Source organism: Mobula birostris, chromosome 4 (genome assembly GCF_030028105.1).
Source record: "Mobula birostris isolate sMobBir1 chromosome 4, sMobBir1.hap1, whole genome shotgun sequence".
Lineage (NCBI taxonomy): Eukaryota > Metazoa > Chordata > Chondrichthyes > Myliobatiformes > Myliobatidae > Mobula > Mobula birostris.
This window is the reverse complement of record NC_092373.1, coordinates 184911517-185027531: the sequence shown is the minus strand read 5'-3', so window position 1 is coordinate 185027531 and position 116015 is coordinate 184911517. Positions and strand designations below refer to the sequence as shown.

Below are 116015 nucleotides of genomic sequence, written 5' to 3'. Positions count from 1 at the left end.
GAACTGGAGCTGCAGCTCGATGACCTTCGGCTTGTTAGGGAAAGTGAAGAGGTGATAGACAGGAGCTACAGGGAGGTTGTCACCCCAAGGTTACAGGAGACAGATAGATGGGTGACTGTCAGGAGAGGAAAGGAGAAGTCAGATGGTGGAGACCACCCGCAAGGTCGACCCTTCAATAATAAGTACTCCATTTTGAGTACTGTTTGTGGTGGGGGCGGGGGAGGCGATGTACCTGAGGGAAGCAACAGTGGCCGTGGCTCTGGCATTGTGGCTCAGAAGGGTAGGGAACCGAAGAGGATGGCAGAAGTAATTAGGGACTCTGTAATTAGAGCGACAGAAAGCAATTCTGTGGATGCGAAAAAGGAACATAGATGGTAGCTTGCCTCCCAACTGCCAGGGTCTGCGATGTTTCTGAATGCGTCCACAATATCCTGAAAATGGAGGGTGAACAGCCAGAAGTCATGGTACATATTGGTACCAACGACATAGGTAGAAGAAGGGTGGAGGTCCTGAAAACAGAACACCGGGAGTTGGGCAGGAAGCTGAGAAGCAGGACCTCAGTGGTAGTAATCTCGGGATTGCTGCCTGTGCCACATGACAGTGAGGATTAGAAATAGAATGAGATGGCAAACGAATGCGTGGCTGAAGAATTGGAGCAGGAGGTAGGGATTCAGATATCTGGATAATTGGGACCTCTTCTGGGGCAGGTGTGATCTGTACAAAGGAGACAGGTTGCACTTGAATCTGAGGAGAACCAATATTCTTGTGGGCAGCTTTACTAGAGCTGTTAGGAGTGACTTAAACTAATATGTCGGGGGGATGGGAACCAAGATGATAGAGCTGAGGATGAGCCAGCAGGTTTACAAGTAGGTGATTGGTGTAACATGAGTGTAAGGAAGGACAAGCCAATGATTGGGTACAAATGCAGATAGAGCAAAGAGTTAAATTGTAACGCAGAGGCAAAATTCAAAACGGTGAAGAATGCATGACTTAAATGCACGTAGCCTTCGGAAAAAGGTGGTTGAACTCGTGGCACAATCAGAGATTGGTTGGTATGACGTTGTGGGAATCACTGAGTCGCGGCTGAAAGAAGGCCATAGTTGGGAGCTTAACATCAAAGGATATACTTTGTATCAAAAGGACAGGAAGGAAGGAATAGGTGGTGGTGTGGCTCTGTTGCTAAGAGAAGGAATTACCTCTTTGCAAAGAGATAACAGGGTCAGAGAATGTTGAATCTTTGTGGGTGGAGTTAAGAAAACGCAAGGGTAGAAAAAATCATTATGGGAATAATATATAGGCCTCCAAATAGTAGTCAAGATGGGGCTTGAGATTGCAAAGGGAGCTGGAAAAGGCATGTAATAGGGGTAATGTCACAATTATATGGGAACTTCAATATGCAAGGGGAGTGGGAAAATCAGGTTGGTGTTGGACGGCAAGAAAGGGACTTTGTTGACTACCTACAAGATGGCTTTTTAGAGCAGCTTGTGCTTGAGCCTACACGGGGAAAGGCTATCTTAGATTGGGAGTAATATGATTGAATTCATACTGCAATTTGAGAGGAATAAGCATAAGTCACATGTATCAGTACTGCAATGGAATAAAGGGAATTACAGAGGCATGAGAGGGGAGCTTGCCCAGGTGGATTGGTGGAGGATACTGGCAGGGATGATGGCAGAGCAGAGTTGGCTTACGTGTCTGAGAATAGTGCACAAGACACAGGATAGATATATCCCAAAGAAGAAGTAGTTCTTAAATGGCAGGGGTAGGCAACCGTGGCTGACAAGGGAAGTTAAGGACTGCATAAAAGCCAAGGAAAGGACATATAAAGTAGCAAACCTAAGTGGGAAGCCTTTAAAATCCAACAAAAGGCAACTAAAAAAAGCTACAAGAAGGGAAAAGATGAGGGCAAACTAGCCAATAATATAAAGCAGGATACTGAAATTCTTTTCAGTTATATAAAGAGTAAAAGGGAGGTGAGAGCTGATATTGGACCACTGGAAAATGATGCTGGTGAGGTAGCAATTAGGGGACAAAGAAATGGCAGATGGATACTTTGCATTTGTCTTCACTGTGGAAGACACTAGCAGTGTGCCAGAGTGTGAGTGTCAGGGAGCAGGAGTGAGTGCCATTCCTATTACAAAGGAAAAAGTGCTAGGCAAACTCAAAGGTCTTATGATGGATAAGTTACCTGGACTAGATGAACTACATCCTAGAGCTCTGAGAGAGGTTGCTAAAGAGATAACAGATGCATTGGTCATGATCTTCCAAGAATCACTTGATTCCGGCATGGCCCTAGAGGACTGGAAGATTGCAAATGTCACTCCACTTTTTAAGAAGGGGGGAAAGTAAAAGAAGGGGAATTGTAGGCCGTTTAGCCTAACCTCAGTGGTTGGGAAAGTGTTGGAGTCTATTATTAAGGATGAGGTTTCGGGGTACTTGGAGACAAATGATAAAATAAGTCAAAGTCAGCCTGATTTCCGTAAAGGGAAACCTTGCCTGACAAATCTGTTAGAGTTCTTTAGGAAGTAACAAGCAGGGTGGACAAAGGAAAGGCAGTGGATGTTATTTACTTGGATTTGCAGAAGGCATTTGATAAGGTGCCACACATGAGGCTGCTGGCATGGATAGAAGAATGGCTGACGGGCAGGAGGCAGCAAGTGGGAATAAAGGGGGCCTTTTCCGGTTGGCTTAGAAGAATGCAGGGGGTTCTCATTAAATCCAACCAAATATTGAAAGGACTAGATAAGGTGGATGTGGAGAGGATGTTTCCTGTTGTAGGGGTATCCAGAACTAGAGGGCACAGTCTCAAAACTGAGGGGGTGGGGGCGACCTTTTAGAACAGAAGTAAGGAGGATTTTTTTTATCTGGAGACTAGTGAATCTATGGAATGCTCTGCCACTGACTGTGGTGGATGCTAAGTCTGTGGGTATATTTAAGGCAGAAGTAGATAGTTTCCTGATCAGTCAGGGCATCAAAGGATATGGCAAGAAGGCAGGTGTATGGAGTTGAGTGGGATCCGGGATTAGCCATAATTGAATGGCAGAGAAGACTCAATGGGCTGAATGGCCTAATATTGCTCCTATAACTTAGGGTCTTATGGTCTTATCATCCCTTTCGAATACTCTTATTTGGGATGAATCTAACCTGAACCTTCTGAAATGCTCCAAGAAACTCCAGCCATTGCTGTTTTGCCATCATCACTGCTAGTGTCCCTTTCCAATCATCTTTGGCCAGCTCTTCTTTCATTTCTCTGTAGTTCCCTTCACTGCACTGTAATACTGATGCATCTGATTTTAGCTTTCCCCTCTCAAACTTCAGGGTGAGTTCTATCATATTATGATCCCTGCCTCCTCAGGGTTCCTCTACTTTCAGCCCCCTAATTAAATCTGACTCATAACGTAACACCCAATTCAGAATCATTGTTTGTCTTGTGGGCTCAATCACTAGCTGCTCTAAAATCCATCTTGTAAGCACTCTACAAATTCCATCTCTTGGGATCCAAAATCAGCACCAACCTGATTTTCCCTGTCCCCTGGAATACCGAAATCCCCCAAGACTATCATAACATTACCTTTTGACATGCATTTTCTAACTCCCATTGTAAATTTTGTAGCCATATCCCGGCTACTCTTTGGAGGCTTATATAAAATTCCCACCAGGATCTTTTTACCCTTGCAGTTTTTTAATTCTATCCACAAGGACTCTACATCTTCCAATCCTATGTCACCTCTTTCCAAAGATTTGACTTCATTTTTTACCAACAGAGCCACTCTAGCCCCTTTGCCTTCCCACCTGTCTTTTTCAATACAATGTGCATCTTTGGATATTAAGCTTCCAACTATGATCTTCTTTCAGCCATGACTCAAAGATAGCCACAGCATCACACCTGCCAGTCTCTAACTGTGCTACAAGCTCATCTACATTATTGTGTATACAGTATTGCATACATTCAAATAAAAAAATAAACTACGGTGCTGTATTCATCAACCTTTTTGATTTTAGCCCCGTTACACTTTAACTCATCTCACTGACTGCAAATTTCCCCTATCATCTGCTTGTCCTCGCTCACAGTCTCACTGCACACTACATCTGGTTGAATATCAACTGCCCCCTCCTTCGCCCTATCACCCTGGTTCCCATCCAAATTAGTCTAAACCCTCCCCAACAATGGGGCAGTGAGTAGGTTTGTGCAGGTCGATACAAGACCAAATGGTTGAAGAGTTAAGGTGGAATTAGGAAAATTGACAGTTGTGAGTTTTAAAGGAGCAAGCTTTTAGGGAATGCATTGATACGTAAAACTTTCAAGGTGGGCCAAAGTCCTATGCAGTTGCAGAACCTCTGAAGTGTGAATGCATCCAAGGTGCAGAAACTGCTTAAGCCAATTTGCAGATGGCACGTATCCCCAGATGACACTATGGCAGTGGCCTGATGGTCGTTTTTTAGAAAAGTTTATCAAAGATTGAAAAGATTCAAAGTACATTTATTATCAAAGTATGCATGCAGTATACAAGCATGAAATTTGTCTTCCCACAGACAGCCTCGAAACAACGAAACACCATGGAACCCATTCAAAGAAAACATCAAACACAGAATGCACAAAAGAAGAACAAATCGTTTCAAGGGATAAAATTGGCAAAACATTGAGGAAGGGAGGTTGTGACAGCAGAAAAATATTTGATGGAAAAGATATTTCTAGTTTGTAGTAAATCACCACCAGAACCCCAACCACGTGCAACATTTGGTAGGAGCTGGGAATATATTTAGACTACAAATGTAAACAGGTGGAACTCAGGGATAATGTTGAAGCAGAATATCAATGAATGTAGTACACAAGTTACTCATTATTTTCTTTCATAACTACGAGAGATTTTAAAGAAAGCGATTACCTTTATTTTGTACATGTACATCAAACTATCAAAACATACACTGAAGTGTGTCGATTATGTCATATCTAATCAGCAAAGGTTGTGCTAAGCAGCCCACAAGTGTCGCCACGCTTCTAGCGCCAACATAGCATGCCTACAAGTCGCTAACTCTTAACTGTACAACTCTGGAATGTGGGACGAAACCGGAGCACCTGGAGGAAACCTGTGCAGTCGCAAGGAGAACGTATAAACTCCCTCAAAGGAAATTGAACACCGATCAGTGATCGTTGGTGCTGTAACAATGTTACGCCAACTGCTACACTACCATGCTATATGCGGTATCTGCTAATTGGCTGCTGGAGTTCCCAGCATCGTTATAGTGACTATAATCAAAAAGAAAGTTATTGGCTTTGAAACACTTTGGGACGGCTAAGACTGCAATATTAATTGAAGTTCTTTCTTATAACTTTCACATGAAACACTTTGCAGCAATGTAATGTCCAATTCACCCTAAGTCACCTCACAGAGGTTGGTTAATGGAGTGCATTTTGGAAGCATTTCATAAATTTGTTTTTGTGCTTATTGGAATTTGTGTTGCATTTGTAGATTTTTTTTGCTGCATCTTGAATGATAACATTGAAAAACCAGCATACTAAGCTTTGTTGGTCAGGGAAATCGCTCAGTGTGCTTAAGGCCTGTCAGTACTGAACTGAAGTATCCTTTGTCAGTTCCTCCCGCCCTCCTACAATTCAGTACTGACATGCTGTTTGAAACTCATTGTACAATTCCCCTACCAACAAAGCTTTATATGCTACTTTTCCAGGGTTAACATTCAGAAAAAACTGTTTATGCCAAGTGTTTCCTCAAATCCCTTCTGAACCAGCGACCCGTGAAAGCATGTGCAATAACAAAGGGACTTTTGAAGACAGGCACTCACCTCAATCACAATTATTTACTGGATGGACCCATTCCAGTTCTCAGCTTTAACTTCACGAATGTGCTGTTTGGTATCTGAAAGTTGAACTGCAGCAGTAGCTGTAGCCAAATGAACCACTTTCCCCGCCATAGATCATCTATCTAAAAAAAAAGAAATTCAAACCATTCGCGTACTGGAACTCACTCTTCAATTTATTCAGCCAATACAAAGCAACCTACATGAAGGACTATCTGTAGATATGCAGCAAGTATTGCCCTTGTCAGCAATTCCCACATTCCATGAATGAATTAATTCAGTTGCATTGTGAATTCCCCAGACCTTTCAACTGAGCGACCCTGTCCGGTTAAATCAATGCAATAACTTGACTATCTAAAAAAATGCTTGCATCTATACAAAACCTTTCATATCCCTTATGGTACTTCAGCACTTTAAAGTCAATGATATACTTAATGGGTCAGGCAGCATATGTGAAGGCAAAGTTGTGGTTGATGTCAAAATCCTAAATCAGGATATGTGTGTGTGTGTGTGTGTGTGTGTGTGTGGGGGGGGGGGGTGATTTCAGTAGTTTATCTTATACAGACAGTGGTGAGTGTGTGGAACACACTGCCAGAGTTCGTGGGCAGATACATTAGGGGCATTTAAGAGAGTCTTAGATTGGCACATGGTTGATTGAAAAATAGAGGGAAATGTGAGGAGGGAAGGGTTAGATGGAGCTTAGAATAGGTTAAAAAGTCAGAACAACATCATGGGTCAAAGGCCTGTACTGTGTTCTATGTTTCGACCTGAAACTTTGGCCATCACTTAGCCTTTACAGATACTGTGTTGAGTTCACACAGCAGTTTATCATTCGTTCCAGATTTCAGCATCTGCAGTGTCTGGTCTCTTGATAAAAGCCAAATATATCTCTGTGTATTTCAGAGGTGCAGGAAATGTAGCAACCAGTTGGCAAACAATGAGTGCACACAATCTGCATTGTGATAATGACCAGTTAATTGGCTTTGGTAGAAATATCAAACATTGGCCAGGCTAGGAGGGATAACTCGGTTTCTCTTCCATGAAGTAGTGCCAGGAATCTTTTATCTTCACCCAAAGGAAACAGAGGTGACCACAGTTTAACAACCATATGGAAACAAAACTCAAATCTTTTAAAAGAAAGCAGCACACATCTTTATCCAGGCCATACTCTCTTCTCACCATGACTATTGGGTAGTGTTAGTCCCATACCCACACGACTAGGTCAGGAACTGTTATTACCCTATAACCATCAGGCTTCTGGTGTGGCATGGATATCTTCAATCACTACAACTCCGAACTAGCTCTGCAACCTACAGACTCACTTTCAAAGACTCCTTACAACTCAGGTTCACAGTATTATATTTTATTTGCACGGGTTGTCTTCTTTTGCACATTGGTTGCTTGTCGGTCTTTATTATAAATTCTCTTGTATTTCTTTTCTTCTGTAAATACCTGCAAGAAAATTAACCTCAAGGTAGTATATGGTAACAAATACATGCTTTGATAAAAAAAAATACTTTAAACTTTGAACTTCATGGTTGAATTTCAAACTATAATATTGGAAAAGACATTGATATAGATCAGAACTGAAGTGGGAGTTTTGGCCTGTCGAGTCTGACATTGGAATATAGAACAGGGCTGCCTGTTTGGCCCATCATGTCTGCACTGAGCATGATATCAGTCTAACCCAGTTCCAGAATAACACACACAAAATGCTGGAAGAGCTCAGCGGGTCAGACAGCACCTAGGGAGAAGAGTAAACAGACGAAGTTTCTGGCTGAGACCCTTCATTAGGACTGTATATGTTCTACTCTGTCTCAATTGTAAAACAGTCTGATGATCTCATTTGAATGTTCTGTCATTAAAGTCCCTTTCAAACGATTATTCTGCTTTCCTCTGAGGGCTGTTGGTATCCACCAGGGTTGTGCTGGCGGCAACCCACAACTCTGGCACCAACATAGCATGTTTGTAATTTATTAACCCTAACCAATTGAATTGAATTGACTTTATTCCTCACATCCTGCAAAAACATGAGGAGTAAAAATCTTTACGTTATATCTCCGTCTAAATGTGCAATGTATAATTGTAGTATTTATAATAAATAGTTTGTACAACAGGATAGTCAATATAACATAGAAATATAGTTTTTGGAATTTGAGAGGAAACTGGAGCACCCAGAGGAAACCCACACGGTCACGGTGAGAAATTACAAACTCGTTAAAGACAGTGGCGGGAATCGAACCCTCATTGGTGACGGTTGGCGCTTAAAGCACCATGTTGTCCATTTTTATTTTTGTTTTTCTCGAACTGAACTTGCACTATTATCATGATGCTTATTTTATCAAGTAGGTTATGTAGTTAACCTATGTTCATCATGTTTCTACTGTATTGTACTCCTGTTGCAAAAAAATTTCTTGGCATTTGGATTGCCCAAGGCAATAAACACGAACTTTTGACGTCCACCAGCTTCAACATGTTCTTACCTACTAGCCACATCTTTTGCTCTGCCCAAACCCCTCCTCTTCCCTTTCATAACTTCCTGAGGGACCACTCTCTTCATGACTCCCGGGTCTATTTTTCCTCCTCACCTACCCCACCCTGTCCCCTGGCAAAGTTGAAAAAACCTGTCCCACCACCTTCTTCCTCACCATCCAGGGACTGGCCTTTCAGGTGAAGCAGAGTTCACTTGCAAGAAATTCGACAAAAACATAATAAATATTACTTTCTGGAGCACGTTATGGTAAACTATCACCACAAACAATGAAGACAAAAAGGCAGGTGAAGACAAAGCTGACTCGAAGGATGAGCCATACTAGCGCATTGCAAAATCGGAGTGTAACATGTTCAAGATGATGTCGGTATCAAAGATGGAGTTGGAATGCATGATTCGGAGCAAGTCTAGGAGGAGGAGTTTTGGTGCACATCCTCCTAAAATGAGAGTGAGGTTGGATCAGTGCCGAGCTGATTAGGAAAGGTCAGGAACGCTCTGGGCTGGTGGGGGTGTGGTCTAGGTCCGGAGCGTATTGCTGTGGCAGGGTGTGTCCTAGTCTGATGATCTGGTGTTTCGACGATTTATGTGCTGGCCCTGATAGACAGGAAAGGCAGGATGTCAGACTGGAGGTGAGGGTTGAGCCTCTTCCATTCGCACTTCCGCGATGTTCACTCCTCTTTCCACAGTGCTGGGTCTCTGGGTCCGCTCCGGCTGCTGTACATTTCGTGCCAGTGATTTGCCACGCTGTACAGAGCCTCTGAAAAGTATTCAACCCCCCACCTCCCACCCCCCGGACATTTTCATGTTTTGTTTTACAAAGTTGAATCACAACGGATTTCATTTGGGGTTTTTTTGACAGTAATCAACAGAAAAAGACCCTTCCATGTCAAAGTGAAAACAGATTTCTACAAAGTGATCTAAATTAATTGCAAATATTAAACACAAAATAATTGATTATGTAAGTATTCAGCCCCTTTAATATGACACACCAAATCATCACTGGTGCAGCCAATTGGTTTTAGAAACCACATAATTAGTTACATGGAGATCACCTGTGTGCCGTCAAGGTGTTTCAACTGATTGTAGTAAAAATACACCTGTAACTAGAAGGTCTCACTTCACCATGAGGGCAAAAGGACACTCCAAGCAACAAGCAAAATGTTTATTGAAAAGCACAAGTCAGAAGATGGATACAAGACAATTTCCAAGTCACTAAATATCCCTTGGAGTACAGTTTAGTCAATCATCAAGAAATGGAAAGAATATAAGCCCTCAAAATCTGAGTGACTGTGCAAGAAGGGGACTGGTGAGAGAGGTCACCAAGGCACCAATGACAACTCTGGAGAAGTTACAAGCTTCAGTGGCTGAGATTGGAGAGACTGTGTATACAACAACTGTTGCCTGGGTGCTTCACCAGTTGCAGCTTTGTAGGAGAGTGGCAAAGAGAAAGCAACGGTTGAAAAAAAACCCACATGAAATCTCAGATAGTTTGCTAGAAGGCGTGTGGGAGACTCTGAAGTCAGCTGAAAGAAGGTTCTATGGTCTGATGAAACCAAAATTGAGCTTTGTGGCCATCAGACTAAACTCTATGTTTGACATAAGCCAAACACCACCCATCATCAAAAACATACCATCCCTGCAGTGAAACATGCTGTTGTCTGAAACCTAGAGGAAAACCTAATGCAGTCTGCAAGAGAACTCGACTTGAGAGAAGATTTGTTTTCTAGCAAGACAATGACCCAAAGCAGAAGGCCAAAACTACACAGGAGTGGCCTAAAAACAACAAAGTTTATGTGTAGAAATTTGTTTTCACTTTGATATGGAAGTGTCTTTTCTGTTGATCAGTGTTAAAAAAAAGCCAAATTAAATCCACGGTGATTCAATATTGTAAATGTCAAACAATAAAACATGAAGACTTTCGGGGGGGGGGGTGAATATTTTCGATGGACGCTGTATGATGAACTGAAACCGAGGCTATGGGCCTACTTTGCATGCTCTGAGATTTGGGGCTACAGATTCAATTGCTTGCTTTTATTGTCTGCGTGATTTGTGTTTCTGTTTCTTTTTCTTTCTCTGCACATTGGGTTCTTTTGGTTTTCTTGGTTTGTGGCTGCCTGTCAGCAGCCAAATCCCAAGGTTGTATAATTTAAACATACTTTGATAATAAATGTACTTCCAATCTTTTGAATATATCAGTGATAATAAAACTGATTCTGATTCACAGTTCAGGCCCTACAGCCCACAATATTGAGCCAAAGTTTAATTTACTCCAAGATCTATCTAACCCTTTGCTCCCACATAGTTCTTCATTTTATTTTCATCCACGTGCGTATATATAAATTTCTCCTAAATGTCCTGAATATATCTGCTCTAAGAAAGAAGTGCTGGCTGTCCACTCTATGCCTCTTGTCATTTTATACATCTCTATCAAGTCACATCTCATCCTCCAAAGACAGAAGTCCGAGCTTGCTCAACATTTCCTCAATGGCCATCTCTTCTTTGAAGAGAAACACTTCGGTAACAATATGATTAATCTATTGCTTGAGCAACCTTTCACCGGGCTCATATAGAAACTTGCTCATTTACTAACTCTGCTAACAGCCTCGTGACTCAGTGGTGAAAAGGACACCTTTCATAAACAATGTACGTCTAGGGCCGGTACGAGTTGGGTGCCACCAAATAGGAAAGTTGGGATTTTCTATTAAGGAACATTGATGGTAGCGAACGCTGTGTAAATACTGCTCACACACAATTATCAGTCGCCAAGAAATGACAGATCGTACACTAGCATAAAATTATAAAATGAGTACTGTATATTTACCAATTTTCAACTTTATCAAACAATTATTAAGAGAAGAAAGGAATTTAAAAAAAGGGCCCATTACAGTTAACCAGTCTAAATGTGCACATAGACATTGGAGCTCATTTCTGGAGAAGTCAGGTATATCATTTTACTTACGTTCTGAACCCACATTCTGTGTGAAGGCACCTGCTGCAGTTTGAATTTCTCACAAAGACCATCTTGAACAAACTGGCGCTCTCAGGAATGTTGCCACTTCCTCCTAGGAACCATTCACCTGCGCAAGGCACATCTTACAATGAAGAATCTCCTTCGAATGGTATGCTGCAACATCTTCCCCTGTGCTCTGCTCTGTAGCTCCCTCCAAAAAAAAACAAACTAGAATCTGTTCCTGCCCAGTACTCTCGGATGTTCCACTGGGCGGAAAGTTACAACACGTACCCAGACAACCCTGCTGGCTGACACCATATTCCTAAGTTGGACAATATTGCTCCTTATCTTTAGCTGCAGTCAAAATCCTCATACTAGCAGAACGTGCCATTTTTGCTGAAATCTGCTAAAATAAGTATACCTCACAGCATAGCAGTAGAAATCTTACCCAGGGCATTACAGTTGCTCTCTAATTCCTGCTGCATCCTGGTAAATCTCCTCTGCATGCTCTGGGTAGAGAACCTCTAGAATTCATTATCCCAGAGGGTTGTGGAGGTGAAATCCTACAAGGTATTTAATGAGGAGATAGATACATTTTGCAAGATTAGGGAACTGAGGGGAATGGGGAATTTTCACATACCTTTGAAAGAACACAAATGCAAAATGGTTGAGTGGTATCACAGTAACAACCTTGCACTCAACATCAGTCAGACCAAAGACATCAGAAAGATTGTGGACATCAGAAAGGGTAAGATGAGGGAACACACGCAAGTCCTCAGCAAGGGATCAGAAGTGGAAAAAGTGAGCAACTTCAAGTTCCTGGTTAACAACATCTCTGAGAATCTATCCTGGGCCCAACGTATTGAAGCAGTTACAAAGAGTGAATGACAGTAGCTAAATTTCATCAGGATTTTGAGGAGATTTGGTGTGCACCAAAGACACTTGTAAATTTCTACAGATGTACTGTGGAGAGCACTCCAACTGGCTTCATCACCATCTGGTATGGGGGGTGGCTACTGCACAGGATCAAAATAAGCCGCAGAAAGTTGTGAGCTCAGTCAGCTCCGTCAAGAGCACCAGCCTTCGTAATGTTTTGGACATCTTCAAGAAATGATGCCTCAAGATGGTGGCATCCATCAATAAGGAACTCTATCACCCTGGACGTGCCCTCTTCTCATTACTACCATCAGGAATGAGGTACAGGAGCCTGAAGGCACACACTCAACGATTCAGGAACAGCTTCTTCCTCTTTGCCATTCGATTTCTGAATCCCTGCCATCTGAACCCATGAACACTACCTCACTACTTTATTTTTCTCTTTTTTGCACTAATTTAATTTAACTTCTTTAAAATAAATATATATATTTTTTTTTTAACTTAAGGCATCCGTTAGTCTTGCGAGACCATGGATCTGCGCCTGGAAAGTCTTCACTCTCCAGGGCGCAGGCCTGGGCAAGGTTGTATGGAAGACCAGCAGTTGCCCATGCTGCAAGTCTCCCCTCTCCACGACACTGGTGGAGAGGGGAGAAGCAAGGGCCGATACAGCTTGGCACCAGTGTCGTCGCAGAGCACTGTGTGATTAAATGCCTTGCTCAAGGACACAACAAGCTGCCTCGGCTGGGGCTCGAACTCACGACCTTCAGGTCGCTAGTCGAATGCCTTAACTACTTGGCCACGTGCCCACACATTTACAGTTTTATTATTATATATTGTAATGTTTTGCTGCAAAACGACAAACTTCATAACATACAGTAGGCCAGTGATACTAAAACTGATTCGGAAATGAACTGTATTGAATTAATCCACACTGTCACTTTAGCAAAAATCTAAATTAATTCAATCAATTTTACTCTGCTGTCCTTGGCGCTGAGGCTGTGTCGTTCTCCAGCTGCTCTGAGCTTGGAGTCTGCGAACTTTGCAGCGATTTGCTGCTCTGTGTGATGAACTGAGACTATGGGCCCACTTTGGCTGCTCCAGGCTTCGGGTTTATGGACTCAGTTTTGTTCTGAATGCTGACGCTTGCTTTATTGTTTGCATTTTTTTCTTTCTCTCTCTGCGCATTGGGTGTTGGTGTTTTTTTAAAATTGGGTTCTTTCAGGTTTCTCGTTTTGTTGCTGCCTGTAATCCTGTCAGGTTGTATAATTTATACATACTTTGATAATAAATGTACTTTGAAGTACTGCATGTAGAATTTTGAACATGGCTGTCCTTTTATCCACTTGGTTAGCCTGTTTGCTCTTGAATTATTGTCTCTAAAAGACTTATCAAATTATTACCAACTTGCTGCTCCTTCAAATAAGAAATGGGCATTTGATAGTTGGAAGACCTCAAAGCTCTACGCTTCTTTCTTGACATCAGACCCAATCAGTTCCCCTCCACCACCACTCTCCTCCACCTAGCAGAACTTGTCCTCACTCTCAATAATTCTTCCTTTGACTACTCCTACTTCCTTCAAACAAAAGGTGTAGCCATGGATACTTGCATGGGTCCCAGCTATGCCTGCCTTTTATTTGACTTTGTGGAACAGTCTAAGTTCCAAGCCTAACTGGTATCACTCCCCAACTTTTCCTGCACTGCATCCTGCACCCATGTGGAGCTCATCAAATTCATCAACTTACACTCTGCCCTCAAATTTATCTGGTCTATTTCCAACACTTCCCTCTCCTTTCTCAATCTCACTGATTCTATCTCTGGAGACAGCTTATCTTCTGATATCTTTTATAAACCCATTGATTCACACAACTACCTGAACTATACCTCTTCCCACCCTGTTGCTTGTAAAAATGCCATCCACTTCCCTCAATTCCTCAGTCTCCGCTGCATCTGCTCTCAAGATCAGGCTTTTGATTCCAGAACAAAGGAGATGTCCTCCTTCTTCAACGAATGGGGCTTCCCTTCCTTCACCATTAACGCTGCCCTCACCCGCATCTCTTCCATTTTGCTCATGTCTGCCCTCACCCCATCCTCCCACCACCTCACCAGGGATAGAGTTACTCTTGACCTCACTTGCCATCCCACCAGCCTCCACGTCCATCTCATAATTCTCTGTTATTTCCTCCATCTCCAATGGAATACCACCATGAAGCACATCTTCCCCTACCCTCTTTTTGCTTTCTGCAGGAATTTCTCCTTGCGTGATTCCCTTGCCCATTCGTCTCTCCCCACTGACCTCCCTCCTGATGTTTATCTTTGCAAGCAGAACAAGTGCCACACCTGCCCCTACACCAGCTCCCTCACTACCATTCAGGACCCCATACAGTCCTTCCAGGTGAGGTGACATTTCACCTGAGTCTGTTGGGGTCATATACTGTGTCCAGTGCGGCCTCCTGTATATTGGTGAGAGGATGTAGATTGGGAGATCGTTTCACCGAGCACCTACGCTCCGTCTGCCAGAAAAAGTGGGATCTCCCAGTGGCCACTCATTTTAATTCTACTTCCCATTCCCATTCCACCATGTCAGTCCATGCCCTCCTCTACTGCCGTGACTAGTCCACACTCAGGTTGGAGGAGCAAAACTTGATATTCCGTTTGGGTAGCCTCCAACCTGATGGCATGAACATCGATTTCTTGAACTTCCATAAATGACCCCCCCCCCCCACTTCACCATTCCCCATTTGGAGTTCCCCCTCTCACCATATCTACTTACCTGCCCATCACCTCCCTCTGGTGCTCTTCCCTCTTCCCTTTCTTCCATGGTCTTCTGGCCTCTCATGTCAGATTCCTCCTTCTCCAGCCCTTTATCTCTTTCACCAATCAACTTCCCAGCTCTTTACTTCACCCCTCCCCCTCTCCTGGTTTCACTTATCACCTACTACTTTGTATTTCTTCCTCCCCTTCCCCCACCTTCTTACTCTGACTTCTCACCCTTTTCCCCCAGTCCTGATGAAGTGTCTCGGCCTGAAACGTCGACTGTTTACCCTTTTCCAGAGATGCTGCCTGGCCTGCGGAATTCCTCCAGCGTTTTGTGTGTGTTGCTTGGATTTCCAGCATCTGCAGATTGTTTCTTGTTTGTGATTTGATAGTTGGCGTAGACTTGATGGACTAGAGAGCCTATTTCAATGATGTGGCTCTCTATGATCTAGCACTGCTCATCCTCTGAATCTTTGGAACTATCTCCATTTATTAGGATGCAGGATCAAAGCACCAATGTCTCTGCAACAACGAGTGGATCCCATCAAGACTGGGTCACAGACTCTTAAAGTGCTGATACCATTTCTATCTGCTTAACCTCATTCAGAAACCCAGCACCTTCCCACTCACCATAACTTTTGTGATCCTTTGTTTTGATACAGATGTATATTTGAACTAATATGCTTTCAAGCAAATAGATTAAAAACCTTTGAGATTAAATGAGTTGATCAGACACAATGAACCACTAATTACCCAGCTTCAGGCAAAAAAACCTGAACACCAGTAACTGAGTGCCTTTTGCTTTAATGAGGAAGGATTTATCTCTTATTGTTTCAATTTGACGAACTCAGAGCTAAGCTATGTGCTTGTTCTGATCCATGCTACAGAATCAGAGTCATAGAACACTACAGCACAGAAACAGCCCTTCAGCCGTTCTAATCCACGTCAAATTATTAATCTGTCTTGTCCCATAGACCTGCACCTGGACCACTGCCTCCATACCCCTCCCATCCATGTACCTATCCAAATTTCTCTTAAAAGTTGAAGTTGAATCTGCATATACAACTTCCACTAGCAGCTGATTCCACACTGTCACCAACCACTGAATGAAGAATTTCATCCTCATCTTCCCCTTAAACATTTCACCTTTCACCTTTAACCCAAGGCCTCTCGTTCTAGTCTCACCCAACCTCAGTGGGAAAAAAGTTTGCTTGAATTTACCCTATCTATACACCTCATTATTTTGTATACCTCTATCAAATCTTCCCTCATTCTCCGACACTCTAAGGAATAAAGTCCTAACTTATTCAATCTTTCCCTGTAACTCAGGTCGTCAAGTTTTGGCAATACTCTTGTAAATTTTCTCTGCATTCTTTCAGGTTTATCGGCATCTTTCCTGTAGACTGGTGACCAGAACTGCACACAATACTCCAAATTTGGTTTCCTTTAATGTCTTATGCAACTACAACATAATGTCCCAACTCCAGAACTCAATACTTTGGCCAATGTACCAAAAGCTCTCTATCAATGTGTATCCAAATCCTGTATCCAGTCCTGCTGAGGAGACTCGGCCTGAAATGTTGACTGTACTCTTTTCCACAGATGTTGACAGGCATGCTGAGTTCCTCTAGCATTTTGTGTGTGTGTTGCTCTCAATGTGTATTGCCACTATCAAGATATTGTGGATCTATATTCCCTGATCCCTCTGTCCTGCCATACTCATCATGCAAGCCCTAACATGGCTTGCCCTCCCAAAGTGAACACCTCACACTTCTCTGCATTAAACTCCATCTACCATTTAGTAGCCCATGTTTCCAGATGGTCCAGATCCTACTGCCAGTTTTAATAGCCTTCCTCACCCCCAATCTTGGTGTCAATGAGGAAATAAGCTCTAAAGAGCCTCCAATTTGGAAACATCAATGCCGAGAAGTGGAAAGCATACAAAAAAATACTGGATACAGCCCAGTCCATCACAGGAAAAGCCCCTTCATCTATAAGGAACGCTGCCACAAGACAGCAACATCTATCATCAAGAACTCCCACCATCTAGGTCATGATTTCTTCTCACTGCTGCAATCAGGAAGGGGGTTCAGGAGCCTTGGGTCCCACACCACCAGGTTTGTGAACAGTTATTACCCTTCAATCTCCTAAACTAGTGTGGATAACTTCATTCAGCTCAGCCCTAAACTATTCCACAACCTATGGACTCACTTTCAAGGACTTCACAACTCATGTTCTAAGTATTATTTATGTACTTACTTACTTTTTCATTGTATTTGCACATTGTTTGTCAGTCTTTGTGTGTAGCTTTTTATTGATTCTTTCGTATGTCTCCGTTCTATCTCGAATCCCTGTAAGAAAATGAACCTCTGGGTAGTATTTGGCGACATATGTACTTTGCTAATAAATTTAATTTGAACATTGAGGATTTGAATCTAGTCCTGACGAAGGGTTCCAGCCTGAAACGTTGACTGATCGTTTCCACGGATGCTGCCTGACCTGCTGAGTTCCTCCAGCGTGTTGCTTTGACCCCAACATCTGCAGAGTATTTTGTGTTTATGAATCTAATCATTTTTTTCTTCAATCTGATAATGCTGTAACATCACTTTATTGTGAGATTACATCTTCAAATAACAAACTATGAGCAGACAATATGAAGAAAACAAATTACTTGGTGCAATCATCTTCATTTTACTGGAGAACTGATTGCAAAATGCAGCTCTATCTTGCTTTTGTTGAGCAATTGCAAAAGTTTGGGCATTTCCAGTCTACCTGTCAAAAAGTTGAACATGTGTAGATCAGTTTGTTCCAGTTAACTCATGCTCCATGCTGCTGTCTGGCACAATTGTAACATGAAAGCTGCTGCAGGCTAAAATGCTCCTTGTAGAAAGGACGCTGGAAGATGAAGCAGGGAGCTAATGGAATTTGATTGATGACCAGATAGTTTAATGCTTCTTCCAAAAGATGATTCATTGGGCTGAAAGTTACTAGAATTTTCCTGTAATAGCACTCATCAAGTCAGGCAGCCACCATGGAAAGGGAAATAATTAATGTTGTAAGGCAGAGACTCTGTTTCCCTTTAACAAAAGATATTCCGCAGTTGCTGGAAATCCCAAGTAACACAATCAAGATGGTGGAGGAATTCAGCAGGTCAGGCAGCATCTATGGCAAGGAATAAATAAAATAAAGCATCTATGGAAAAGAGTCTTGGTGAATGTCTTGGCATGAATCATCGACTCTTTATTCCTTTCCATAGATGCTGCCTGACCTGTTGAGTTCCTGTAGCATTTTGTGTGTGTTGCTGTTTCTCTTTCCACAGGAATCATCTTCTGGCCTGCTGAGAATTTTTTGTTATTGTGTCAGATCTGTAGTTGTTTTATACTGACTGACTATTAAAATAGTGTGATTATAGTCTGACAAGTTTACATATTTTCCATTGGAAATGTCAGAATCTTATAAGCTTATTTAAAATATGGCAAACATAATGCTTGGAGGCTGGAAGAGTGGGATACAGAGTCATACAAAAGTACAGCTCAGAAACAGACCATCTAGTCTATGCTGAATCATTTAAATGGCCTACTCCCTTCAACCTGCACTGGGACCTTAGACCTCCATTCCCCTGCATCCATGTACCTATCCAAACTTCTGTTAAACACTGAAATCGAGCTGACATGCACCACTTGTGCTGACAGCTAGCTCCACACTCTCACGACCCTCTGTGTGCAGAAGTTTCCCCTCATGTTCTCCTTAAACTTTTCACCTTTCACCCTTAACCCATGACCTCTGGTTGCAGTCCCACCTAACCTTAGTGGAGAAAAGCCTGCTTACATTTATTCTATCTATACCCCTGTATTGAGGAGTGGGAGTGAATTTGAGTTTTATATTGTTGTTCAATAATCACAAATTTTTAGTAATGAAAATCATAAAATTGCACATTAAAAATTAGAAGAATGAAAGATGATCTCATTGAAAGGTGCAGATTCTTAGAGAATCGACAGGCTTGATGCAAGGACTTACCAGCTGACTGAAGAGAATGGAACTGGTGGTAATAGATTCAGAAGGAGGTGGAGGTTATTTTGGACTGAAATATGAAGTATTTTCTTCACAAATAAGGAGGTGAATCTTTGGAATTCTCCACCTCAGAGGATTATGAAGATTTAAGGAATGAGTTCATTTCCAACTACTGGTCAATATACATTCAGTGGCCACTTTATTAGGTACACATGTACCTAATAACTTGCTCATTAACAGCCATCCCACCTCTCCCGGAAGTTCTGGGAGTCTCCCGCATATTGATAGTGTCTCCCTGATGCCCACAAATTATATACAATATCCCGGAAATCAATTTTTTTGAGAGCGAGCAAGAGAGTGCAAGAGCGAGAGAGTGAGAGAGCGAGACAGCGAGAGAGCAAGCATGAGAGTGACCACGAGAGAGAGAGAGAGAGAGAAAAAGAGCACCATGGCAGAGTGTTCCAAAAAAAGAGAATATAAAACGTACGTCACCCCAGACTACCCTAAAGTGTACCCCTGCCTAATAGGGGTCAAAATAATGACAGTGTTGCTTGCTGCACTGTTTGCAACAGTGACTTTTCTACTGCCCATGATGGTTTAAGACTGTAAAAGACATGTTGAGGTGAGTTTAACAGGTTTCATTCATTCATTAGCATAGCTAACGTAATTTAAACTAGTTGGCTAGCTGCTAAGGAGCTACTCTATTGCAGACATCCCACCTCTCCCGGAAGTTCCGGGAGTGTCCCGCAAATTGATGGTGCTACCTCCCTGAAATGAGTTTTTGCAGGGTGGGATGTCCGCATTAATGCAAGTATCTAATCAGCCAATCATGTGGCAGCCACTCAGTGCATAAAAGCATGCAGACATGGTCAAGAGGTTCAGATGTTGTTCAGACCAAGTATTACAATGGGGAAGAAATGTCATCTAAATGAATTCGACCATCGAATGGTTGCTGGTGCCAGTCAGTGTGGTTTGATTATCTCAGAAACTGCTGAATTCCTGGGATTTCTACGTACAACGATCTCTAGAGTTTACAGAGACTGATGCAAAAAAACCCCCAAAAAAACATCCAGTGAGTAGCAGTTCTGTGGTAGAAACTGCCTTGTTAATGAGAGAAGTCAAAGGCCAGAGTGGTTCAAGCTGACAGGATGGTGACAGTAACTCAAATAAACATGTTACAACACTGCATGCAAGAGAACATCCCTGAATGCACAACATGTCAAACCTTGAAGTGGATGGGCTACAGCAGCAGAAGAGCACGCCAGATCCCACTCCTGTACCTAATAAAGTGGGAATTGTGTGTATTTCTGCCTGTTAAGAGAAACGAGGTGCATGGTCATGAAGCAGGGAGATTGTGCTTGAGGCAGAAGGTCAGCCATGATCTTGTTGAATAGGGCTACTCAGTCTGTTTCTCATATCTTACAATATCATACATATTAAATGTAAACATGACTTTAAGTTCCTCAGGGTCAATATCACAAATGACCTGACTTGGTCCAACCAAACAGAGTCCACTGCCAAGAAGGCCCACCAGTGCCTTTACTTCCTGAGAAGATTAAGGAAATTTGGCCTGTCTCCTAAAATCCTCACTAATTTTTATAAATGCACCGTAGAAAGCATTCTTCTAGGGTGCATCACAACCTGGTATGGAAGTTGTCCTGTCCAAGACCGAAAGAAGCCGCAGAAGATCGTGAACACGGCGCCGTACATCACACAAACCAATCTTCCGTCCTTGGACTCACTTTACATCGCACGCTGTCGGAGAAGTGCTGCCAGGATAATCAAGGACACGACCCACCCAGCCAAACACACTTTTCATTCCTCTTCCCTCTGGGAGAAGGCTCAGGAGCTTGAAGACTCGTACAGCCAGATTTTGGAACAGCTTCTCTTCAACTGTGATAAGACTGCTGAACGGATCCTGACCTGGATCTGGGCCGTACCCTCCAAATATCCAGACCAGCCTCTCGGTTTTTTTGCACTACCTTACTTTCCATTTTTCTATTTTCTATTTATGATTTATAATTTAAATTTTTAATATTTACTTTCGATTTGTAATCCAGGGAGTGGGAAGCACAGAATCAAATATCGCTGTGATGATTGTACGTTCTAGTATCAATTGTTTGGCGACAATAAAGTATAAAGTATAAGATAGGCAGCTAAGACATTAACATGGTGTGCTGTGAACAGATATCTGGCAAAATCATGGATTAGTGTTGTAATCCTGTTGGCAGCTAACGTAAGGTATGGACAGCTTATGTTATACTAATCATTGATTAAAAATTAAATCTGAATGAAAGTCATATGTAGGTGAATAAAGTGAATGGTTTATTTATAAAATAATGGAAGCGATGCCTATTGAATGCAGCAAGGGTTAAGGCGTATGCTGCGATTCTTGACTTGATCTTTTACACTGGGTATCCTTTCTCCTTTTCAATACTGATGGATTAGAATACTTGGAACAATCCAAAGAGCATCAAAATACATGATAGGTAACAATGCAACATCGTTATAAATTCTTATTCAGGTGAAATCTTCAAAAAAAATTTAAATGGTGAATCAGAAAGCTCATTTAAAACCTTTTTAGCCTGGCTCACCCCTTTTGGTTTTTCTGTTGCCAGCAACACAATGAAGGTAATGGCTCTGAATAATTGTTTTGAAGATTTTCCCCCAGATATTAAACATATTTTCAGTCATTTGATGAGATCATGTTTAACTCTAGTCAAATAATAGAGCAAGATATAGTTAATTAAATAGATCTATTATATGACGTGTTGTGATATTTTAATATTGTAGCTATTAGTAGATGGTGATAAATATAAACAGTTCCCTTCCTTACAAATTACTCCTGAAGAATGCTATTGTCATTTCCGTATTCAAGGTCAACTTCTCCATTTGAGTTTGAGAATAACAGCATTATGATCATTAGAATTAATGGTGAGCATCAATATTACCTGCGAGCATTAATGTGAACCATCTCGCCTGCTTGTGTGCCACAATGGCTTGCTGGTTTATATAATGAAAATTGCTGTTACTTTGCAATTTATTACTGAAAGGTTCATATCAAAGACTAAAGTTATTCAGACATTGGCATTACGTTATCATTGTTAGCAGAGACAATCAAATCGAGAGAGTTACTTACACAAATATGCACAAAGAAGCCATCTCAATCATTACTCTGCTGCGGACTCTCATACTGCCTGAGCAATGTATCCATGACAACCAGATTTGCAGCTCTTTCCACCCGGCACACAGTCTGCCTTCATTCTGATGTGCAGTTTTGGTCTCAGCCCGTGTCCCCGCTCTCATATTAGTCCTCAGCCTTCCAAACCACCTCACTTGAAACAAGCTTCAAAATGTAGTCAGCACCCTGAACTGCACACAGCCCCCCAACCTATGATACTTGAGACCATACCAAACTTTCACTCTTGGTATTGACTACAGCTGGTCATCTGTCATGGGATTTGCACAAGAAGGAGCAGTAACAGTGTGGAAGGAGACAATCCTGCCTATTGTGTCCATGTAAGAAAAATCCCGATTGTCTCGGTACCCGGCTCTGATTCAGGTCCTGATGCTGATTTGGATTTATTTACCACATGTACTGTACATTGTAATATATAATGGAATGTGTCAGTCACAACCAACCGACCCGAGGATGGGCTGGGGGCAGCCTGAATAGTCGCTGCACATTCTGGTGCCAACAGAGCATGTCCACAATGCACAGTAGAACAATACAAAACACAAAAATCATACTGAGCAGCAAAGCAGCAAGAGCAAAACAAGAAACAAGCTCAGTTCCTCTCTACCTCCCTCCCACCCATACACACACAGTCCTCTACTCCAGGACAGGATCTCCCTCCCACCCATACACACACAGTCCTCTACGCCAGGACAGGATCTCCCTCCCACCCATACACACACAGTCCTCTACGCCAGGACAGGATCTCTCTCCCTCCCACCCATACACACACAGTCCTCTACGCCAGGACAGGATCTCCCTCCCTCCCACCCATACACACACAGTCCTCTACGCCAGGACAGGATCTCTCTCCCTCCCACCCATACACACACAGTCCTCTACGCCAGGACAGGATCTCTCTCCCTCCCACCCATACACACACAGTCCTCTACTCCAGGACAGGATCTCCCTCCCACCCATACACACACAGTCCTCTACTCCAGGACAGGATCTCCCTCCCACCCATACACACACAGTCCTCTACTCCAGGACAGGATCTCCCTCCCTCCCATTCACACACAGTCCTCTACTCTAGGACAGGATCTCCCTCCCTCCCATACACACACAGTCCTCTACTCTAGGACAGGATCTCCCTCCCTCCCACTCATACACACACAGTCCTCTACTCCAGGACAGGATCTCCCTCTCTCCCACCCATACACACACAGTCCTCTACGCCAGGACAGGATCTCCCTCCCTCCCACCCATACACACACAGTTCTCTACTCCAGGACAGGACCTCCCTCCCTCCCACCCATACTCACACAGTTCTCTACTCCAGGACAGGACTTCCTGTTCCACCCTTGCACATACACAGTCCTTTACTCTAATCTCAGGACAGGACATTCTGTCCCACCCTTCCAAATAAACAGTCCTCTAACACCAGGACAGGTCATCTTCAGTCTTCAACCTCTTTCCATAGTCTTGCAAAGTCTATTCTTTCAAAAACACATCCAGCTCCTTTTTGAACACTACAAAGGAATCTACTTTAATTACTATACCTGACAGTGCATTTCAGACCATGCTCACTAATAGTATAAAAGCTTTTCCTCCTGTGACTTTGAGTTCTTTTGCCAATCACATTCATTTTACATTCCCTGGTCCTTAATATCTATCTGCTTTGCATATATTGTTCATCAAGAGAACTACCCTAGTTTCTCCAGTCCATTGGCATAACTAATTTTAGGAAGTTTCTTCTGCATCTTCTCCAAAGCATTTACACCTTTCCTAAATTTTAGTACCTAGCTCTGAGCATAATATTCCACTTGCATTTTAACTGTGTTTATTAAATTCGATCACAGTTTCCTAAGCTCCTCACTATAAAGGCCAGGATTGCATTAGCATATAGGATTGTGCCCAAATTTCACTTGCCATCTATCTGACAATTCCACTTGCCTGTCTGTGTCTCCTTGAATTCCTTAACACCTGAAGGTTATTGAGTTCTGCACATTTTGTGTCACAATTTGGAAACTAGAAACTTTCACATCCAAGTTATTAATGTATAATCAAACAGTTTTACAATCAGTGGCCACATTATTTGGTACACCTCTACCTAATAACTTAGTCATTAATGCAAGTATCTAATCAGCCAATCATGTGACAGCAACTCAATTCATAAAAGCATGCTGACATGGTCAAGAGTTCAGTTATTGTTCAGACCAAACATCAGAATGGGGAAGAAATGTAATTTAAGTGATTTGATCGTGGAATGATTGTTGGCAGAGGGGGTGGTTTGAGTATCCCAGAAACTGCTGTTCTCCTAGGAATTTCATGAACAACAGTCTCTAGAGTTTACAGAGAATGGTGCAAAAACTTTGAAGTATATATAATTATCTGGATAGACAGGGTCTGATTATGAACAGTCAACGTGGATTTGTGCGTGGAAGGTCATGTTTGACAAATCTTATTGAATTTTTTGAAGAGGTTACTAGGAAAGTTGACAAGGGTAAAGTGGTGGATGTTGTCTATATGGACTTCAGTAAGGCCTTTGACAAGGTTCCACATGGAAGGTTACTTAGGAAGGTTCAATTGTTAGGTATTAATATTAAAGTAGTAAAATGGATTCAACAGTGGCTGGATGGGAGATGCCAGAGAGTAGTGGTGGATAACTGTTTATCAGATTGGAGGACGGTGTGTAGTGGTGTGCCTCAGGGATCTGTACTGGGTCCAATGTTGTTTGTCATATATATTAATGATCTGGATGATGGGGTGGTAAATTGGATTAGTAAGTATGCAGATGATACTAAGATAGGTGGCGTTGTGGATAATGAAGTAGGTTTTCAAAGCTTGCAGAGAGATTTAGGCCAGTTAGAAGAGTGGGCTGAAAGATGGCAGATGGAGTTTAATGCTGATAAATGTGAAGTGCTACATTTTGGTAGGACTAATCAAAATAGGACATACATGGTAAATGGTAGGGCATTGAAGAATGCAATAGAACAGAGGGATCTAGGAATACTGGTGCATAGTTCCCTGAAGGTGGAATCTCATGTGGATAGGGTGGTAAAGAAAGCTTTCGGTATGCTGGCCTTTATAAATCAGAGCATTGAGTGTAGGAGTTGAATGTAATGTTAAAATTGTACAAGGCATTGGTAAGGCCAAATTTGGAGCATTGTGTACAGTTCTGGTCACTGAATTATAGGAAAGATATCAACAAAATAGAGAGAGTACAGAGAAGATTTACTAGAATGTTACCTGGGTTTCATCACCTAAGTTACCGAGAAAGTTTGAACAAGTTGGGTCTTTATTCTTTGGCGGGTAGAAGGTTGAGGAGAGACTTGATAGCGGTATTTAAAATTATGAGGGGGATAGATAGAGTTGACATGGATAGGCTTTTTCCATTGAGAGAAGGGGAGATTCAAACAAGAGGACATGAGTTGAGAGTTAGGGGGCAAAAGTTTAGGGGTAACATGAGGGGGAACTTCTTTACTCAGAGAGTGGTAGCTGTGTGGAACGAGCTTCCAGTAGAAGAGGTAGAGGCAGGCTCTATATTGTCATTTAAAGTAAAATTGGATAGATATATGGACAGGAAAGGAATGGAGGGTTATGGGCTGAGTGCAGGTCGGTGGGACTAGGTGACAGTAAGCATTAGGCATGGACTAGAAGGGCCGAGTAGAATAGAACTAGAAGACTAGAATAGTCTGTTTCCGTGTTGTAATTGTTATATGGTTATATGGATGAGCTACAGCAGTAGAAGACCAGGAACATACGCTCCGTGGTCACTTTATTAGGTAATTTGGATGATGCTGGTATCTTCTGCTCCTATGCCTTATGGTCTATGTCTTTAGATTCAGATTGAGAATCATTTATTTATCATATGTACGACAAAACATACAGTGAAATGCATCGTTTGTGATAACAACCAGCACAGCCTAAAAATGTTCCGAGGCAGACCGCACGTGCTCCCTCACATTTTGCTGCCAACACAGCATGCCCACAATGCTCAGCAGAATAACACAGAAAACACCAAATTAGAACACAACAAGCAACAAAATAACACCACCAAAAACAAACCCCTTTCATACCTCACACCGACCCACACACACAGACAGTCCTCCAAGACTAGGACAAGCCTTTGTGTCTCCAGTCACCTGCCCATGTTGCTGGCCTTCAAATGCACAGCAGAGGCCTAGACTATGGCCTGACCTCTAACTCCTCCACATCCTGTCCCTAAACCCTGATCTGACCCATAACTCCCCTCTCTGTCCCTGTCTTAAGTTTTAAAAAGTATCATTAAAGGAAAGAGGAGCGGTGGAAAGTTTTAGAGAAGGAACAATGAGAGTTCAGGGTCTTGACATTGAAGTGTAGCAGACAATTAAGCCATGACTGAATGACGGCATCCAGAAAGGCCTGAAATGAAGAATTTCACAACATGGAATTGTATTGCAACACATAACTCTATCTAGGCCTTTCAACATTTGATAGGGTTCAATGGGACTCCCTCCTCATTCTCCTAAACTCCAGCAAGTACAGACCCAGATCCATCTGCCTTCCATTCACACGGACACCCAATTCCAGGACCCAGCAACATGGGACAGGCCAACGTCTACGGATTGTCTTTCATCTCCCATCCACGTCAGTGGCCTTCGAACATGGAGCAGAGGCTTAGACAGCAGGTGCTGTTTGACACCCATCATGTCACTGGAGTCTGGAGTTGCAGCAAACTTCTCCAACAAAGTAAGGGTCAATTTAGCAGTGGCCTTCATGGGAAGTTTTTCTCTTTGGACTACTTCAGTGCTGTAGAGACACATTATATCAAGAGGGATCTACAGATTTAAGGTGTAAGATTTCCCTACCTCCCAGTAGACTAGTCTGTACTCAGAACTGGTCCTTCTGTCTGCATTTGGTGGAGAACTCTGGAGTGAGCCTTGAGGCAAAACCTTTGGGGTTAGAAGTACCAGTACTACCATTGAACAGTGGTTACTTCCCACACTTCTTGCACATCCTGCGGATGTCAACTCTGTGCATAAAGGCCATAATTATGTCAAAATCTCTGAAGCAGGATTTGAAATCTTTACTTTCTGATTTAGAATGGGTGAGCTGATACATGATGAAAATTGATTGGCAGACTACTATATTCCTTGTAACTTACAAAACAGAGCAGAAGATTTTTCACCTCAGTACCACTCTCCTACACTAACCCCATATCCCTTGACTCCCTCTATATGTGTTTGTGATCACAGTCAGAGAGTCATAGAGAACTACAGCACAGAAACAGGCCATTTGACCTGTCAAATCCAGGCCAATCTATTTTCCGCCTACTCCCATCGACCCGCCCTCCACACCCCTCCCATTCATGTACTTATCCAAACTTTTCTTAAATGTTGAAATCAAACCCACACCCATCACTTCCACATTCTCCTCTCTCTCTGAGTGAAAAAGGTCCCCCTCATGTTCCCCTTCAACATTTCACCTTTCAAAGAACAAAGTTCAAAGTAAATTTATTATCAACGTCACCATATACAACCCTGAGATTCATCTTCTTGTGGGCAAACAGTAAATCCAATAACCATAATAGAATCAATGAAAGACCACACCCAACCAGTGAGTGCATGACAACAAACTCCAAACATAAAAGAAAAAAAGTAAATAATAATAAATAAACTGACTAAAATATTGAGAACATGAGATGAAGAGTCCTTGAAAGTGAGTCCATAGTTTGTGGGAACAGTTCAGTGATGGGGCAAGTGAAGTTGAGTGAACGGTTCAGGAGTCTGATAGTTGAGGGGTAGTAACTGTTGCTGAATCTAATGGTGTGAATCCGGAGGCTCCTGCACCAGCTGCAAGAAGAGAGCATGATGGGTGCTGCTTTCCTGTGATAATGCTCCAAGTAGACGTGCTCAGTGGTGGTTGGGGGGACTGGTGCTTTACCGATGTTAGTCTAGGCTATATCCACCACTATTGTAGGATTTTCTCTTCAAGGTTATTGGTGTTTCCATACCAGGCTGTGATTCAGCTAGTCAATATACTCTCCACCACACATCTATAGAGGTTTGTCATAGTTTTAAATGTCATGCCAAATCTTAGTACTCATGGTTAATAATCGGCTCCTTGGTCTTCCTGCCATTGACTGAAAAGTTGTTGTTGTGGCACCGCTCAGTCAGATTTTTAATTTCCCTCCTACATGCTGATTCAACAGTATCTTCGATTTGGCCAATGATACTGGTGTCATCAGCAAACTTAAATATACCATTGGAGCTGTGCTTAGCAGCACAGTCATAAGTGTAAAGTGAATAGAGCAGGGGACTAAAGGCTGATTTATACTTCGGCGTCAACTTGACGCTGTAAGTACAGCGTAGCCGCAAACCCTACGCAGTACCTATGCGGATCCCTACGCCGTAGCCTGACACGCACCTCTTCCAAAATGTAACTACACGTCGTGGCAACACAGACCGCAACAGCTGTGATTGGTCCGCTTGGTAGCAACGCATTTCTTCCTACACTGCAATAGCTTCCCATTGGGTGACTGAAGGGCAGGGAAGGAGCTTGGGCTGCAATGCTTTCCATAAAGCTTTACAGACCTCCGAAATTATGGAGAACACATTCTGCTGTTACGATAAAAGATGCTCGCTTCTTGTTTACCCCGAGAAAAACTACCATGACCATGAAGCCTTGCACGGGCAGGTGTGTGCGCATGCGTGACATGCGCAAATTGCAGAGCGACACAGACACACCAATGCACAAGTATAAATGCTCACAACACGCGTAGGTCACTTGCGTAGGTTACGGCGTCAAGTTGACGCAGAAGTATAAATCAGCCTTAAGCACACAGTCTTGATGTGCACCCATGCTGATGGAAATTGTGGAGGATGTTGCTGCCAATCCAAACTGATGGGGGTCTGCAAGTGAGGAATCTGAGGATCTAATTGCATAATGATGGCACCCGTTAGTCTCGCGAGACCATGGATCTGCGTCTGGAAAGTTTTGCTTCAGTCTCTCCAGGATGCAGGCCTGGGCAAGGTTGTATGGAAGACCGGCAGTTGCCCAAGCAACAAGTCTCCCCTCTCCATGCCACTAATGTTGTCCGAGGGAAGGGCAAGGGCCGATACAGCTTGGCACCAGTGTCGTCGCAGGAGTTGCCAGAACGAGGTTGAAGGCAACGTCGGACTGCCTTAGGGACTCCAGCTCCGGATTTGTCCTCAGAGTTTACTCCCGAAGCCTTTCCCATCAGTGGGTATAGCCACAAGGCAGCAGAGGTTTGAAATCAGAGTTTTCCCTCTCTTAGATGGACTGGCTTCCCATGCTGACGAGCTCCATCTACCCTAAGCACTGGTTTTAAGGCGCCAGGACCTGCCTTCACCCCTTCTCCTGTCAGTAGTAACAGTTCTAACGGGCTTATGGTACAGGAATACATGTGGTCTGCAAATCACTTTTCATTACGCGGCATCTCACCAGTTCTAAATGCAGGTCTTGAAACTTATTGATTAGTTTAGAGGGAATGATAGTATTGAATACCAAGCTGTAATCGTTAAAGAGCATCCTGATGTATGCACCTTTGCTATCCAGATGTTCCAGGGTTGAACGAAGAGACAAGGAAATGGTATCTGCTGTGGACCTGTTGCTCCGGTAGGCAAATTGGAGCAGATCCAAGTTGATCCTTGGGTTGATATGTTTCGTCATCAACCTCTCAAAACACCTCATCACCATGAATGTAAGTGCAATAGTCATTGAGGCATGTCACCACATTCTTCTTAGGTACCGGGATAATTGTAGCCTGCTAGAAGCAGGTGGGTACCACAGACTTCTGAAGCAAGCGGTTAGAGATCTCGGTGAACTCTCCAGCCAGTTGATCAGTGCAGATCTTTAGTACTTGGCCAGACACCCCATCCAGGCTGAATGCTTTCTGTGGGTTCATCATCTTGAAGGATATTCTCAAGTCGGCCTCAAAGACTTAAATCACAAGGTCATCAGGGGCTGTGGGAGTTTGTGATGGTTCCTCTATGTTTTGCCAGTCAAATCGAGCATAAAATGCATTGATCTCATCTGTAAGCAAAAGCCTGTTGTAACCTATGTCTCTTGATCTCACTTCGTAAGAGATGTTAGCATTGAAGCCCTGCCACTGCTGTTAAGCATCCTTCATTGTTCAAGTTTGGTCTGGAATTGCCACTTCACCCATGACATGTATTTCTGGAGATCGTACCTGGACTTCATGTAACTTTCTTGATTGCCAGATTTGAATACCGCTAAACTAGCCCATAGCAGATTGTGGATCCATGGTTCATCCAGAGCTTCTGCTCGGGGAAGACTCTGAATGACTCGGATGACCCTTTAGGTGTGACCTCTAGTTTTAATCTCACCCAACCTCAGTGGAAAAAGCCTGCTTGCATTTACCCTCTCTATACCAATCATCTTTTTATATACCTCTATCAAATCGCCCCTCAATCTTCAACATTCCAGGGAATTAAGTCCTAACCTGTTCAACCTTTCCCTATAGATCAGGTCCTCAAGACCGGCAACATCCTTGTAAACTTGTAAAAAAAAATACTTGTCCTAAAGAAGGGTGTTGGCCCGAAATGTCAATTGTTTGATCATTCCACAGATACTGCCTGACCTGCTGAGTTCCTCCAGCATTTTGTGTGTGTGTTTCCTTGTACTTTTCTCTGTACTCTTTCAATCTTATTTACATATTTCCTGCAGATACAGTGGGTGACCAAAACTGCACACAATACTCCAAATTGGACATCAGCAATGTCTTATACAAATTCAACATAACATCCCAACTCTTGTCCTCAGTACATTGATTTATGAAAGCCAAACACCTCACAGAGAGCAGCTGGAGTTGAACCATGATCGAAGGTGCTGTGTTACGCTAACCACAGTGAAGACATGCCAGCCATTTCAACATCTCAGCATTATGTGCTCTCAGTTTTTTTTCATTTGTTGAAAGATGTTACTTGTCTTCCCTCCTTTAACTTCATATCACATATGTACACACACAAACACAGAGGGAATCTGTCAGCCACTGACCTTCTCAACTCAAATTTTCCTTCCACGAACATTATACTCAGCCGAGAAAATCCCTCCTCTGAGACAATTCCTGAGAAACCTTTTACAAAGCCCTAATTTTTTTTTCTGTGAATGAAATTCTAGAACAAAAGCCCTCTCAGATATTGTGAAAAGAAAAAAAAATGCAGATGATGGAAGTCCGAAATAAAAACAGAAAGTGATGTGGTTTCTTGGCAGATCAGGCCCGATGGATGGGAAGAGAAAGATGATTAATGCTTCATGTCAAAGACCTGAGGGATACGGAGGACTATTGTCCAGATCCAGGACTAAGCAAAATAACACTTTGGCACAACAGAATAGATGGGACAAAGATCCTGTATCTGTTCTGTAGTGCTCTATGATTCTATCACCGTTTCCTTGAGGTGTGATCTCCAGTACCCAGCGGGCACACATATTAAAAAGTTATGCTTCGGATATCTTGTCACATCCAATGAATATGTTTGTTTTTGAGAACTCAAAATGAAACCCAAAAAACAAGCCATCTCCTCATGCAGATCCAGAGAATCTGTAACATCTACTTTCTGTGCGTGGAGTAGTGGGTTCATCAGTTCACAAACAAGAGAAAATCTGCAGATGTTGTAAATCCAAGCAACACACACAAAATGCTGGCCAGGCAGCATTTATGGAAAACAGTATAGTCCAGGTTTCAGGTTCAAGACCTGGAGAAAAAAGATGAGGAGTCAGGGTTAAAAGATGGGGGATAGGTGAAACTGGGAGGGGGAGGGGTGAAGTAAAGTGCTGGGAGGTTGGTTGGTGAAAGAGATAGGGGGCAGGAGAAGGGGGAATCTGATAGGAGAGGACAGAAGACCATAGAAGAAAGAAAAGGAGGAGGAGCACCAAGGGAGGTGATGGACAGGTAAGGACATAAGGTGAGAGAAGAAATAGGGAATGGGGAATTGTGAAGGGGGAGGGGGAGGGTTGCATTACTGGAAGTTCATGCCATTAGGTTGGAGGCTACCCAGACAAGAAGGTCTTGCTCCTCCAACCTGAGCCTGGCCTCATCATGACAGCACAGGAGGCCATGGACAGACATGTCGGAATGGGAATGAGAATTGGAATTAAAATAGGTGGCCACTGGGAGATCCCACTTTTTCTGGTGGACAGAGTGTAGGTTCTTGGTAAAGTGGTCTCCCCATCTACGTTGGGTCTTATCGATATACAGGAGGCCACACCAGGAGCACCGGATACAGTATATGACCGCAACAGACTTACAGGTGAAGTGTCGCCTCAACTGGAGGGACTGTTTGTGGCCCGGAATGGAAGTGAGGGAGGAGGTGTAGGGGCAGGTGTAGTACTTGTTCCCTTTGCAAGGATAAGTGCCAGGAGGGAGATTAGTATGGAGGGACAAATGAATAAGGGAACCGTGTAGGAGGCAATACGTGTGGAAAGCAGAAAGTTGGGAGGGAGGGAGAGATTAGGAAGCTTAATTTAAAGGAACCCTTCAGAGGCACTGATCATAATATGATTGAATTCATACTGCAACTTGAGAGGGAGAAGCATAAGTCACATGTATCGGTATCGCAATGCAATAAAGAGGCATGAGAGGGGAGCTTGCCCAAGTGGATTGGAGGAGGACACTGGTGGGGATGACAGCAGAGCAGAGATGGCTGAAGTTTCTGGGAATAGTTTACAAGGCACATGATAGGTATGACCCACAGAGGAAATAGTGCTCAGATTGGAAGGGTAGGCAATCGTGGCTGATAAAGAAAGTTAGGGACTGCATAAGAGCCGAGGAAAGGGCATATAAGGTAGTAAAAGTGAGTTGGAAGTTGGATTATGGGAAACTTAAAATCCAACAAAAGGCAACTAAAAAAGCTATATGGGAAAAGATGGAATATGAGGGCAGACTAGCCATTAATATAAAGCAGGATACCAAAAGCTTTTTCAGTTACATAAAGAGTAAAAGGGAGGTGAGAGTTGATATTGGACCACTGAAAAATGATGCTGGTGAGGTAGTAATGGGGGACAAAGAAATGGCAGATGAACTTAATGGGTACTTTGCATCTTTCTTCACTGTGAAAGACACTAGCAGTGTGCCAGAGGTCCATGAGTGTCAGGGAGTAGGAGTGAGTGCCATTGCTATTACAAAGGAAAAAGTGCTTGGCAAACTCAAAGGTCTTAAGGTGGATAAGTCACCTGGACCAGTTGGACTATATCCCAGAGTCCTGAGAGAGGTTGCTGAAGAGATAACGGATGCATTGGTCAGGATCTTTTAAGAATCTCTTTGATTCTGGCAATGGTCCCAGAGGACTAGAAGACTGCACATGTTACTCCTCTCTTTAAGGAATGAAAGCAAAAGAAGGGAAATTAATGGCCAGTTAGCCTATCCTCAGTGGTTGGGAAAGTGTGTTGTAGTTTATCACTAAGGTTGAGGTTTTGAGTTACTTGGAGACTAGTGATAAAGTAAGTCAAAGTCAGCATGGTTTCTGTGAAGGGAAATCTTGCCTGACAAATCTGTTAGAGGTCCCCGAGGAAGTAACAAGCAGGGTGGACAAAGGAGAGGAAGTGATGTCATTTACTTGGATTTTCAGAAGATGTTTGTTAAGGTGCCACATATGAGACTGCTTAAGAAGATTTAAATCCTATGGCATTACAGGAAAGATACTGGTATGGTCAGTGGAATGGCTGACAGGCAGGAGGCAGGGAGTGGGAATAAAAGGGGCCTTTTCTGGTTGGCTGCCAGTTACTAGTGGTGTTCCTCAGGGGTCAGTATTGGGACTGCTACTTTTCTATCAGGGCGCTGAAGCAGGAATCCAATCACAGACCCAGTACTGTGCACACAGTGATATTAATTGAGTAACAAATCCCAATGTACAAACAAAGTCTGCATCAAAGTTCTGGCAGAGATCAAAACATCCAGAGAAATCCAAAAACCAGAATAGGGAAACAGGCAGAGTCAATATTCAGACAGAGTACAGATATGAATGCTAGAAAGGCTCCAGAAAATTCACTGGCACAATTTGGCAACAAACAGGTGAAAACACAGGACTAAAATACACTGAGCAATAAACGGAGAGGCAGATGATAGGTGGAGCACAATGAGACAGAAGTGGCAGCAATACAGGTAATAATGAGAAACAAGTGAGAGGCGGAGTAGAGCAGGAGCAGGGACAGGAGCACATGGGGCATGAAAACAAACAAGAGCACATGGCAATATAAAACCACAGACTGATGGTTGGGGGAAAACACACGAAAAGACAAAGTTCAACTGGAGGTACTGACACTTCTCACAGTTTATCAGTGAGCTAGATAATGGAATTGATGGCTTTGCAACAAGTTTGTGGATGATACAAAGATAGGTGGAGGGGTAGGTAGTGCTGAGGAAGCAATGCAATTGCAGTAGGGATTACACAAATTGGAAGAATGGCCAAGAATGTGGCAGGTGGAATGCAGTGTAGGGAAATGTATGATAATGCATTTTGGTAAAAGGAACAATAATGCGGATATTATCTAAATTGGGAGAAGCTTCAAATATCAGATGCGCAGAGGGACTTAGCAGTCCTCGTGCAAGACTCCCAGAAGGTTAATTTACAGGTTGAGTCTGTGGTAAAGAATGCAAATGTAATGTTGGCATTTATTTTAAGAGGAATAGAATCTAAAAGCAAGGAGGTAATGCTGAGCCTTTATAAGACACTAGTCAGGCCGCACTTGGAGTATTGTCAATAGTTTTGGGCCCCATATCTCAGAAAGGATGTGTTGTCATTGAACAGAGTCCAGCGGAAGTTCATGAAGATGTTTCCGGAATGAAGGTGTTAACATATGAGGAGTGTTTGGCAGTTTTGGGCTTGTAGTCAATAAAATTTAGGAGAAAGCGGGGCAATCTCATTGAAACCTCCTGAATGTTGAAAGGACTCGATAGGGTGGATGTAGAGAGGATGCTTTCTATGGTGGGAGGTACAGCCTCAAAATTGAGGGATGACCATTTAGAACAGAGGTAAGGAGGAATTTATTTAGCCAGAGAGTAGTAAACCTGTGGAATGCTCTGCAGTGGAGGCAAAGTCTTTGTGTATATTTAAGGCAGAAAATGATTGTTTCCTGATTGGTCAGGGCATCAATGGATATGGTGAGAAGGCAGGTGTATGGAGTTGAATGGGATCTGGGATCAGCCATGATGGAATGGCAAACCAGACTCGATGGGCTGAATGGACTAATTCTGCTCCTATGTTTCATTGTCTTACATGTTTGGTGGTGGGATCCTGTTGGAAATGGCAGAAGTTATGGAGAATTATGTGCTGCACACAGAGACTGGTGCGATGGTAGATGAGGACAGAGGAACCCTATCCCAGTGGGGTGGTGGGAGGATGGAGTGAGGGCAGATGTGCATGAAATGGAAGGGCTGCGGTTGAGGGCAGCATTGATGGTGGAGGAAGGGAAGCCCCTGTCTTTGAAGAAGGAAGGCATCCTCACTCTGGAATGAAAAGCCTCATCCTGAGAGCAGATGCGGTGGAGACAGAGGAATTGAGAGAAGGGGATGGCGTTTTTACAAGTAGCAGGGTGGAAGTAGGTATAGTCCAGGTAGCTGTGAGAACCCGTGGGTTTATAACAGACATCAGTAGATAAGCTATCTCTGGAGACTGAGGCAGAGAGATCAAGAAAGGGGAAACAGGTGCCAGAAATGGATCAATTAAATCTGAGGGCAGGGTGGAAGTTGAAGGCAAAGTTGATCAAGTTGATGATCTCCACATGGGTGCAAGAAGCAGCACCAATGCAGTCGTCGATGTAGTGTAGGAAACGTGCAGGATGGTCACCAGTGTAGGCTTGGAACATAGACTGTTCCAGGTAGCCGACAAACAGGCAGTCATAGCTGGGACCCATCCGAGTGCCCGTGGCTATACTTTTTGTTTGAAGGAAGTGGGAGAAGCCAAAGGTGAAATTATCGAGAGTAAGGACAAGTTCTGCTAGACAGAGGAGAGAGGTGGTGGAGGGGAACTGGTTGGGTCTTTTGTCCAGAAAGAAATGGAGAGCTTTAAGGCCTTCCTGATGTGGGATGGAGGTGTATAGAGACAGGACATCCCTGATGAAAATAAAATGCTCAGGGCCAAGAAATTTGAAATCACTGAAAAGATCAAGAGCATGTGTCACGGATGTAGGCAGGAAGGGACTGAACTGGGGGGATAAAACCCGAGTCTAAGTATGCAGCTATGAGATCAGTGGGGCAGGAACAAGCTGAAACAATGGGACAGGCAGGTTTGTGGATCTTGGGTAGGAGGTAGAAATGGGAGATGTGGTGCGTGGGAACTATGAGGTTGGTGGCAGTGGATCTCCAGAGTTAATAAGGTCGGTGGCCTGGTGCTCCTTTGTGGGGTCCTGTTCGAGGGGTAAGTAAGAGGAGGTGTCTGGCAGTTATCGCTGGGCCTCAGCAAGGTAGAGGTCAGTATGCCAGACTACTGCAGCACCCCCCTTATCCATGGGTTTGATGGTGAGGTTAGGATTAGTGCAGAGGGAGAGAAGAGCAGAGCATTTGGAAGCAGTGAGGTTGGAATTAGAGGGATCAGTGGTGAAGTCGAGACAGTTGATGTCCCGTCGGTAGTTGGCAACGAAAAGATCCAGAGCAGATGTTCAGGGTCCAGATTCACCTCCACTTTGGTTTATACTGTGTTTGTTCTTCACACGACTTTGGACTGTCACCATGTGAGCAGTTGAACGGCATTGATTGAATTACCTTCATTACTGGACCTTGCGTATAAATACACATACTATTCCAGCAGCTGCATTGGAGTGACTGTGAACCACCAAAGCACAGAAGATGAGAGAAATCTTTTCCTAGACACAAGAGGGTGAATCTGTGGAATTCATTGCCACAGATGTCTGTGGAGGCCAAGTCATTGGGTATATTTAAGTGGATTCTTTTCAGATTCTTGATTAGTAAGGGCATCAAAGGTTATGGGGAGAAGGCAGGAGAATGGGGTTGAGAGGGAAAATAAATAAGCTATAATGACATGGCGGAGCAGACCTGATGGGCCAAATGACCATATTCTGGTCCTGTGTCTTCTAGTCTAAGGGGTTTTGCAGATGTTACAACTCCAGAGAAACACACACAAAATGTTGGAGGAACTCAGCAGGTCAGGCAGCATTTATGGTAGAGAGGGAAATAAAGAGTCAACATTTTTGGCCAGTCCCCTTCATCAGGACTTACTTACTTTCTACATAGATTTTAAATTAATATTCCGATGAATCAGATGGATTATGGCTCTGATTTTACTGAAGTGTGCCAGAGAATGTGAATCTCAGGGCAATAAATTTACTTTGAACTTTGAACAAAGGGAACCACATCCCACATGGCAAGCTGAGAAACTGAATTCAATATGCATGGGATTCATGAGGTAACTTTAGAAAAACAAAATCATTTCATTTAAAAAAACAGGACAGAGAATCTGTTACATGTCTCAGCTCACACCCTGAAGAGATTACCATGTCCCATCAGCAAACGAATGGGCAGTAAATGAGGTTGTGACATTCAGATCCGCTGTTAGAATAAAGAACTCCCATCAATCATACGGCTGAAACAGGAGCATCTTGCTTTTGTTGGCTGTTTTGTCAGCTCACTGAAATTGAAGTTATTTCAATTACTGAATCATGTCAGTGCAAGACAGTGAACAAGAAAAAAAGTGAGCGGCAAATGGTAGTGCTTTTACTAGATCACGAGTTTATTCAGTTCTATGTTTATTACAGGCAATAACTAAGAGGTCACAGCCTGTGGAGTTTCTTCAGCAGAGGTGACATTGTATTCACTTCTCCCTGGTTTCCATGTGGTGTTTGTGTCCTTGCAGATCCTTCTTCTGCATGTTTAGCTCTGTCCCTCAAATCCTCAGGTAAAATTGATATCCATATATGGTCTCAAATAGAGTCCAGAAGATTTCACTCACTTTACTAATCAAAATAGATCTCCACTCTTCAGATCCACACAGTCTGGTGTCTCATAATAGACTTACTGTTGATTACCATTATCAGAAATACTTTGTCTTCTCAAAGAGCAGGGACTGTTTAATGATCTTACATTTACCACAGAGAACTACCACCACTGTCCCTATTCAATGGTTTCTGCTCTTCCTAAGATGCAGTCATGCCGGTTCCAATCCCATTCTTCCTGCAGGCCTCCAGTCTCAGGTACAATTGCTCATATTTTTTGCCAATTCAAGACCATGAGGCATAGGAACCGAACTTGGCCATGCAGGCAATTGAGTCTGCTCCACCATTCCATCATGGCTGATTCATTATCCCTCGCAACCCCATTCTCCCTGTAACCTTAGACACCTTTACTAATCATGAATCTATCAACATCACAGCTTTATACAGTGCCTATAAAAAGTATTCACCACCTCCCCCCGCCCGGAAGTTTTCATGTTTTATAACATTGAATCACAGTGATTTAATTTTGCTTTTTTGACACCGATAACAGAAAAAGACTCTTTTGTGTAAAAGTGAAAACAGATTTCCACAAAGTGATCTAAATTAATTACAAATATAAAACACAAAATAATTGATTGCATAAGTATTCACCCCCTTTAACATGACACACCAAATTATCACTGGTGCAGCCAATTGGTTTAGAAGTCACATAATTAGTTAAATGGAGATCACCATGTGCAGTCAAAGTTTTACAATTGAATTTAATAAAAATACACACGTATCTGGAAGGTCAAACTATTGGTGAGTGGGTATCCTGGCAAAAACTACTCCATGAAGACAAAAGGACACTACAAGCAGCTCTGTGAAAAGGGTATTGAAAAACACAATTCAGAAGATGGATCCAAGAAAATTTCAAGTCACTGAATATCCCTTGGAGTACAGTTCAATCATCAAGAAGTGGAAAGAATATGGCTCAGCTGTAAATCTGCCCAAAGCAGGCTATCCTCTAAAACTGAGTGACAGTGGAAAGAGGGGATTAGTCAGGGAGGCCACCAGCTGACCTATGACAACTCTAGAGGATTTACAGGGACTGCTGCCCGGGTGCTCCACCAGTCGCAGCTTTATGGGAGAGTGGCAAAGAGAAAGCCACTGTTGAAAAGAAACTCACATGGAATCTCGGCTAGAATTTGCCAAAAGGCATATGAAGTCAACCGGAAGAAGGTTCTACGGTCTGATGAAACCAAAATTGAGCTTTCTGGCCATCAGACTAAACACTATGTTTGACATAAGCCAAATACCTCACATCATCAAAAACACACCATCCTTACTGTCAATAATGGTGGTGGCTGCATCTTGCCATGGGGATGCTTCACTGTAGCAGGCCCTGGAAGACTTGTGAAGGTAGAGGGTAAAATGAAGGCAGCAAAATTAAGAGAAATCCTGGAGGAAAACCTGATGCAGTCTACAAGAGAACTGCAACTTGGGAAAAGATTTGTTTTCCAGCAAGACAATGAACCAAAGCATAAAGCCAAAGTACACAGGAATGACTTAAAAACAACAAAGTTAATGTCCTAAAGTGACTAAGTCAGAGTCCAGAACTCAATCCAATTGAGAATTCATGGCTGGACTTGAAAAAGGCTGTTCCCTCACGACCCCCATGTAATCTGACAGAGCGTAAGTGGTTTTGAAATAGAAGAAAGGGGAAAAATTACAGTGTACAGATGTGCAAAGCTGATACAGACCTATCCACACAGACTCAGGGCTATAAGTGCTGCCAAAGGTGCATCTACTAACACAATGACTTGAAGGGGGCATCATTAATTTAAGTCATTTGCAGAGATCTATTTTCACTTTGACACAAAGAGTCTTTTTCTGCTGATCGTGTCAAAAAAAGCCAAAATTAAATCCACTGTGATTCAAAATTGCAGAACAATAAAACATGAAAAGGTCTGTGTGTGTGTGTGTGTGGGGGGGGGGTGTATACCTTTCATTGGCACTGTATATACCCAACGACATGGCCTCCAAAAGGCAATGAATGCCACAGATTCACAACCCTCTGGCTAAAGAAATTCCTCCTCTTCTGTTCTAAAGGGGCATCTCTGCATTCTGATGCTGTGCCATCTGGTCCTAGACTCCCCTCTTGACAGGGAACATCCTCTCCACATCCACTCTGTCTAGGCCTTTTAATATTCAATGTGTTTCAATGAGATCCACCATCATTCTTTTAGTTTGCCTTTATGTTTCTGTATTTTAAAAAATGCATCTGATTGAATATTAATTGTTACTTCATAGAAAGGCTACTGTAAAATATTTTAAATTATCCCAGACCTATAGGCTTTTCCCGGGTAATTATAAAACCCATGATCCTTATGACATGACCAGCATTCGTGGACCTTCTACCCAGAAAGAACTCATTGCTTTTCAAAGGCGATAGAAGAAAACTGAAGTGCAAAATAAATATCTGAATTGCTCAGCAAACTATTTTAAAATTGATTGCAAAAGAGAATATTGAAGATATTTGATTGCTTCCATAAAAATCTTTAGCTTTGCAAAAGTAACTGCTGACTTAAAGTAATGGGCTGAAGGGGAGCATCATTCCCTGGTGAGGTAGGGCGTCAATCCACCGCAGATTGCAGCACTTCACTGAAGAAGCCACTATTTAAACAGTTCTACATTTCACATTAGATTAAATATAGAACATAGAACAGTATAGACCCTTCAGGAAGTGGCAGATGGAATTCAACTCAGAAAAGTGTGAAGTGACTCCCTTTGGAAGGTTGAATGTGAAGGCAGAATACAGGGTAAGTGGCAGGATTCTTAACAGCGTGGAGGAACAGAGGGATTTTGGGGTCCACATCCATTGGTCATGCAAGTTGAGAAGACATCTGGTGTGTTGACCTTCATTAGTTAAGGGATTGAGTTCAAGGGATTACAACTGTATAAAAATCTGGATCGACCACATGGAGTATTGTGTTCAGTTCGGGTCACCTCGTTATAGGAAGGATGTCGAAACTTCAGTGAGAGATTTAGCAGGATGCTGCCTTAATTGGAGAGCATGTATTATGAGGATAGGTTGAGTGAGCTAGGGATTTTCTCTTTGGAGTGAAAGAGGTTGAGAGGTGACTTAATAGAGGCTTGCAAGATGATAGAGATATAGAATGTGTGGACAGCCAGAGACCTTTTCCCAGGGCAGAACTGGCTAAAACGAGGGGGCATAATTTTAAATTGATTGGAGAAAAGTATAGGCAGGGTGTCAGAGATGTTTTTTTTTTAAAACACAGAGTCATAGCTGCGTGGAACATGCTACCAGTATGATGGTGGAGGAAAATAGGTTAAGAACATTTAAGAGACTCTTGCAAAAGGACATGAATGATGGAAAAATGGAGGGCTATGTGGGAAGGAAAGGTTGGATTGAATTTAGAGTAGGTTAAAAGGTCATCACAGCATCATGGGCCAAAGGGCCTGTGCTGTGCTGTAATGCTCTATGTACTATGATATCGTACTAACTTTTTAAACCTACTCCAAGATCAATATAACCCTTCCCTCTTACTTAGCCCTCCATTTTGCTTTCATCCACGTGCCTATCTAAGAATCACATAAGTGCCCCTAATGTATCTGCCCCTACCACTACCCCTGGCAGGGCGTTCCATGCACACACCACACTCTGTGTAAAAAAAAAATCTACCCCTAACATCTCCCCTGTATGTTCCTCAAATCACCTTGAAAGTATAATCACATTAAAAGTATGCCCCTTGTATTAGTTACTGGTGCCCTTGGAAAAAAATGTGCTAGCTGTCCACTCTATCTATGCTTCTTACCATCGTATACATCTCTATCAAGTCACCTTTATCCTTTAGTGGCAGGTTAAAGCGCATGTTATGGAAATACTTTACAGATTCTGAAATTCTCTCTCACTCCGCCATCCCCAATCCAACATTAAAAAGAATGGTTTCACTGCCTTTATAAATTACCAGAAAATGCTGACAAACAGATTCCTGTTCTCTGAAGTAATGCTTAAATTAGGGTAAATATTATCCTAATATTTCATCTTGCTAGCTCACCCCAGAGTACTAAATTATAATTTGTCTAGTGTCAAGTGGGTGGTTTGGTTAGCTGCCTGTTGTGGGGTGTGCAGTTCCACTGCAGCAAAAGGAAATGATTTTCAGGCACTCTGCACAAGATATAACACAAGAGACTCTGCAGTTGCTGGAAATCCAGAGCAGCACAGTCAAAATGCTACAGGAACTCAACTACCGAGAGGAATGAACGGTCGACATTTGGGGCTGAGAACTTTCATCAGGACTGGACAGGAAGGGGGCAGAAGCCAGAATAACAAGGTGGAGGAAGGTAAGGATTACAACCTGGCACAGATGATAAATGAAACAAGATGAGGGGAAAAGCAGATGGGTGGGGGAGGGGGAATGAAGTGAGAAGCTGGAAGATGATATGTGGAAGAGGTAGGAAGCAGATAGGACAGGCTTGACTGTGTTCAACAGGCAGTCCATCCAATCCACAAACTTTGTGTCAATGCCAGATATTAGGACCTGCCTGTTTCCATCACTGAAGATCAAGAGGAGAGAGACGAAGTTTCTGCTGCCCTTCAAGTAGCACTTCCAGTGGAAGGAAGTTTATAATATTTTGGTTCTTCTCCCTATGGCTAGGCATGATGGGGAGGTCCACAATTTTTTCTAATTGCAGTAACTAAACACACGTCAAGGGATAGCTATAGATGCCCATGATATAAACCACCTTTGCGCACATCTATAAGCAGCACTGCCACAAGAAAGCAGTATCAAGTATCAAGGACCCCCACCACCCAGGCCATGATCTGCTCTTGCTGCTGTCATTGGGAAGGAGGTTCAGGAACCTCAGGCCCCACACCACTGGGTTATTACCACTGAACCATAAGGCTCCTAAAGAACCAGCCATACATACTTTGATAATAAATTTATTTTGAACCTTGATCTTTCAATTTCTCTAGAAGGTAATTCAGCAGGTATCTACAATATCTTCTGCCTAATATTTCTTTGCTTGAAGATACTGGTGCTTAGGAATGCAGTATTAAAGGCAAGCTGTAAAGAAGGGCCGTCTGCTGTAGTGAAAACTGGACTCAGACACTGGATCACTTATGGCTGTACTAAAGAGTTATTTCCAAGCAATTAGGTATCAAATGGGAAGGAGTGAGGCAAGGTGAGTTCCTTGTTATTCAGCGGATGAAGGGCTTGAGACTATGTGCAGGCAGATGGAGCAAGTTTAAAATGGCATCATGGTCGGCACAAACACTGCGGGTCAAAGAGCATTGTACATTCTATTGTACTGTTCTACATTCTTCTTCGGGGTTACTTGTCCTGCAATGCAACAACAGCCAGATTTTGGGAAGTGATTCATTGTCTGTGAAGTGCTAACGAATATCCTGGAAGTCAGGAAAGTCTTTCTTTCTGTTTCTTATTAAAATAATTCAACAAGGGGATAACTCTCCACAACATTTGCAGCAATGTAGAAGGAAAAAAATGTGGCTAACCTCCGGAAAGGCAGTTATTATTCAAAACAACCCCTCTATCAACATTCATTCTATTGCACGCATACGCTGATGTATTTTTTAATCACGTGCACACGGAAACATGCAGTAAAATGCATTGTTTGTATTAACAACCAACACAACCTAAGTATGTGCTGGGGGCAGCCCGTAAGTGTCACCACACATTCCAGGGCCAACATTGTATGCCCATAATGCTTCGCAGAACAACACAGACCACAACAGGCATCAGAACAATATCAAACCAAGCCCAGTTTCTTCCTCCCTGGGCAAACTTCTGAGCCTCCAGTGGGCTCGCAGACAAAGGTCTCCAACTTCCCCAATGGTCTTCAGGCTCGTAGACCCAGGATTTCAGCCTTAGGACTTTGACCTCTGGACTTACGATAAACATTTGGGCTTTGAACTGCAGTGCCACCAATGACAAAACCCTGACGACAGGCCTTAAACTGTGGACTTGCAAACTTGTGTACCCAGAGGTCACCAATACTCGTGCCCCCTTTCGTATGGACATCTGACCCAAGGACCCACTGACCAAGGAGGACTCGCTGACTACCAGCCCTTGTTCTCACTGGTCCTCATCCACAGCGCTTGCCAGCCTGCCATACATGGATATTCTTTGTCACCACTGCTGTCACTAGCCTTCTGGTGCAGAGCAGAAGCCAACACTCCAGATTCTTTTGCCCCACCGTCCACTTCATTGGCCTTCGAGCACAGAATAGAGACCCAGACTCCAGATGTCCAACTTCATGTCCACATTGCTGAACATGGAGGGCCGATCAGAGGCCTAGACCCTGGCCTGATCTCCACGTTCCTGTCACTAAATTCCAGTCTGACCCCTAATTCCCCTCTCTGTCCCCAAAACCATCCCTCCGAACGAAAAAAACACCTAAATCTGAGCAACAACCTCAATGGAAAAGGCAGCTCAATGCCATCTCTACTGGAAGTTGGATTGGTCATTCAAATCAAGTAATTCTAAAAATAACAGTCAGTGGGCTCAAGCCTCCTGGAGTGACTGTGCTGAAAGAACAAGCTGGATTCAGAAGGACGAAGCACCACAGAGGAAAACTTCAACTTCGAGGTTTTGGTGAAACAAACTGTGATTATCACCAAGCCCTTCGCCATACGGTGGCATGGTAGCATAGCGGTAATGCTGTTACCATGCCAACAACCAGGGTTCAATTCCGCTGCTGTTTGTAACGAGATCTCTCTGTGACCAGGTGGGCCTCCTCCAGGTTCTGCGGTTTCCTCGCACTTTCCGAAGACATATGGGTTAGGGTTAGTAAGCTGTGGGCATGCTATATTGGTGACTCTTGCCAGCTGCCCTCAGCACATCCTGGAACTGTGTCGGCCGCTGATACGAACGATGCATTTCACTGTACGTTTCAAAGTTCATGCAACAAATAAAGCTAATCTTTAACTTCATGGATTCAAGCAATTTAAATGAGATTTGGAGAAAGGATGCATCCCAGTTTGAAAGTTAATATCTAACAAGGTAAGATTTTTGTTTTGTTGCAGTACATAGAGTAGCCTTTGCTTTTATGAAGGGCTGGTTGTGAAACACAACACAGGCACTTGCTTTACCATTTTGGAGTCAATCAAACTAAGTTATCTTGAAAGAGTTCCAACAGCAGTTTAACAGTGAATATGCAACAAGTTACAAAATATGCCCAAGCTACTTCAGCAGAGAAGAAAGCAACTTATTTTCATTACCTAAACTGAAATCCTATTTTAAACAGAAGATAATTTTTATAAGGAATCTTTCAAGCGTCACTTTCGATAGTATTTCCATACAAACCCAGCAACAATCGTAAAAACCAGAACTAATGAGGAAACAAGAATATAATCTGGCTGTCTTAAATCCCCAGTTGGCTTTTCTGGCAACTTGGTCTGCGACCTCTGTTGAGAGGGTAAAGGAACATATTTGTCAGACAAAGCATTAATCATGCCTTTTTCCAAACAACGCCCAATACGTCCTCCCGAGTTCCCTGCTTCAGACTCACGATTATTGCCTGCCTCATTTTCATGTTCAGGTTCCTGATAAATGTGCCCACTATATTCCCTGACATCTTCATTATAAGGAAGAGTATAGTTTTCATTAGTATTAGAGTAATGCGTATCATGGCTCACTTCACAATGTGTCTGGAATGAATCTCCTCCCTTTGCAATCTCAACTTTTTGTCTTGACCCTTTACTGAATACTACATCCGTAAATATGTCTTCAACATGTTCTGCTTTGTGTTCCTGCTGAAGTGCTTGATTCTGCGCATCATCTGCATCATCACTCCACGCTGGGACATGCACACTTGCCTCACTGTTGGTTACAGCAAGACTGTTCTCAAAAGAGCCATCACTGGATGCAGAACTTATCATTAGCTCACTCTCGGATATCGAAACACAACTATCGGGCACGTTTCCCTTGAACTCAAGTTTAGAGTCATCCCCACCATCAACAGGGTGTGAGCCTGTAAGTACAGGGCTTTGTATAACTTCAGTGCTACTTACTGGATTAGGCTTACTCTGAAGAGGGAATTTATCGTTGAAGGTATGGTTCAAAATGCCTTCTTCATCAAGGCTTGCACCCTCATTCAAGGCAGCTATTTTTTTCTGAGCATCAAAGTTCATCTGTACATTTAAGGGACTGTTAACATCATAAAAATTCTCCAACAGTTGGTCATTCTGGTAACCTCGCAGTGCCTGAATCTTTTGTTCCTTGATGGAGTTTTCATCACCAAAGTCATTGGAAACGCCGCCGTGTTCGGGCGTGGATACTGGATAACTGTTAGGTGACGTAGAGCTGTCCAAACCATTGTTCTCTGTGTCGCTTGTTGCGCTTTCACTGTACTGCAAATGACCACTTGTTATTGTGCAGCTGGTTTCAGGGATATCACAGCTCGATTCAGCTGTCGATTGCATGTTCCAGACATCACTCCTCAACACGCCAGGTTTATCGACGACTGCCTCCTCTGATGGCCTGGACGGGTGCACTTGTATGGATGGTGGAGGGACAATGACGTTGGCTTCATTGGATATAGTTCCTCCTTTGGCTTGGTTAGTAGCATACCCGTGGCATTTTTCACCCATGTTACTTTGAGGGTACTGTTTGGTCTGATTCTGTTGACTCTGGGGAACATCACTTTGCTTTGATCCATCAAGAACTGTCTTCTCCTTTAAAGGTATATAAAAAAACAGAAGAATATAATGAGTTTTTTTGCAGGAGATTAGTCATAGTCATACTTTATTGATCCCAGGGGAAACTGGTTTACGTTACAGTTGCACCATAAATAATAAATAGTAATAGAACCATTAATAGTTAAGTAGTAATATATAAATAATGAAATAAGTCCAGGACCGGCCTATTGGCTCAAGGTGTCTGACCCTCCAAGGGAGGAGTTGTAAAGTTTGATGGCCACAGGCAGGAATGACCTCCTATGACGCTCTGTGCTGCATCTCGGTGGAATGAGTCTCTGGCTGAATGTACTCCTGTGCCCACCCAGCACATGATGTAGTGGATGGGAGACATTGACCAAGATGGCATGCAACTTAGACAGCATCTTCTTTTCAGACATCACCGTGAGAGAGTCCAGTTCCATCCCCACAACATCATTGGCCTTACGAATGAGTTTGTTGATTCTGTTGGTGTCTGCTACCCTCAGCCTGCTGTCCCAGCACACAACAGCAAACACGATAGCACTGGCCACCACAGTCTCGTAAAACATCCTCAGCACCGTCCGGCAGATGTTGGAGGACCTCAGTCTCCTCAGGAAATAGAGGGGGCTCTGACCCTTCTTGTAGACAGCCTCAGCGTTCTTTGACCAGTCCAGTTTATTGTCAATTCGAATCCCCAGGTATTTGTAATCCTCCACCATGTCCACACTGACCCCCTGGATGGAAACAGGGGTCACCAGTACCTTAGCTCTTCTCAGGTCTACCACCAGCTCCTGGTTAAGAAGGAATTATCTAAGACTGGCAAGGAAGTGGTTGTGGAAGAGTCCAAGGCAAGCAAACAATCATCAGAGAGACTAAACTGAATGATCAGTCAAATTTGGCACCACAGAAGCACGGCAGTTAGCGCGATGCGATTACAGCTCGGCGCATTCTGGAGTTCAGAGTTCAATTCCACAGGAGTTTGTATGTTCTCCTGCTCCATCATTTCATTTTGTCTGATCTATTTCCTCCCCAGTCCCAATCTCCTGCCTTCTCCCCATAACCCTTCATGCCCTTAACCAGATTGTGGTGTTGTACTGTGCTTGATTGTTCTCTGATTGCTGGTGATGAGAGATTGTAAAAATTAATATACAAAATAAAACAAGTCATGTTGAAATGCCTAAGCATGAAATATCAAAGAACTATGCTCAAAAGCATAGCGGTAATTTCTAGAAGGTATTTCTAACCTATAGAACGCAATGCATTCTATTTACTTAGAAATTGATGGGCATTTTCAAAATACTTTACGAGAATTATTATTGTAATATTTCTTGGCACAATGTAGGATGATCAGGCAGGTGTCAAGCAGTGTTTAAAAATAACAAGCTGGGTTTATATGCAAACATACAAAATCCATTGCCTTGCTTTCATCAACTTTCCTGGTAACTTTCTCGAAAAACTCTGTAAGATTGGTTAGACACAACTTACCACACACACACACCATATTGATTATCCCTAATCAGCCCCTGTCTATTTAAATACATATATATCCAGTCCTTACAATACCTCCCAGTAACTTACCCACTACTGATGTCAGGCTCACCAACCTATCATTTCCAGCTTATTTTCTTAAACAACTGAACATTGACTATCCTCCAATCCTCCGGCACCTCCCCTGTTGCTGAAGACATTTAAAACATAGAAACATAGAAAATAGGTGCAGGAGTACGCCATTTGGCCCTTCGAGCCTGCACCGCCATTCAGTATGATCATGGCTGATCATCCAACTCAGAACCCTGTACCTGCCTTCTCTCCATACCCCCTGATCCCTTTAGCCACAAGGGCCATATCTAACTCCCTCTTAAATATAGCCAATGAACTGGCATCAACTGTTTCCTGTGGCAGAGAATTCCACAGATTCACCACTCTCTGTGTGAAGAAGTTTTTCCTAATCTCAGTCCTAAAAGGCTTCCCCTTTATTCTCAAACTGTGACCGTTCATTCTGGACTTCCCCAACATTGGGAACAATCTTCCTGCATCTAGCCTGTCCAATCCCTTTAGGATTTTATACATTTCAATAAGATCCCCCCTCAATCTTATAAATTCCAACGAGTATAAGCCTAGTCGATCCAGTCTTTCATCATATGAAAGTCCTGCCATCCCAGGAATCAATCTGGTGAACTTTCTTTGTACTCCCTCTATGGCAAGAATGTCTTTCCTCAGATAAGGGGACCGAAACTGCACACAATACTCCAGGTGTGGTCTCACCAAGGCCTTGTACAACTGCAGTAGTACCTCCCTGCTCCTGTACTCGAATCCTCTTGCTATGAATGCCAGCATACCATTCGCCTTTTTCACCGTCTGCTGTACCTGCATGCCTACTTTCAATGACTGGTATATAATGACACCCAGGTCTCGTTGCACCTCCCCTTTTCCTAATCGGCCACCATTCAGATAATAACCTGTTTTCCTGTTTTTGCCACCAAAGTGGATAACCTCACATTTATCCATATTAAATTGCATCTGCCATGAATTTGCCCACTCACCTACCCCATCCAAGTCACCCTGCATCCTCTTAGCATCCTCCTCACAGCTAACACTGCCGCCCAGCTTCGTGTCATCCGCAAACTTGGAGATGCTGCATTTATTTCCTTCATCTAAGTCATTAATATATATTGTAGACAACTGGGGTCCCAGCACTGAGCCTTGCGGTACCCCACTAGTCACTGCCTGCCATTCTGAAAAGGTCCCGTTTATTCCCACTCTTTGCTTCCTGTCTGTCAACCAATTCTCTATCCACATCAATACCATACCCCCAATACCGTGTGCTTTAAGTTTGCACACTAATCTCCTGTGTGGGACCTTGTCAAAAGCCTTTTGAAAATCCAAATATACCACATACACTGGTAAATATCCACTTTTAAATATCTCTGCTAGGGACCCTGTAATTTCTGCACTTGCCTCCCACAGGGTCCAAGGAACCACCTTATTAGGCCCTGGGGATTTGCCTCAGGACAGCAAACACCTCCTTCTCTGTATACGGTCCATGACCTCACTGCTGTTTTGCCCCACTTTTATAGACTCTGTGTCTGTCTCCCAAGTAAATATAGATGCAAAAAATCTATTTAGTATCTCCACTATCTCTTTTGGCTCCATGCATAGGTGACCATTCTGATTTTCAAGAGGACCAATTTTGTATCTTGCTATCCTTTAATAAAACTGTAGATGCCCTTGGCATTTCCCTTCATCTTGTCTGCTAGATCCACTTCCTCTTTCCTTTTAGCTTTTTGATATCCTTTGTAAGTGCTCTCTCTCTTGCATTTGTTATACTCCTCAAGTACCTCATTTGTTCCTTCCTGCCCATACCTGCTATGCACCTCCTTCTGCTTCTTAATCAGGACCTCAATATCCCTTGAAAACCAAAGTTCCCTAAACTTGTTATCTTTGCCTTTTATTCTGACTGGAACATATAAACTCCTACTCTCGAGATTTCACATTTGAAGGCCTCTCACTTACCAAATACACCTCTGCGTGAACGTGTCCCACAGCACACTTGCCAGATCCTTTCTGATATCAACAAAACTGGCCCTTCTCCAATTTAAAATCCCAACCCATTTTAGCATTTGCCCCATTTGATGAGCCGAATGGCCTAATTCTGGTCCTTTGTCTAATGGTCTTATGATGTGCACTTGAGTTGCCAAGGCACAGAACTGCTGGAAGAAGGGTCTGGTACAATGTTTAGCATGAACAGTGTGGGCCAAATGGACTCTAAATGGAGTGGTACTGCAGGTGCCATTTTAGAACTTTAACGTTCACAGAATGGACTGTGATGATCCTAACTGCTGCCTGCCAAAATCTGTACAACACTGGGACACCAGTATCACAGGAGAAGAGTAGGTCACATGGTGGCTCTTTTGGGTCCCTGCTCTCCAATGGGACCTACTGTTCCACCCCAGCCAAACATGAGCAGGGGCCACCCTTGAGGTCTGTAATAAAAAGAATTCCCTCCGCCACCCAGTGTTCTAGCCACATTCTGCATGATAGAGCACTGCAAGACTACCAGGCAAACCCGGAGGGTAGTGGGGGCTCGCCTGGCAACTGCTGCCCTTGAACTTCCTGGTGGTAGGTACCGGAACTGCTGCCAAAGAACCTTGAAGAGTTACTGCAGGTCATTTTGAGATGGTGCCCTCCACAACTACAGTGTGCCAATGCTGGAGAATAAGATGTTACATCTACAGACAGGTCCATTCATTACCTGTACGGGCAGCCTGTGATCTTTGCTTTCTTCTCTGTCCAATGGGTTTCCGATTTCTTGGACTGGTACTTTACACTCCATGGAATTATCTTGAAGGGATGTATCAGAAGGGACTGAGGGGGCAGAGGAAGATTCACCAGAACTGCTTGAAACAGCGGCTGGTAAATCAGTGAGACGTGGCACATGAGGGCCTGGTGCTGTGGTGCTGGGCATGGATTGTTCCACGGGTGGGATGGGGCTGGATGTGCCAGGCACGGTGTGTGGCACGGATGTACCCTGTGCTGGAGTGTGAGATGCCTCTGTGTCAAGTGCAGACTGTGGCACAGTTGGGGGTTGCCTGGAATCCTTAACTATGGGTGTGCCAAGCCCAGACTGTGGCATAGGGGTGGAATGAGCTGCAGCTGTATTACTGATGAGTGTGCCAGGCACAGATTGTGGCACAGGGGTGGAATAAACTGAAGGTGGATTACTGTTGGGTGTGCCAGGCACAGGGGTGGAATAAACTGAAGGTACATTACTAAGGGGTGTGCAAGGCACAGGCTGTGTCACAGGGGTGGAATAAGCTGCAGGTTTATTACTGATGGGTGTGCCAGGCACAGACTGTGGCACCAGTGCACTTGGTACGGGTATGCCAGAGGCTAAGTGCCGATCATGCACAGTGGGCTGCAGCCCAGTGACGTTGGGCTGTAGCTGGACGGCCGTTTGAGCAATGCTGGAAGAGGACTGCTGATTGTCAGCAACAACCGCTGTGTGCGGCTGGTTATCTGGGAGTGAGGCAGGGAACTGAGATCTGGGAGGAGAGAAGAAATCTGTCGATGAAGAGTTGTAAGATGTAGCCTGTACAGGAAAGGGTACAGATGTGCCTCCAGATGCTGACCTCCCTGCAAAACCAAACACAGATGGTTAACTATAGCTTGTTTTTAAAGAAATGGACAATTTTGATTGCACATTGAAGACATATTACCTGAGATAATTGCCTCCTTAGATTACCTGAGATAATTGCCTCCATAGCTACCTTGCCAACACCATACTTGACATATGCATGAATTTGTGTTTACTCAGCATGTAGTGGGTAAATGCCTGGCCTTAAATGTCACCACTGGTTTGTTGGGACCAACTGCCTGGAGCAGAGCAGCAATGTGACCATAAGGCCCAAACACCATAAGACACAGGAGCAAAATTAGGCCATCTGGCCCATCAGGTCTGCTCCACCATTCCATCATGGCTGAGTTATTATCCTTCTCAATCCCATTCTGCTGTGTCTCCCTCTCCCCGGAACCTTTGATGCCCTAGCTAATCAAGAATCTGTCAACTTCGGCTTTAAATACACCCAATGACTTGGCCTCTCCGGCTGTCTGTAGCAATGAATTCCAGAGATTCGCCAGCCTCTGGCTAAAGAAATTCCTCCTCGGCTCTGTTCTGAAGGGACGTAGCTCTATCCTGAGGCTCATCCACTATTGGAAACTTCCCTCCACATCCACTTTAGCTAGGTCTTTTAATATGGTGGATTCCTTGAAAAACAAGACCAATCACACTCTTAGGGGAACTGGCCAATAGCCTGTTAGATGGTCAGTCAGATTTGTTAGCCTTGAAATGGTGATGGCCTTTTCTCCGCTGCCTGAATCATGTGTACTGTCACCGCTGTCCTTAATCCTTTGCCCTATCCTTTGAACTTTTTGCCATGCTCACGGCCTGTTCTTCATCAAGTTATGGTATTGCTTGCACTGTTGTAACTAAATGTTGTAATTATGTGCTTTTTGTCAGTTTTTCAGTCTTGGTCTGTCCTGTGTTTCTGTGATATCACACTGGAGGAATATTGTATCATTTCTTAATGCATGCATTACTAAATGACAATAAAAGAGGATTGCGTGTCCTCATAATCTAATCTAATCCCAGATGACGGCCGGTGGAAGATGACATCCTTCTCCTAGCCCACCCTGAGATGTGAACCACTAACATCAATGGCCAATGTCACCAAAAGGTAACACAAAAGCAGCCAGCAACTTGGTTTCAATTCCCACCACTGTCTGTGAGGAGTTTGTACATTCTCCCCATGACCACATGAGTATCCTCCGAGTTCTCTGGTTTCCTCCAATATCCGGCTAGTAGGTTAATTGGTGGCGTAATTGGATGGTGCATGCTTGTTGGGTTGGGCCAGAAGTGCCTGTAACCGTACTGCATCTCCAAATAAAATAAATAAAAGAGGTAATGGGGCAGAAGGGCTTGTTACTCTCTCTAAACAAACATAAAACAAATAAAAGTACTTCAATGTTGACATTTTAATCTTCACGAATCTCTGAATTTGATCTGGGCCGTACCCTCCAGATATCCGGACTTGCCTCTCGGTTTTTTTGCACTACCTTACTTCCCATTTTTCTATTTATGATTTATAATTTAAATTTGTAATATTTACTAATTTTAACTATTTTTAATATCTTTAATATTTAATATTTGTAATCCAGGGAGTGTGAAGCGCAGAATCAAATATTGCTGTGATGATTGTACGTTCTAGTACCAATTGTTTGGCGACAATAAAGTATAAAATAAAAAATAAAAATAAAATTTTCTGAGATACCCTGCTGCATTTACCTGATAGCATAACTGAAATAAAACAATTGTAGAACAACTCTTGGAATGTGCCTCACTGACCTCCTGACAAAGAATAAATGAAACCTCAAGGTCGAGTATGGGAAACGACAGAGATGTTGAAGATAAAGACCAGGAAAGATGTAGTAGGTAGACAACTCTTAGAATGTGCAACACTGACCTTCCGGTGAAGGATAATGGAAACAAGGTAGAGTTGGGAAAACATCGGAGATATGGTAGGTGAAGACCAGCAGAGATGTGCAAGGTGAACAACTCTTAGAATGTGCCTCACTGACTTCCTGGCAGAGGATAAAGGAAACCCCAAGGTAGAGGAGGGGAAACAGTGTTGATGTGGTAGATGAAGACCGAATAGTCGGGGAAAAAAATGAGGAAACAGAAAATAGAAGCAGAAGTAGGCCATTTGGCCCTTCAATCCTGTTCTACCATTCGGCATGATCATGCAAATGCAGTATGCTGTTCGATGCCCCTCCCATCCACACTGCTGGATCTTTTCAGATTAAGTCCTTCCTAATCAATGATTTGGTTTCCACTTCTTTCTGTGGCAGAGAATTCCATAGGGTCACCACACTGTGAGGAGAAGTTTTGCCTCCTCTCAGTCTTAAAAGAGAAATTTCTCCTCAACTTGATCTCAAGAATTCAGTTTTAGGGAAAGCAAAGTAAGGGTGATCAACAGCAGTCATATAAGAACATACTCAGAAGACAATGCATGGATCAGTAGGAAGTACAAGACTGGAGACAAAGAACAAAAGACACCCGTACAAGTGAGGGAGAGTGCTCAAGAAAACAGAGAGCAGATCATCATCACCAGCAAGAGAAAGCATCTTATGTGAGAGAAATGAAGAACAAGCAAGAGAAAATGTGATGCAGTGAGTTTATGTGAGCAGGAAGATATGCATCTAAACAATGTGTCTAAAATCGAAACAATATACACCTAGTCATTTAGAATCTCTGAAGTGCGGACTAAAAATCATATAGTTATGGCATGAATACCTCAGGCTGAGGTCAGAGGTTAATGTGGTGTCATTTACTCGAAGAGCTTGAATTGTCCCAGGTAACAACCAAGCATTATCAACAGAAGTCAGAATGGGTCAGATAAAACCAAACACAAACACACACAAAATGCTGGAGGAACCCAGCAGGTCAGGCAGCATCTATGGAGAGAAATAAATAAAGAGCCAACATTTCGGGCCTGGACCCTTCAACAGTCCTGCGTTGGCTCTTCATTCCTCTCCATAGATGTTGCCTGACTTGCTGAACCCCTCTAGCATTTTGTACGTGTGTTACTCTGGAATTTTAGCATCTGCAGAACCTCTTGCATTTTTTAGCTGAATGAATGATTTTTTGTGTGTAGTTCCTCAATGATGTATGAGGCCTTTTTTTTTCCTCCATTGAGTATTGTTGCTGTGCAGTGGTTTCTCCTTTGCAATTTTCGCACGATATTTATATAGGGTAGTAGTGAGGAAACCAAGAGCCTAGAACACAGGAGATTCTGGAGTAGATTCTATGCCTAGGATGATGTTAAGTATGCTGTAAATCAGAGAGCTTCAGTTGTAACTAAGGCTACGTCCACACTAGACCAGTGAATTTTGAAAATGCCGGTTTCGTGTAAAAACGATAGGCGTCCACACCAGGCGTTTTTGAAAATACCTCTGTCCACATTAAAACGGGTATTTGGGCGAATCTCCTCCTGCTGGGCATGTGCAGGACACAGCTACAGAAAAGAAGTGAAGAGGAAACGGTATATTTGGTGCGCGTTTGTCCAGTTACAGACTAGAAAAACTTAAAAGGAAATTGCCAAATGACAGACAGCTGTTGGCTCTCACGCAGGAGGACTTGAAACTGAAAAAAACAAATACTGGAGCGTATAGAGGCAACCAACAGGGAGTTCACGGACAGTATGACCTGGCTGACGACGAACATTGAAAAACTGACTCACTCTGTTGCAGAGGGATTTGCAATGATGAGGAATATGATGGCTCCCCCCGCCCCCCAGTACTTTTCACCGCCACAATACCAGCCTCACAGCCACTACAATAGCTACACATACAGACACACAGACCCCCGGGTGGCCCCACCAACATCTTCCCCACTCCACAGAGGGGTCACCCTGGAAACATTTCCTACAGCCATAGTTTCTTCACTGATGAAAGGGATGACAGGTTTTTTAAAACCTCCGGTTACCCCATACACACTACAACGCCCAACCAGTGTTTTCAGATTTAAACACTCTGGAGAGCGTTTTAAAAAAGCTCCGTTTTTGGGGGAGGAAAACGCTGTTTCAGTGTGGACAGAAGGTCAAAATGAAGAGAAAAGGCTTTGGTTACGGATTTATCCAGTCTAGTGTGGACATAGCCTAAGATTCATGGCCTGAACCCCTGTCTAACTGAGGAATAGCTGGCTATGAATCACAAACCAGGCCATGTGTACTAACCATGTTCGGACTTGTGTTTTGTTGAACTCCGTTCCTGCAACATCTTAGAACAATGGCAGTGGGAGCCAAATCTTGGTGCTTCGTGTTTTGTTTAAAATTAACACTGTTGTGCTGCCCTTGGGTTTTTAAACAGATTGTTCAACTTGGTGGTGTGTACTTAGGTGAATGAAAATGCTGCTTCTTAATCCTTTCAACTTCAAAATTTTATAACAAGAACGTAGCTGCGACTGAAGTGGAAATTTTGATGTGACATTTGAAGTCACATTACTTACTCCGCGGAGCTAGAGATTCAAGTTTAGTTTCCAAACCATCTGCAAGCTCATGATAGTCATGCATGCGTAGGGCATTTATCAGCTGCCTTCCCCAGTCGCGCCTTCGTCTCACAAAATCCAGAAATATGGGCACAGCAGACTCATTGCCTTCCATTTTGACTTGTGCTCTGATTTTCTCCTGCAGTGATAAGAGAAGAGCATTATTGTGTACTCACTGGCCACTTTATTAGGTACATCGAAAGATATTTGCTCATCAGTGCCAATATCTAATCAGCCAATCATGTGGCAGCAACTCAATGCATAAGAGCATACACACATAGTCAAGAGGTTCAGTTGTTGTTCAGACCAAACACCAGAATGGGGAAGAAATATGATCTAAGTTTCTTTGACCATTCAATGATTGTTGGTGCCAGACGAGACGGCTTCAGTATCTCAAACTGCTGGCCTCCCAAATGCACAACAGTCTCGAGAGTTTACAAAGCATCTAGTGAGCAGCGGTCCTGTGGGTGAAAATATCTTGTTAATGAGGGAGGTCAGAGAGGAATGGCCAGACTATTTCGAGCTAACAGGAGGCGACAGTGACTCAAATAACCACACATTAAAACAGTGGTGTGCTGAAGAGCATCTCTTAATGCACAACATGTCAAACCTTGAAGTGGATGGGCTACAGCAGCAGAAGACCACATATATACACTCAGTGGCCATTTATTAGGTACAGGAGGGTCCCAATAAAGTGGACACTGAGTGTACATTCTTCCGCTAAAGGATCAGAATTGTTTACTTCCCATTTCAGCTGGGAAATGCCACCTCAATTTCAATCTAGCTTCACCAATCTTTCCATTTTTTCGCTGAATCGATATTTTGAACATACTTTCACCTATATCTTAATGACTAACAGCCTTAAGATTCCAAATTTGAATCTATCATGATGCTGGCAAAGTTAAACTCAAGCAATTAAATAAGTATAATCTTTGTTAAAAGTAAGTGTTTTGCAAGCAGTGACTGCAAAATTGCTGGACATTTTTAAAAGCATTCTGGTTAAATGACATCTGATTCCTCTGACCTGACTGGTTTTTAAATGACTCCAACCTACAACAATGTGGTGGAGTCTGAGCTTCCTCTAAAACTATGAGAGGATCGGGGGTCATTAAGGTTGGGCGACCAAAGTCAAATTGACTTCCTGTGTACCAATATATTTTATATAAATAGTTGCAATAAACTCAAGGGTGTTATAAAAACAAAATATTTTCCTGTAACTATCAACTATATATCTGCATGAAATTCTGAAAAGAATTAAAACCTTAATTTGCATTAGACCACAAGACATAGGAGCAGAAATGGGCCACTTGGCCCTTCAATTCTGCTCTATCATACGATCATGGCTGATTTATTTTCTCTCTGAACTCTATTCTCCTGCCTTCTCCCTGTGACCTTTGACACCCTTACCTATCAAGAGCCTATAAAATATACCCAATGACTTTGCTTCCTTAGCTGACTGTTGCATTGGATTCCACAGTTTCACCACGCACTGGCTAATTAAATCCCTCTTCACGTCTATTCTAAAGGGAAGTCCTTGCGTTCTGAGGCTGTGCCCTCTTGTCCTAGACTCTCCCACCTCCACTCTATCTAGGCCTTTCAATGTTAGATAGGTTTCAATAAGATTCCCCTTATTCTTCTGAACTCAAGCACGTGCAGGTCTAGAGCCATCAGAAGCTCCTCAAACGTTAACCTTTTTCATTGCCAGAATCATTCTTGTATAAACCTCCTTTGAGCTCTCCCCAATGCCAGCCCATCATTTCTTAAATGAAGGGCCCATAATTGCTCACAATACTCCAAGTGCAGTCTGACCAGTGTCAGCATTACGTTCTTGTTTTTATATTCTGGTTGTCAGGAAATGAATGCTGACTTTGCATTTGCCTTCCTTACCACCAACTCAACCTGCAAGTTAACCTGTAGGGAATCCTGCATGAGGACTCCCAAGTCCCTTTGCACCTCTGATTTCTGAATTTGCTCCCCATTTACAAAATATTCTGTTTTTATTCCTTCTACCAATGTACACTTCTCTACACTGTATTGTATCTGCCACATCTTTGCCTATTCTCTTAATCTGTCCAATTCCTTCTGCGGACTCCCTATTTCCTCAATGCTACCTGGCTCTCCACTTATCTTTGTATCATAAGACCATAAGACAAAGGAGCAGAAGTCGGCCATTCGGCCCATCGACTCTGCTCCGCCATTTTATCATGAGCTGATCCATTCTCCCATTGAGTCCCACTCCCCCGCCTTCTCACCATAACCTTTGATGCCCTGGCTACTCAGATACCTATCAATCTCTGCCTTAAATACACCCAGTGACTTGGCCTCCATCGCTGCCTGTGGCAACAAATTCCATAGATTCACCACCCTCTGGCTAAAATTCCACAAACATGGCCACAAAGCAATCAATTTTGTCATTTAAATTATTGACAGGTAATGTAAATGCCAAGTCTGCAGGAAAAAGGAACTGCCCACCCCTTCCCCCATTGAGCACATATGCAAACAGCGCTGCCACGAGAAAGCAGCATCCATCATCAAGAATGCCAATAATCCAGGCCTCGCCCCAGTTTGCTGCTGCCAGCAGGCAGGAGGTGGAGGACCCTCAGGTCCCACACCAGAAGGTTCTGGAATAGTTAGTAACCTTCAACAATCCAGCTCCTGAACCAGGTCAGACAATTTCACTCACCTAAACACTGAACTGATTCCACAACCTACGATCTCACTTTTGAGGACTACAACTCATGCTCTCCTAATTAATTATTTATTATTCTTAATTTTTTTTATTTCCTCTGTTTGTCTTCTTTTGCATGCTGGTTGTTTGTTAGTCTTTGTGTATAGTTTTTCACTGATTATTTTGTATTTCTTTATTCTACTGTGAATGCCTGCAAAAAATTAATCTCGGGGTAGTATATGATAACGTTGAACGTGAAAAGCTTTCTAAAATCACCTCGTGCCTTACACCACCAGTCACTGGCAGCCCATCAGAAATATTGTTTTTGAACGTACTGTAGACTATGACAGAAATACAATTACCTGGTCCATCTGAGTTAGGCAGGACAGATGTGGTAGCAATTCGTTTACATTCACCAGGAGGAAACTTGGCATTCTCTCCCTTACATACTTGTATAACTCGTCACTCACGTATGACATTGTGCTTTGTCTTTAAACCTTTGAAAAGAAGTGTTAGACTTTTTTTTTCTGAATGCAGTAGTCAAAAATAATCATGATTTATTACAGAACTCACTGGTAAGACAAAACATCCTTAAAGTAAAGCAAACAAAATGGCATTTGTGATGTGTGTGCCTGTTAGTCAGGTCAGGCTGGACTAACTCACCAGAGAAATTTAAATTCACATAACTAAATAAGGTGGAATTAAAAAGTTAGCATAGTTAATAGTGACCATGTTGTAAACACCAATGGGTTTCTAGATGTTCTTGATACACCTGGAGGAATTCTGTCTGAGCGAGCGGCGCTACATGAGAATGAACTCCACTGTGCTGCAGAGAACAGGCGGAAGCTGCAAAAGGAGAGACATAACAACCAAAAGACCCAATCACTAACCACAGCCACCACTTACTCTTGCCCACACTGCACCAGATTATGCAGATCTCATATTGTCCTCTACAGGCACCTGAGGGCCCACTTATAGACAACTCCTTAGGAGAACATCATACTTGGACTCGAGTGATCGAGACAAAATCACCATTCTCTTCAGACTTAGTCATTCAGAATTGAGGAAGGCTTGCTTTCACTTATAGAGTCATGAAGCACTACAGGAAAGAAGCAAGCTTTTCAGCCCATCTAGTCCGTGCCAAAGTTCCAAGTTGAGTGGATTCAAATATGTCTGATGATGGACCCACAGCTTCTGCCACGGGTACACAAGTCTTCCTCACCATTTACATTCAGCTTCTGTATGCTCACAAAGAACGGGTCCCAAGTAGGTTCATAATGGCACTCAGAACACTCCCCCATTCTGAGACATCAAGGACCAGGGCTTCCCAGGAATTAGTGAGGATGTCACTGTTTCCACAAGGGAACTTTGAGAATATCTTTTCATCTGTCCACCTGGTAATCCCTTGGCATGATGGAGCTCAGAATCATGTCTGCTTTGAGAATCTAGCGTCAGGCACAAGAATGATTGTTCATCCCATGGGAGCCGACTCCAATAAGTGCTTCATTTCCAGATGCTACCATTGCCAGTGGATTTGGAGGATTTTGCAGAAGCAACAGTGTTGTTTTGAGATGTATTCTGTAAGTAGACACAACTTAGAAGCATACACTAGGCCAAAGGCAACTTCTGTTAGGTTTGTGGTCTTGATCTTCAAAATTTGTTTACCTGAAGGCTCTGCAGGCACAGCGAAGGTGAGGGTAAATCTCATCATTGATGTTTGCATTTGTTAAGGATATGGGAAGTAGTCTGTATTATCCAGCCTTTTGTCATGGATGTCCACAGCTAGAGAGTGTAGGTTGGCAGAGGACCTTTGTTTCGTGGTTGTAAACCATAAGGTCCAGTGACTCAACTGTTTCATGGAAGGAGTCAACAGTGACCTGGAGTTTGGTGTATTCACCAGTGTCATAGAGTCATAGAAAACTACAGTATAGAAACAAGACTTCAGCCCATCTAAACCATGCCAAACTATTAATCTGCACCTGAAACATAGCCTTGATACCCCTCCCATCCATGTATCTATCTATCCAAATTTCTCTTAAATGTTGAAATTGAACTCGAATTCACCACTTCTTCTGGCGTTTTGTTCCACACTTTCTACGCCCTTTGAGATCCCACTCACGTTTCCTTTAAACATTACATCTTTCACCATTAACCCATGACCTTTAGTTCTATTCTCACCCAACCCCAGTGGAAAAAGCCTACTTGCACTTAACCTATCTATACCCTTCATAATTCTGTACACCCCTATCATTCTTCTACACTAGGGAATAAAGACCTAGCCTGTTCAACCTTTCCCTATAATTCAAGTGTTCAAGTCCTGGCAACAACCTTGTAAATTTTCTCTGCACTCTTTCAAACTTATTGATCTCTTTCCTGTAAGTATGTCAGCAAATACTCCAAGTTAGGCCTCACCAATTTTTTTTGCAACTTCAACATAATATCTCAACTCCTGTACTCAGCAATTCGATTTATGAAGGCCAACATGCCAAAAGCTCTTTACCACCCTATGTACTTCTGACGCCTCTTTCAAGGAATTATGAATCTGTATTTCCATATCCCTTTGATATACCATGTTCCTTGGTGCCCTACCACTCACCATGTAAGTTCTACCCTGGTTTGTCCTCTCAAAGAATAACACCTCATACTTATCTGCAATAAATCCCATCTGCGAATTTTCAGCTGATTTTTCCTGTTGGTCCAGATCCCGTTGCAAGTTTTGATAGCCTTCTTCGCTGTCTATTGGGCCACTAATCTTGGTGCCATCCACAAATTTGCTGATGCAGCTTACCACACTATCATCCAGATCATTGATATAGATGACAAACAGCAACAGACCCAGCACCGATCCCTGCAACACTCCACTGGTCCCAGGCCACCAGTCACAGAGACAAACCTCTACTACACTCTCTGCCTTCTTCCATGAAGCCAATTTCTTATCCAATTTACTGTTTCATCCTGAATGCCAAGCGACTGACCTTTTTGACCAAAGTCACATACAGGACCTTGTCGAAGGCCTTGCTAAAGTCCATGTAGACAACTGCCAATGCATCAATTTTCCTGGTAACTTCCTCAAAAAACTCTAAAAAGGTTGGTTAGACACGACTTAACACATGCAAAGCCATGTTGACCAACCCTAATCAGTCCCTGTCCATTCAAATACTTAGATATCCAGTCCCCTACAATACCTTCCAGTAACTTACCCAATAATGATGTCAGGCTCACTGGCCAATAATTTCCCGGCTTATTTTCAGAGCCTTTCTTAAACAATTGAATAAAATTAACTATCCTCCAATATTCTGGTACTACACCCATTCCTAAAGACATTTTAAATATCTCTTTTATAGCCCCTGCAATTTCTCCCACAAGGTTTGAGGGAATATCTTGTCAGGCACTAGGAAGTTATAGTATCCACCCTAATTTGCATCAACACAGCAAAAACCTCCTCTTCTGTAACCTGTATACAGTCCATGACCTCACTGCTGTTTTCCCTCACTTCTATAGCCTTTGCATCCGTCTCCCAAGTCAATACAGATGCAAAAAGAATCCATTTAAGATCTCCCCCATTTAAACTGGGTCTATGCATAAATGACCACTCTGATATTCAGGAGGACCAATTTTGTTGCTTGGTATCCTTTCCTTGATATCTATAGAAATCCTTGGGATTCTCCTTCACTTTGTCTGCTAGAGCAAGCTCATGCCTTCTGTTCACACTCCTGATTTCCTTCTTCTGTGTTCTCTTGCACTTGTTTTACTCAAGTACCTCATTTGATCCTTCCTGCCCATACCTGCTATGTAGCTCTTTACCATGGCCTCAATATCTCTCAAAATTGTGTGTCATCAGCACGTGACTGCTCGATGACTGAAGATACAGAGAAAACTCTTCAGTGAAGTTAACAAAGTTGGACAGGCACCTGTTGGTCCAGTAGATGAGCTCCCATCCAGCAGAACTTTATTTGGAGGTGAGGCAGAGTGCTCATATTCCTCAAAACCTTTCTTATCCATGAATCTGTCCAAATATCTTTTAAAAGTTGCAATTGCATCCACCACACACAAAATGCTGGAGGTACACAACAGGTCAGGTAGCATCTATGGTGAGGAACAAACAGTTGGCATTTCGAGCTGAAACCCTTCATCAAGGCTGAAAAGGAAGGGGGAAGAAACTAAGATAAGCAAGTGGGGGGAGGTGCCCTCTGGTGTCCCTTCTCCTTCCTTTTCTCCTATGGTCCACTCTCCTTTCCTATCAGATTCTTTCTTCTTTGGCCCTTTACTTTTTTCACTTATCACCTCCCAGCTTGTCACTTTATCCCCTCTCTCCCATCGATCTATGTTCCCTCTCACCTGGCTTCACCTAACACTTGCCAGCTTGTACTCCTTCCCCTCCCTCCACCTGCTTACATAATCATACTGGAGGTTATATAGATTTAGTTCTAGATAGGTTGCATCACAGCCTGGTACAGAAACTCCAATCCTCAGGAAGGCAAAAGACTACAGAGAGTAGTGGATCCTGGAGTAGTATTTTGGAAACAGCAAACAAAATTCTTTTGGTAGTCATAGATGAGAATTGTCATGAAATTAAGATTCTGAATTGGAGGAAAGCCGATTTCAATGTCATAACATAGGTCCTGGCAGGAGTAACCAGAACGTAGTTACTTCTAGGTTAGTTTACCTCTGTCAAGTGGAAATCGTTCGAAGGTGAAGCAACATGTCCCTGGAAGTGTGGAAAGAGAAGGACATCATGACCAAGGAACCCTGAATGTCAAACGAAATCACAGGATGATCGAGGATGAAAGAAACATAGAGTAGGTTTGGAAAACTGAAAACTGTAGAGAAATATAGAAAGTGCAGGAGGGCCTTTAGGAAACAAATTGGGCGAGCAAAGAGGGAGCCTGAAAAGGCAGATATAATTAAGGAAAATTCGAAGGCATATTAAGCACAAGTTGATAACATGGGCAATGGAGGGCCCATTCTGAACCAAGTTAGCAATCTATACATGAAGGCAGAAGATGCAGCATTGTCCTAAAAGAATATTTTTAACCTTTAATCATGAAGAAGAAGGACTTCAGAGGTGAAGAATCCAAGGGGAAGGGCAGTGAAATTTTAGAAAATGCTATTACTATAAAAGAGGAGGTATTAGATGTCTTGGTAAACTTAAAGGTGGACACAACCTGTTGAGATGTATCCTTGGCTATGAGATGCAAAGATGTAAATATCCAGACACATTTTTAGATCTTCGTTGCACAGAGGTGAGGTGCCTTTTGAGTACAGCAAAGCAAATATTATTCCTTCGTTCAGGAAAGGTAATAGAATAAACCAGGCATTCTAGTCTAAGATCATCGGTCAGGGGCTTACTAGAAAGAAATGACAGACAGGATGAATCTACACTTGGAAAGGCAATGATTAATCAACAATAGTGAGTAAGAGTTTGTTGGTACAGATTCTGTCCGACTGAATTTTTCAGACAGGTCAAGAAATTTCAGTTGGAAAGTATCTTATCTGGATGCATAAAAGCTTGGTATGGCAATTGCTCCGCACGTGACCTGAAGAAACTGCAGAGTGCGGACACAGCTCAGCAGATCATGGAAACCAGCCCCACCTCCACTGACTCTACCTATACTTCTCATTGCATCAATAAAGCAGCCAGCAAAATCAAAGACCCCACCTACCCCAGGCATCCTCTCTTCTCTCTCACATCAGACAAGTGATACAAAAACCTGATAGTATTTAACACCAGGATCAAGGACAGCTTCTATCTCACTGTTATAAGATCATTATCTAGTTCTCTGGTACAATAAATTGGATTTTAACCTCACAATCTATCTCATTATGATCTTGCACTTTATTATTTATCTCCACTGAACTTTCCCAGTAGCTTTATTCTGCATTGTTATTGTTGTACCTTGTTCTATCTCAAAGCACTGTGTCATGGTTTGAACTGTAGTATGCAAGAAAAGTTTTTCACTATATCTTGGTAAACGTGACAATAATAAACCAATTCCAATTCCAACAGCAATTCAAAATGTATTATTGAGGGCAGTGTGGCTACCTTCAGTACCGGATGCAAATTTCGCCCAAAAGGTCAGAGTCCGTGAAATACAGGGCAAGTTTGTTCTTAATATTTAAAGCAAATGTTGATTAGTATGGGTGTTGAAAGTTATGGGGAGAAGGCAGGATAATGAGGTTGAGAGGAAAAATAAAGCAACACGATCAAACGGTGGAGAGCCTTGATGGGCCGAATAGCCTAATCCTGCTCCTATGGTCTACGTTAGCAAACTGGCTTGGTAACAGAGGCAGAAGGTAATGGTGGAATCGTGATGCGAGGCCTATGTCTTATGGTATCTGCGGGAAGTAGTGCTGGGACCCTTACTCTTTAGAACATAGACCATCACAGCACAGGAACAGGGCCTTCGGCCGCAATGTTGTGCCAAACCAATTAAATTAGCAATCAAATGGCCAACTAAACTAATCCCTTCTGCCTGCAGATTAGCAATTTAGATGTTTATGATACATGTTAGCAATTTAAATGAGAATTTAAAAGTAGGAGCAGGAGATAAGCTTACAGATGACTCAAAAATTGTGTTACATAAAACATAGAATAGTACAGCACAGTACAGGCCCTTCGGCCCACAATGTTGAGTGAAAGTCTTTAGTTACAGGATGACACTGATTAGTTAGTAAAATGGACAAAGCAATTTCAGACAGAATTTAATCTTGTTGATAGTGAGGTGGTGTATTTTGGGAGGACTAATAAAGATAGAGTGTACATAATAAATGGAAGATTCCTAGGGAGTACTGAGGAACAGAAGAAACTTAGCGCTCAATGGATCCCTGATGGTGAGGAATGGGATGTGTTTTGATGTTGTTCTATTGCTTGTTGTGTTCTGTGTTCTTCTGCTGAGCATTGTAGATACGCTATGTTGATGCCGGAATGTGTGGCGACATTTACGGGCTGCTCCCCAACACACCCTTAAGTTTTGTTGGTTGTTAACACAAGCAACGCATTTCACAGTACGTCTTGATGATAAATAAAATGAATCTGAATCCCTTCACTGGCTGGTTTGCAGGCTTCCACAGTACTCAGAAGATTAGGGGAAAATACATAACACTGGTTAGGCTACAGCTGGAGTACTGTTTATGAAGGATGTAATGCACTTGGAGAGAGTGCACAGGAGATTCACAGCGATGGAGCATCTTAGGAATGTGAAGAGACTGGATAGGCTTCATTTTTTTACCCTGGAATGGAGGAGGCTGAGGGGGAACTTGATAATTATGAGGGGCACAGACAGCAGTTATCTTTACCCTTTCGTGGAGGTGTTTAAAGCACAAGGGAGCAGGACCCCTCACCAGGACTGGAAAGAGAGGGGATAGAAGCCAGAATAAGGAGGTGGGGGATGGGGAAGGAGTACAAGAGGGCAGGTGATAGGTGGTAGCAAGTCTAGATGAGCCCATGGTTGAGGAGTCAGAGAACAGCAGAGATCTCAGTGGGGGAGCAGTGAAAGAGGGTCTCACCAAACTCATGTTGAAGAGAAGATTTAATACATGTTGACTCCTTCCCTTCACCTGACCATTTATTCTGGCTTCCTTATACCGTATTTCCTTTACAGGACTGAAGAAAGGCCAACATAGAACTGACTCCACAACCTACAGCTAGAATTTCAAGGACTATAATACTCACTATTATGTATTTCTTTTTTATTTCTTGCACAATGGTTTGTCAGTCTTTATAATTTAGAGCTTTTCATAAATTCTATTGAATGTCATTTTTTTCCCGTAAGTGCTTGTAAGAAAACTCATCTCAAGGTAGTATATGGTGACATATCCATACTTGATAATAAATTCACTTTTAACTTTGAACTTTGTTAACACCTCCCCATATATGTTGTCTGATCCGTCGAATTCCTCCAGCATTTTGTATGTATGCTCTGGATTTTCAGCATCTGCAAACCTCTTGTGTTTACCATCTTGTGAAAAAAGGGGATGCAGTGGATGTTGAATATTTGGAATTTCAGAAGGCTTTTGACAAGGTGCCACACATGAGGCTGCTTACCAAGTTAAGGGCCCATGGTATTACAGGAAGGTTACTGGTAATGGTTAGAGCACTGACTGATTGGTAGGAGGCAGCGAGTGGGAAGAAAAGGATCCTCAAAAGGGGTGGGTGTTGGGATCGCTTCTTTTTATGCTGTATATCAATGATTTAGTTATGAAATAAATGGCTTTGTTGCCAAGTTTGCAGATGATACAAAGATTGGTGGAGGGGTAAGTAGTGTTGAGGAAACAGGTAGGCCGCATTAGACCGATTAGGAGAATGGGCAAGAAAATGGCAAATGAAATACAATCACGAGGAAATCTGCAGACGCTGGAAATTCAAGTAACACACACACAAAATGCTGGTGAACGCAGCAGGCCAGGCAGCAGCATCTATGGAAGAGGTACAGTCAATGTTTTGGGCCGAGACCTTTTGTCAGGACTAACTGAAAGAAGAGATAGTAAGAGATTTGAAAGTGGGAGGGGGAGGGGGAGATCTGAAATGATAGAAGACAGGAGGGGGAGAGACGCAGCTAAGAACTGGAAAATTGATTGGCAAAAGGGATACGAGGCTAGAGAAGGGAGAGGATCATGGGACGGGAGGCCTAGGGAGAAAGAAAGGGGGAGGGGAGCCCAGAGGATGGGCAAGGAGTTACAGAGAGAGGGAGAGAGAGAGAGAGGGAGAGAGGGAGAGAGGGAGAGAGGGAGAGAGGGAGAGAGGGAGAGAGGGAGAGAGGGAGAGAGGGAGAGAGGGAGAGAGGGAGAGAGGGAGAGAGGGAGAGAGGGAGAGAGGGAGAGAGGGAGAGAGGGAATAATAAATAAATAAATAAATGAGGGGTGGGGTACGAAGGGGAAGTGGGGCATTAACGGAAGTTAGAGAAGTGAATGCTCATGCCATCAGGTTGGAGGCTACCCAGACGGAATATAAGGTGTTGTTCCTGCAACCTGAGTGTGGCTTCATCTTTACAGTAGAGGAGGCCGTGGATAGACATATCAGAATGAGAGTGGGATGTGGAATTAAAATGTGTGGCCACTGGGAGATCCTGCTTTCTCTGGCGCACAGGGTGTAGACGTTCAGTGAAATGGTCTCCCTGCCTGCGTCAGGTCTCGCCAATATATAGAAGGCCGCATTGGGAGCACCGTACGCAGTATATTATCCCAGCCAACTCACAGGTGAAGTGTCTCCTCACCTGGAAGGACTGTCTGGGGCCCTGAATGGTGGTAAGGGAGGAAGTGTAAGGGCATGTGTAGCAATTGTTTCGCTTACAAGGATAAGTGCCGGGAGGAAGATTGGTGGGAAGGGATGGGGGGGGCGATGAATGGACAAGGGAGTCACGTAGAGAGCGATCCCTGCGGAAAGCAGGGGTGGGGGGGGTGGGGTGGGAAAGATGTGCTTAGTGGTGGGATCCCGTTACAGGTGGCAGAAGTTACGGAGAATTATATGTTGGACCCAGAGGCTGGTGGGGTGGTAGGTGAGGACAAGGGGAACCCTATTCCTAGTGGGGTGGCGGGAGGATGGGGTGAGAGCAGATATGCGTGAAATGGGGGAGATGCGTTTGAGAGCAGAGTTGATGGTGGAGGAAGGGAAGCCCCTTTCTTTAAAAAAGGAGGACATCTTCTTCGTCCTGAAATACAATGTTTGAAAACGCATGGTCATGCACTTTGGTAGAAGAAATAAATGTGCAGACTATTTTCTAAATGGGGAGAAAGTCCAAAAATCTGAGATGCAAAAGGACTTGGGAGTCCTTGTGCAGAACACCCTGAAGGTTAACTTGCAGGCTGAGTCGGTGGCGAGGAAGGCAAATGCAATATTAGCATTCATTTCAAGAGGTCTAGAATACAAGGGAGGGATGTGATACTGAGGCTTTATAAGGCACTGGTGAGGCCTCACCTTGAGTATTGTGAACAGTTTTGGGCCCCTCATCTTAGAAAAGATGTGCTGGCATTGGAGGGGTGTCAGAGGAAGTTCACAAAAATGATTCAGGGTATGAAAGAGTTATTATACGAGGAACATTTGATGGCTCTGGGCCTGTGCTCGCTGGAATTTAGAAGGATAAGAGGGGCTCTCATTGAAATCATTCAAGTGTTAAAAGGCTTCAACAGAGTTGATGTTGAAAGGATGCTTTTTAAAGAAAGGTGGGAATAGGACAAGAGGGCACAGCCTCAGAATAGAGGGGTGTCCATTTAAAACAGAGAGGCGGAGAAATTCCTTTAGCCAGAGGGTGTTGAGATTGTGGAATTTATCACCACAGGCAGCGGCGGAAGCCAAGTCATTCGGTGTATTTAAGGCAGAGCTTGATAGGTTCTTCGTTGGACACTGCATCAAAGGTCACAGGGAAAACTGCAGGGAGTGGGGCTGAGGAGGGAAAAAAAGGGATCAGCAATGATTGAATGGTGTAGAATTGATGAGCCAAATGGCCTAATTCTGTTCATAAGTCTTATCTGTTACCCCATGGTGGAGTCTCCTCAAGGTATGCCTACCCTGAAGAAGTTTAAATATTCATATTGTAAACACACAGTGGTGATGTGAACTCTTTGTAAACATGTACTACCAGCCAAGAGAGATGAGATGCAGTATGCAGCCTTTCCATGACATGCCTACAGGCATGAATGAGCAGCTCAAAAAACAACTGACCAGAAAGTAGAGACACAAGAGATTCTGGGATCTTGAGCAACAGCCACAAAATGCTGGAGGAACTCAGCAAGTCAGGCAGCATCTATGAAGGGAAATAAAATAATCAACTGTTTATTCCCCCCCCCCCCCGCCCATAGATGCTGCCTGACCTGCTGAGTTTCTCCAGCATTGTGTGTGTGTTGGCCAGGATGCAGACTTGGATCCATTGTGACACCATGTATTGGTACTTCACCATGGGAAATGGTCACAAAAATATTTAGATAATGTAACAGTTTTCCCTTTCAGAAACTATCATTTGTTTTCATAATCCAGCTTTGTTGCATTGGATCCTGGTTTTCCACAGCTGATCAGACACATACACTCACACTCACTCCCCTTCAACAGAGGATCAGATAGCTGATCATCAACCAGGAACCGTGTGGTAAAAAAGCGATTCAAATCCAGGAAGTTGTTGTCGAACAGTCAACCCAAAAACTAATCTGGATTTCCTCCCAGACCAAATCGGAAATAACCTTCCTGTGTTTCTTTAAATTGTATTAAATAAATTTAAATATAACACACATCCAAATATTTGGCAGAGTGCAGCAGGAGACACGTCAGGGCTCACTTCTGGTGGAAGGAACAATGTCTGCCGGATATAAACAGGCCGATGTCTGGCACAGGTAATATTTACTGCGCTCACCTGATGCTTTACGACCTTTCTCATCCAAATTGGTGGTGCATGGAAAGATTCCGCTTAACCGCTCGATCCCGGCGTGTTGGATCAAATGAGAACGCTGTTAAAGAAGCAAACCTTCGGCTACTAAGCGAGGCTGGCCTTTGTACCTCTACCAACTGGTCCGCCCACTCACCCCTCAAACCCTGTGTTGCCCTTAAAGCTTGCGCCAACTTTGCCGACGAGGACCCGAATCGGCCCCGCGTTCGCCCTGGTGTAGTTCCAAGTCTCCGGTTCGGTTGCTCTCTTGCCCCAGATCGTCGAATGGCAGCCAGCCCTCTCCCATTCGCTGCTCGTCTCACCATTCACAGACCGGCAGTCCCTTCGCTGCAAATCATGATACAAGTCCGGGCAGCCGGAAAACGTTGAACCATTTATGGTGCATGGGAGCAAGAGAGCTGCGGCAGGGCTAATTCGCGCAGGCGAACTTTCAGGCAGAATGCACTCTATCCTTCCGCCCCATTCAGACCCTCAACTCTCTGATCCTTTACGCCGTGATGACACAACTATTGTTGACAGAATTTCGGATGGTGACGAGGAGGCGTGAGCTAGATCAACAGAAAGAAAATGTTGGAGGAACTCAGCAGGTCAGAAGGTCTGGGAAATGATTGAACGCCGAGGTTTCCGGCCGGGACCCTTCTTCAGAACGGGAAAGGAAGAGGGAAGGCGCCAAAATACTAAAGTGGAGGGAGGGGAAGGAGGACTAGCTAGATGAAGCCAGGTGAGTGGGAAAGGTAAAGGACTGGAGAAGAAGGACAGGGTAGTGGAGCATGGGAGAAAGGGACGATGAGGGCACCATGGGGGGGGGGCAATTGGCAGGTGCAGAGAAGAGTTAAGAGGTCAAAGTGGGGAATAGAAGAAGATGGAAGGGGGAGGGAGCAAAAAAAAAATTACCAGAAGGAGATAATGATGTTCATGCCATCGGGTTGGTGTGTACCCAGACAGAAGATGAGGTGTTGCTCCTCCACCCTGAGGACGGCCTCATCGTGACAAAAGAGGAAGGCTGACGTGTTGGAGTGGGAATGGGCATAGAAATTAAAATAGTTTGCCACTGGGAAATTACACTTTTGCTGGAGGCGGCAGAGGTGCTCTCCAAAGCGGTCCCCTCAGTTTACGTCGGGTCTCACCAGTGTAGAGGAGGCCACATCAGGAGCACCAGATACAATAGACGACCCCAGCAAATTCTCAGGTGAAGTGTTGCCTCAGCTGAAGGACTGTTGGGCCCTGAATGGAGGTGAGGGAGGAGGTAAATGGGGATGTGTAGCATCACTGGCACTTGCAGGGATATATGCCAGTAGGGGAGGGACAAATGGACAAGTGAATCCTGAGGGAGCGAACCCTGGGGAAAGTGGAGAGAGTGTGTGTGTGTGGAGGGTAAAGACCTGTTTGGTGGTAGGATATCGTTGAAGATGCAGAAGTTGTGGCAAATGATGTGTTGGATGCGGAGGCTTATGGGGTGGTAGGTGAGCCCAAGAGGAACTTTATTCCTGTTAAGGCAGCAGGAAGGTGGGTGAGCGCAGATGTCCAGGAATAGATGTGATGTGGGTGAGGGCAGCTTCAATGGTAGAGGAAGGGAAACTCCATTCTCTGAAGAAGGAGGACTCCCTGATATCCAGGAAAGGGAAGCTACATCCTGAGAATGGGCGGCAATGAAGGAACTGAGAAAGGGGAATACCGTTCTTACAGGAGTCAGGGTGGGAAGAGGTATAGACAAAATAACTGTGGGAACCAGCTGGTTTATATAAGATATCAGTAGACAGTTTGTCTCCAGAGATGGAGACAGAGTGATTGAGAAAGGGGAGCAAGGTATCAGAAATAGACCAAGTGAATTTAAGGACAGGATGGAAATAGGAAGCAATGTTGATGAAATTAATGAGCTCAGCATGGGTGCATGAATCAGCACCAATGCAGTTGTTAATGTAGCACAGGAGGCATTGGGGAGCGTTACCAGGGAAGGTTTGGAACATGGACTGTGCTATGGAGCCAAAAAAGAGGCAGGTATAGCTGGGGCCCATGGTTACCCGTTGAGTTTGGAGAAAGTGGGATGAACGGAAGGAGAAATTGTTGAGGGTGAGGACCAGTTCTGCCAGACAGAGGAGGGTGGTGGTGCGGGGAACTAGTTGGGTATTTTGTTGAGAAAGAAACAGACAGCTTTAAGGCCTTCTTGATGGGGATAAAAGTGTATGGGGACTGGACATCCATGGTTAAAGTGAGGCAGTCAAGGCCAGGGAATTGACAGTTTTTGAGGAGATCAAAAGCATTTGAAGTATCATGGATATAGGTGAGAAGGGACTGAACCAAGAGGTATAGAATGGTGTTAAGGTATGCAGACATGAGTTCAGTGGGGTAGGAACAGGCAGAGACTATGGGTTTACCCAGGCAGTCAGGTTTGTAGATCTTGAGTAGGAGGTAGAAAGGAGCAGGGGCGGGTAAGGGAACTAGTCAGTTTTCCAGCGTTCATGAGATTCGAAATCGTGTTGGATCCTGAGTGGGGTCCTTTTCAAGGAGTCAGTGGGAGGTATCTGAGGGTTGCCACATGTTCTCGACAAGGTCGGGGTCAGTCAAATGCACTACATCAGCACCCCTTTGTCTGTGGATTTGATGGTGCGTTCAGAGGGGTGGAGGGTTCAAGGAGGAGTGAGGAGTACTGGAGTCTTGTTGATGTCTTGTTGGCAATTAGAGAAGAAAAGATCCAGAACAGGCAGGGAACTAGTGCAGGGTGTCCAAGAAGAGGAGGAGGGTTGGAGATGGCAGAAGGGGTTATCAGTGCAGGGTGGGGAATCCTTGCCAAAGAAATGGGCTCAGAGACGGATGTGATGGAAGAAGAGCTGTCCATCGTGACGAGCACAGAACTCTCTGGTGTGCTGCTGAAGGGGGACAAAGGTAATGTCCTTGTTGAGGACAGGACATTCTGCCTCAGAGAGGGGAAGCTTGGAGGGAATGATAAAGACATGGCAGGGATTAAAACTGGGATCAGAGGGGAGAGAGGAGTTGATGGCATCGGAGGAGGGTTGATCAGCTGGTTGAGTCATGTTGCAACAACAACCTTGTACTCATCATCAGTGAGACCAAGGCATCTGGTTTAAAATCTGGTTTAGGATGGTGCAACCGAACACGTGCAACGGCTCACTGGTGGTCCAAGAGGCAAGGAATTTGACTAAAAACATTACTAATAACACCTTTTCTGAAGTAATTTGTGGTCAACTATCATCGCAAACAATGAAGGAGCAAGCAGAGGCGAAGCTGATTTGAAGGAGGGGCCATGCGGGTACATCGCAGTATGTTCAAAACGTGGTTTGCAGACGGAGTTGGTGTCACTGTTGGAGTTGGAGTGACCATTTGGAGAGGGGTCGATGTGGAAAGTTTTCAATGTCCGTCCACTTAACCTGGGTGCGAGGTTGGATCACTCCAAGCGCCAGGCCGATTTGCTGATATCGAGAACGGTTTTGGGCTGTGCGGCCCAAGCGTGTCGCTGTGCCAGCATCCGGGTCCTGGACTGAGACTGGTCAGAGCATTGGCTGATTGGTAGGAGGCAGCAAGTGGAAATAAAAGGATCCTTTTCTGGTTGGCTGCCAGTGAGTAGTGGTGTTCCGCAGGGATCAGTGTTGGGAACCACTTCTTTTTATGCTGTATATAAGTGATTTAGATGATGGAATAATGGCTTTGTTGCCAAGTTTGCAGATGATACGAAGATTGGTGGAGGGGTAGGAGTATTGTCAACAGGCAGGATGAAGAAGGACTTAGACAGATTAGGAGAATGGGCAAGGAAGTGGCAAATGAAATACAATGTTGGAAAATGCATGGTCATGTACTTTGGTAGTAGAAATAAGTGGGCGGACTATTTTCTAAACGAGGAGAAAATCCAGGAATCTGAGATGCAGAGGGACTTGGGAGGCCTTGTGCAGAACAGTCGAAAGCAAAGTCTGGCCGGAGCCTTTGTGGCCCACAAGGCCGGTGCTTATGCCGGTGGCGTGAAGTGACTGAGAGTACGAGACTCCCCCCCCCCCCCGGATAGGATGCCAGTCTATCTGCTGGGTGGACTGGAGCAGTGTGTGGTTAAGTGCCTCGCTCAAAGACACAACACGCTGCCTTGGCCAAGACTCTAACCCACGACCTTCAGATCGTGAGCCCAACACCCTAACCACTTGGCCACGCCTGAAGGTTAACTTGCAGGTTGAGTCGGTGGTGAGGAAGGCAAATGCCATGTTAGCATTCATTTCAAGAGGTCTAGAATACAAGAGCAAGGATGTGATGCTGAGGCTTTATAAGGCACTGGTGAGGCCTCACCTTGAATATTGTGAACAGCTTTGGACCCCTCATCTTAGAAAAGATGTGCTGGCTTTGGAGAAGGTCCAGAGGAGGTTCACAATAGGGTAGTGATTTTATGTATTGCACAATACCGCTGCCACAGAAGAAACGGAATTTCATGATGTCTGTAAGTGATAATAAACCTGATTCTTATATGTCTCTGTTGTGGACTGAGATTGGGAAGAAGGCAGGGAGAGGGGAATCATGGTTGGGGAAAAGGGGACGGGAGAGAGGGTGGAGCAGGAAGCACCTGAGGGACATTGTGCAATGATCAATAAACCAATTGTTTGGAATCAAATTACCTTGCCTGGTGTCTCAAGGCTGGGTGTGTCGCACCCTCACCACATGCCCGCCCCCCTCCACTCTGGCACTCTTTCTCTGCCACCTGTCCCACACTCCTCTCATGGTGCTCCACCTTTGCCATTCACAACATCCTTTGCTCCTGCCAGATTTACGAACTCATTTTCCACTCCACATTGACAAATACTTACTGTGCAAAAGTCTTTGCCACCCTAGCTACATTTATATGCCAGAGAGTTTTGCACAGGACTGTATGTCAGTGACATTCCACTGGATTCTTATTCTGATTCTGACTCTGGGTGGCCCAGGGACATTCATATCTCCCACTAATAAAACCTGTAATTTGTACAATTATGGGTAGTTCTTTATATACCTGCCCTTAAGTGCCTGCAATACCACTTTCACAGACATACTATTCATTCTACTGATATTCATATCCAAGTACAGTACGTTATGTTTTTATATATCTATAGCAATCTATAAGGTCAGTGCTAATCCCCATGGTACACCACTTGTTACAGATTTCCAGTCAGAAAAACACCTATCCACCATTACCCTCTGGCTCCTCTCACACAGCCAATTTTGGATCCAGTTTACTAATACTTCATGGATTGCTTGTGCCTTAACCTTCTGGATAAGCCTATCATGTGAGATTGTCCAAAGCCTTACTAAAGTTCATATTTTAAATAACATCTGCTGCCTTTCCTTCAACAATCTCCTCAGTTAACTCCTCAAAAATTAAAGTCAGATTTGTGAGATTTGGTTTACTCTGCACAAAACCATATCAACTTATCCGAACCACTCCCTGCCTGTCTAATTGAGACAAATCTTGTCTCAGGAACTTCTTCAGTATCTTACCTACCACCGGGGCTGTAGTTTCCTATTGCCCTTTTTGAGCAAGGGGATAATGTTAACCATCCTAGAGCCTTCTGTAGAAGCAAAAATCTCTGTCAGAACTCCTGTGATCTTCTTCCTTGCTTCATTTAGCATCCGGAGATAGATCCTGGCTGACCCTGGGGACTTATCCACCCTAACGCGCTCTAATATTTCTAATACTTCCTCCTTTCTGATACAGGATATCAGTGTACTTTTATCTTCCCATGCTAGGGAGGGACTGCTATCCTAAAAAATGAAATCAAATCAAATTCAAATTTAATTATCATTCATCCACACATGATTACAGCTGAACGAATCAGCATTCCTCTCTAGCCAAGTTGCAAAACTTGATGGTGCATTTTCCAGCAGTCTGTAGACCAACACATGCTGGTCGGGCATCAGGGGGAAGTACCAACTAGAGAGGCCAACCCCCAACTGAGCATGAGCCCCACACTACAGACCTCCAGTATCTCCTCTGCTGGTCTGCAGCATCAGGCAAGCCCACGGCTTGGTGCTTTGTCCTCGCTACAACTAAGGCCATGCAGCTCCCCCACCATCTGTCACGCCACAGAAAAGGAAACCATTCCTGCAGCATCTTACATTATCAATGTCCAACAGGGTCTTGCGATCACAGGAGAAGCGCCCAAGAAAATCATCCATGGTTTTGCACACCAACTCCGATGCCTTCCTGTAGCAGGCAGCTCACTGATGGGGTAGATCTGCAGTACCTAAAGTTCTTGGAGCCCTTTGCACTTGTAAAGTTGACATTTAAAAAAGAAAAAAAAACCAGCAACACACATCAAAGTTGCTGGTGAACGCAGCAGGCCAGGCAGCATCTCTAGGAAGAGCTACAATCGACGTTTCGGGCCGAGGCCCTTCGTCAGGACTAACTGAAGGAAGAGCTAGCAAGAGATTTGAGAGTGGGAGGGGGAGGGGGAGATCCAAAATGATAGGAGAAGACAGGAGGGGGGAGGGATGGAGCCAAGAGCTGGACAGGTGATTGGCAAAAGGGATATGAGAGGATCATGGGACAGGAGGCCCAGGGAGAAGGAAAAAGAGGATGGGCAAGGGGTATAGTCAGAGGGTCAGAGGAAGAAAAAGGAGAGAGAGAGAGAAAAAAAGAATGTGTGTATATAAATAAATAACGGATGGGGTACGAGGGGGAGGTGGGGCATTAGCAGAAGTTAGAGAAGTCAATGTTCATGCCATCAGGTTGGAGGCTACCCAGACGGAATATAAGGTGTTTTTCCTCCGACCTGAGTGTGGCTTCACCTTTACAGTAGAGGAGGCCATGTATAGACATATCGGAATGGGAATGGGATGTGGAATTAAGATGTGTGGCCACTGGGAGAAAAAAGACACCTTTGTCTTCCAAGGTGTATCCGCACGTGCTACCATCTTACTGGAAAAAATATCTATCATGATTTTCAATAATGCAAAATCCTATTTCCCATCGAATACTATGTTATGTGGAGAGGCATTTCTAAGGAATGTTTTTCTCTCAACAGTAATGATTGTATCGTAGCTGCTGCTGTGTTGTGGTGGCCTCTGCCTTTCAGTTTCCAAAGCAAATCTCTTAAATGACCAGCAGCTGTGTTTGAAGTGACTACAGATTCTGGTCCCCTTCCAGCCTTCACTTTGAATGGGGATGCACACTTTTTAAACTCATATCAAACATAGATTTAACGAGATAACTCACTACAAGTACACACGGCCATTTAGGTTTACAATTTTCTGACCTTGCTTCAGCGATCTTGAGGGTAAATAGTATGGAAAATACTTAAAGAAGAAACCACGAGACAGTAAACTGAACTTAATGGTGCTAAAATAAAACAGCCAAACTCTGCATGTCTCAATAATTCTGTTAAAATAGGCAAAATTTATTCACATTTATTTAATTATTTTCCACACATCAATTCCACAAAAGTTCATTATATTCCATTTCCTGGATTTTTGGGTGGTGATTTGTGAATTCCGTAAGGGTGTATTTCTGTAACCAGAAAGGCATAATTCAGGAGATGGCTTTAACCCTTCTTTAACTCTCCAGTCTCCATGTGCTTCTGCCTTGTAAAACAAATGAGAACTCTTCACTTTGGAACTCACGCATATTCTATGGCCTGTGCATATACTGTCTCTTGTCCCTGAGAGGACCTGTCCCTTTCTTCACTCCCCCATGCTTCTCATCATAAAGGTTTCAGGATTCTCCTTACTCCTACTTGCCAAGGACACTTCATGGCCCCTTTATGCCCTCCTAATTTCTTTCTTAAAAAATTCAAATTCAAGCTTAATTATCATCCAACCATACAGCCAAATGAAACAGCGTTCCTCTGGGGGCTAAAGTGCGAAACATACACAGCACATTCAAAAAACATAGCCACGCAAAAAGACACATATATAGTCCAAGACCCTGTGTGACATGTCCCGCAATTTGATTGTACAGGTTCCCGGCAGCGTGCAGCTACTGCAATCCAGCCTGTCATCCACCGATTGAACACCAAAGGCAGCACTGATTGGAGAGGCCAGCCTCCAATCGAGCATGGACGCCACGCTACACTGCCTTCGTTGTCACTCTCCTTGACTGCAGCAGCAGGCAAGCCCGCAGCTTGAGGCCCAGTCCTCACAACAACCGAAGCCATGCAGCTGCCATGCTGCCTGTCGCGCCAGCAAACAAGGGAAACAGGCCTGCAGCATCTTACATTATCAAGGTCTTGCAATCGCAAGGGAAACATCCAAGACAATCACCCACGGTTACACTGCACGCCACCTTTATGCACCAATTCTGATGCCTTCGATTAGCAGGCAGCAATACAGTCTGCACGCAGATCTGCTCCTCCAACACACCAGTCAGCTCTGCTGACACCCCAGGCAACTCCTCCGATCAACAAGCTGCTCACCGATGGGGTAAACCTGCAGTACAAAGATCTTGGAGCCGAGCACCATCTTGCAATCATAAGAAACACATTTAACAAAGAAAAAAAAACCTTCGGTTGACCCCCGAGAGGGTGCCATCTTACCTTAGCAGTAAGAAATATTTCCAATATCCCCTATAAATGATTCATTTGATAAATAATTGCAATACTTAAAACATGTTTTCTTCTTTTCCTTAATCAGACGTTCAATATCCTTCATTAACTAGGTTTTCTAAACTTACACCTCTGCCTCCTGCTCATTCAGGGACTTGCTGACTCGAATACTTATCAGGTTTAAGTGCCTACGACCTATCAGGAAGGAAGATCCCTTTTGGAGCAATGACCAGTGTTCCATAAAGACCAGTGTTCCATAAGCTTCAAGGTAGTCATGGGAAAAGATGAAGTTATACTTTGAATTTGGGCTTTAAAAGGGGAGGTGGGGAAGATAAATTCAAGACTGAAGCTTGTTCAACATGTACATTAAAACATAATGAAACGAGTCATTTGCGTGAACAACCAAGGGTGTACTGGGTCAGCCTGCATGAGTCACCTCACATTCTGGCGCCAACATATCATGCCCACAATTCTTGGCAGAACAACACAGAACACAACAAGCAACAAAACAACAACAGCTAAACGAGCCCCAATTCTTCCTCCCACTCAGACCCATACACAGTTCTCTAATCCCAAGACAGGCCGTCTTCGTCGGCCTCCAGCCTCAACTGGACTTGGATTCGGACTTGGACGCACAGTCATTGGGCCTTCAACCACCGCAGCAGACTCGTGAAGGTTTGCATCCTCAGTAGGTATAGCAGAGCTACATTGAGAGCAGCTGCTAAAGGGGAAAGAACATCTGATAAATGAACACACATCAAAGTTGCTGGTGAACGCAGCAGGTCAGGCAGCATCTCTAGGAAGCGGTACAGTCGACGTTTCGGGCCGAGACCCTTCGTCAGGACTAACTGAAAGAAGAGCTAGTAAGAGATTTGAAAGTGGGAGGGGGAGGGGGAGAGGGAGGTCCAAAATGATAGGAGAAGACAGGAGGGGGAAGGATAGATCCAAGAGCTGGACAGTTGATTGGCAAAAGGGGTATGAGAGGATCATGGGACAGGAGGCCTAGGGAGAAAGAAAAGGGGGAGGGGGGAAACCCAGAGGATGGGCAAGGGGTATAGTGAGAGGGACAGAGGGAGAAAAAGGAGAGAGAGAGAGAGAGAGAGAGAAAGAATGTGTGTATATAAATAAATAACGGGTGGGCTATGAGGGGGAGGTGGGGCATTAGCGGAAGTTTGAGAAGTTAATGTTCATGCCATCAGGTTGGAGGCTACCCAGACAGAATATAAGGTGTTGTTCCTCCAACCTGAGCGTGGCTTCGTCTTTACAGTAGAGGAGGCCTTGTATCTGATAAATGAGATGTGTTTATAAACAAGATAAGAGAGTTCAGAGTCAACATGCTCTTGACTATTTTACATAATAGTACTTGGTTAATCTTTAATGATTTCCGGAATTTTGATGGAAGTGCTGCATTGCAGTAATGAAAGATTATGGAGTAGAAGGAAGCATATTGGCACGGATAAGAGATTAACTGGAAACAAGGAGTCGTATAATGGGCCTCTTTCTGGTTGGCAAGATTCAACAAGTAGTGGACCCTTGGGGCCTTTGATGAGTTTCAGCTTTTTATAATTTCCATAAATGACTCAGATTAAGCGTGCTAAATTTTTAGCTGACACACAGGTGGCTGGTTGAACAGCACATAGGAGACTACAAAGGGATATAGATAGGTTAGGCGAATAGGCAAGCATCTGGCAAATGATGTATAATGTGGGATAAATGTGCAATCGTCCACTTTGACAAGAAAAGCAAAAAGTTAAATTGGTTTGTTATTGTAATATGTACTGAGGTACAGTGAAAATCTTTGTCTTGCAGGCCATCCTCTACAAATCATTTCATTACAATGTTTAAAGTAGATTTGTATTCAAAGTATGTATATATTATACGACCTTGAGATTCGTCTCCTAAAAGTTAGACATGAAACAAAGAAACCCAGAAGAACCCATTTAAAAAAGACCATCAAACACCTAATGTGCAAAGAAAAAAAATCATGCAAACAATGAACGCAAGTAAATTGCTTTCTGAACTGAATCCAGAAAGAGAGTCCTGTCCACAGACCCTTAGTTCAGCGCACAGCAGGCCAGCGAGCTGAACCAGCCTGTTCCCAGCCCCTGATCCCTACACCCTGACCCTTCCAATCTGGCTCGTCATCCAAGCATTGGGTTCAGTTGCTCCAACAGGCCCTGAGGCCTGGATCCCATCGCCTCCAATTCGGCACGGTGCTTAAATCGATCAAACTTCAGCTCTTTCCTTGCTGCCTCGCCTTGCCTTGCTTCTGCCACATTGAATTACCTCCAAGTCCAAGGGGAAGTTACAAACTATTGCTTGAGATGATCGTTTGCCAGAAAACAGAGTGATTAACAAAGTATTTATTTGTTTTCCTTATTTCATCAACCTCTAGCCAGAAGTTGCTGAGATTCATCAGCGCCACCTCAAACCTTTAGAACAATATATTGAAGTAAAGGGGAAACAATAATATAATGTAGAATAAAATATAACAGTTACAGAGAAAGTGCAGTGCAGAAACACGATACGTTGCAAGGCTACAACAGACATCCCACCTCTCACAGAAGTTCCGGGAGTCTCCCGCATATGAATAGTGGCTCCCTGATGCCCGCAAATTATATACAATATCATGGAAATCAATTTTTTTGAGAGTGTGCGAGCGAGAGAAAGCAAGCGAGAGAGCGCGCGAGCGAGAGAGCAAGCAAGCGAGAGCGCGAGAGAGAAAGCAAGCGAGAGAGCGCAAGAGAGAAAGCAAGCAAGAGAGCAAGCAAGCGAGAGAGAAAGCAAGCAAGAGAGAGAGCACAAGAGAGAAAGCAAGCGAGAGAGAGAGCAAGCAAGAGAGAGAGCGTGAGAGAGAAAGCAAGTGAGAGAGCAAGAGAGCAAGCAAGCGAGAGTGCAAGAGAGAAAGCAAGCGAGAGAGAGAGCAAGAGAGCAAGCAAGCGAGAGAGAAAGCAAGCAAGAGAGAGAGCGTGAGAGAGAAAGCAAGCGAGAGCGTGCGCGCGTGAGAGAGAGAGCGAGAGCATGCCATGGCGGAGTGTTCCAAAAAGAAGAAAATATAAAACATATGTCATCCTAGACTACACTAAAGTGTACTCCTGCCTAATAGGGGTCAAAAATAATGACAGTGTTGCTCGCTGCACTTTTTGCAACAGTGACTTTTCTATTACCCATGGTGGGTTAAGACTGTAAAAGACATGTTGAGGTGAGTTTAACAGGTGTCATCCGTTCATTAGCATAGCTAACGTTATTTAAACTAGCTGGCTGGCTGCTAAGGAGCTACTGTATTGCAGACATCCCACCTCTCCCGGAAGTCTCCCGCAAATTGATGGTGCTACCTCCCTGAAATCAGGTTTTGCAGGGTGGGATGTCTGCTACAATGAGGTAGATTATGTTGGCTGCTTTACTGAGACAGTGAGAAATGCAGACAGAGTCCATGGAAGGGAGGTTTTTCTCCCTGATTTGCTGAGCTATGGCCACAACTCTCTGCAGTATCAGGCAGAGCAGTTGACATGGGTGATGTTCACTAATAGGAACTTGAAGCTCTCAACTGTCTTGACCTCAACACCATTGACGTAGACTGGAGCATATGCACCACACCCTTCTTGAAGTCAATGACCAGCATGTTTGTTTTTCTGACATTGAGGAAAGGTTGTTGTCATGACACCATATCCTTTCTGTACTCCAGCTCATGGTTATTTGAGATGTGGACCATGACAGTGGTATCATCTGCAAACCTGCAGATGGAGTTGGAGAAGAGTCTGGCCACACACTCGTAAGTGTACAGGAAGTAGAGTGGGGTGCTGAGGACACAGCCCTGTGGGGTACCAGTGCTGAGGATAATGGTGCAGGAGGTATTGCTGTCTGTCCTTATTGATTGTGGTCTCCTGGTCAGGAAGTCAAAGATGCAATTGCAAAGCCAGGCATTGAGATTTTTTTGAAAAGAGAAAGGCATCATTTCAAGGGTGAGCGATTGCATAGCTCCAAGATTTAGAGTAATCTGGTTTGAAGAAGATGGAATCAGTGAACAATGTGACCAAAGGTGACATTCTTCTGACAGTTCAAGAAGCTACTTCTTTTACTACTTCTTTCTGCTACTTTGGAGCCCTTTTTTTACATTTCGATGGTGCGCTTTCAGTCTGATTGAGTGACCTGTCACTTTACTGTCTCCAAGGGAGTTCAGTGAGGTTTCGAGTGGAGTATGTGGCCTGGAGTATGGGCGTGAGCCCATGATCAACTCGATTTCTCAGCAATCTTGCTGACTAAAGCATTGAGCAAGAATGAAAATAGTGAGGATGAGAGTGGAGGGTAGCATCTGCCAGTGTTTAACTAGTCTCTGTCTCCCTCTCACTGGCTGCTGCCTGTGGAAGGTGCCTGCGTTGACCAGTCTCTTTATCCCCCTCGCTCGATTCTGCCAGAGCATGGTACCAGAGTCTTGGGTCAGGCAAGGTTTAATCAATGTGGTTTGTGGATTGTACTCTGTAATGTTGTGTTTCTGGTTACTTGTTTTATTTATTGCTATTTTGTGTTACTGTGATTGGGTCAGATTGTGTTACTGTGATCTGTGGCCTGCAGTCAACGAATGACAGATGGTTAAATTGAACAGAACTGAACTAAACTGAATATTCCTCGACTGTTTCAATGTCTTTGTGATGTTTTATATTCTGTGTTTTTCACTCATTCTTTGCCGCTTGTGCAATTTGTTCCTGCTTGTTGGGTTTTCAATGCTTTCTTTGAACAGGGTCCATGGTGTTTCTTTGTTTTGTGGCTGTCTGTGGGAAGACGAATCCCAGGGTTGTATACTGCATACATACTTTGATAATAAATGAAACGATATGAGTCAGCTGCACCTCTCCTCATTCCCACTGTTGAACTTGAATGCACGCGAGATCATTGCACACGCGTCATCCATGTCAGCGTGGGAAAAAGATCAACTCCTCGAGCTTGACGGTGGGCTGAAAAGTATGTTTGACATAACATCTCTGCCGGCATTCTGGGTCAAAGCCAAGGCTGAATATCCTGAGATAGCCACGGAAGCACTGAAAACATTGCTTCCATTTCCAACATATCTCTGCGAAGCGGGGTTTTCTGCAATGAATGCAATGAAAACTAAATTGTGGAATAGACTGGGCACAAGGAACCACCTTCGAGTATCGCTGTCTCCCATCACCCCTCAATGGCACCATCTTCTTGCAGGAAAACAAGCCCAGGGCTCCCACTGATTCAGTGATATTGGTGTGTAGCAATGATTTTATACGTTCATACGGGGAAAATATGCGCTGTGTGTTTAATATCCAAATGTTACTTAAAATGTTATGATGCTATTGACTTATAATTGACTTATCACCTATATTCCGGTTGTGATTAACACCCCCGCCCCCAGTTGGCCGGTCCGCAAGAATATTGTCAATATTAAACCGGTCTGCAGTGCAAAAAAAGGTTGAGGACACCTGCTAGGTAGACCTATCAGTTTTCTCTGTGGGTGGGCTTTACAGTCGACCTCAAAAATAATGACAGTGTTGCTCGCTGCACTGTTTGCGACAGTAACTTTTCTATTGCCCATGGTGGGTTAAAATGTAAGAGACATGTTGAGGTGAGTTTAGCAGGTGTCATTCGTTCATTAGCATAGCTATCGTTATTTAAACTAGCTAGCTAGCTGCTAAGGAGCTACGCTATTGATGTGCTACGTGATGAGGCCAAACTCCCTGTAAACTTGCTTAAAGTTGCAATAGAATAAACATGATAATATAATATAAGTACATATTTTAATGTCACATTTTCTGCATATACCCAACTTGGTTTACAGATTGGACAAAATCAGTAAACAAAGTATTACGTACACCCTTGGAGGTCGACGGGGGGGGGGGAATATGGAGTTGCGGGGGGCAGGGGTGCTACCTCCCTGAAATGTTTTTGCAGGGTGGGATGGCTGGAATGTGCATGTGGTTTTATAAGGAAAAATAATATATGATTTTCCTAAAATTTAGCTTTTTTCATTATTTTTGTTCCTCACTTCTTTATTTTTTCCATAGCTTTAGAACTCTTGCAGGACTGCTTTGTACCATGTCACGTTCCCTTTTGAGCTGCTTGCACTGAACTTTTATTGATTTAGTGGGTTTACTGTGAACATTCTTTATCCCATACCACTGAAGTGTACCTAACCTGTGTCTAAATTTAATTCTGTCTGCATTTCAGATTTCCAAACACAATGGTATTTTTTGCACTTTGTCTAGTTTGTTCCCTATAATTTACTGGTGAACCTTCTAAAGCCACTATTATGTTCAGTGAGAGCTTTAAGGGTTTAATACACAAATTGCAATGCTGTTTCATTTCAGAGGTTTAAATCTGGTAAATATAATCATTATTGTATCTAAATGTAATCTGTACTGCAGTATAGTTAAAAAAAACCCAAAAATTTAGAATGTTATTTTGTGCTTAAAAAAAGACTAGGGATCTGTTTGACATTTATCTTCTGCATTATGATGAACTTTCACAAGGTTGAATGAATCATTGATTTTTGTCTTATGTATGAAGACTCAGTCTTCTATATTGATGGTCCTGTCCCAAAGAACCTTTTGTGAGAAGAAAATGCACATGATTCACGGGTACTAGGCAGAGCTGGGGATTCAAACATTTTTATCATGGTTTTGGAAGACGAGGCTGACTCAAGTCAGCTGAGAGGTTGAGGCTGCGTCATGGAGCCAAAGACACTGAGAGTGCTGAGGGGGAAGAAAAAGAACAAGCAAAGAGGAACCACCAGGACTTTATACAATATAGGCTTTATATCCTGACCCTGTGTTCAAAATCTCCTCTACTTCTGATAAGTTGAGCAGACTGGCTCAGTAGCAGGCTTACATTCGTGGCCATGTTTTTAGCTACAGGAGTGGAACCCAGGGTGGTTTTAGCCTTCTGTAGTTCACCCACTTCAAGGTTCAACGTGTTGTGCATTCAAAGATGCTTTTCTCCGCACAACTGTTGTAACACATGGTTATTTGAATTACTGTTTCTTTCCTGTCAGTTTGAACCATTCTGCCCGTTCTTCTCTGACCTCTCTCATTAACAAGATGTATTTGCCCATTGAACTGCCACTCACTGGATTTTTTTTTGTTTTTTTTTTCACCTTTCTCTGTAAACACTGGAGACTGTGTGAAAATAGCAGGAGATGAACAGTTTCTGATATACTCAAACCACCCTGTCTGGCTCAAACAATCACCCCACAGTCAAAGTTAGTTAGATAACATTTCTTCCCCATTCTGATGTTTGGTCTGAACAATAACTGAACCTTTTTACCATGTCTGCAAGATTTTATGCATTGAGTTGCTGCCACATGATTGGCTGAATAGATAGTTGCATTAATGAACATGTGTATAGGTGTACCTAATAAAGTGGCCACTGAGTGCACCTCAGTCCCATGTTAGAATCAGGATAATTTCATAATTTGCGTGACAATACTTAGGTTCAATTTAAGCAGCAAATTGAAAATCTTAGTGGGGCAACTTAATTAAGGTTCATTCGACAACTAAAACACTCATCTTAGAAGGATTATTGCAAAAAGACATGATGGAGGCAAAGTCAGTGTGAGAATATCAGAACCAAAAAGCAGGATAACAGACTAAAACTTACGGCTCACTCTCTACCCCAGCACTTTATCATTTTAGTTTCATCCATTTGGTATGCAGTAGCCTCAAAATATGTGTATAATTTATTCTTCCTGACAATTAAATCCCAGCAGAGTAATAACTTAAAATGTACGACTTCAAGGGGAATGGAAACTTCTCTTGTTATTAAATTGGACAAAGAGACAATCATTAATTAAATTCATAAAGGTGCTATGTGATTTTTATTTGACTTCTTCTGATTTGAATTTTATTCACCACATTTTTTGTGAAGTCAATTTTTTCCTAAGCTGATTTTTGACAAATAATTAATGAATTTAATTTAATAGAATTCTCTAATGAATTGCTCTCACTTGGCCAGATCCCATTTTAAAACTGCAGCCACAGAAGTGCCAGCAAGCAAAGACCATTATATGCAGAGAAAAGTTACCTAGCAAATATAAATCTGCATAGTTAGTGAAAAGTATTTTGTCAAAAGATATCCACTATAAATTTATAAGACTTTACATCGCTGTAGAAGGAATCTGGTATCAAAGATACTTGAAAAGGCCACATTAATATAACCCTAACTTGGGACAGAACAGAAAATACAAAAACAACAAAATGATTCATCCATTCCCCTCTGCTTCCTATTACAAAATCAAAGTTCCAAGTAAATTTAGTATCAAAATATGTAAAAATTTTACAAACTTGAGATTTGTCTCCTAACAGGCAGCCACAAAACAAAGAAGTCCAAAAGAACCCAAAAAATAGATCATCGAACACCTAATTTGCAGAGAGAGAGAGAAAAAAAAACAATTATTCAAACAATAAATGCGAGCAAACAGTGTTCTGAACTGAAGTCTGTAGAGAGACCTTTACGGGGTAATGAGCTGAACTGAACTGACTCGTCTCTGACCTCGCTTCAGGCATTCTCAATAAATCCAATGACCATGATAGAATTAATGAAAGACTGCAATAACAGGGCTGACAGTCAGTGTGCAAAAGACAACAAACTGCAAAAATGAAGACAAAAAAATAATAATAGTAGTAATAAATAAATAAGTAATAGATTACGCGAACATGAGATGAAGCGTCCTTGAAAGTGAGCTGTTCAGTAATGGAGCAAGTGAAGTTGAGTGAAGTTATTCCCTCCGAATCTGGAGCCCGATGGTTGAGGGGTAATAACTGTTCCTGAACCTGGTGATATGAACCCTGAGACTCCTGTATCTTCTTTCTGATGACAACAGTGAGAAGCGAGCGTGGCCTGGGTGGTGGGGCTCTCTGGTGATAGATGCTGCTTTCCTGTGAAAATGCTCATGCAGACCTGCTTAATAGTAGGAAGGGCTTAACCCATAATGGACTGGGTTGTATCCACTACTTTTTTGTAGATTTTCCATTCAAGGGCATTGGTGTTTCCATACCAGGCTGTGATGCTGCCAGTTAATATACTCTCCACGGCGCATCTATAAGATTTAGTCAAATTTATAGATGTCATGCCAAATCTTCACCATCTCCAATGGAAGTCAGCAGCCGACATGCTTTCTTCATATTTGCACATGTCCTGGGCACAGGCAGGTCCTCTGAAGTGGTAACACTGAGAAATTTAATGTTGCTTACCCTCTCCACCTCTGATCCCCTGATAAAGGCAACCTCATGGACTTCCAGTTTCCTGCTCCTGAAGTCAATAATCAGCAAATTGAAAATCTCTGTATCTTGGGAACTCTTACCATTTGCACGGTTTGCAGATATGGGATCTGGTCAAATGCCTCATGGGTCCACATCAGCCTTCATCAATACAGTCAGTAACCGCTTGGAAAAAAAAATAACTTGAATTGATCAGACAGGCTCATTCTCTAACAAAGCCATGATGATTATCCTTAATTAAACCCCACCTCAAAATGCAGATTAATCCCATCCCTCCAGATCTTTTACAATAATTTCCCTAGCACTGATGGTAGACCCAACAGCCTTACCATCTTATACTTGATGCCCTTCTTGAATAAAGATAGCAGATTTGTTTTCCTCCAGTCATATGGCACATCCTCTGTGGGCAGAGAAGATATGAAAATTTCTCTCAGAGACCCAGCAATCTCCTCTCTTACCTTCCATCACAACATCAGATACGTCTCTATGGGGCCTGACACTTAATTCACTATTAAGTCTGCTATGACATCAAATATCTCCTTCTTTTCAATGATTACTTGTTGCAGACTTTCACGGTTCCTTCCCTGAATTCTTTGCCCTCAATGTTCTTCTCTGCATTGAGTATTGATGAGAAACATTTCATCTTAATCCTCTGGTTCCAAGTACAGGTTGACACTTTGGTCCTGATGGGCCTTGTTCCTATCCTTGTGTTAATATATTTAGAAAATGCTGAAGGATTTTCCCTAACCTTGCATGTTGGTGGCATTTCATACATCCTACTCACTTTCCTAATTACTATTTTTAGTATCCCACTATATTTTCTAGAATCCCACAGGGCCTCTCCTAATTTTCAGTTCTCTATACCTGCCGTAAACTTCATTTGTTAATGCAACCCCTGAAATCCCTTGGCATCCAAGGTTTTTTGGACTAATTCGCTCTACCTTTCACCTTTATAGGAGCAGTTTGGCCTTGAAGTCTTGAATTATGTTGGTCACATATAAAGTTAAAAAGACCGGCTCCCAGTCCAGTTTTCACAAGCGATTCTGCAGATGCTGGAAATCTGGGGCAACACACACACACACACACACACACACACACACACACACACACACACACAGTGCATACACAGACACAGACACACACACACACAGTGCATACACAGACACACACACACACACACACACACACACACACACACACACGCACACACAGTGCATACACACACATACACACACACACACACACGCACACATAGTGCATACACAGACACACACACACACACACACACACATACACACACGCACACGGTGCATACACAGACAGACACAGACACACACACACACACACACACACACACACACACACACACACACACACACGGGCCACCCCCCCCCCCATTCTGTTGGCCCCCTCACCTCTTCTCTTCTCCTCCCCGTCCTCAAAACCTGCCCATCACCTCCCTATGGTTCCCCACCATCTTCACTTTATTCCATGATCCACTCTCTTCTACCAGATTCCTTTTCCTACTTCAGCCCTTTACCTCTTCCACCTATCACTTCCCAGCCTCACTTCCACTGTTGTCTGTAAGGAGCTTGTACATTTTCTGCATGATCGCATGAGGAATTCAGCAGATCTGACAGTAACTGCAGAGGCAAAGGGATAGTCAATAGTTCAGGCTGAGACCATGCATCAGTCATGCACATGTGACTCTCGCTTTGGCTAGGCTTAATATAGGGGATGATAGCCCCCTGCATGGCCAAAGTTAAGAAATCTCATTTGGGTGGATGCTGCGTGATGTGTCCCCTGTTACAAATCAGTACCACGAAATAACAAACAGTACACAATATGCGATTAAACAATTGAGCTTTATAATTCTCAATTTGACTACATAGTCAGTAAAGAAAACAAAAAAAGAAAAGGGGTCTATTCTCATGAAACAGTCTAAAGTGCAACATTGGAGCTTACTGATTAGGCCGTTTGTCCACCATCGACCTCCTCCGATCATTGCTGACCTTCAGACCCTCGCTCCAAGTCCACTCCATCTGAGGTCCACCAACTCTCTCCATTCATGTCTTCTCTCCTCACCTCTCCCTGGCAAAAAACCGCAAATTCCCAGCTCCCAGACACACAAGAAAGAGCAACATCCTGCTCAGTGGCTAGCATGCTCCGTTATCTCTAGTCATAACCCAAACATTGCTGCTGCAGAGAAACCATTACCTCAGCAGTGGAACATTACAGAGAAGCCATTACACGAGCAGTGAAACCTTACAGCGTGTTCCACACATGCTGCCTGACCCACTGTTTAGGAACAGTTACTATCCCTCAACCAGCAGGCTCTTCAGCCAAAGGGGATAACTTCATTCATCTTCTGTTATTCTATAGATTTGTTGAGTATACCCACAAAAAATGAACCTCAGGGTTATATATGGTGACATATACAGTGGCATGCAAAAGTTTGGGCACCCCGGTCAAAATTTCTGTTACTGTGAATAGCTAAGTGAGTAAAAGATGAACTGATTTCCAAAAGGCATAAGGTTAAAGATGACACATTTCTTTACTATTTTAAGCAAGAAAAAACTTATTTCCATCTTTTACAGTTTCAAAATAACAAAGAAGGACAAGTATCACAGCTTCTAAACACTTTCTGTAGCCAGCTAAGAGTATTTCAATTCTTGTTTGGGGGATTTTTGCCCATTCTTCCTTGCAAAAGGCTTCTAGTTCTGTGAGATTCTTGGGCCGTCTTGCATGCACTGCTCTTTTGAGGTCTATCCACAGATTCTCGATGTTTAGGTCAGGGGACTGCGAGGGCCATGGCAAAACCTTCAGCTTGCGTCTCTTGAGGTAGTCCATGTGGATTTATATGTGTGCTTAAGATCATTATCCTGTTGTAGAAGCCATCCTCTTTTTATCTTCGGCTTTTTTACAGACGGTGTGATGTTTGCTTCCAGAATTTGCTGGTATTTAATTGAATTCATTCTTCCCTCGACCAGTAAAAGTTCCCCTTGCCACTAGCTGCAACACAAGCCCAAAGCATGATCGATCCACCCCCGTGCTTAACAGTTGGAGAGGGGTTCTTTTCATGAAATTCTGCACCCTTTTTTTCTCCAAACATACCTTTGCTCATTGCGGCCAAAAAGTTCTATCTTAACTTCATTAGTCCACAGGACTTGTTTCCAAAATGCATCAGGCTTGCTTAGATGTTCCTTTGAACTTTCTGAATAGAACTTTTTCCCTTACTTTGTTGAGTAATCCGCAATATTGGAAAGAGTTGGAATATCTACCTGATTCCAGTTTTTAATTAAAAACTGCCAAGTCTGTGTTTTTTTTTAACTTCTGCAGGTCTTTTCTCCTTCACTGTAATTGAAACATAAAAGTTGCCTGACTTGCACCAAAGTCATCCTGTTAAACCAAAGTTCAGTGTTGAGAAGCTCCCACAGATCCTATTCACCGTCGCCCTCCCCCACTCACTCAAAGCCCATTGTACTCGAAGGATTGCCATGAAGAAACAAAAGGATCTCAGAGGGTATGTGCAGTGATCCCTAAAAGCAGCATTAAAGGTGACTAGTTGGTTAAAAAAGCCAAAGGAATGTTTTTGTTAATAACCAAGGAAAAATTTTTTTACTGTTTACCTCATCCATTTCCCTTCATAATTTATATCCCTTTATCAGCCCCCACCCCCTCTCCAGCTTTGCTCAACCCCCCACCCCCCCCGGAAAACATAGAAACATAGAAAACCTACAGCACAATACAGGCCCTACAGCCCACAAAGCTGTGCCAGGCATGTTCCTAGCTTAGAAATTACGTAGGGTTACCCATAGCCCTCTATTTTTCTGAGCTCCATATAGTTGTTCAGAAGTCTCTTAAAAGACCCTATCATATCCACCTCCACCACCATTGCTGTCAGCTCATTCCACGCACTCACCACTCTCTCCTAAAAATCTTACCCCTGACATCTCCTCTGTACCTGCTTCCAAGCACCTTAAAACTGTGCCCTCTCCTGCTAGCCACTTCAGCCCTGGGAAAAATGCCTCTGACTATCCACATGAACAATGCCTCTCATCATCTTGTACACTTCTATCAGGTCACTGCTCATCCTCCGTCACTCCACGGAAAAAAGACCGAGTTCACTCAACCTATTCTCATAGGGCATGCTCCCCCATCCAGGCAACATCAAACAAATCCAGATTATCCAGTCATTTATCACTGTAACACTGTTTACACCTTCTCTGGACCAGGGGTACCCAACCTTTTTTATGCCAGGGACCCCTACCATTAACTGAGATTACCATGTTGAGAACCCCTGTTCTAGATATATCCCCTTAACAAGGCTGTCTTACATGGCCTCCATTAGCATCGGTATCATTTGAATTTTCTTGGTCTTCACTATATCACCAACATTCGCCTTGTTCTCTCCACCTTTTTACAAAGGACAAGATTATTCACTGCTCTTCTGTTCCTCATAAGATGTAGCCACAAAATGTCCCTATCAGAATTCAGTTAGTTAAGCCTCAACCAAGCACGTTGCAGTCTTCAGAACTCAATAGTGGATTTAACAATTTCAGTTAACCACATTCTCATCGGCAGTACTGATGTAAACTGATCAACAGAAGCTTCCCGACCTGAGTATTCCAAGAATTCTCTTTTATTCCAGATTTTGCAGTTCACAACTCTAACAACATTCATCATCTCACTATAGTCATGGAGCCAAACAGCACAGAAACAGGCCCTGTGACCCACTGTATCCATGATGATAACTATCTTTATTTGTCACATGTATGTCGAAAGATCAAAACACACAACGAAATGCTTTATTTGCATCAACAATCAATGCCGTACAAATATGTGCTGGGGGCAGCCTGCAAGTGTCGCCATGCTTTCAGCAACGACATAGCACGTCCACAATTTGCTAACCCGAGCCCATACATCTTTGGAATGTGGGAGGAAGCAGGAACAGCTGGAGGAAACATGGAGAAATTGAACTTAGATTGCTGGGTTACATTACGTGAACCGCTTCACTACAGTGCCACACATGAAATTATAATCTGTGCCAACCATGGTACTTGCCAACACTAATGCCATTTCCCCATGTTAGGTCCATAGCACTCCCTTCTCACTTTTTCATATCTCAAATCAAATCAGCTTTAATTATCATTCAAACCATGCATAGATACAGCTGAACAAGACAGCGTTTCTCTGGGGCCAAAGTGCAATATATTCAAAATAGCAAGCAAACATTCAAAAATAGCGAGTAACATAATTCAAAATATTGAGCAAAGAAGCATATTTACTCAAAAAAAAGACATATATGGTTCAAGACCCTGAGTAACAATGTCCAACAATCGATGGTAGAGTCTCCCGGCAGTGTACAGACACATGTAATCCAACCTGTCGTCCCACTGCTCGAACACAGCAGTGCAGCACTGATGGGCAAGGCCAGGCCCCAGCCGAGCTCATCACACTGTAGCGCTTCCGCGTCTCTCTCCTGGTCTGTAGCAGCAGGCAAGCCCGAGGCTTGAGGCCTAGTTCTCGCTACAACTGAGGCTGCACAACTCCCAAGTTATTCAATAGCTCACATTCAAAGGCGTGGATGTGGGTCGATTTCAGCAATTTAGTGAAGTTTGGATAGGTACATGGATAAGAAGTGTATGGAGGGCTATGGTCCAGATGCAGGTCAATGGGACTAGGGAGAATAATATTTCGGCAAGGACCTGCTTCTATGCTGTAGCGCTGTATGACTGGGGAACAGGGATGGGTGGTGGAGGGAAGGCATGAAAAAGAGATGGTTAAATCCTATTGAATCCATTTCTGTTACTCTCAGCAGATGAAATGATGTAGTGTTACAAGGTTGTTTGGAAGGGGAAAGGCTGCATAGGGCTCAGACAGCTTTGTAACAATTTATAGTGGTGAGTGCATGCGATATAATTGGAAGTGGAGTAAAATGACTTTTTGCAGCATGCGTGTAATTGAAAGTCTCAGTCAAGATGTATTGGAAAGATTATAAATTAGATCATAATAATGCAGAAAGTATGATTCAATATTTATTTCCTGATATGGAAGCTGGCTCAAACATGGTGTTCTAGCAGTCAACATATATCCATCCAATAAATGTTCCCCTGATAGTTCCTCAGAATTGATCCAGTCAGAGCCCATAGTCCAAGATGCAAGATTCAATGTCAAATAATTTGAAATGTCTGTCAAATGATGTCTCGGTAGAACTTCATTTGTTTGCTTATTGTCATCAAGAAATGCATCTCAGAAAGGTTTAACCCAATGAATTTAAGAAATAGAAGCAGGCTCTGCTCACGAATTACAAACGTAGATCATTACTGATCTACTACTTCAGAGACACTATCTGTAATAGCTCCTAATGCTTTATATTATTTGGAATTAATACTTACTGAAATTCTATACACTTTAATGAGATCTTTTCATGAATATATTTAAGCACAATTAACCTAACTTATGCAAGCTCAGGATGGACAATCCCAAGCCTGGTTGCAAAAAGAGGGTTGGGCATGGGGTTAGCAAACCCCATGAACATCAATTTCTCCAACTTCTCAGTAATTTCTTACCCATCCCCTCTTCTCTCCTTTTCCATTCTCCATTCTCGCTCCCATTACTTCTTCTCTTCTCTTCACCTGCCTATCACCTCCCTCTGGTGCCCCTCCCCCTACCATTTCTCCATTGGTCCACTTTCCTCTCCTATCAGGTTCCTTCTTCTTGAGCTATTTACCTTTTCCACCTATTAGCACCCAGCTTTGCACTTCATTCCACCCCTCCCCCTCCCACCTATCTTCTCCCTCACCTGGTTTCACGTATCACCTTCCAGTTTGTACTCTTTTCCCTCCCCTGGCCTTCTTATCTTGGTTTCTTGCCCCTTCCTTTCCAATCCTGATGTAGGGTCTCTGTCCGAAATGTTGACTTTTTATTCCTCTCAAGCTGCCTGACCTGCTAAGTTCCTCCAGCATTTTTCTTACATTAGTTGGAGAAATAATATCAATACTAGCTTGTTAAACTCCTATCACCCATAATTATACAATTTACAGCAGGATTCCACCAGCAGACACACCAGCTCAGTCCCGTCCTCTATCAGAATTCTGATAGTGCCATTGTGTCCCTGATCCACTCTTACATTTCCCCAGCTATTCACCTTCTCACAGCACTTTCCCAAGGAACTGCGGGTGTTGCAACACTGACCTTTCCTACTAGCATCAAACAGCCATTCCAAATGAAGCTAAGGATAACTTACACTTCCTCCAGCTTAGAGTATTGCATTCATGACATGGTCTCCTCTAAAATGAAGAAACCAAAAGCAGAGTGACTGATCATTTTGCAGACCACCATGGCTCAGTGCACAATTGTGATCCTACGGTTTCAACCTCCTGTCGTGTTTTTTTCTCGCCTATTCACACTCTCACCAGTCTCCTGCGTTGTTCCTCAACTTTAAACCTCAACAATGAAGACCAAAATAAACTCAAGGAAAACTACCTCAACTTTAAACCTCAATAATGAAATTAACTTCTGTTTTGTGCCAATTCTCTCTCTCTCTCTCTCTCTCTCTCTCTCTCTCTCTCTCTCTCTCTCTCTCTCTCTCTCCTCTCTATCTCTCTCTCTCTCTCTCATAAAAGAGACCTGAATGTTAACTTCTTCACACAGTGACAAGTGAGTAGTTGGACCAAGCTGTCCGAGGAAGTTGGCCAAACGTAGACAACTAGGACTAGCATGGGCCATTTGGGCTGAAGGGCCTGTTTCGGTTACTCTGTGACTTTGACTCTAAATGGAGAAATTTAGATTTCTGCTAAAGCTCTTTTAAATATTACATTAAACTGTTTTACACATTTAAAACAAAGAACTTTCATACTGTGACCTTAATCTGGTTCATTATTCCTCATTAAAGCTAAAATGGCCTCTTCCTTGTTAGATATAGGATTTTTTATTGCAGAATATGATCCTGAACACATTAAGAAATCTTTCAGATATGGATGGTCTGATTATCCTGGTTTATACATGCATTAAAAGTTGCAATAAATCGGCTCTATCTTTGTGATGTTCTCGTCTCATGACTGTAGTTAAGTAGGCACCACTTCATTTTCACCTATTTCCCTGTTTCATCCATAGCCACAATTACTACTGCTGCCTATTTACCATTTTTCTTTTCTTTCCTGTAGATCTTATAACTATGGACTTATCACATTGAGCAAGATTTAACCTAACTGCATAAAAAGATATTGGGACAAGCAACCAAGTGCCAGGTGAGAGGTAGGTTTTATAGAATACCTTAAAAATGAAGCAGAGCAGTGGGGTTTTGTGGGGAATTCCACAGCTTCAGGCATGGCAGTTGACGAGGACAGGACTGGCGCTGGCCAAGCAAGAGACATGATAACTGAAAATACCAGAAGGATTCAGCAGGTGTTCAAAAGAATAATTTAATGTAATACTATTGAACAAAAGAAAATACAACCATACAAACGAGAAAACCTGCAGATGCTGGAAATCCAAGCAATATTTACAAAATGTTGGAGGAACTCAACAAGTCAGGCAGCATCAATTGAAAAAAGTAAACAGTCGACATTTCAGGCCAAGACCCTTCATCAGGATGGGTCTTGGCCCGAAACACTGACTGTTTACTTTTTCCATAGATGCTGCCTGACCCACTGAGTTTCTCTGGCATTTTGTGTGTGTTACAACATTAGGATTAGGAGTCACCTCTCAGGTTCTTGATCTTGCTCCACCACCCAATAATATCAGGCTGGAGTAATTGTTGGAGTGTATCCTCTGCCCAACATATTGATGTAATCATGAAGAAGGCACACCAGTAGCTATACTTTATTAGAAGTGTGAGGAGCTTTGGTATGCCTACGCTCTGTCCGCCAGAGAAAGCAGGATCTCCCAGTGGCCACACATTTTAATTCCACATCCCATTCCCATTCTGACATGTCCATCCACGGCCTCCTCTACTGTAAAGATGAAGCCACACTCAGGTTGGAGGAACAACACCTTATATTCCGTCTGGGTAGCCTCCAACCTGATGGTATGAACATCGACTTCTCTAACTTCCGCTAAGGCCCCACCTCCCCCTCGTATCCCATCTGTTACTCATTTTTATGCACACATTCTTTCTCTCACTCTCCTTTTTCTCCCTCTGTCCCTCTGAATATACCTCTTGCCCATCCTCTGGGTCCCCCCCCCCCCGTCTTTCTTCCCGGACCTCCTATCCCATGATCCTCTCGTATCCCCTTTTGCCAATCACCTGTCCAGCTCTTGGCTCTATCCCTCACCCTCCTGTCTTCTCCTATCATTTTGGATCTCCCCCCTCCCCCTCCAACTTTCAAATCCCTTACTCACTCTTCCTTCAGTTAGTCCTGACGAAGGGTCTCGGCCTGAAACGTCGACTGCACCTCTTCCTACAGATGCTGCCTGGCCTGCTGCGTTCACCAGCAACTTTGATGTGTGTTGCTGGAATTTCCAGCATCTGCAGAATTCCTGTTGTTCACCAAAAACTTGTTGGATTAGGGAATTGAATTGTTAATTTTTTTATACTTTTCTTGAGGTTTAACTTTTCTATGCATGCTTATATTTTTATATAGTCACTTATACAGATATAATGATTCAGTGAATTTTCTGGTACTTTTGGTAAGGCTGCTTCTGTATTTTTCTACAAGCTTCTTAGCTTTTCGATAGCAGGTATTACAGCACTTGAACCTGACTGTGTCTTGCCTAATTCTTATCACTGGAATGTTGTTTCTTTTAAGTCAGAGTTAATTTTTGTCGAGCATGACCTTGATTTCTTTGTTCTTTCTGCTCTTCGTCCATGTTTTTTTTTGCTCTTGTAACATTCACTAAAGTGGCTGAAAGCAACAAGTTCTATGCCTCATTCTTGACATCTATAGAACCACTGGATCACAAATCACCAGGATCCAATAGACTCTATCGAATTTCTACAGATGATCCATGGAGATTTTCACCGGTTGTATCACCCCCTGGTATGAAGGTTCCAATGCATGGAATCAAAAGAGGCTGCAGAGGTTTGTAGACTTAGCCAGCTCTATCACAGGCATAATCCTTCCCAACATCGAGGATATCTTCAACAGAAGGTGCCTCAGGAAGGTGGCATTCATTGTTAAGGACCCTCACCATCTGGCACATGTCCTCTTCTCATTGCACCACCAGGAAGGAGCTACAGGAGCCTGAAGAAGCTTGCTCAACATTTTAGGAACAGCTTCTTCCTCTCTGCTGTCAGATTACTGTACTGCTACCACAATACTATAAATTTCATGACATTTGTCGATGATCAAAAAAAACCTGATTCTGAACAGTGTATTATACTGGCAGACAAATGGAAGCTTGGAGTTACTTCTGCAGTTGGAATGCTCCGCCAAATGCTCGCCCAGTCCACACTGGGGTTCTCCAAGGGAGAGGAGGGCACATTGTGAATACCGAATGCGGTGTACTAGACTGGAAGAAGAGCAAGTGAACCATTGCTTTGATTTGAAAGACTGTTTGGGTCTATGGACAGTGGGAAGAAAAGATATGAAAGGCTAGGTGATTGCATGGGGAAGTGCCGTTCGAAGGGGAGCGGTTGGTGGGGATGGGGAAACAGATCAGGGAGTTGCGAATGGAGTACTCCCTTCAAAATACTGAAAGGCGAGGGAAGGAGAATGTGTGCATGGTGCTGAAATGTAGTTGGAGCAAGTGACAATTGTGAAGGATGATCCATTGAATATGGAGACTGATATAGTGGAGCATGAAAACCAGGTGAACCCTGTGCTTGGCCTGTACACAAAGAGAGAAGGTTAGAGCAGAAGTGAGGGAAGAAGATGAGATGTGGTTAAGAGTTCTATCTATTATGGTAAAAATGGAGTCATGACTCAGTAAGAATGTCTATGGTGACCATTCATGCCTTTATTTATCAAGAGTCTATCCACCTCTACCTTAAAAGTATTCAAAGACTCCGCCACCACCCCTGAAGAGTGTCAGAAACTCAATCATTTCAGTGAATGATTTTGCCATATCTGTCTTCAATGGGAAACTACTTAATTTTACTCAGTAACCCTTCTACATTCTGTCACATCTTCTGAGCTGCCACTTATCTTCACATAATTAAGTTCTTTTACTTCAAGTTTGATACCCTCTTTAATTATTTTAATTAACCATGGACTGTGAATATTGGCCTTGGAAAATTTCTTTCTCCTTGGAATTCATCTCTTCTGAGCTCTCTAAATGATCTCATTAATTGTCAGACACTCCATCTAAATCGACCATTCTCATAGCTCAAACAGCTGTTTTACTTTTGCTATCTTTGCTTTCATAGCTACATAATTGCTCCTTATTTAAATTTAAAATGCCAGGATTTTTCCATTTCTCTCTCCCCCAAACTACATGTAGAACTTAATCATTCCTTGAAAGTTGCTCTCTAGAGATACCTCCACCTGAGGTCAGTACTGATCTTACCCTGTTCGAACATAGAACAATGCAGCACAAGAATTGGCCCCTGTGCCTTCACATGGTCCAAATTCATCAATTGTCTATATATTAAAAGAGCCTTTTAACTCCTTTATTATGCCACTCTAGGCAATGCATTCACTATGTAAAAAAAACCTTGCCTCACACGTCTTTCTTATCCTTTCCCCTCCTACCTGAAGTGCATACCCTCTAAGTACTATACATTTTGACCCCAAGGACAAAGATAACAGCTGTCTACTGCATCAGTGCTTCTCATAATTTTATAAACTTCTATCAGGGTCTTCCCTCAGCCTCTGAGGCCTCAGAGAAAACAATCCGAGAATGTCCAACCTCTTTTTAATCCATACAGGTCCTGGTAAATCTCTTCCACACACTCCCCAAGGCCTCCACATCCTTCCTTTAATGGGACTTATCAGAACTGAATGCAATACTCCAGATGCTGCCTCACCAGGGTTTTATAAAGCTGCAACTTAACTTCTCACTCTTGAGCTCAGTACCTTTTGTAATAAAGACAAGCATGTTGTATACCTCCTTTATTGCTGTATCAACCTCTGCATCCTCTTAGGGAGCTGTAGATCTGGACCCCTAGATCCTCCCTACATCAATGCTGCTATGGGTCATAGAGTCATAGAGCAACACAGTCTGGATACAGGCTCTTCACCCCAACTAGTCCATGGCTACCATAGTGCCCAGTCAGCAAGTCCGAATTTCCTCTGTTTGTTCTTGTCATTGATTGTGTGCTTTAAATGGGGAAATGTTGCACAACTGGGCATTGCAGTTAGCACTACGCTATTACATCTCGGAGCGTTCTGGAGTTTGGAGTTCACTTCTGATGCCATTCTGTAAGAAGTCCCCATACTTCCTCCCTGTGGAATGCATGGGTTGTTCCCAGATGCTCTAGTTGCCACCCACAGTCCAAAGACATACTGGGTAGGTTAGCTAGTCATTGTAAATTGTCCCGTGATTAGGTTAGGATTAATTGGGGTTGTGGGTCTGCTGGGGTGCCCACGACGCGAAGGGCCAGAAGGGCCTACTCTGTGCTAGGTCACTGAATAAATAACTAAATGCCAAGTCCAGTATAGTCTGCTCTCTGATTAGTTTTTAAGAAATTATCCTGAAAATTTTTAGGCAGATACTAGTGAAACTGCAGAATTCATTACCATAGACAGCTGTGGAGGCCAGCTCACTGGGTACTTTTAAACCAGAGGTTGATAGCTTCCTGATTAATCAGGGCATCAGAGGTTATGAGGAGAAGGCGGGAGAATGGGATTGAGAGGGATAATAAATCAGCCATGATGATATGGCGGGCAAACTCGATGAATCGAACAAATTCTACTCCTATGTTTTATGGTCTTAATCTACTTCATGAACTCTTTTAAGCTACTTTTGCCCATCAGATTTGTTTTCCAATCTATATGTGGATTAAAACATCTCATGATAACTATTGTATCTTCCTGGAAAGCTCTCCTTATTTCTTTTTTCATGCTGTATTGTACCATGTGGTTACTGGTAGGAGCCTGTACACAGCTCATAGAAAAACTTGTCTTTATTATTTCTTATCTCCACTAAAAATGGTTCTCCTTCCTGATCTCCTGAACTTCAATCACCTCTTTCCTATTTCTCAGAAATCGGCATTAATTTCCACAGCCACTCCTGCACCTTTTTCTAGCTTTGTGTCCTTTCTGAATGCCATGCAGTCTTCAGAACTCAGTATAGGGTCCGTCAATCTCCTTAGGTTGTGTTGGTTGTTAACAAAAACAACACATTTCAGTGTACAAATAATAAATAAAATGAATCTGAATCTGCAGTATCATCTCTATAATGGCTATCAGATCATAATTATTCTTTTTCTATCAGTTCATTTTATTGTTCTCACTGCTTGGATATGCACTCTCTTTTGCTGTTACAGTTGAATCAGAATCAGAATCGAGTTTATTATCATGAAATTTATTAACTTAGCAGCAGCAGCTCAATGCAATACATAATATAGAAGGAGGAAAAAAATAAATAAGTAGATCAATTATAGTATACGTATATTGAATAGATTAAAAATTGTGCAAAAATCAGAAATAATATATATTAAAAAGTGAGGTAGTGTTCACGGGTTTAATGTCCATTTAGGAATCGGATGGCAGAGGGGAAGAAGCTGTTCCTGAATCGCTGAGTGTGTGCCTTCAGGCTTCTGTACCTCCTACCTGATGGTAACAGTGAGAAAAGGGCATGCCCTGGGTGCTGGATGTCCTTAATAATAGATGCTGCCTTTCTGAGATATTGGTCCTCGAAGATGTCCTGAGTATTTTGCAGGCTAGTACCCAAACTGAAGCCGACTAAATTTACAACCCCCTGTAGCTTCTTTCGGTCCTTTACAGTAGGCTCCCCCCCGCCCCCCCATACCAGACAGTGATACAGCCGGTCAGAGTGCTCTCCACGGTACATCCACAGAAGCTTTTGAGTATATTTGTTGATTATCATTTCCCATTTTAAAATAATTTTCCTTTCACCTTTGCTCTTTGATGTACCATTTTACTACATGTTTGATCCCTTACATCCTCTATTTTGTTGAAAATCCTCTCTACTTCCCTATTTATGCAGCTTACCAGTACTCTGCTCTTAGAACATCTTGGGTGTTATCTGTCCCCTAAGGTAGAGATTTCACTTTACCCAGTGCCCAATAAATCCACTTCTCCTACATCAGCCTTTGAACTTCTCCAAGTTTATTTGTCCTGTTCCATTTTCCTTCTGGCTCAGGTAACAATACAAAGGTTACTACCATTCAGGTTCTGCTTCCTACGGTAATTTAGCACCCAGCTCCTCATATTGACATTGCAGAACAATTGCATGTATTAGTCTAAAGAACTCATCTGCACCTGATTCAAATAATTTCAACTAAACCAGAGGTTGTTAAATTCAAGTTCAAGTTCAATTTTATTGTCATTCAACCATACACACGTATACAGCTAAATATTTCAGCTGGAGCCAAGATGCAAAACACAGTACATATGGTCATAGATGGTTATGCTATGATACGTAGTTACAGTAAAGCACATTACAGTGAAAAAATAACATTATCACAAGTCCCTGAGTAGCAAGGCCTGAAAATTGATCGTGTATAGGATGTTGTCCTGCAAAAATAAGCATGCTGCAGTTCTTCATCTCGTGATGGGTCCATTGCAGATTAAAGTAATCCTGTTTATTTCCCAGTGAGCGACACTGGGGAGCAGTATTGACAGGAGAGCAATATTGGTGGGAAAACATGTTAAAGGTCATGGGTATAAGGTCAATTTATTCATTGGGCTGAACAGCAGGGCGTAGAGTAGGGTTCAGACTGGGTAGGTACTCTGTTTTGATGAAAAGTCATTGACCTGAAGATGTAATAATGGTCTTTTCACAAATTCTGCCTATCCATAGAAACCATAGAAACCATAGAAAAACTACAGCACAGAAACAGGCCTTTTGGCCCTTCTTGGTTGTGCCGAACCATTTTCTGCCTAGTCCCACTGACCCGCACCCGGACCATATCCCTCCATACACCTCCCATCCATGTATCTGTCCAATTCATTCTTAAATGTTAAAAGTGAGCCTGCATTTACCACTTCGTCTGACAGCTCATTCCACACTCCCACCACTCTCTGTGTGAAGAAGCCCCCCCTAATGTTCCCTTTAATCTTTTCCCCCCTCACCCTTAACCCATGTCCTCTGTTTTTTTTCTCCTCTTGCCTCAGTGGAAAAAGCCTGCTTGCATTCACTCTATCTGTACCCATGATAATTTTATATACCTCTATCAAATCTCCCCTCATTCTTCTACACTCCAGGGAATAAAGTCCTAACCTATTCAACCTTTCTCTGTAACTGAGTTTCTCAAGTCCCGGCAACATCCTTGTAAACCTTCTCTGCAGGTATTTCCAACACAAGCTGGAGGAATTCAGCAGGTCAGGCAGTATTTATGGAGGGGAATATTTCCAGCATTTTGATTTTTTTGTAATGGGCATGTATTCAAATGGTAGGATGTGACCAATGGTGTAAATTAAGAGAAAGACTTGGACCACAAATATTCTCTGTATTTGTAAATTGTGCCACTCGGTGGGATTGGATGTAATGCGCTTAGCCAAGTTTGGCAATGACACAAGTCAAGACGATTATGACGATTCCCGACGCAGACTGGGAGACCGCTTTGCTGAACATCTACGCTCTGTCCGCCAGAGAAAGCAGGATCTCCCAGTGGCCACATATTTTAATTCCACATCCCATTACCATTCTGACATGTCTATCCACGGCCTCCTCTACTGTAAAGATGAAGCCACACTCAGGTTGGAGGAACAACACCTTATATTCCGTCTGGGTAGCCTTCAACCTGATGGCATGAACATCGACTTCTCTAACTTTCGCTAAGGCCCCACCTCCCCCTCGTACCCCATCTGTTACTTATTTTTATGCACACGTTCTTTCTCTCACTCTCCTTTTTCTCCCTCTGTCCCTCTGAATATACCTCTTGCCCATCCTCTGGGTCCCCCCCCCCCTTGTCTTTCTTCCCGGACCTCCTGTCCCATGATCCTCTCGTATCCCCTTTTGCCTATCACCTGTCCAGCTCTTTGCTCTATCCCTCCCCCTCCTGTCTTCTCCTATCATTTTGGATCTCCCCTTCCCCCTCCAACTTTCAAATCCCTTACTCACTCTTCCTTCAGTTAGTCCTGACGAAGGGTCTCGGCCTGAAACATCGACTGCACCTCTTCCTACAGATGCTGCCTGGCCTGCTGCGTTCACCAGCAACTTTGATGTGTGTTGCTTGAATTTCCAGCATCTGCAGAATTCCTGTTGTTTACGATTATGACCAATGTGGAAAGGTGCATTGAAATACAGTACAAACAAAGGTCAATATGTTTGGCGAACTGGCAAAACTGTGGCAAATGGCTTTCAGTGAGGAGATGTGAAGTCATCCAAATTTGACCAAAGAAAATATAGAATAGAGCTCTCAGAAAATAATAACATTGGCAATCATGGAGATTTGAGGTTCACCCACACAAAGCAATAAGTTGTCTTGGAGATGTAGACAAAACAATTAGTTAAAGGCTGGCTTTTAAGTCAAGGGGACTGGAATACAAGGGAACAGAAGTTTGTTCCAGTTAATAAGATTCACCTGGAAAACCATTAACAGTTCTGGGTGCCATAAATCAGGAATGATATAAATCCGTAAGACATAGGAGCAGAATTAGGCCACCGAGTCTGCTCCGCCACTCGATCATGGCTGATTGTGATTTTCTCTCGCAACTCCATTCCCCTGGCTTTTCTCTGTAACCTTTGACATCCTTACTAATCAAGAACCTATCAAACAACAGGAATTCTGCAGATGCTGGAAATTCAAGCAACACACATCAAAGTTGCTGGTGAACGCAGCAGGCCAGGCAGCATCTCTAGGAAGAGGTACAGTGGACGTTTCAGGCCGAGACCCTTCGTCAGGACTAACTGAAGGAAGGGTGAGTAAGGGATTTGAAAGTGGGAGGGGGAGGGGGAGATCCAAAATGATAGGAGAAGACAGGAGGGGGAGGGATAGAGCCAAGAACTGGACAGGTGATAGGCAAAAGGGATACGAGAGGATCATGGGACAGGAGGTCCAGGAAGAAAGACGGGGGCGGGAGGACCCAGAGGATGGGCAAGGGTATATTCAGAGGGACAGAGGGAGAAAAAGGAGAGTGAGAGAAAGAATGTGTGTATAAAAATAAGTAACAGAAGGGGTGCGAGGGGGAGTTGGGGCATTAGCGGAAGTTAGAGAAATCGATGTTCATGCCATCAGGTTGGAGGCTACCCAGATGGAATATAAGGTGTTGTTCCTCCAACCTGAGTGTGACTTCATCTTTACAGTAGAGGAGGCCGTGGATAGACATGTCAGAATGGGAATGGGATGTGGAATTAAAATGTGTGGCCACTGGGAGATCCTGCTTTCTCTGGCGGACAGAGCGTAGGTGTTCAGCAAAGTGGTCTCCCAGTCTGCGTCGGGTCTCGCCAATATATAAAAGGCCACATCGGGAGCACCGGACGCAGTATATCACCCCAGCCGACTCACAGGTGAAATGTCGCCTCACCTGGAAGGACTGTTTGGGGCCCTGAATGGTGGTAAGGGAGGAAGTGTAAGGGCATGTGTAGCACTTGTTCCACTTACGCGGATATCTATCAACCTATCAACCTGTTTTAAATATACCCAATGACTTGGCCTCCACAGCTGTCTGTGGCAATGAATTCCATGGATTCAATACACTAGGACTAAAGGATGTTAGTCTTTGTGGGAATGAGGTGCATATTTGTCAAATTGGTACGTGGATTCCAAAGGTTAAATTATATTAGGGTGTAATTTCAGTATTTTGTTAAAAATGTACACTCCTTTACAATAAGTAAAGCTGTGCAACTATGAATTACTAAAAAAAAATAAAAGCTAGTATTAAATGAAAAGAAAGGAGTAATGAAGTTGCCAGAAGAAGCAGTACTGCTGGGGATTGAGAGAGTTTTAGTACTCAGTTGTGGAGAAGAAATTGATAAATAAAGTTTGAATGGAATAAACCGGTGAGAAACGCAGAAAAAAATGTAAGAACTTCAATGGTTATGTAAATAGAAAAATACTTGGAAGGGCAAGTATGGGCCTCTACAGATAGAACCTGGAGAAATTATTAAGATAATAAGGAAATTGTAGAAGAGTTAAATGAATACTACATGTTCGTCTTTACAGCAGAAGACAAGTTTCCCAGAACTACTGCTGAAGAAAGTGTCCAGTGCAAAGGTAGGAATGAATAATGGAACTATCAGTAAGGCAATGCAACCAAAGAAGTTAAGAATGCAAAAATGAGAAAATTCCAGAGGTTTTCACCTTTGAGTTCAGAGTTTTGAAAGATAGAAATGTAGAAACGCTGAGTATTTCTGGTAATAACCTTCCAAATATCCATAATGAAAGGTTCAGTGTCAGAAAACTTGGAAAAGTGTATTAGGAGGGAACAAAGTCAATATAGATTTTATAGAAGTGAAACTTGATTGTGTAATCTATTGGAGTTATTAGAGGACACACATCTCGTAGGTAAGCAAGGGAAATGGCTGTGGTGCATGTTGATATTCCAAAGTGTTTTGATAAGATCCACACATAGGAAATTGGTTGGGCGGTTGAGACTAGTGGGCTACCACAATTGACAGTGCATAGTCCCAGCTTTTCACTGTATTGTCAGAGGACCAAATGTAACATTTTTAAGTTTTCTAATGAGACCAAACTCGATGGAATTGTGAGTAGTGATGAGGATGCAAACAGGCTTCAAAAGAATATGAATAACTGAGTGAGTGAGCAAAGGCAACATCTGATCAACCCTATTCCCCTGTCACTCTACAACACTGTACAGTCAGTGGCCACTTCATTAAGTACTTCCTGTATACCTGCTCGATAATGCAAATATCAAATCATGTAGCAGCAACTCAATGCATAAAAGCATGCAGGCATAGTCAAGAAGTTCAATTGTTGTTCAGATCAAACATCAGATTGGGGAAGAAATGTGATCTAAGTGACTTTGACTGTGGGATGGTTTTTGGTGCCAGACAGAGTGGTTTGAGTATCCCAGAAACTGCTGATCTCCTGGCATGTTAACACACAACAGTCTGTAAAGTTTACAGAGAATATTGTGAAAAACAAAAAAACTCCAGTGAACGGCAGTTCTGTGACCCAAAACACCTTGTTAATGTGAGGAGAATGGCTGGACTGGTTCAAGCTGACGGGAAAATGACAGTAACTCAAATAACCACATGTTACAATGGTGGTGTGCAGAAGAGCACCTCTGAATGCACATCATGTCGAACCTTGAAGTGAACAGGCTACAGCAGCAGACCTCAAACACAGACTCAGTGGCAACATTATTAGGTACAGGAGGTACCAAATAAAGTGGCCATTGACTTTTTATAAGGTTGTTTACATTGTAAATACATGCTAGTATTTATGTATTTACACATTTTATTCCATATCCATACTTTAACCTCTAACCTTATTTCTATATTATTCTTTATTCGTGAATGCTTTTTTTTCTGTTGCCTATTGCACCAACACACCATTGCAAATTCCTTTTACATCTAAATGTATACGGTGAATAATGTCGATCCTAGATCCTTCAAAAACGTGGATAGAGATCATCTGAGCACAAGAAAACATTTTGGCAGAAGAACCAGATATGCTAAGTATTTTTTTTATCAGTGAGAAGGCTCTTAGAAGGCTCAAGAAGCTAGATACACAAAAATTGTTTCATCTGGCCCAGGAGCATCACACTAAGGTTCGCACTTTCAAAATAAGGCATGGGTCACTTAAGAAAGAAATGAGGAGAAACAATTTTCCTGAAGCAATGTTGAATCTGGAATTCTCCACCCATATGGTCATGCAGTTTCATTCATTAATTTCACTTAAAGTTGAACCTGATAGATATTTCTGGATATAAGAGGAATTCTGTGATGAGAGCATGAAAGTGGTGTTGTACAGTCTACAAAGATGTTGCTGACTGTGTGAACATAGGAATTGGGCTCAAGAATAGGCCATCTCAGTTAGGCCTCAGGCTTGCTATGTCATTGACCATAGTCATGGGTGATTGGTTTGAAGCTCTATTTCTGCATTCCTGTCTACCGGTGACAACCTTTCAATCCCTTTCTAATCAGGAATATATCTACCTCTGTCTTAAAAATATTCAAAGACTCAGCTTCCACAACCCTTTCAGCAAGAGAGCTTAAACTACTCACAACAACTTGGAAAAATAATGTAGCCTCCTCCTTTTCCTAAGTATTTGACTCTTACTTTAACATGGTCCCCTCCCTCCAATCCACTTCTAGAATTTCCCACATGAGAAACCAACATCTCCACGTCTATCCTGTCAAAACACCTCTATCTCTTGTCTGATTGCTCTCTCCCCTGTGGATACAAGCCTAACCTGTCTAAAATTTCTTCATCATACAACTATAAAACCTCAGGCGTGATCTCGTAAATGCCCTATATACAGTAGTTGAAGAATAACTTAATTTGTTTTCAATTCCCCTACAAATAATAAAAATACAACTTTGGAAGTTTGGTTGATCGCTAGGCTTGGCAAAATGTTGGTAGACATTTCAGCTCCAAACTAGAAGCCATCATTAGTGTGCAGTTGAAGGTGGTGTCTCCCCAGAATGCCAACTTATATACTCCTTTGAGATCTGAATGGATATCGATTAGACGTCTTGATATGGTTGGCTGGGTTCAAAGTACTGTGAACAGTTCAGTAGTAGTAGATTCTGATCAACTGGCTTTGAGGGAGGTCCACTGGAAGTGTTCCTCAAAGTGCAGTTCTCTACAGAAGGATCCATCAACAAACACATGGGGTATATGAACCCTTACGGAGAAAAGAGAAACAAACAACGTTAGCAATTAACGAATAGCCAGTAATCTCGAGATATGGACATCAAAGCAAACACTTCCAATGGGCCTCCCTCGAAACTAGCCAATCAGAATCTTCTATTGCTAAACTGCTCACAATGCTTTGAACTAGCCAACCAAATCACGATGTCTAATCAACGTCCATTCGGACCCCGCAGGAGTATAAGCTGGCATTCTAAGGAGACAACTGCGCAGTGATGATGGCTTCTCAACTGGAGTTGAAACGTCTGTAAACATTTTGCCAAGCTCGGCGATCAACCAAACTTCCAAATATACAATTGCCACTTACTTCTACATCCCAGTATTCTGCATTCTCTCATCAGTTGGATAATATATTTATTTGGGTGTTGAGAGAGAATGGGATGGAAAGGAATAATAAGTCAGCCATGATGGAATGGCAGAGCAGACTCAATGGGCTGAATGGCCTCATTCTGCTCCTATGTCTTATTGTCCTATTTATTTTTCCTGCCTAATTCCTGATAATTTCGCACTCCATGCCACCCACCCAATCTGTTCACATTCCTCTGTGGCTTCAGAAAGTCTTCATTGGAATCAAGAGCCTTTAGATTTGTAGATATCAAGGAACTTAATTTTGATTTGTCATGAAGATTCAAATACAGAGAAATTCAGTGAGCTCTCTTATTCAGACATGAATAAGGAACTGAATAATAAGGATTTGAATAAGAATCATGCATTATTTCTAAAGGAAGTTTGGGTGAAACGGGGTTCCTGATTATTTGGGATGTTTTATTACTTTCTCTTACCCACCTTTTTCCATTTGGAGTTCCTGTTCTGCGTGGCCTTGGCTCCTTCCCCCTACCATAATGTACTTCTGTGGGAAAGCATGGAAGCCTCTGCATGCATTGCCTTTCACCTGACAAATACAACATCTTTACAATGGGTTCCCGGTTGCAACTGCATAAGTGTTCCAACTTAGCAATGAAGGGTTTACTTTGTGAACTTGTGTGAAGTTCAATCTAGCAGCTGTCATGACAAAACAATATGAAACTGTTTATCCAACAGTGCTGTGGTTTCTTTTTTGTCAGTGATAAGAGTATGAAAATCTTGCATCACTCATTCTACTTCTTTAGCTGGTTGGTGGCGTAGTGGCATCAGTGCCAGACTTTGGAGCGAAGACTCCCGGGTTTGAATCCGGTCGGCTCCCTTGCACGCTTTCCATCGTGCTGGGTTGAGCGTTGAGCTAGCAACTCTGCCTCGTAAAAATAAGAAAGCCTGCTAAAAAAAACGCCATCATGATGGCATCCCAATGACTCCACTCGGAGTTAAGGGCATTCTTCTTCTTCTTCTTCCTCATTCTACTTCTTGCATAGTTGATATAGCAATAATGGTATAGATGACAGCAAATAAATTATGAAAAATAAGGTAGCGGATCAATTAACATATCTCTATTACAATACTGGTAATCTGGGTTCGTTCCACCATGGTCTGTAAGGAGTTTGTACATTCTCCCTGTGACCATGTGGGTTTTGCCCAGCTGCTCTGGTTTCCTCACACGTTCCAAAGACGAAAGGGTTAGTACATTAATTAGGCGTAATTGGGCGGCTTGTTGGGCCAGAAGGACCTGTTACAGTGCTATATCACTGAGTTTTAAAAAAATTAAAAATAATGAATCATATGTAATTTTCAAGACCAGTACAGGTAAACTGTGGGGACAACAGAAAGTAATATAAAGAACATTCTACTAACTAACTTACAGTACTTGTTTAAACCCATCACTCCAAATGCGGCTTAGGCTACTGACAGCAGCTCACCAGCATTCTCAGTCCTGGGCCAGTCTTTCAGGTGTAACCATCTTCGAAGATCCTTCCTCTCCCAGGGATGAGGTTTTCGTAGCCTCTATTGGCGTATGTGTAGCTTTGGGTTTTCACAGGATGGAGTTGCTAGCCCCATCTCTAACTCTCCTCCTTTCGCAACTGGGCTAGGGACCATCCATGGCGGAATTAAGAACCTACAGTTGTCTTTAATCTTGAAAAAAAGTCAGAAAATACTCAGAATACTCAGTAATCAGTCTGCATCTCTATGGAGTGTGAACGTTAATCAGTAGTTCTATTTCTCACTGCAGAGATGTGGCCTGATGTGACATGTGCGGCAATTTCTGGTTTTCGTTTGGGTTTCTCACAAGTGCAGTCACCTCACATGTTGCTCTCTTTTTGCACTAATTTACTTAGTTCTATATTTCTTATTGTAACATAACAACTTTTAAACACAAGAGATTTTGCAGATCAGTACACGTAAAATGCTGTAGGAACTCAGCAGGTCAGGCAGCATCTATGGAAATGAATAAAGAGTCGACTTTTTGGGCTGAGACCCTGCATCAGCCCTGGAAAGGAAGGGGAAAGGAGCCATATGATGGGGAGAAGGGAAGGAGTACGAGCTAGAAGGTGATAGGAGAAGCAAGGTTGGTGGGGGAAGGGTAATGAAATAAGAAACTGGGAGGTGATAGGTAGAAAAGGTGAAGGGTTGGAGAAGAAGGAATCTGATAGAAGAAAGTGGACCATGGGAGAAAGGGAAGGAGGAAAGGCACCAGGGAGACGTGACAGGTGACGAGAAGAGAAGAGTTGAGGGAGGGGGCAGAGAGTAGGGAATTGAAGAAGGAGGAAGGGTAAAAATCACTGGAAGTTAGAGAAATCAATGTTCATGCCATTGAATTGGAGGCTACACAGATGGAATATGAGGTGTTGCTCATCCAACCTGAGAATGGCCTCATCATGGCAGTAGGAGAAGTCAAGGACTAACATGTTGGTATGGGAATTGGAGTTACAATGGTTGGCTACCAGAAAGTTCCACTTCTTGCAAATGGAGCGAAGATGCTCTACAGAGTGGACCCTAAATCTACATCGAGTCTTCCCAATGTAAAGGAGACTACATCAGGAGCACTGTATACAGTAGACAACCCCAACAGATTTGCAGGTGAAGTGTTGCCTCACTTGGAAGGACTGTTTGGGATCCAGAATGGAGGTGAGGGAAGAGGTGAATGGGCAAGTGTAGCACTTATTCCGCTTGCCAAGAGGGAGATTATTGGGAAGGGACGAATGTACAGGGAAATCAAAGACAAGAGGGAGCAATCCCTGTGGAAGGTAGAAGGAGAAGGAAGGTAAAAATGTGTTTGGTGGTAGGGTCCTGTTGAAGAAGGTGGTTGCAGAGAATGATGTGCTGGACAGAGAATCTAATGCCCCTCTTCCTTTCCTTCCTTCCATGGTCCACTCTCCTCCCCGGTCAGATTCCTTCTTCTATAACCCTTTACCTTTTCCAGCTATCACCTCCCAGCTTCTTACTTCACCCCTCCCCCAACCACCTGGCTTCACTTATCACCTTCAAGCTTGTATTCCTTCCACTCCCCCCACCTTCTTATTCTGGTGTTTTACCCCTTTGTTTCCAGTCCTGAAGTAGATTCTTGGCATGAAACATCAACTGTTTATTCCTTTCCATAGATACGGCCTACTCTGCTGAGTTCTTCCAGCATTTTGTGTACGTTACTCTGGATTTCCAGCATCTGAAGAATCTCTATTTAGGTTTTGAAAATGCTGGAAATCCAGAGCAACACACACAAAATGCTGGATGAACTCAGCCGGTCAGGGAGCATCTATGGAAAGGAATAAAGAGGCGACATATTGGGCCGAGACCCTGATGGAGGGTTTTCGCCCAAAACATCAACTCTTTATAGATGCTCCCTGATCTGTTGAGTTCTTTCAGCCCTTTGTGTATAGTAATTTTAATGTTTTGCACTGTACTGCTGCTGGAAAACAATACATTTCACCACATATATCAGTGATATTAAAACTGATTCTGATTCTGACTCAGTATTTTAGTTTTGAAGTTTGAATGATAATGAAGAAAAGGTGGAAATTGAAATGCTAATAGCATGGAAAGTATTTATTCCTCAATCAACAGTTTCAAAATCAGATAATTGTTTTATTATCACATTGCTGTTTGAGGCTTTGTTGAACTTGCTATGTTTTTATGGTTAAATACATAACGCAGAAAAGAAAATATAGAAAACTTCTAAGGATGAAAACATCATCTGTTCTATACCTCATTGCTCCAGATATTTCAGATTGAGAACTGCATACAATTACAACAGTTACCAGTCTGCAAGAGTTTTTTCACTGGCTAAAAGAATTTTTCTTGAAACACTGAAAGGTACAATATAATGCAGCCTCTCACTTATCCTACTGCAATTATGGACAGATTAATACTTTTAGCACAAGCTTAAGGATAAAAAGACTGCAAATTGTGTTCACTTTGGTGGGCTTGAATCTTAAATTGTGGTAAACATTGAAATCATTACAAAGTAGCTGAATCATATCATGCAGTTATATTGTTTGAGCACCAAATTGTTGCATGTATATTTTCTGAAATGGGAGTTGCATGTCTTACCATTGCCTCTCACAATAGGTTGAGAAAGTCAGCTGTGCTGTTGTAATGTAATCATATCACTGCACTGGAGAGTGAGACAGCCTAGGGGATGAGTCACTCCTCCCTGTTGTCATGAAGTGGTAAAAAAAAATTGGAAGAGGAAATCAAAGTGGTTATTATGGGAATTGCAAAAATTATATAAAGAAGAGAATATGCATTGCAAGACTAAAATCTACACAGGAACAAACCTCTGCAATGCTTGGCTGGCTGTTCATGAACTATGTTCATTCCAGCAACATTAAATGGGTTAATTTTATTATGTTCAAGACTGAAGCTGCAATTCTGCCATGTATTCTGTTTTGAAACTGCAGTCAATCAAGGTTCATTAAACTGGTATAAACCAGACATGTATGCACAACGATTTGGAGAATCTATGGACACATAAAACATTTTACAGAAATAACCAAGCCTAGACGGATAAGGATAGACTTAAACAAGACTGAGTTTTTTTTTGGTCAATTGTTCAAAATCCTGAACTACCAACCTAATTGCACAGTGAATGTAACTGAATACTGAGTAGATCGCAAAGGCAGCTTACTCTGACCTTATAAGAAATTAGTAATGTACATAGGTACCCATATATTATTAATTCAAACCTAACATCAAAATCTGAGCAATATGAATTAGAATGATGCCTAAGTTTAGGAAGTTATAATAATGTATGTACTTGGAGATTTTGGGAATCAAAATTTATGAAGAATTAGGCAGGAAATTGGCTACAATCTTATTAAATAATGAATGAATAGATGCAAGGAACTGCCAGCCCACATCTGCTTCCATTTCTTACGTTCTTAAAGATACTTAATGAAGAAATATATATACAATAAGCCATTTACTTCTTTTTAACATTGTTCTACCAATCAACGTGATGATGCCTCACCTGTGATCTAGTTCATAGTATTGGTCTTTGCCCCACATCTCTCAAACTTACTGAAATACACAATTTATACAGGAAAATATTATTCTCAGATTTAAAATAATTCATTGACCTAACATCAAATGTAATTTATTGAAGAGGATTTTAGGACTCAAAACCAGGCTGCACAATGCCTGTTGTTTGACTGAATGCCAAACTTGTATCCATTATAGCTATATATCGTGTATTTTTGTAGCCCAATTCATATCAGCTGTCATGTTTGAAAGGCCATTAGTCTGTACAACACTTGTACCCATCAAAAGTATGAATAGTAGGCAGACTATTTTGATCACAGTGCAACATTGATTTTACATTCAGTGGCTACTTTATCAGATACAGGAATGTGTGTTCGTGGTCTTCTGCTACTGTACCCACTTCAAGGTTCGACATGTTGTGCATCCAGATATGCTCTTCTGCTCACACTGTTGTAATACATGGCTACCTGAGTTACTGTTAACTTCCTGTCAGCTTGAACCAATCTGACTATTCTCCTCTGACCTCTCTCAGTAACAAGGCACTTTTGCCCACAGCACAACAGCTCATAGGATGTTTTTGTTTCTCACAACATTCTCTGTAAACTCCACAGACTGTTGTGCGTGAAAATCCCAGGAGATCAGCAGTTTCTGATATACTCAAACTGGCACCAACAATCATTCCATGGTCAAAGTCACTTAAATCACATTTATTTTCCATTCTGATGTTTGGTCTGAACAACAAATGTACCTCTTGACCATGTCTTCATGCTTTTATGCATTGAGTTGCTGCCACATGATTGTCTGATTAGATATTTGCATTCATGAACAGGTGTACAGGTGGACCTATGAAACTGGCCACTCACTGCACATTAGCTTCATCAAATAAGAGCACAAAGATGTAGCTTTCTGACTAACAGACCCCAAACAGTTAAATTAGACAACCTCTCCTCCTCCACTTTCACCCCAAACACTGGCGTGCCTCAAGGCTGTGTGCTGAGCCCTCTTCTGTACTCCCTTTTCACCTATGACTGCGTTCCTGTACATGGTTCTAACTCCATAATCAAGTTCGCAGACAACACCACAGTGGTTGGTCTGATCGGAGGGGATGACGAGACGGCCACCTGGCTGCGTGGTGTGCCAACAACAATTTGGCCCTTAACACCCAGAAGACCAAGGAGATCATTGTGGACTTCAGGCATGCTAGGAGCCACACTCACATCCCCAGCTACATCAATGGAACTGTAGTGGAGCGTGTATCAGGTTTCAAATTCCTTGGTGTCCACATTTCCGAGGATCTCACCTGGTCCCTGAACTCCTCCATCCTGATCAAAAAGGAGCAACAGCGCCTTTATTTCCTGCAAAGCATGAAGAAAGCTCACCTCTGTCCCAGGATACTGACAGACTTTTACCGCTGTACCACTGAGAGCATACTCACCAACTGCATCTCAGTGTGGTACGGCAATTGTCCCGTATCGGACCGCAAAGCACTCCAGCATGTAGTGAAAACTGCCCAGCGGGTTATCGGCACCCAATTGCCCACCATTGAGAACATCTACCATAAACGCTGCCTAGGCAGGGTGAAAAGTATTATCAGGGATGCATCTCACCCTAACATAGAATTTTTACTCTGCTCCCATCCGGTAGGCGCTACAGGAGCCTCCGCTCCCGCACCAGCAGGCACAGGAAGAGCTCCTTCCCTGAGATTGTTCCCAATGTTGGGTAAGTCCAGAACGAGGGGCCACAGTCTGAGGATAAAGGG

General features: G+C 43.1%; 1 protein-coding gene across 3 annotated transcripts; it reads right to left on the bottom strand.

Moving 5' to 3' along the window:
• Window positions 1–7200: 7200 nt before the first annotated feature.
• mavs (mitochondrial antiviral signaling protein) lies at window positions 7201–70680 on the bottom strand. 3 transcript variants are annotated; one of them, XR_011885818.1, is made up of 8 exons: window positions 70278–70680; window positions 59301–59435; window positions 56232–56409; window positions 50922–51802; window positions 46025–46687; window positions 17152–17239; window positions 11268–11385; window positions 7201–7269 (listed from the first exon to the last, which is right to left on the bottom strand). XR_011885818.1 is itself a non-coding variant. In XM_072256685.1 (7 exons), the coding sequence occupies exons 2-6, from the start codon at window positions 59415–59417 to the stop codon at window positions 17156–17158; spliced, it is 1923 nt and encodes a 640-aa protein (XP_072112786.1). In that variant the 5' UTR covers window positions 59418–59435; window positions 70278–70680; the 3' UTR covers window positions 7205–7269; window positions 17152–17155. The 3 variants fall into 3 exon arrangements, 2 of the variants coding, with proteins under 2 accessions (XP_072112786.1, XP_072112785.1); XM_072256685.1 differs by lacking the exon at window positions 11268–11385 and having other exon boundaries at window positions 7205–7269; XM_072256684.1 differs by lacking the exons at window positions 7201–7269; window positions 11268–11385; window positions 17152–17239 and having other exon boundaries at window positions 41549–46687.
• Window positions 70681–116015: the final 45335 nt, after the last annotated feature.

Excerpts from the sequence above, each read along its gene's own strand:
- mavs (XM_072256684.1), bottom strand. The coding sequence starts at position 59,417 with ATGTCATACGTGAGTGACGAGTTATACAAGTATGTAAGGGAGAGAATG. Across the intron at positions 51,803-56,231 it reads TGAATCTCTAGCTCCGCGGA|GGAGGTCAGCATCTGGAGGC; the intron begins GTAAGTAATGTG and ends TTGGTTTTGCAG. Across the intron at positions 46,688-50,921 it reads ATCACAGGCTGCCCGTACAG|GAGAAGACAGTTCTTGATGG; the intron begins GTAATGAATGGA and ends ATACCTTTAAAG.